Source organism: Podarcis vaucheri (genome assembly GCF_965113315.1).
Source record: "Podarcis vaucheri genome assembly, chromosome: 8".
NCBI lineage: Eukaryota > Metazoa > Chordata > Lepidosauria > Squamata > Lacertidae > Podarcis > Podarcis vaucheri.
The window spans coordinates 67,566,491-67,710,669 of NC_138766.1; the positions used below are offsets into that span (position 1 = coordinate 67,566,491).

Sequence of the window (144,179 nt, forward strand, 5' to 3'; positions counted from 1 at the left end):
ATTGGAAGCGGGAGTGTCCTGAACCCCTGAGGTTGGAAGAAGTACGCCCAGGCCCAGGCCCAGGCCCAGGCTCCGGCCCAAGAAACCAGGGACGGGGACGGGGAATGATCCGAGATGGAAGATATCAGAGACCTGGACAAGGACAGAGTAGAGACAATTTCATTGGACTGGCAGAGGAGGATTTTACCCAAGACTAGGAACGACCGGACTCCATAAAGTTAGGCTTCCAGGAGCCCACGGTCACGATTCAATTAGGAAGCCATTTAATAGACTTTATGATTGATACTGGGGCTGAATACTCAGTACTCCCAGAACTATTGCAGAAAAAGGCATCCAAAAGTGTAGTCATTAAAAGTGCCACTGGTCAGTCAGCTAAGAGGTCTTTCCTCCAACCTTTGGAATGCCAGATTGGGGGGCATCGTTTAACCCATCAGTTTTTGTATATACCTGAGTGTCCAATACCTCTCTTAGGTAGAGATATGCTGTCCAAATTGCAGGCCCAAATCACCTTCACTCCTCGAGGTCCAGAAATGAAACTGCCATCAAAGGCAGCAGGAATAATTTCCCTCTCAGTACCTAAGGAACAATCATGGCGCCTAATGTCAGCCCTGCAAGTCCAACCCACATTGGAAACAGAGTTAAACAAGCTCCTCCGAACCCTACAGGTGCCACCAGGAGTATGGGCCGAAAATAGCCCACCAGGAATGGCCAAGAATATAGCTCCAATTGTAGTAACCTTAAAACCTATGGCTACCCCTGTATCTGTAAAGCAATATCCTTTACCCCGGCGAGCAGCAGAGGGCATCCAAAAACATTTGGACCGCCTATTAAAATATGGTCTGCTTAAACCCTGCCAATCAGAATGGAACACACCCCTTTTGCCTGTTCGAAAACCTGGGACAGATGAATACAGGCCAGTGCAGGACTTGAGGCTCGTAAACCAGGCTATCGAGACCTTGCACCCAAATGTACCAAACCCATACACCCTGCTGAGTTTGATCCCACCAGAAGCAACATTTTTTACTGTATTGGACTTGAAAGATGCATTCTTCTGTTGCCGGCTGGCACCACAGAGCCAACCTATATTTGCCTTCCAGTGGGAAGACCCTTTGACAGGAACAAAAGGCCAGCTAACCTGGACGAGATTGCCCCAGGGATTCAAAAATTCCCCAACTTTATTTGGCACTGCCTTGGCGAAGGATCTAACAAGTTACCCCTCAATACCTGGAGAAAAGGTGGTTCTGCAATATGTAGATGACCTTATACTAGCAGCAAAGGATTTTGATACCTGTAAAGAAGGTACAGAGGAACTGCTCCACTTGCTCTGGCAAGCTGGCTATCGAGTTTCCCAGAAAAAGGCACAGTTATGTTTAGAAAAGGTCAAATATTTGGGCTTTGACATCTCACACCAACAACGAGCACTGAGACCAGAGAGGAAAGAAGCTATTTGCCTTATCAAGGAACCTACCACAAGGAAACAACTCAGAGGATTCTTGGGAACAGCAGGGTTTTGTAGACTATGGATACCTGATTTCAGCAGTCTGGCCAAGCCCTTACATGAAAGCACTCGAGGTGCAGAAAAGGACCCATTCGTATGGGGACCTGAGCAGCAACAAGCTTTTTTAGTTATCAAACAACGACTTATGGAGGCCCCAGCCCTTGGACTGCCTAATTCAGAAAAACCCTTTCAGCTGTATGTACATGAACAGAATGGGATTGCAGCGGCAGTCCTGACCCAGAGATTAGGAAGTTGGAACCGTCCAGTAGCTTATTTGTCAAAACAATTGGACTCAGTAGCAAAAGGATGGCCTCCATGCCTAAGGGCAGTAGCGGCCACTGCCAGCCTTGTCAAAGAAGCTGATAAATTTACCTTCGGCCAGACGATGTATGTGAATGTACCTCATGCTGTTCTGACACTCATGGAATATAAGGGTAGTTATTGGCTAACGAACCCAAGGATGGCTAGGTACCAAGGCCTATTGTGTGAAAATCCCAGGATTCATCTACGAGTAGTGAATATGCTCAATCCAGCGACTTTGCTGCCCCTACCAGAGGTAGATGATGAAGAATCACATGATTGTCTCCAAATAATGGATGAAGTTTATTCCAGTAGACCTGATCTGAAAGATGAACCATTGAAAAATCCAGATGTTGTATATTATACTGATGGTAGCAGTTACCTGCATGAAGGTGCCAGACGAGCAGGATATGCTGTGGTCACCAATGAGGAAGTTGTGGAAGCTGAAGCTTTGCCTGCTGGCACCTCGGCACAAAAAGCTGAACTTATAGGTTTAACTAGAGCTCTGCAATTGGCAGCCGGATGTAAGGCAAACATCTATACTGATTCTAAATATGCCTTCTTAACCCTGCATGCACATGGTGCTCTATGGAAAGAAAGAGGTCTAATAGGAGCCCACGGGAAGGCCTTGAAATATGGACCTGAAGTAGAAATCCTGTTAGAAGCAGTATGGGCTCCAGAACAGATTGCTGTAATGCACTGCAAAGGTCATGGACGAGGAAGGGATCCAATAACCAGAGGAAATCATGCTGCTGACAAAGCAGCCCGAGAGGCAGCCCAAAAGCCTGTGGGAGGATTTATAGCAGCCCTCATACCAGAGGTAGTTCCAGAAGAAGTTAAACCTCACTATACCCCAGAAGAGAGGAAGTGGGCTGAACAGGAAGGAGCGGTTGTGAAGGACGGTTGGATGATCCTGCCGGACAATAGGATTTATGTACCTCATCACCTAGCAGGCACAATTGTAAGAAATTATCATGAATCTACTCACCTTGGCGGTACTGCAACCAGAGAGAGTCTCAGTCGGAAGTTGTATATTATTAATCTATCACAATTAGCAACTTGCATTTCACAGAAATGTGTTCTTTGTGCTAAAAACAATCCCAGGCAGGGACCGGTACAACCTCCTGGAATCCAACATGTGGGATATGTCCCCATGGAAAGCCTAATTGTGGACTTCACAGAGCTGGTCCCTTCTAAGGGATTCAAGTATCTCCTTGTGTTTGTGGATACTCTTACCGGATGGGTTGAAGCTTTTCCCACCCGAACTGAAAAGGCACGAGAGGTAACTAAGAGACTCCTCACTGAATTGATCCCGAGATTTGGGTTACCTAGATGCATTGGAAGTGACAATGGGCCAGCGTTCATTGATCAAGTAGTACAAGAAGTATGTCGAGTCCTACAAGTGAAATGGAGACTGCATGCAGCCTATAGACCTCAGAGTTCAGGGAAAACTGAAAGAATGAATCGGACTTTGAAAACCCAATTGGCAAAATTAACCCAGGAAACGGGATTGGGATGGGTAGATGTGTTACCCATAACACTGTTTCGTGTTCGGTGTGCACCCACAAAAAGACTTAAGTTGTCACCTTTTGAGCTCCTGTATGGGAGACCGCCCTCCTTTGTTCAGGATATTTCAGTTGACCTTAAACAAATAGGAGACCATGTGACACAGGGACAAGTGCAATCTCTCTCCCGTGTTTTTGTTTCTCTTAACAGGTGGGCCCTCGAGCGCACGCCGTGCAGCATTGCCGAGCCGATTCATCAGTTCCAGGCTGGCGATAGCGTATGGGTGAAAGAGTGGAAACGTGATCCACTTGCACCTAAGTGGCGTGGACCTTACACCGTCTTGCTCTCTACTCCAACAGCGGTGAAGGTAGCTGAGGTGACCCCCTGGATTCATCACTCCCGTTTGAAGAAGTCCGAAGGCAGTTGGACGTGCAAAGGTGACCCCTCTAATCCTCTTAAACTGACTCTCTCCAAAAACCCCTGTATCTAGCCCTACCGGGAACGGGCTAGGTCACGGGCAACATTAGACGACCGGCCTGCTGCAGCCACAACCTGGAAGCTGGCTGACCTGCGCACGCCTGAAGCTTGAGGAGCATCTGAACCAGCGATTGTGAAAGGAAAGATTCTCTTATACAATTGATTGACTGCCCCCCCCTTGTGGAACAATTATCAGAGATATTACTCATTGGGGATCCTCGGGATATATGTTTTGGTCTTGGTGGTTCCCCATTCCTGTCACTGGGGGAATTATATTGGGACTAATATTTATTTGCTATCACTATAAGGTAATCTTTTGTGGAAGGAATGCATATGCTAGACATCAACATGATTCTATTATTAATCCTGATCCCTTGGGAAGGGGAAGGGTCCTTGAATCTGGCCAAATTGACTAAATATGGATTCCACCATGACCACAATATGTGGGTAGGTTTAGCTGAAATGGTAGCCAATGTTGCAAATAGGACCAATTGCCTTGTTTGCTCTCTCGGGCCAGATGATTCAGAGGGAGGTATGCCCTTATTACCGATACCATTAGATGCCATTGGTATGGTAAGCGAAATACCACACCAAACAGAAGTACAGAATTTCCCCGGATGGAACTCAACTAAACCATTACGAGTTATACCTGTACAAGGGGAATTCTGTGTACATAAATCATCAGATGCAGCTGATTCTACCATGATAGGCTCTTCTCATTGTCACTATACTTGGGATAATATTAAGAATACCTGGGCACACGATACTACCTATCGAACTCGGGATGCCTTGCCCTGTGCACCTCCTTTTATTCATGCATGGAAAGTGGTATGGAACATAACTGTGACAGAAAAAGGCAATCTAACATACTGCACTGTGAACTCTCTACCTCTTTTGCTATTTCGCCTTCTGTACTCCACGTACCAAAGACCTCAGACACGATGGTTGTGGTGGATATGTGGAGAATGGGCATACAAGAAACTCCCCTCCAAATGGAGTGGGACTTGTTTCCTGGGATGGGTATTGCCACCAATGTGGATTATGCCCACTAATTTGGCCAAGCGAACACGAAGAAACGCTGATATTTCTCATATAGCAGGAGGAAGTACCCAAAGTTGGAGCGGTACTGATGATTGGCCACCAGAGCGCATTATAGCCTATTATGATCCTGCCTCCTGGAATCCTGGTGAGCTCATACAAGGGGCACGGGATCCTATTTATAATCTAAACAGAATAATTCGATTGCAAGCAGTAGTGGAACTTGTAACCAATGCAACGGCCCGGAGTTTGAGACTTATTGCACAACAGTTGGATGAAAGTAGAGCCGCCATTTTGCAGCTGAAAATGGGAATGGATTATGTACTTGCCAAGCAGGGAGGCCTATGTGGAGTCTTGAACTTGACAGGGAATGCCTGTTGCTTTAACATTTCAGATAATGGTGAGGCAATCCGTGTGTTGGCCACAAAGATGGAGAATATAGCACATGTCCCAGTACAAACATGGGAAGGATGGGATATGGGATGGCTCACCAATTGGTTACCTAATGTCACAGGACTCAAAGGGATACTATTGTCTTGCTTGTTTTTCTTGACAGTAGTGGCAATGGTTTTATGTATGATGCCATGTATCATTTCATGTTTTAGAAGTACAATTAGCAAGATGGTTTCAAATGAAACTCTACCTCATATCATGGCCCTATACAGAGCTTTACCTCAGGAATATGATGAAGGTCAAGCTATCAAGGACACTTGGGACGAAGGTCCTTGAGCTTGAAAGGGGGGAATGAGGCATCAGGCATAAGCCTGCATTTTATTAATGTTTGATCAGGACTTGTATATTAAAGAGAGCTTAAAGATTTTCAAAAGTTTCAAGCCAGAAGACCAGCAGTTTACAACCTTGGTAATGTTTATTCTTCTAGACAAGGGCCCCTTTGATTGATAGCAGAAAACAATTCTCAAAGTCGTAAAAGCTGAAATTACAGGAAACTGACCCTACATGTTACAGAAGATAAAAAAGGCAGAGATAAACATAATTAATAGTTGGTAAATAGTAAAATAATATCAATGTGCCTCCCAGTAAATGACCCAGATCTTCTTTCTAAGGTTAAAAGGCCAAGACCAAATGGGGAAGCATCTAGCTAGCAAGTCTTTTTGTCTAATGGGAAAAGCAGCTGGCTGAAGGAGGGGTTGTAAACTGGAGAGGCTTCTTTTGAAGCTGTTTTTTTACTGAGTTCCTTTTTACTTTACAAAGGCCTTATTCCTTTTAAAAGGCTACCTATGTTATGTATTAAATATATTGTCTTAAATGTAATTATGCAAAGGATTTAAGAAATGCTAGATTTCATATAGTTCTAAGAGTTGTATTTTGAAATTAAGTCAGCCACCAGTCTTGCCCCCCCTTGCTAGACAAGAGACGCCGTCCTGAGCAGTCCTGATTTATTAGTTGTCAAACATTTGTTTAGAAACCTTCAAATGAAGGAGATCTTTCAATGTTGATGTGAAACTCAAGATCCTTGACATATGTTTAAGATAAAAATTTAAGATTAACCATTTGTTTTAGAAGGCAAAAGGGCAAGGAGGGCAAGAGGTGAGCTGGTAATTAAGATTCCTTGTTGAGACACATGTAAGATATATTACTACTTATTTGTCATTTATAGATGTAACAATATATAGCTGTTTGTGTTCCATATAAGGACAGGAGGATGTGGGTGTATCTTTTAGGATTGGGTATAGCAATCAGCCAATAGGAAATCCAACTAGGCTGATTGGACAGAGGCAGCCACAGGAGGAGCAAAGGGGGCTGGATTAAGGGAATATAAGGGCTGGCCATAATGGCAGGAGCCAGGCCAGAGCTTGGTAACCATATACCACTGTGCCTCTCATTTATTTGTCTGACAAATAAATAATTATTTTAATTTCTCTATTGCTGCGTTGAATATTTCATTCCAGCTAAGCGTTAACCACAAGCAGGGTGCTACAGAATGATTTTAGAATGTTGTTTATGTTGTACCTTTGTACTGTTTTATTGTTGTTAGCCGCCCTGAGCCCGGCTTCGGCTGGGGAGGGCGGGATATAAATAAAATTTATTATTATTATTATTATTATTATTATTACATACAGAGATCATTCGTGTTCTGATCTAAACAAAGAAAGATGTATTTAAATTTGAAATAGTAAGTAGAACCATGTACTTCCCTAAATTGCAGATATTTTGTATACGACTGCCCCCCCTTTTTAAAGAGAAAGCATTCTATGTAACGCAGTGACTTGGAAATCAAGCGAAACTCGAGTTCCTAGAATGAAACTAGTGACCACATTCAAGACAGCATTCAGCATTTCAAGTGTAAACCCCATCTTAGCACACCGCTCATTTTCAAGAAAGCTGTAAAAATGTGTTTTCTGTCTTGAAGATTGAGACATCAGAATGAAAGCTGATGTCAGCATCTAGAATACCGTTCAGTTTTTCAAGTACAGGCCCCAGCTTGCACCCCCCCTCCCTTGACAAAGGTCAAGGGTGTGCAAAATAGATTAGAATCAGCAGGGCTTTTTCAGATGGAACTTGCCAGTTCCGGCACCTCTCAGGTGGGCAAATTTGCCATTATAAGAGATGTTCTCTTTTTCTAGAAAAATAGCACTGAAACAGATGTCTGAAGTGGAGACTCTCAAACACAGTTCTTCACTAGTGCATAATGATTTCAAAATGTAATTGCATTTGTCAAGTGATAGTTACATACAAACAGCACTTCTTAGGCAGTATGTTTTAGCTTACAATATGGGGAAGAATAAAGACCCTGTTTAAAATATTTATTGGTACACGGTATTATCTGAAAACGCATCTGATACTTGCTTTTTCTGAACACAGTTGTAGTGAGCAAAAGGATTCAAAAAGGTCTATTGATTCAACTGTCAAATAAATAGTACTCTTTAGTAAAAGCAATGTGACCAAAAAGGCATTTGACGTTTTATTCAAGTGGAAAAACTCTTCAGATTTATCCTAAGGATGAATGAATGGCTGAAATCAGTGGTGCTTTAGTTGCAATACATTTATCTCATTGATTGCCACATCACTTGAGTACAGGTATCAGATTCAGAGTTAGTTAGCTTGAAAAGGTATGTGAAGGAACCCCAGCTCTAGAAGCAAGTGTCTACATTTTGCAACTTGCCATAATATTTTGTTCCACAAAGAAGATGCCTGTGCCAAATACTTTTCCGGCGTATCCTTGCTGAGATACCATGAAAGCTCATGACATCCTTTTCAGTTACAATAGGGAGCAGTGCTTGTGTTTTTTTAATCCACCCTTTTGCAACAGACCAGAAACAACTTGAGAAGAACTTTCACGTTTGTTTACATTTACTTGAGTTTTTCAGTGGCTCTCTTACGTACGGTAATCGTTCTTATCGGAAACTAAATTAGCGTAGCATAAAATGCAACAAATATATTATCCAAGCATTTACAAAGAAAATGAAATACTGTTATGAGATATCACTAGAAAATGACTCTTTTCTTGTCCAGGCTTAATTCTTAATTATTTTTATGAAAAATTAAATATTTGGCAGCTTGACTCTGTGTATTCAAAGTTACAGAACATACTGGATTGCTTTCATTCCTAATGCAATGAGAGAAACAACAACTGCAGTGGCAGCGAGAGTGCTGTTTTCAAAGTACTGAACATGTGTTGTTGAAGTAAAGGTGCCTTCCCCCTAAAGGACTGGAAGACTTGGAAGAAATAATTCACAAGCAGCTGTCATTGGTATGGCCTAGTATAATTATCTGAGATACAACACAACAATTTTGTATTTGCTTAAGGTATGGTGGAATTCTCTATGCAAAAGTTGTGTTTGGTCATAATATAAGGTTTATAAGATACACACAAACTGCTTTCAGTGGTTTGCCATAAAGAACTTCCTCAGATAACTGTGTTAATAGGAAAGATTTGTAGACATTATTTGGACTACCTAAGGTATTTTGCAGCACAATCCTAAATGTCCCTACTCAGAACTAAGTTTCTGTGAATTCAGTGGCACTTACAGATAAGTAAGTGGCTTCTCTCAGACCTTTTACTTGTTGAGCATGAAGGATGAAGACAGTTTCTGAGCATATCTGAATCCATTTAGAAGCTTCTGTACAAGCAGACTTGTGACAAGCAAACTTCCTGATTACACAGAGGCTTCTAAGTGCGTTCAGTCGAATGCATAAGAATCTGAGGGTCCTGCACATGCCTGCATTAAACAAAATAAGCACATGTTTAGGGCATAAAGAGAAGGGGGACACACAGGAATTTTCAGTTGTTGGATTCACCATGGGCCATATGGTGCAGCTGAACAAAAATAACCATTATTTATACAAAAATAAACATTATTTTCCATCTTACTGAAGGTTTTGTTTCATTTCAAAAATAAAGTTTCATTTTACACTTTATTACTGTTTATATTCCAAATTAGATATATATGGGGGCACCAAAATCTTTTAAGTGCTTAGGGCCACTGAAGGTCTTAATCCAGCCCTGATGCCCCCTACACATTTTTAACTTTTTCATGTTCAGGCAAATGTCTGAGGGGGATTATTGTAGTAAAATATCAACATAAAAGAGATCCCCAAAGGCTATGGTTGTAAGTGCCACATTGACCATTCCACATTGCGGCTGCTGCATAAAGAGATTAAGGTGTTTTCTATAGACATTTGCAATACTAATTGTAGAACTATTCTCTGATTAGCCACCAGTTCACCATTCAAGAGATTTTTCTGTCTCAAGTGACACACTAACCATGATTACTGGTCGGTATTGCTGAGGGCTCATCCACTTCCATTTGCCCCATCATTTTCTCCTGGGGAAACCTGTGGTTTAGTGCTGAATTGGAACAAACAACAATCGGATTTTCAGCGGATTACCGTTGGTTCCGATTTAGTGCTAAATAGTGGGTTTTCCAGGGTGAAGTGGAAGGGCAAAGGCAAAATCTCTCGGACAAGCACAAGACAAAGGAGAAAACACTCAGCCCCGTTCGAATCCACACAACGGGGTGAGCTCCTGTTGCTCTGTCCCAGCTCCTGCCTACCTAGCAGTTCGAAAGCACGCCAGTGCAAGTAGATAAATAGGTACCACTGTGGTGGGAAGGTAAATGGCGTTTCCGTGCACTCTGGTTTCCATCACGATGTTCCGTTGCGCCAGAAGTGGTTTAGTCATGCTGGCCACATGACCTGGAAAGCTGTCTGTGGACAAACACCGCCTCCCTCGGCCTGAAAGCGAGATGACAGCGTGCCCCATAGTCACTTTTTACTATACTTAACCGTCCAGGGGTCCTTTACCCCCCCCTTCTTTTTTACCTAGACTAGTCTTGACATGCTTTTCATGACTCAGACAATGGCTATGACTGATTCGGCTAATGAAAAAGTAAATACGCATTTGACTGTATTTATGTGTGTTGTGGCCAGGATCCAAAGAGCCACTTAAGACACACTCATGAGCTTAGGTGTACTTAGAGGGAATTCCTCCCTCCCCCTTGCTGTTTTCCTTTGAAAACACATTCAAATGTGGCTTGTCGTGGACATAGCAGGATGGTGTCCGAGAAGAAGATGACTCTTCCACCAGGTATTGAACAGGTTTTGCATATCAGCTTTATATTTGGAGCTACAGTAATCAAAACGTGCTTTGTAATCCTGTTACCTTTAGTTCTTGTCTTTATTGACTTGTTATTCCCGCATACAGCTGTGCTTTTGCAACTTTCTAACTCCAGAGATCATTTTCCACATTGTTGTGCTTGCCAAAGCAATGTGCCCTGAGCATATGGCATAGTAATCTGATGTGCTGCAGAGAATTCTGGGATATGGCTTCAGGTGCAATCTCAGTTCCCACAGATTGTTGGCCAAGTCTTATGAACTGAACATGCAAGCTTGGTTAGACCACACTTGTGCTATCTACTTCATTTTTTACTGCAACCCCACCCACCACCCAAGCTAGGTGTGAAATAATGGCTTGGGAGCAGAGCCAAATTCAAAATGGTGACAGACTATCTTCATCTGCATGTACAAATGTGTATCTACATCAGGGGTCAGCAAACTTTTTCAGCAGGGGGCTGGTCCACTATCCCTCAGACCTTGTAGGGGGCCGGACTATATTTTGGAAAGCAAAGGAAAAAAGAACGAATTCCTATGCCCCACAAATAATCCAAAGATGCATTTTAAATAAAAGGACACATTCTACTCATGTAAAAACATGCTGATTCCTGGACCGTCTGTGGGCTGGATTTAGAAGGTGATTGGGCCAGATCCAGCCCCTGGGCCTTAAGTTTTCCTACCCATAATCTACATTGTAATGGATCAGTAATTCTGGTAGCTTTTTTGCGGCGGGGGGGGGGGCATTTTGTTGTTGCTGTTGTTAAACGGAGTCAGAAAGCTTTGCCAGTACGTACATGGTAAACCACCAAAGGATCCTCTACCTGTAGGTATGCATGTATTTTTATCTGCAGTTAGATTAAATTGTGTTTATTGCTGTATAGGGGGCTGGACATTTAACTGGATTTATTTATTTAATGATAATTGATTCATGTATGGTGGCTGGATAGAGTGCTGATTTTTTTATTTTGGTCAATTGTGTTATTTAAAATTGTAGAATATATACTTCTTAGTTGATAAGCATTTATAATATATTACTTCCTGTTGTTTGGCTGTTTTCTGTTAATTTTCCTTTGTATTTTTGTAGCCAGTTTTAAGTGTACTGTAATGTTTGGTTGGATGATGAAGAGGATCTTCCAATTGTTAATTTTGTTTATAGAAGGTAGAAATTCTCTGGCATTTTTTGTAGTTGTTTATTTCAGAAGGTTTTAACTTACTTTGTTAGAGTTTTATTTAAATATACGTGGCATATAAATTGTCCAAATAAAGAAACTAAATAGATCTCCATGTATGTTCTGCCCAACCCTGGCCTAGAATACCACACAGGTATTCTGTCACACTACTAATAAACTGGACTGTCTTCTATAGAGGATTGTTGCCTATGGAGGGACCACTGATCAATTGCAAGCACACATTTTGCAAGCACATGATGCCCCGACATCTAATAGTTAAAAGGGCAGAGAGCAGATCTTCCTCCAGTCAAAGTTGGCAATATTTTGCTAGGCAAACAGTGTGCTTCTCATGTACAACAATATACAAAATAGGTTGTTACTAAGGTGCTATATAACAACCTATTTTGTATATTGTTGTATGTGAGAAGCTGTATATGTGTATATAGTGCTATACAGGGGATGCGGGTGGCGCTGTGGGTTAAACCACAGAGCCTAGGACGTGCCGATCAGAAGGTCAGTGGTTCGAATCCCCACGACGGGGTGAGCTCCCATTGCTTGGTCCTTGCTCCTGCCAACCTAGCAGTTCGAAAGCACGTCAAAGTGCAAGTAGATAAATAGGTACCCCTCCAGCGGGAAGGTAAGCGGCGTTAGTGTGCGCTGGTTCGCCAGAAGCGGCTTAGTCATGCTGGTCACATGACCCGGAAGCTGTATGCCAGCTACCTCGGCCAATAAAGCGAGATGAGCGCCGCAACCCCAGAGTTGTCCGCGACTGGACCTAATGGTCAGGGGTCCCTTTACCTTAAAGTGCTATATCTCTTATCTCCCTACTGATTGATATGACTAATCTTCTAGAACTTCTTAGAAAGATATTCTAACCAGAATTTTAAGGAAATGGTGTCCCTTGTATTTTTATTTTGATAAGATAATTGGCCATCACAACTGTCTCATAAGAGAGAGCAACACATTTTAGGCACGGTAGTAAATCAGGCATAGGCAAACTCAGCCCTCCAGATGTTTTTGCACTACAATTTCCATCATCCCTGACCACTGGTCCTGTTAGTAGCCGCCCTGAGCCCGGCTTCGGCTGTGAAGGGCGGGATATAAATAAAATTTATTATTATTATTATTATTGTAGTCCCAAAACATCTGGAGGGCCGAGTTTGCCTATGCCTGCAGTAAATGGTGTCAAAGCTAGATTTGCTGCTCAGAGATGGGCTGTGACTTGTTGGAAGAAGATGCTGCACTCACACCCATTTCTAGGTATTGATAAATGAACTGTCAGCAAATTATTCCTGTTAATCTATTCTGTAGGATGGCTGTTTGGTGCCTCTCTTGCAGGATGTGTGGAATGCAGAGGTGGAAGCAGAGGCAAGGGACTAAGTAGCTCAGGAGGCTTTACACAGGGAGACTCAGACCAAAGCATGAATGATTAAATGTTTGGCTGTTTGCAAAAAGTAGTGTTAGTAAATAAATTATTTCGTTGTATTAAAGCAAGTAACAATGTTTTGCTATGTTTACTAAGTAGTGGCTTAAGAGACTAATAAACTTTCTTAGTTCATGGCTGCTTTATGATAGCATGCCAGCAGAGTTGATGTAAGGGGTAAAACTAATTTATCAGTAGTATATTATATATTGCTGGATTTTAGAATAGTTAAACACACATATACACACACACCATAAAAGCACTGATACAGCAAGTTAGTACCTAACATTATTGCCATAAAATGTATGAACTAGAATTTATTTAAGTAAACCCAAATTTAATTATTCAAAGCAGATTTTGATCATGTCTGAAATTCAAAAAGTTGACTCTGGATCCTGGAAATGTGTGGAATTTTGGATTTATATGACCTTTTAAGTTCTGTCCCCCAGTTCTTATGTGCTTCTTCTGATCAGCAAAAGTGGAGGCAAATGAAGTACGGAGGCCCTTTTATAAAAGGAAGAAAAATAAAGTGAAATCAACAGGTAGAGGTAGAAGACAGACAAGCTGATCTGTGGGCACAGTACCTTCCTATTAGCATTGCAAACCAGAGTTTTCTGAGAGGTACAGGTTGATGGATGCAGGGACATTTGTTAAAAACAATCAGGACTGTGAGAACCGAGTGGCAATGAAGAAGAAAATGCGTAAGATGCAGTGGTAATGGGGCCATAAATTTCCTCGTTTCCTAAAGGTGTAAAACTCTCAATCTTAAGAGTTATCTGCACATGTATTTATTTATTTAGGCAATTTATATACTGCTTTATAGACTAAGGGAATCTCTTAAGTGGTTTACAAAATTTGTAAAAATGACCACAAATAAATGACAAATACAATATGAAACCCACATTTTAAAGAAGCACAGAAGAGTTAGATAAGATCCTTTTAAGCATCAGTATAAACTAAAACAGTTAACATGGGGACTATCATGATCCTGACAGCCCAAAATACAGAAATGCAGCAAAGACAACGAAATTTTGCCACTTGATTTGCAGATCTGAAAAGGTTGATCTAGCCACATTTTTTTTTTGTTCTGCCTTTCTTTCAAATAGTTCACGGTGATGTAAGTAGTACTTTCCTCTTCAGAGCAATGCTGGAAGGTTGGTTAGGCTGAGAGAAAGTGACTGGCTGAAATATATCCAAGTGAATCAGGCCTCTGGCCTACAGAAAGCACAGGAGAACTTGATGTGATAACGCTAGGAATAAGGAACAGTGTCTAAAACGAATGTGTCATTTATGTCTAATTAATAAATGCATACAGGCCCTGCTGCCATTCATTTCCGCCGGTAAGCGCAAATCAGGACAGCCAAAAACATAAGGCACTTATAAAGAAGGAAACAACCCCAGAGTATGGCCTGGAGGCAAATGAGGCCAGCAGCTTGCGGAAGCTAATAATGTCTGGGTCTGCCTGGATGTGCGATTGCCTGGAAGCCACATGTATGCTATCTTGGGTCCCATGACCAAAGAACGGAGGGATAGGAGTGCAAAAAAAAGAAGAAGATAAAATAAGTTTTCTTAGGGAAACAATTGTCAGTCTTTAGCCAAGCTCAGGGAAAGGTCACAGTTCTGATGCAGGGAGATTGAGGCCCAAAGAGCAAGAAACAGGCTGCAAAGTTTTAAACGGGCCCATGTTTAGGATAAAGGGTAAGTAGACAAGCATCTGGGAAGGCTGGAGTGAGCTGGCTGCTGAGGTGAGCATCATTCCCTGATGTCCTATTACTCCTACCGAGGCACCGACTTAGATTTTATAGGGCCTGGTGGGTTCTGATTGGCTTCTGTGGGTCAGCTGACAGTATCCCGGCCACTTGGTCCACGGAGTTTAGTTGTCTGGCCTGCTGAGAATTCAGGATGCTGTTTGTGGAGGAAGGTAAGATGGGGGGGGGGGGAGACCGTCTGCTAGAGGCCTGGGTTTGAGAGAGAGAGAGACACGCATGCTTTGCGTCAACCAAGCATCCTAATTTAAAAAATGAACAAGGCCTTTGTTTTCAGTTTTTCAAAACAAGGGAATGAGAGGGAGGGCAGGCCTTTGCTACCAATTTATACTGGGCCACTCTGGTTCTTCCACAGTCACCTCCTTGAGGTGCTACTTTTCTCTTTGTAGGGTGTTTGCACTCAAGGAGGACCGTTCAAAAATGCAGGCCCCTACTTGCGGTCTGAATTAGCAGTACCATGTTGTGGCCCCCCCTCCCAGTGTGATTATTTTGAATATAGAGATTGGGACTTACTGGGTGAGGGGGGGAGAGAAAGAGCTACCAAGGACTCAGCTGCAGATAAAATGTTCCGAATGTGTTGTAAAAAGTGCAATTTACACTTGTGACACTAGACGGCAACTGTGAGCTATAGCAAATTCAATGCATTTTTCAAAAGGGTTTTAAATTTTTTTGTTTAAAAAAGCATTTTCGCAACGTTTTTAACACGTCTGTAGGTGTTGCACCCAAGTAAGCTGATATTTCAAATGCCATCCACAGGTAGTCCCAGAATCCACAATACAGTGGTATCTCAGGTTACATACGCTTCAGGTTACATATGCTTTAGGTTACAGACTCCGCTAACCCAGAAATAGTACCTCGGGTTAAGAACTTTGCTTCAGGATAAGAACAGAAATTGTGCTCTAGCGGCTCGGCAGCAGCAGGAGGCCCCATTAGCTAAAGTGGTGCTTCAGGTTAAGAACAGTTTCAGGTTAAGAACGGACCTCTGGAACGAATTAAGTACTTAACCCGAGGTGCCACTGTAAAGAACTCTGGGAGCTTTGTATATTCCCCCAGCTGTACAGATTGAACTGACTTGTTTTCTCACTTTATTCTATGTGTGTCAGAAAAGCATAGGTCAGGGAAACAGGACCTTGGCAGGGACACACACACATACTCGTGTTAATGGCCTATCACCGATGTGATCACCTCACCTGGAAAGTAGCTTGGCTATATTTTAATACTTGCTGGATCCAGGGATTAGAGAAGTCTCAGCATATGGCCTACTGCCCCGCAACTCACAAGAAGATACTCACTTGCACATCTGCACTTACCTACATGCATACAAGCTGTTGTGAGGGGCGGGGATGAACCTCTCGCACCTACACCACCCTTGGCTTGGCCAAACATTCTGATGTGCAGCCTGATTCACATACTTGTGCAAGCAGCTGCACTTGTGTGCACACAACTCGCATTCAATCAAGATAACTTATCTAGGTCAATATTTTTCATTTATAGCTTATTTATCTAATACAGTAAGCCTGCAACTTATGCACATTTATGCACATTTAACATTTAAGTGCATGGCAAAAAAATGAATAAAATAAAAAGGTGGTGAAAAGGGGGCAGGATTCTGGGGAAAATGACTTTGGCAACCCCCCCCCCCATTGTTGAACACAATGAGTTTTGACTATACGTGATTTTGGCTTTAGGTTCGACCCCCAGAATGTAACCCCCACATAGGTTGTGGGCTTATTGTAATACTAAAGGGTGTCAGAACTTCAAATTTCTTGCTTACGCCCTCCAAGGACCTCTTGCATAATCTCCCATTTTCTTGGAGTCACTTAAAGTTTCTCTTGACTGGCTGTGTAACAAAAGCATGAGTAATCAACCTCTCTGATTTATCCATGAAACTCCAGTATCAATCTGTGATGGTACATTGTGTAGTTGGAGGATGATGTCAAGGTCGGAGAATCTTACTGATTGAGAAAGCAGGATGCTACTCGTTGTGATCCAAGGACAAATGACTAGCAGTTTACCTATAGAAGCCACTGGATGTCACTGTTGCTTTGTATGCCTCTTGTGAAATGAAGTTAGCTTAGTACCGGAATGAAGAAAACATTTCTTTTAGCTAGAAGTTCAAGTCAAAGGTGAACCACACACTCATATCTTTGCATATTATGTGGGAGTATGCTCCATTTAGTTTCCACTGTTTTCAGCTTGGGTTACAAGCCATGCAGTTTTGTGTTAGATTAAGAATTCTGGAGAGAGTTTTATTAGAGCTATTACGCTTCCTCAGAGCTATATACAAAATATTGCTTTGTTATCAGAAACAAGTTTCCCTGATTAGTTGAACAAATAATTTTGAGAGATTGCTATGCACAGATTGTGTGTCCTTGTGATAAAATGTAATGCATTCATCGAACACGCTAGGTACGGTTTCATGCCATATGCAGATAGCCAGTGCTTGCACTGTGACTTGGTTGTCTGTGAAAAGAGCACATGACAATGGTGTGTGCATTTAGTGGAAGTGTTTGGTAAGTTTTTGTGATTAAAGGTGGGATGTGGAAGTTTGCATAGTTTGTTTTCAGTCTTGAAGCCTTTTGTTGGTATTTTGGTAAGGTCATTTGGAAGATATAACACAAAGTAATGGCACAGAAGTGCAAGTGGCTTGGCCTGTGTTACAGAGAACTGTCTTTGCAAAGATGCAGAGAGGCATCCTGTTTTATTAAATTCCATTGTGTCACCTCTGTTGTTTGGAACCCATAGAAATGAAACGTTTTCCTGTTCGTATGGCACAGAGTACTTTCTTCTTTCTATGAATAATTATGTGCCAGTGAGGGAAGTGCCATATGGGATAGGTTATGCAGTGTTAATAACTACAGAAGAGTGGCCCTTATTCCTGGTAAATGGCATGCCCTGAATATACAGTATGCAATAAAGGCCATAAACAGAGTCCTGAGTGACAATAGTATGCAATTTGTAGACCGACAGAACAAACTCACCAAGAACTTGGCCATCTTCAACTTTAGATGAACCAGGATCTGTAACTTGTACAAAAGGTTCTTTTGTGGGTGAGTGGAGGAGGAAGGGAGGTAGAGAATTAGAGCACAGTGTCGCTACGGATTGTTAAACCAAAATGGTCCACAACGTGAGCTGCCATTAATCAGTTAACTCCACTCATCTCTTGTTTCAATAAGAAAAAAATTGCTAGAACTTTTAATATATTTTAAAACATATTTGCATTTCCTCCACAATAACTCGTGTGAAACAGACATTGGGACAAGCCTACGGTAGGAGCAATAGTTTTGTCATGATTTGCAGTAATACAGTAGGCTTATCCTAGCAGCTAGGTTCTAGGAAGTGACTGTGGCGTAGCAAATTAGCACATCATGCTAATTTGGAAGCACTGCCCAGTTCTAAGAAATGCAGTTAGGAGTGATGTCTTCATTTCATACTGTGCCGAGTGAGCGTCTTAAAACAGGCCACAGAATGTTGATGAAACCAAGGTGGGGCTTGAGTTCTACGAACGCTGAATTGTCTACCAGTTTTGGCTGAGAGGAAGGGTGAAGCTGGATTTATGCTAAACTGTTGAAGAGGCCAAGCCGAGGAAGGAAACGAATTTATCTTTTGAGTCCCTCAGTGACTGTTGTAGGGACCTGTGCTTTTTTACTTGTTCATATGATGTAGAGTTATGGGTGAGCAGTAGGTAACCAGGTTTGCTGGTGACACTCAGTTGTTCAATGTGGTTAAAGAGATTGTGATGACCTACAAAGTGATTTTTCTCAACTGGGTGAATTGGCAGTAAAATGGAAAATGCAATTCAAATTAAGCAAGTGTGAAATGAGAAGCATTAGGGCAACAGAAAAATATATATCGTAATTTCACAAATACACTAATGAGATCTGAACTGGCAGTGACTGACCAGGAATGGGATCATAGTGGATACCCAGATGGCCCGAGAGGCAGCAGTGAAAAAGTCAAATTAAATGTTAGGGATCATATGGGAAAGGGATTGAAAACCCCTCTGCAAATATCATAATGCCAGTATACAAATGGCGAGATCAGATCTGGAATATTATGTAAAGTTCTGGTAGCCTCATCTTTAAAAAAAGGGAGGGCATTTGCAGAGCTGGAAAAGGTTCAGAAAAGGACAACCAAAATTGGAGGGGATTCTCTGAGGAAAGGAATGGTCACAACATTTGGGGCTTTTTAGTTTAGGAAAAGAGCACAGAAGGGGGAACATGTTAGAGGTTTATAAAGTAATGCATGCTGTGGAGAAAGTGGAATGCTTTTCTTCCTCTCTCTAATACTGCAATTTGGGGCCATCTGAAGAACCTGAATGTTTGAAGATTCAGGACGGGGAATGTGGGGAGTACTTCTTCAGACAGCGAATAGCTCAACAATGGGATTTGTTCCTCAAGATGTAGTAATGGCTGCTAACTTGGATGGTTTTAAAAGAGGATTAGACAAATTCATGGAGGATAGAGGTATCATTCTGTGCTGGCTATGTTGGCTGTGATTTCCTTCACTGTCAGAAACAGTGTGCCATTGTATATTAGTTTCTGGGAATTGCAAATGAGGAGAGCGCTGTTGAGCTCAGGCCCTTCAACCACATACAGTGAAATTTTGAATTCTTACAAGCCAAAGGTAATTCTATGGATCATTTGGTTGATTCCTATCAAAATTGCTAATGGTTGAAAAAAGATAGGAAACCATGACAAACAATAAGGTGTCGAAGGCACGCTGTAGCCTTAGTGGCTTTGACAGGTGATTGTTAACAAAATCGTTTTTCATTGGGTCCTTATAAAAGAGGGCAATCTCTTCTTTAAATCTTGCTCAAAAGGGCCAGTCAATCATATCAAAGCTTTTCCCACATCCAACCCTTAATGATTTTTCTGACTGTTATAGCAATGGTAATGGTAATGTACTGTGCTACATGCTTTATAATTTTTAATTGTATTTTATAGCTGCTTTTATTTATTACGTTATGCATTAGCATTCCATGTGAACTGAACCTGCATGTTACTAGGAGAAGAATCAAGCCAATTCTCCCCATCTTCCCTTTCCTTCCCCCACCAACTGACACTTAATATTCCTTGGCTCCTGGAGGCCACATTGGGCTCTGTTTGTGCAGCATTATTAATTATTATTATTATTATTATTATTATTATTATTATTATTATTATTATTTTCTAATGCATACATTTCTGCGGACCTGGGGTGTTTTCCAGAAAGGGAGCTGCATCCATGTGGCCAACGAGAGCCTTTGTGACATTAGAGAAGATCCTGCATCAAAAGAAAGATCAATAGACTTTGCAAAGGTGACGACTTTCATGACCCATTACACAACTGCCTTTCTAGTTATAATAGATTTTAGAGAAACCTCGAGTCCTGAAAAGATGCTCATGAAGCCCCTTTAACTCCAGTGACAAGCACATAAGCTCCTGTGCATTTGGGATTTTGATTGGTAATCATTCCAACGTTCTTTTGAAAAGCCAGCAGAATTCATGTATTAGTAGTCATGAAAAATTGCCACCTTCCTGTTTGCTTTTGGGCTGGGAGATGTATTTTTGTTCTTGACTCCATTGGGCCTTTTCTTTCAGCATCTCCTTCTGCTCTTGTAGCACTTAAGTCATCAGTAGTGGATGCTGCAGAATCTTTAATGCTTTGGTGCCCCCTGTTGCTAGCTCTTCTGTAGAGATACTCAATAAAATTATCCATAAAATGATTGCAGGGACTTTTAAAGATCCATCAACTAAAACATAGCCACAAAACATTTCCTGCTGCAGCGCATTGTAAAGCTTGCTTCATATGGGAATTAATTTCCATTGATGTTAACCATCTTTTTGTGATCAGTCTGGATTGCAAAAGTTAACTAGCATGGGTTGCAGTGCTTAATTTCTTCAGAGAGCTTTCCCCCCTTAAGCTTAGAAGCATCCCCATCTAACTTGCTAACACTGCCTCCCTCATCTTAAGAAGAGTGAGGATGCACTAGGTGGCTTAGGAGGGAAATAAACTCACCTTGCACCAGCTCAGAGACACTCTTTATTATAAAGTTCTGGGACTGACATTCAGAACATTTTCTAAGCGTTGGTTCAGCTACAGAACCTAAGTCCTTGTTTTCTCACAAACATTCATATATGCTTTTAGTTATGCTGGGGATTCAAACCATTTCACACATGATTTCTGATCCTTTGATTGCTCAGTGCTTGAGCCTTTTACAAATGTTCAGTCTGAATAGAACCAAGGTCCATATAGTTAAAGTTATGGTTTTCCCAGCAGTGATTTGTTGTTGGCCATCGCTGCCTCCTGTGGAAGAGAGTTCCATACTTTATGTGCTGTGTAGAAATACTTCTTTAAAAAAATCTATACTGAATCTTCCAGTATTCAGCTTCATTGGATGTCCATCAGTCCTAGTGTTACGAGAGAGGAGAAAAACCTTTATCTACTTTCTCCCTGCCATTCATAATCTATCAAGTTAGATTATGCCTTTTTTCTAGACTCAAAATCCCCATATGCTGCAACCTCACCCAGTTTTACAATATCCCTTTTAAGGTGACGTGACCAGAACGGTACACAGCATTCAAATGTGGTCACACCATAATTTGTATAACAGCATTATGATATCTGAGACCTATAAAGACCTATTTGAGGACTCAAACAACCACCAGAAAAAAGGCTTCAATTTTTTTTTAAAAGTACTATAAAGAATACACACCACCATTCAGCCACCTCTTAATTATCCTAAACTAAGAAAGTGATACCCTGTATTAAGATATAATGGAGGAAATTACCTCCACAACAAAAAGCCCCCGGACCTATTTATCTGCAATTTGGCAGCCTCAATCCACTCTGGAGTGTTTCCTGTGCCTGTAAATTTCATCCACTTTGGCCAAAAGGGAAAAAAAAAAACCATAGCCATTTTTAGATTTTGCATTATACTTAGTGGGGAAACACAGTGCTTTGCTTTATACAGAGTGGCTCAGAACTCGAAACACAGTTCAAAGTGGAGAGAAAGCACAAAGTGATGCAGACACAAATTGTTGTTGTTGTTTTTTAATGCATAGGGTCTGTGTATACCACTGGTATATATCCTTAATTGTGAATAGCCAATAAAAATTGTATATGGCGGATGAAGCGGTGGGATCCATCTCTCTAGTGGGCATCTCTCTCCCTTCATTGAAGCCTTTTTCTTGTTGCAGTGCATAAGTTGATGTTCGGGTTTCAAAATTAGAAACCCCATGTTACAAAGAGATGAATGGCTCTGTTATGCAGTGGAGATTAGCCTGAATGTTACTCATTACCCTCTGGGGCTGAGGCGGGGGGGGGGAATTCATAATGCTTTATATGCACTGTGGATTACTTGACTAGCACCTTGTTGCCTAATGGTTTCCATGACTCATAAATGCAGAATATATACTTATAACAGAAAAAATGCATTATTTCCCCGTTTCTTTGATGCCATTATAAAATGTGTGATATTTAAATACCTAGGCATTTATAACAGAGTCATATATTCAGTAGGGTAGCATCTGAGCACCTGGAAAAAGAAATATGAGTACAGGAACAATAAGAAATCACTAGGCATTACAAATATTTAGAGACTAGTCTCCATAGAGAGCATATTAGCTGTATAAACTGCCAACAGCAGCAATAGGAGAGAGCAGATTAAACAGCTGTAAAATGTGGATGGTGAGCACAAACTGCATATTAGGAATTGAATAGATATCTAGCTGTACTTATCAGAACTAGATAAACCACCATACCATCTACTGCAGTGCTGCAATTAGCTACATTATGGTGGCATGTAGATCCCAATTTTTCCATTGTGATGAGAACAGTCTCATTGGGTTTTTTTCAATCTCCCTGTAACTCATACCAGGCTTATGAACTTACTGGGGAAATGGGGCATGCACTGCCCATGTTTCCAGTTGGAGGGCAAGCACACCTGGTCAGCACCTTGGTTCTTTGAGGATGCTCTGCAACTTTTGTTTTACACAGCACACTGGGAGCTTACATTACACAGCAGCATACAGGGTTTGCTGCCTGTGGTACATTGAAGAGGGAGAAGAAGGCAGTCAGCATGGTGCTCTGAAGACTGTGTTTGTGTGATGCTTGTGTGTTCACATTACCACTTTGCCACATCCACACATTATGTTTCTATGCGTCTATCGTAAAAATCCTATGTGTCACACCTCAGAAATGTAATGTGTGTAGAAGCCCTTAGAAGGCATGCATAGCTGAGTGGCAGAGCACGTGCTTTGACTGCAGAAGGTCCCAGGTTCAGTCCTTGGCATCTGCATTAAAGAGGTTCATAGCAGGTATTTTGTCTGAGACCTGGAGAGCCACTGCCAGCCATAGGCAGTACTGGGGCCAAATAGACGGCACTGGCCAATGTTCCCATGATGGCCAGTTTCTGAAGCAGCCTCCCTAGCTATTCCTTTAACAGCAATTTAATCTGCAGCAATTGCAGGTGAGGATCACATTTAGCTCCTAGTCACAAAATGTAAACCATACTGGCTATAAAAAGCTTCACCTGATCATTTCTGCATATCAAAACCCTTCTTAAAGGGGAAGGAACAGGCTAAATCAGGGAGGTTGCGCATAGCCAATTGGTAAGCTTGCCAGCTTACCTGAAAAGGTCTCCCTGTTTGTTTTCGGCTGGTATCAACTGTGCCAAGACGTGTGGGCAGTCTAATCCACAAGCTGCTGTTCCAAAGAGAATGTTTTAATTAAAGTGTCATGTTGCAAGAGGTCTAGCTAAATTCACTGAGCATGTTTGCCAGCACCAGAGATTCGGAGCAACTTTTTAATGCACTGATGAGTTTTTCCTCTGGCTAGAAAGGAAGGGAGGGAGAGAAGTTCTGTGTAGTGTTTCCCTCGCAAAAAAAGACAAATTGCTGCTTCTCTCTCTTTTTTTAAATGGTTGGCAAGGAGACTCCTCTCTGCCTGGGCACTTCCTGCTTTCATTAGCATAGCCCAACCCACATCGAACAAACGCCCAGCACTACCTCATTTTAATGCTGGACCCAGGCCAAACGTACAAGCACTACACTGAATATAAGGAGGAGAACGACTGCAAAGAGAACCATAAACTGTCATAAGGCTAGACCGCATCTCTGGCTAGGGCAGAAAAAATATTGTGCTGAACATGAACTACCTTTTAGATAGTTTGCATGGTTGAAAGCAAAACATACTCAGCAAGGTTCTGACACTGGAAGAAAGGAGGGGAGGGAGATAAAAGAACGGGTGTTTCTTTCACAGATCTGAAAGTATAACCTGACAGAAGAATAAGCGAATTTCATACCAACTGGGTGCAGTTCAACAGAGGCAGTGTTTTCTCCCCCCCTTTTCTATTATTATTATTTTCTTCTGCTACAGAAGAAGGAACATTGTGAAGGAAAGGGGTAGTGGGAACACAACATGGCAGGGGCCAAGCGAAAAAGGAAAAATGCCATCTGGAGAAAGATCCATGCACTTCGCTACGAAGACTTCAAACTGTGGTGTGTAAGGAGGCTCCCTGTTCTGGAGTGGGCGCCAAACTACAACTGGAAAGCAGACCTGCTTCCTGACACAATTTCTGGGATGATGCTGGCTGTTCAGCAGGTGACTCAAGGTACTGTGCTGGAAACGGGCTCCGATAGCTGTTTAGCGTACAGGTTGAACTGCTCAAGCCTGTGCTTGTCTCCTACCAGAACTCATTTTCCCCATCCCCTTTCCTTATCCTTGACCCATTCGGTGTAACTTAACAGCAGAAGCCTGCGTGTGTTTACGTGGAAGTAAATTCCGCTGTGTTCAAGGGGGCTTGCTCGCAGATTAAATGTGCCTTAACCTTGCTGAAATAAATGGGCATTTCTCGCCTTTAACATGCAAGCACACAACAATAGTAATATATGTTTGGCAGCATTTGTGTGTGCATGTACATACGGCATATCAATTGGGTGCCATCCGACGGCATATATAAGAGCGATTCTTGCTTGTCTCCTTTAAAAAATAATTATACCTGTGCAGAGAGGTTTACTGCTACTCACAGCAGAACCCTTTAATTATGAAGTGAAATTCACAGTACAGATCTATGCATGCTGATGCAGATGTACATCCCACTCTGTTCAGTGGGATGTGTAGTAGGATTGTAGCATTAACCCTTTACTAATCGTATCTGCTTTTACCTTCCTTTGTTGGTTGTTGCTGTGCTTTATTGCACAATGTTTGCAATGAGAACAACACACTTATACTGACCTACCTTACAGGGTTCTTGTGAGGATTACTGCTTACCAAGATAATGGTTGTGAAGTATTTTGAATGCCATAAACTGATACGTAAATGCTAAGTATTATTATAATTATTCTATGAAAATCTAGCAATTCACCTTGAAAGTAGCATCTTTCTCTTCCCCTGCTCATATGAGAGAAACAGTGAAGAGACAGACAAACATTAGCATTACCCCCTAGTGTTACCTGTTACTTCCTTGACACCAACAGCCAACAAGCCACAAGAGTTTAGCACATAAAATAGTTTGTTACAAGTTTATCACAGTAGCCAAAATTGTGGCCTTTTGCAGGCATGTTTGTCTTCTGAGATGTACTGTAAATTGCCATTGAAAGCTGTAATAAAAATCAGGGGGGAGCTCCAATTTAGTTTGGTTGCCATAGGTGCAAAGAAATCTCCCCCTGGCTGATCCCTGGGGCGGGGGGGGGGGAAACAGATGTGAAAAGTACAAAATTACTTAAATAGTTTTTGGAGAAATTAAGGTTTCTGTCATGTTATATATGACATTTCAGAGAAATTCCCCATTCAGTGTATTGTGAAAACAGCTGAAAGATCATTCAGAGGCAAACATTTTGTGATAGCTGTTCTTTTACAGATTCCCTAACAGCTAGCCTTAGTCCTCATTCATGCATTGAAAATTATAAGTGCTCCTTTAATTGAATTATTCTGCAGCTGGAACCAACCGGTTTGTGTAAGTATTTATGCTTTTGGAGTAATTAGGAACATCTGTGCTGGCATGATTTAACTTTAAAGACCTTAATACTGTAGTACTGTAAAGGATCTTGTTTCACTGGTACACTCATAGACAACAATTGCAATTAAAACACAGCTAACAATGGTATGTTTGAAGCCAACCAAAATACTGAATTAAGAGGCAGGCAAGAGTAGGTAGTACTTTTCTCCAGCCTTCTTTTTTGGATTTCCACAAAAGAGTTCTCGGACTTTATTGGCTACAGCTTAGAATACACAGGTGATGCTAAAGAAAACTACCATTTCCATTACATAAGAAGCTGCCTTTACATCAGGTGAGACCATTGATCCAATGAGCCCAATATTTTCCCGTCAGCAGTGGCTCCCTAAGGACTCAGGCAGAGGACTTTCCCCCATCACCTGCCATCCTGTCCATCGTATCTAATATAGTGGAGATGCCAGAGATCTTCTGCGTGTAAAATAGGTGCTCTGCCATGAAGCTATGGCCTTGATTATATTAATAAAACAAATATAAGAACATAAGAAAAACCTACTAGATTATACCGAAGGTCTGTCCTGTGCATTATTCTCTTTCCACCAGAGGCCATCAGATGCTCATGAAGAGTTTACAAGCAGGGGATGAAGGTAACGGCATTCTCTAGTCTTTGAATCTCAGCACCTGTGAATGCAAAGGTATTCTATTTTGGAGCATAGTGATTCTTCCTGGCTGTTATTGCTAATGTAAGGTTACCAGATTTTTTTCAATGAACCCAGGGACACTTTTCAACTTCAATTGATTTTGTATGTGGACTGATTTGTAAGTCTGGGGACTATCCCCGGGAAACGGGGAGGTCTGGTAACCTTATGCTAATGGTACTGATAGATCTCATTGAATTTGGCTAACTTCTTTTAAAGCTGCCTAAGCTAATGGTTGTCAGCATGGTATTTCATTTAGTCTTCTATAAACTTAGTACAGCAGCATTCTCTAGCTCAGGACGTTGTTGGACTCCAACTGTCATCAGCCTCAGCCAGCATGGCCAGTGGTCAAGGAGGATGGGAGTGTGTGTGTGTGTGTGCGCGCGTATCTATATATTTATATATATTCATTCTCACCCAGTCTATTCTTGGCGCCACTTCTGCTTGTGGCATGGGGGCAATTGCAGTGTGGCTGGTTCCTGTGCCAATCGGAATGTCAGAAGCCCTAGGTCATGTAGCAAAATCCCATGTTGTTGTAGTTTACAGGATAACATAGCATTGGGGTACCCAATTCTAGCTTTTCCTATGTGGCTAGGAGCTTCCAATGATATCATCATGATGTAGAAAGGAACCTCAGGAAATCATGAGGATCATACAAGAGGGCGAGGCTTTAATATAAAGCAGATTCCAATTAAGCTTCCATTTAAAGGAGATTCTACAATTCCCTAGGCAACTTATTCCATTGGTAACTGTTCTCTGAGAAGGAAACACTCTTTGGTATCTGCAGCCTACATCTGCTTTGATATTTGCTTGAATCCACAGCATAAATGGCTGTCTGAGCCATGGAATTATTCTGTTAACCAAACAGGTTTTGCCCAAGCGTTTCCTTCTACCTTTTGACTTCGGATCATTACCTTTAAGGAATGTTCAGATGCCATTCTGTCAAGCTGTACTGTTCATTCTGCCCTGGCCCAGGATGATTTTGTTCTTTAAAAACTTGTGCAATATCTAAATGCTAATGAGAGATTTGATACAAAAAATTGAGAAGGGGGACAGAAACAGATAGCATGGATGTTAATCCCATAGCAGACACACACAAAGAAGGGGAGTCAAACTGGAGTCTAAACTCTTCATTCAGAAGATGTCCAAGGGCTACACTCAGTTTTCAGTATTTGATTTGGGGTGTGGGAGGCAATAAAAGGATCAGTAGTTGATTACTAAGTACACTCGTTACCATTCAATCCCAATGTGCAAAAAAACTTTCATCAACACTGCTGCTGCTCAAAATCACCAGTTTCCACCCAGACCTTAAGACCTCCTTGCAATTCTAAGTCCCCTATCATTTAGAGTGCTTCCATCCTGCAGTTTATTATGGACTCTGCACTGTTTTGCATGCAAGTTTTGCTCAGCATCCATAGAATGTTGTCTTCATCAAAACACTGCCCTGTGTTATTTTCCTATTTAACCATGATTTACGCGGAAAATCTGATAAGAAAGCAAAACCTATGAAAATGGTCTGGATTCAATGAGGAGATGTTGTAGGATATCATTTTGATGAGGATGGCATTGTGTGAAAATGGCAAAAAAATATAATGTTTGAGCAGCACCAAAACTGCCATGTGGAAGTGCCATTAAGTCCACGTACCACTGCTTGTCCTCCAAAATCCTCTTATACTCCAAAGCAGCTATCTTCACCAATCATGGCACCTAAACATCTCCTCCACTGGCTACAGACAACCGCTTCCTATCTCTTCTGGCTTTGTGTCAGCATATAGCCAATAGTGCACTCTCTATCCTTTTTGATGCTTGTGCTGCTAATATAAAAGGATGGCAGAGAGTTCAATGTTTAAGATTGTAGTAATGGGCGCTATTGGTAGGCTAATCCTTTTGCTTCCTAACTATTCAGATGGGTCAGAGCTAAGAGTACCATAGTCTGCCATATAAACTTTGAAGGCAGGAGGTTTACAATCCAGCTCGGAGGTGTGAAACCTCAGGCCAGGGGTCAAATGCAGTCCTCCAGGCTCTCACTCTGGCCTTTGGAAATTTCTCCAGCTCACACCCTTCACAGGTTCTGTTTCACACCCCAGATATTTTTGCGTGGCTAGAATATGTTCTTGAGCCCTGCTAATGCCTCTTGCTTGTCTGAATGGAGAATAGAGAGGAGTGTGAGGATGTAGAAATGTCAGAAGTGAGCAAGCAGTACATTGCACTGTTCAAGTTGGAATTAACTCTTTATTAGCAAAAACCTGATCCACACAGGAGTGTCAAGCCTAATGAACAGAGCAACTCATCACTGGTTGGCCTTGTCCCCAGTGAAATGTGTGGGGTATAAGTAGTTAATGTTAACAACAACAACAACAACAACAACAATAATAATAATGGTATCCGCCTCCTCACAGCTGCCTAAGTCCCCTCCTCTCTGGGGCTTCCCCCCAAGCAATCAGAGACTGCGTCTGCATGTCACCAATCCCTCCCCCACCCCTTTCAAGCCCTTCCTGCTCCTGGAAGAACAGAGAGGAGGGGAGCTTGTCACAGCAGGAGGGGGAGACACCTTTGACTCTTCACCAACCTGACTCATCTCTGCCTCTTGGCCTCTCTCCTCCTCTGCTTCAGCTTCAGCTTCAGCTTCAGCCTCTGTTTCCAGACTTCTCTCTGCCCCAGACTCTCACAGCTCATTGATCCCTGTTACCCCTTCAGCTTCTGACACCTCCTCTTCCCTGTTCTGCCTCTCACCACTCATTGTCATCCCACCACCACTCCCTGGGCTCTGAGCCTTCTTCTCTTGGGGGTTCCCCAGCCGGTTCCTTCCAACTTTCCTCTGCATCCAACCAGTCCATGTCAAGAAACTAGTCTACTGTACAAAGGCAGAATTTACATTTGTTGCTCTGGCCCCTTGCTCTGGCCCATGACTGGCCCATGGCCCTTGGAAGATGGACCAGAAACAAATGTGGTCCTTGGACTGAAAAGGTTCCCCACCCCTACTCTTTCTGATGCTCATATGGCTCATGCCTCTCAATCTACTCGTACGCCTTGCCTGTACAAAAGGGTTCATTGAATTTAGAACCAATTCAGAGAGCCACATGGTTAAAGTGATCACATGGTAGTGCATTTATGGGTCCAGCTGTGGCAGAACCACTTGAGGGATTGGTCAGAATGTGGGGGGATTCAATCACTGATGTGGATGAATAAGTGACACCTTACCTGTATTGAATTTAAATTTATTAGCCATTACCCACCCTCATTCCTGCTTCATTGGGGTCGTACGTGAACATCTGAAATGGTGCAATTCTCAAAGGATTGTCATATTTATTTAGTGCATGCTTAGATTGGATCTGGAGAGACTTTTTCCTAACACAATTTCTCATCCATTTCAATCCCCCTACTCCAGTGCCCTAAACTTTATTTTAAGAAACATAGAAATCCATCCCTCAATTGGTTTCATAAGCACTGTAAGAGGAATAATAATTGCAAGACTAATCTGTTGTTTGTATTTGAACTGATGGATGATGCAACACTGATGCGTGTTTTCTTTTTGTATTCCCTGAAGAGAACAGAGCTCTGTTACCTGACATATATTAGCTTAGATAGCTTTTTTTTAAAAAACGGATTAGACAGATTCATGGAAGATAAATCCACCATAGGCTATTTACTCATGATAGCTATGTGGACCTTCCATTTGGATGAAATGGATCATGTAGACCCATATTAATCTGTTTTCAGGCCTGGTTATATTATGGAAACAGCTTTTATAGCTCAGTGGGGCAGACAGGGGAAATTTAATCCCATTGCTTTCCCTGGACCTCTTAGCAGCATTTGAGACCTTCTATGCTTTTGCATGGCCTGGTCTTTGTAGCACCAGTTTGTTTCTGGATGAGGGTTTATTGGAATAGAGTGGGGGGCTTTACCACTGCTGTGGTTGAATAATTGGATAAATTTGCTCAGGGGATGGGGGAATAAGATAAAAGGAAGATGGAAGGTCAAATGAAAGTAGAGAGGGAAAGTAGTGAGCAAAGATTCCTAGCAGTGGAAGGAAACATGTGAGGAATCTAGTGAGTCCATTGCTGGATTAGAGCGCTTGGAAATATGATAAGTCTCTATTAGGTTCTAATGGCTGGTCCTTAGAGTCAGAGAAGGAAAACCAAGGAGCTCAGACAGTATGGCTAGCTCTTAATAGCCTGGATGGCGTTGAGAAGGTCTCACCACTGGCCATGGAACTACGAGAGAATGGATGAAGAAGAACTGCTAGGCAGCTCAGTGTCCTGAAATAGCTTTGAATATACATTGGAAGGACTCATTTCATGATTTTAATCCTATTTGGCAAAGGGAGACATCTCTTTTGCTTATATGGTTGCACATCCTTCAAAAGATTCATATCCTTTGCCTCGGCATCACCGATCAATCTGCGATTACAGGCTTATTAATTAATTACAAATTAATAGCTCAAATTTCTCCAAGGATCTAGCCAGATGTTCTGGCTTGAGGACAGAGATTTTATAGTGTCCCACGCTTCCCAAGTTTTATTCTACTTATATCACTACCACCGTCTCCAAGACTTTGGCCACAAGTGCCAGGTAGAGAAGTTGCTTTTAATCCTTGGTTTCCCATGAGGCTGACGATTTATGTAGTTTTTACTAACTCATTTGCCTCACATAAAAATGGCCCTTTAACTTGAACTGTGCAGTTATAATTAAACAGAAGAACAAGAGGGATCATTGCTCTTAAAACAAAGCTAGCTTGCAAAGGATTAGAGCCATGGGTTGTGGGACAAAGCCCATGCATTACCTAAGGTAGTTCTAAATTTTGTACTTGGCTTGTGGGTTTCTCAGAAAGCCAAGAAACTTAAGACTTCATGAGCTGGCAAAAAACCTAAAAATTGGCAGTCTTTCTTAGGCTGCTGGTGTACATGATTGAAACTTGTACTTAAAAACCAGAAAGACGGATCATGTGTCTCAATGAGTCTTCCATCCAGCAACTTCTGAAACTCCAGAAGGCTAAGGGCATCAGTTAAACTCAAAAGATGCAGAGGAACATTCTTGGTAGATGCAAGCACTCCTGTTAAATATGCTGGCTTCTTTGTCCCATGGTACGTCACCCAGAATGCTTACATTTCTCTGAAATTGGTTATATTTATATGCTTAACAGCATAATCCTATGCATGCCTACCAAGAATGAATTACCCCCAGGTGAGTTCAGTTGGACTTTCTCATAGGTAAATATGTGTATAGGATTGCAGCCTAAGTGTGTTCTTCAACCCAGTTTGAATCACTGAAAAGGATTGTTCTCATGTTGCCACCCTTTGAACCTCCATGGAGGGGGCTCAATAAGAAGGTCAAGATGATGATTGCTGGCTCCACATCGGTTTATGTGAGAAGAAGTGGTCCCTGAAGTATTCTCTATAGATCAAAGCCAGTACTTTGAACTGAGCCTGGAAACTAATTTGTAGCTAGTACCTTCATGCCAGAATTGGTTTTGTACGTTCGGACCATCCTGCACTGGTCAGCAATCTGGCTGCTGAATTCTGCACCAGTTACAAAATGGATGTTTGGGTCAGTGATTTTGTGGCCAGATACCAAAACTGCTAAAGTTATCTTCCCTTTTCTTTGTGCATGCCAATTTATTATAAGCACTCCCATTTCATTCATTCATTTCATTTATAACCTGTCTTTCCTTCAAGGATTTCTAAGTGCTATGTATGATCCCTCTCCTCTACATTTGACCCTCATAACAACAGCCCTGTGAGGTAGATTAGGCTGAGACATAGTGACTAATCTGCCTCAATGGTCATTCATTGAGTTCTTTGTGGCTGAGAGGGGATTCAAACTTGGGTCTCTCAGCTCTCATTGAGCACTTGAACTGCCATGCCACATTGTTCATCTTTAAGAACAACAATGTTCTTATTGTTAAATAAAAGAAGTTGTTTATTTAAAAAGGTAAAAAAAAAAAATCAGCTTGACTTTGAGTAGGATTTCCTGCTTTAAGTACAAATTCTCACACACAGAGTAAAAACACGCGCAGGTAAGAAGGCTAACTATGTAGTCCTTCATGCTTAGCAATGATCGTGCCTGGTGTTATGGGATCGTTGGACGGAGCCAAGAATAAAAATTCTTCCTGTGACTGGACACAATGCTCTCTGACTACATTCTTGCCTAGACTTTGCAGGTGCTTTACATAAGGCTTCATTCACCTGAAACATCCTGAGGCTGCCAACTATGATGCTATTATATAACTCTGATAGGTCCACATTTAGAATATTATATGCCATTTGGTGACCCATTTCTGGTTCCACTGAAAAGGGGTGGGAGGTGTGTAATAAATATAAATCAAGTCTCAACAAGGGCTCTTAAACAAAACTACTCGAGAGAATGGCTTGATGGACAGTGATAACAACAACAACAACAATACTGGTAGAATTACAATAAAAACATAATAGGGAAAAAACCCCAATTTAAAATATAGGTTAAAATGCAGTTTAAAATGCAGCCTCATTTTAAAAGTAGCCCATAGATCAAAACCATAAGGGGGTGGGGTGGAAACATAAGGGTCACTCTGAGTCCAAAACCAAAGGCCAGGCAGAACAGCTCTGTCTTGCAGGCCCTGTGGAAAGATGTCAAGTCCTACAGGGCCCTAGTCTCTTGTGACAGAGCGTTCCACCAAGTCGGGGCCAGCACTGAAAAGGACCTGGCCCTAGTTGAGACCAATCTAACCACCTTGCGACCTGGGACCTCCAAAATGTTGTCATTTGTGGACCTTAAGGTCTTCCGTGGGGCATACCAGGAGAGGCGGTCCCGTAGGTACGTGGGTCCTAGGCCACATAGGTGCTAATGAGACAAAGAGGCAAGAACCGAGGATTAATCTTTTCATACTTCATTCAGTGCTCAAATGCCTTGACTTTTGTAGTGAGTTTGGAGGGCTATAATTCATACATTTAAAAAATACATTTAAAAGTAATCACTTTGATCATGCATCTTTATCTCACTAGACTATGGCAGGTTTTTGTGGCTAGACACCAAAGAACACTGAAACTTAGCTTTAGGTACAGAAAGTTTACAAAGACTGCCCAATCTAATCTGTTTTCCATCACCACCTTTTCTCCCCCCCCCCCCATCGCATACGTTTGCCATATTATGTAATTTGTCCACTCATGCATTCTAACTCTGGCAAAATGATTAACTTGACTTTGGTCTTCACACTAAAGAATAGTTAGCACCTTAATAGAGCTCTGCTCTTCCACTCAGAGCTCATGTTACAGCTCAGGGTTCATTATTACTCTGTAAAGCACTATGGACATTAATGGTAGAATGCATGATCCAGCCAAAGTAATGCATTTTCAAGTCCCATTTATTTCAAGATGAGCGCATTTTTGCATCTCACCAATGGAAACCAATGGGATTTCAAAGTTTTTAGCTTTGGCTGGATTGTGACCTTAATGTGTAGGCTGTTACTTCTTGTTAATGATTTACTTGTTTTCCCTCATGTCATATTGACTTTAGGAAAGATTGTGGCAAGAAAATTATCTTATGTTCCTCTTGATCCTATTTAAAAGTCAGGTGTGAATAAGCCCTGTGTTTTTGAGATTTGTAGGTCTGTCCAGTAGGAACAATCTGAAAATTCTCTATGGGAGAAACAGCAGCTAAGTGATAGCACACATGCACTGCATGCAGAAGGTCCCAGGCTTTTGCTTTGCCATCTCTAGATTTGTTTGTTTGTTTAAAAAAGAACCAGGTAGCTGGTGATGTGAAATATCGGAGACTTCCAGATTCTGCAGCTGGAATAGACTGAGTAGTTAACTAAATTTTAAATTCAGTACACCCATTTAGAAGGACTGTATCTTCCTATTTGAACCCGCCTAGGTTTTGAGATCTTCAGGGAAGGACCTTCTCTCAGTCTCACCACTCTTAAGGAAATGTTTGGCAAGGAGGACCTGTGAGATTACCTCCTTGGTGGCTACCCCCAAGTTCTGGAACTTACTCCCATGGGAGACTAGGCGGGCCGCCCCTCTGCTTTCCTTTCACCAGCAGGCAAAAGCTTTTATTGTTTGGACAGCTCTTTGGTCACTAACTGGCAGTTGTGATGATGAAGGATTCAAACCAGAGACTTCCTCCTAGTACAGTGGCTAAGATAGAATTCCCATAGGGAAGGGACTGTGGCTCAGCGGTAGAGAGTCTGCTTTGTGTGCAGATGGTTGCTGGTTCAATCTCTGGCATCTCCATCTATAAAATGATCAGGTTGAAGAAGATGGGAAAGTCCTCCATTGCAGAGCTGATTCTTGTTAGATTAGAAAGCACACACACAGCTTTACTGCGGTCCATAGACCAAAAGTACACGGTACAATATTATATATTGCTAGCCAACAGAGGAGCTTTAGCTTGTACCTACTGAATTTTGGCAATGTAATGGTATCAATCTTATCCTCAGGGAGACCCTTGATATGAGAAGAGTCAGCCATTCCAGGGAGCTCTGCTAATGTTGAATTGATTAGGTGCTGTCTAACCTGTTTATACAAACTACAGTGTAACAAAATGTGCTTCATAGATTCATCATCCTGGGAACATGGGCATAGCCTATCTTGGTATGATTAGAAATCAGTGGGCCAGGAGGGCAAGTAGCTTGACTCAGCATAGGGCAGCTTCCTGTGTTCTTATGTATCTTGCTACCCCACCTCTAAAAATGGTCAAAGAATGAGATTCTGATTACAGATTGATATTAAGAACATAAGAAGAGCCTGATGGATCACAGGCTAATGGCCCACTTACTCCAGCATTCTGTTGCCGCAGTGGCCAACCGGATACCTGTAAGAAGGCCACAAGCCGGTCCTGAGCACAACAGTATTTTTCCTGCTCATGATTTCCAGAAACTGGTATTCAGAGGCATAGGTAGAATGTTGTTATCATGGCTAATAGCCACTGATAGCTCCATTAACCTTTCTAATCCCTTTTTACAAATCCTTCAGAACATAACCTGATTTATTTCCTAATTCCCATCTACCCTCTCTACAGGGCTTGCCTTTGCTGTTCTCTCTTCAGTGCATCCTGTGTTTGGCTTATACGGATCTCTCTTCCCTGTTATTATTTATGCCATATTTGGAATGGGACGCCACGTTGCCACAGGTAAGTGCTTCTGGATCCTCGAGGACCAGTTCCGAGAACTTAACAGGTCTGTTGGCTGACTCTCTTAATGTTGCCTTCGAGGTTAGTGTTTTGTATAGCTCGCAGTGTGCGATGAATAAAAATTAAACAAGCTGTTCTTCCATGGAAGGGCAGAATGCAGAATTAGCTTCCATTTGGCTTCTCTGAAAATCAAAGAGTCCCCGAGGATCAATGCCCAAAGCTTTGCAACTTTTCGGACTCCATTCATTTGTAGGAACCCCATGTAAGTTCCGTGGAAGTAAATGGAATTTGGGTAACAGCAACGCTTGATGGGTTGTGCTCTCTGTGACACTCAAATTCGGCAATAGTTTTGTGGACTTCAGTAGTTGGACTATTCTGAACTCTCGCAGCTTGGAGGAGATAGAAATCACCCTCCAGAAATGAATTTTGTATTTTTTTGGTGCATTTCTTTTACAACTACATTTTTTTCCTGTGTAATAAAACTATTTGGGGGTGGGGGAAGCATGATGAAGATCAATCTGGAACTGTATCTGCATCATTAATATTGCACCAACACTATCTCCATAAGGACTCTCCACTTCGAGATCTGGCTGGTGCCTGCTAAAGGTCTGTGTCTTTCAGAAGGCCATTGGATGCTAAGGTTTGGCCTTTGGCCTTTGAATGGATGGTGTAGTTTTAGTTAACTGTGTTGTATTGTTTTGTTTGTATTCTCTTGTTTGTTTTATTGCTTCATTGCTATAATCTGCCCTGGGGTCTTTTGATGAAGTGCTGGCTCTTAAGTTTCAAAAATAAACAAAATAAATACATTATACCATTATATATAATGCTCTATAAAATTTGCTCTAAGATGAAACTTTCACCTGGGAGAGCTCAGCCAAAGACAGTTTATTTGCTTATTTCCAGAAACAAAAAACAAGAGCTGCACAGTGTTCGCTTGCTTTGAAACCAGAAGAGATTGTTGTTATCGTTTGGCTGACTCATATCAAGATAATCTCTCCCCCCCCCCCCCGGTGTGTGTCCCCTGCCCGGCTCTCTCTCTCACACACATACACATAATGGTCTTTTATGTATGGATGTACCGTAATTTTCGCTCCATAACACGCAGTTTTTTGCTCCTAGAAAGTAAGGGAAAATGCCTGTGCGTGTTACGGAGCGAATGCACTCGACCGGAGCCATGGCTGCCGTCAGTCAAGCAAAGCGGAGCCGCTTGCAGGGCTTTGCACGGCTCTAGCTTTGCTTGCTTTACAGCCAAGAGGAGGGGGAGGAGCTGAGGAGGAGGGAGGGAAGAAGAGCCATGCCAGCAAAGCGGGCAGCAGCCGCTTACACGCGAGGAGGGACAGACGGGAGCCATAGCAAGCCGGGAGAAGCCAGGCAGTTCAAAGCCAGCAGGCGCTTTTAAAGTAGCTGGTAACAGCTGCTGCAGCCTCAGCTAGCAAAGGTCCCAGCGCTCTCTAAATGGAGCAATGAGGCTGCAGAGGGACAGGAGGGCTTGGATCAGGAAGGATAAAGTTTAAGCAACCAGCAGCAAAAAAAAACCAAAACCAACCTGGAGCTCTGAGCCACAAGCGCAGTGAAAACCAGGAAGTAAAAGAAAAGGCTATCCCCCCGCTTCTCAGCTGTTTTCAGGCAGGATAGATTTGAGCATTGTCTGGGTCCTAGTGCCCCTACTGCTTTTTTGTGCTCCATTCTATTGCTGCTGGTGGCTGCTTATCACTCAAACTGAACCTGATACCAGTAGCCACCTGTACAAACAAAGTAGAAGGCTGCAAGGAGGAGAGCTTTTACACAGCTAATGGCAAATCCCCTGCAATCCAAGTCCTCCTCACTTGCTCAAATCTATTCTGCCTCAAAACAAGGAGCGAAGAAAAAGGCTGCAAACTGTTAAATGGAAAAAACCCCAGGCACAGGGCAAATACCTTAAGTATACCTTTAAAGCAACAGTGCTCTTTCCCTCCCTGCTCAGCTCGCAGAAAAGCTGCTTCTCCACCCACCCCACGCGTGCTCCTTATCCCTTGAGTGCTTTTCCTTCCCTCCCCACTTAAAACGTGGTTACAAAGCACGGATCCACATGGATCCTCAGGATTTTTGCACTGGGTCACCCCAAACTCACCATCAGATCACATGTCTGTGGCCACAGCATGAACCACAAAAATCATACATCCACTGTTTTGTTTAGAATATTTTTTTTCTTGTTTTCCTCCTCTAAAAATTACGTGCGTGTTATGGTCAGGTGCGTGTTATAGAGCGAAAAATACGGTAAACATATAAATCCATATTATGTACAACAGAAGAATAGTTAAGCAAGAAAGGGCAATCCTGCACCAGACATTTTGCCATTCTTCTAGGCAGCTGCACTATATCATCCAAATCATTCATCCCTTACAAAGGACGCTGGAGCCCAACTCTCATACTAAGCAATTCCTGGCCGGGTTTTAGTCAGGATGGCGTCAGTGCGCATTCTACTGCCTCACCTCAAGCACTTGATTCACTCCATCTACCTTGACACCAAATGTTCTTTTCAATTGTGACAGTGCTTTAAAAATAACAAGAGCTTACTGACAACAGCATCAATGTCTGTTAGCCAGGATAGCTAGATTTCCTCCAGTATCTAAGGCTAAATGCTTTGAATGTGCAGGAAAACATTGATTCAAAGAGAGGAAAGTAGACTACTGTGCTTACTGATGAATTTTTTTTTGCTCTATTGTTATTATTTAATTAGATGGTGAACAAAATTAAAAATCTTCACTCTGTAAGCACCAGAGTCTACTCTCCTCTTTGTTTGACAGCACGTGTAGGTACAAGTTTTGGGGGACCATGATCATGCCCCAGGGGGCTGAGCCCTTTTGGGGGCGCCTACATTTTGGGGGTAAGGCTGGGCCCCCACCCCACAAATCACGGAGGCAAAGTGCAGAGCCGACCGTGGCACAACTCCAGTAGCTGGCTCCTTCCCCTCCTCCTCCTCCTCCTGCTCCAGAGGTGATTGGATCTAGAAAGTCCAGCTCCCATCATCCCTGACTATTGGCCATTCTGGCTAGGGCTGATGGGAATCTGGGAACCCACCAGTTGCCCAGCCCAGTCTTAGGTAATTTTCAAGCTCATATGGGCATCCCAGTGAAGCTTACTCAGAACCAAAGAAGGGGTCCGTCTAAGATATTAATTTGAGAACTGATCTCTCAGAATGAGAAGCAGGGTTTTTACAGAGAACATCTGGTCCCGGTTGCAGAAAACAATGGAGCTGGGTACGGGGGTCATGGCTTCCCTTTAGTTAATACGGGTTGGAAAGGATGGAGGAAGGGAAAGAGCTATGGGAGCCTTTCAGATATTGGGGAGGGGAAATTCTGAATTGCGTGGAACCACACACAAAGCTATCCCCTCGGGGTTTGAAAAGCCCAAGTATATGCACATTCCCTTTGGTTGTTATTATGCTTTCTAAGGAGCAATCATTGTCTTTTGAGTAATTGTGTGGTTTTTTGGAAATGGTCTGTGTGCCAAAATGTGCATTCAGTGCTACATTTAACAGCTCTGTAGCAGCCATGTGGTCTGCTGGGAAAGCAGCATTCTGTCCAAAGTACATAGAATTTGCATCAGGACGTATGCAAAGCCTATTGTCAAAGGCCCCTTGCAACTCACTGGCAAGTTGGATTTGCATCTTGTGGCAAGTTCCTTGGAAGCGATCATAACTCTTGAGTCAGCAAAGTAGACATTACGTAGTTACTTCATTTAAAGTGTAGTAATTGCCCAACAGGGACAAGCTGGACTATTGGTTTCTTCAAGCAAAGCATTTAGGACATCTGGTAATTTGAATAAATGTTGGATGCAGTTTGATATATTTAAAGGGTTTGGGATATCTGAGCAGCGTAATTGATGCACGTTCTGTGCTATTCATGTTGCTTTTAGATGAGACAAGATTTCCAGAATAAAGGCGTAGAGTGTTTGGTTAGAAAATTTTGATCAGTGGAGAAATTTGGCGTTCATTTTTTAAAAAAAATGCTTTGTAGTTATTGTAAAGTATCTTCTTTCTAGGATCAGTATTTGTAATCTTTTATAGATCTGGGTGAACTTATAGTTTTGAAACAATTCTATAATGCCTCCAATAATGCTATTAACGCCCCCACCCCTGAATATTTCTTATAACATTTACCTTAAAGAGAAGTTAAAGTACACCTTAGGATCCAAGACATACAATTTATATTTCCCCTAACTGTACAAGTTACTCCTTTGCTGCAGATCTCTCCATTGAGTTGGTGGCTATCACAACATCCATTAACAACATTTCATATATATTTCACTCAAGCATTTATGTAAGGATCCCATGTACATGTAGCAGGATGACTCACATATATACACACAAAACAAGAGTTGAATAAACCACCTTTGTTTATCATTTCAATAACACACAAATGTAACTTTGATTGCTGCATGATGTTTGTGGTTGCTGTGGAAGGGCCGAAGGAATGGACACAGAAGCCTGGTATTGGGTCAAATTAGGCCACAGCTTTATTGATTACAGGAAAGAGTATGTTTGGCTAAGGCATTGGGCATGTATCCAGCATCAGGCAGCTCACATGCTGCCTGATAAGAACTCAGTGGGGTCGGCCCTGTGCTGGGGAGTCATCCCCCAACATGGATCGAGTGCCACAACCCTGCACAGCCTGCCATTGGGAGAGGTGTATTGGACCATCAGTCCCTATGTGGACTCCTGGACAGTCTCATCCCTCCTGGACCCCTTTAACAGGGTATCCACACCACTCAGCATCCAGCCCAATGCCTTATCCACCAAAGCTGTGACAGTTGCTATGAGGTAGGTGAAAACTGGCAAGCCAGCTTGCAGGAGAAAATTCCTTCCTGGCCCTGAATATAGCAAGGTCCATACTCTAACTTGCCCGCTCCCCCACTAGGCGGACCTCCCAACAGACTGCATGGGTGGAAAATCCCACGGCGGTCAGCAAAGAGGGTGGCCTGCGCTTGGCAGCCCTCTTAAATACACCAGGAGCAGGCAGGGCACAGCCCCCATGCCTCTGCCTCAATTGGCCTTGCGGGTAAGGCTCACCCTAACTGGAAGGTCCAGCATGACCAGAGGTGGGTGGCACCAGGTAGCCATCCCCCGCCCCGAATACACAGGAAGATGGTGGCCTCCCAGGACTAGCCGCTCTGCCCCAGATGAGCGAATAATAGAGAAATACATTTTCCTGGTAAGAGGTAATGCCTAAAATTGGTGTGTGCAGAAAACAACACATGGAGAACAGACATGTAGTTGGACTATCTGAATACAGAGCTGGCAAGGCAACTTTCAGCACATTTTAAGCACAATCATTTGGACACAACACTCATAGGTTTGGATCCCAACTACGTTGTTCACAATTTAATCCCATTGAAAATCAATAATACTTAAGTTCGTCACGTGGGCATAGCCACAATTTTTGTTAGGGGGGCAGGCATTGGGGGTGGGGCAGAACCGCCGTGATTGTTCAGTTAGTTAAGTATTTCTATTGTTTTACTTGATCTAGGGTGGGCAACTGCCCCCTGCCCTCCCTTGGCTACGTCCATAGTTCGTCATGACTAACTGGACTCATTGGTTTCTGCTTGAAATGTGACTTAGTCTGCACCCAGTCAACAGATTTCAATAGCACTTCCTTCGTTTTAAGCACAATGCAAAACAAACGAACTGTACCGATCAGAAACGAAACTCTCTCTCTTTTGCAGGAACCTTTGCGTTGACCTCCTTGATATCAGCTAATGCTGTCGAGCGTCTTGTTCCTCCCATGAGCAGCAACTTCACAGCAAGCAATAACTCCACGGTTTTAGGTTTATCTGAGTTTGAGATGCAGAGGATTGGAGTTGCTGCAGCAGTTTCATTATTAGGAGGACTCATTCAAGTAGGTATCCCTTAATAGCCAATACATACAGAAAATCAGATTAGCAGTAAACCATAATGCATCCAGAGCTCCTAGAAGAAGCAAAACTGGATTGTGATGGAGCCATAGCATGGAGTCCACCCATGTGCTCTGGAGTTTGATGTGGCCTAAGTAGCATGGAAGACACCTCACTGCTGTAGTGTTGATGCCACAAAAGCAAGATCAGAGGGAGCTGCCAGTTGTACACAATCTTTAAAAATGAAATATACATTTCATTACAGGCTGAGGTTTATGCAAAACTTGATCAGTATTTCAGCTAAGCTGCTGCTTACTGAATATAAGGGGAAATGTTCACTTTTATCCACCACGGTTCCTGTCTGCTCCAAGAAATTAAAACTGGGAGTTAATTCTGCCAAATCAAGATGGGAGTCTGCTGAAAAATGAGTGGCTTACCATGTGTTTAGGTCTACTTTCATGGGCCTGTGGATGGGTCAAATCATGTGTTATAGTCAGTTCCATCAGGGGTGGCTAACGTGGCCCTCCAGATGTTCCTGGACTATAGTTCCCACTATCTCAGATCATTGGCCATGCTGGCTGGGGCTGATGGGAGTTGGAGTCCAGCAACTTCTGGAGGACCACAGGCTCCCCATCCTACATGATGAATCCTTGCAAAGAAGCCATTTGGGGGACAAAGGCGCATATGGCATAATAACATTGGAACTAGTCTTCAAGTGACCATTTCCCAGCATCCCTTCTCTTGCATCTCCCAGCATCTAGTCATATGGCAAGAAGTTCCACTGTGACTGTTTTCAGCTTGCAAATGAAGTTGATCTGGGCCAGAGAGGAAGCTGGAGTTTCATGTAGCACAGGCAAATGTTTCCTTATCCTTAAGAAAGCTGCTGGCAGGTTTGGTGCAAAGTTACATGACATCGCTTGCTCTGGCTTCAACATACCCGTCTAAGTTTACCTGCCGCTTTTCAGGTTAAACCAAGAAAGCTGGTTCCACCACTCTTTTAAATCTGATTATTAATGCACTTTAAGCGGAGTCCCAGGTATGTTCATGTTGGCACTCTCAGTTTACATAGCACAGCTGATATGCCCAACAGGCTGCATGCAAACTGAGAGCATGCCCTGGAACACCAATGGCAACTAATTTTTAAAAGGGCCAAACTGAAGGTCCAGTGGCAATGGATAGGTGGAACCACCCTGTTCTGATTTGCAGAATTTTGGCAGAAAGCAGACTTTATTTTATTAATTTATCTATTGGAAACCTTTATCTCCTGCTTTTTCAGCTTGTAAGATATTCAAAAGGACTTACAGTCTATAATAGCCATGGGGACTTGTGGCACTTTAAAGTGTAACACATTTATTAAGGTGTAAGCTTTTGTGGACTTCATAAGATGCAAGACATTACTCTCACTGGGCAGCTATACATCTATTTATAATAAGGGATAATAAAGAAAGGCCAAATGATTGGAGGCTGGTAGTGCAATACAGAAGAAAAGAACTTGAGGTAGCTGGGATTGGAGCAAACTTCATGCTACTGTAATACAAGTGAAAAATAATAATAAGGAAAGATAAAATGTGATATCTTAATTTTTTTCCTATTATGCATGTACTCTTTATAAAGTATTTGTTTATGAGACGTACCTTTAACTGTTCAAAATTTATAAGGAGCCCATAGATGGAATGATTGTATATGGTATTTTGTGCATAGGAATTACGTAAAACAAAATTCTTTACTGCAATCACATTTCAGTTAATGACTGCTTCTGTATTAGTGGGTAGATATCTAAGTGCTGCATGAAATTCCATATAATAATCATCATCATAATAATTTGCTTTTTTTGTCTGTGGAAACATCCAAATTGAGGTGTTTGGTTTTTTTTAATCAGTATTTCTTTTGTTGTTTCAATGCCCAGTGGATACACTTATTTTGATTTATATTTTTAAATGACACCGGGCAAAACTCCCAAAGACAGATTTCCTTCTTGCCGTTTGGAATATGGCTGCTACTCGTAAAATAACCTCTCTAGCTTTTGCTTTGGCCAAAGTTTATGCGTGCTTTGTCAAGTGCTATCTTTTGGAGCATGTGCCAGACCAGTGTTCATTTTCATTGTAGACTGTTGTTGTTATGGCAAATGGCTGAATCCACAAAACTGAAATTGAACTGAAATATGGCCTCTACTGAGAACCAGCAATTAACTAGAGTATTCACAATTCCTTACCATCAGTCAGTTATTGCACTCAGGTACATTGCTGTAAATGTACCCTTATTATATGATGCTTATGTTACTGCATGCTTTGGGGCGTTTCTGTGGTGAGGTGCATGCCCTAGTTTTCTTGTCATTGTGGAAAGTGGATATTGGTGTACCCCAGACATTTAAGACCATAGCGTAGCCTCCTTCAACTTGGTTGTTGTTGTTTAGTCGTTTAGTTGTGTCCGACTCTTCGTGACCCCATGGACCAGAGCACGCCAGGCACTTCTGTCCTCCACTGCCTCCCGCAGTTTGGTCAAACTCATGCTGGTAGCTTCAACTTGGTGCCCCCCCCCCCAAATGTTGGCCTACCACTAAAAACTATTTAAAACATATTAAAACAAATTATGGCCACTAGAAATATATATTTCAGGTGTCCAAGACCAGGGTGAAGATACGCATATGACAAAAGCTGTATAAAGAAGATGCCAGGGACAGCTGTGTAAGGAGGGAGTTTCACAACTTAAGGGCTGCCACAGAGAGTGCCCTTTCCTGGGCCACTACCCTCTGAATTTCTGAGGAGAGTGGAACTACCAACATGGCTCCAGCTGCTGCCCTTAACACTCAAAGAGCATCTGTAGGGAAGAATGTGGGCTTTCAGTTATTTGAGACCTACGTCCCAATTGCACATGTGTCTGTTTTATTACATGTACACAGGAGAGAATTCATGATTCCTGGCATTTGCATGCGTGACACATGGGCATTCATCCCATGCTTGATGAACTGCATGTTGGATTCTTGCAATTGATGTCCAAACGTTGTATTATGTGGTTGTGAGGACCCATGGCATACTGTATTCATTTGCCCCTGAGTTATGTTACAATCATGTAACTTTTTTTTTAAAAAAAATACTTTTCTATGCTGACTTTTGTAAACAGTCATATGCTTGACAGATCTTGTTATTAGTTGCCAATGGACACTATCAGAAAGAAAACATCCTTTGTTCTCATTTAGCATGGCAACAAAAGCTAATCAGGCTATTCTATTGTAATCACTATTTATCTAATGGAGAGGTAAGGAATGCTTTTGAACCAACACACAATAGCTACTGAACTGTGGAAAATCTTGTGTCTTTCCTTTTCAAAGCTTTGTTTTATTCGGTTTTTCAGCAGAGGCAGGATTTCATTTTTTAATATTATTTTGTCATATTTTCTCCCCCTTCCCCCCAACCTCTTTTTTCTCCACCAGCTCTAGGCAATTCACATTAAATCACCGCAAATCAAATGAAGGTGACAACCTGACCCTAACCTTCCCTACCCAGCAGAATGTTCTATTATGAATTGGCTATATCAGATGTTTTGGGACAGTGGTCAGGGATGATGGGAGTTGTAGTCCCAAAACATCTGGAGGGTCGAGTTTGCCTATGCCTGGGCTATATCTTTAGCATGTTTAGTTTTGTGTGATTTGTACCTTAAGTTGCTAGCGCACTCCATGCTTCAGTTCCTTGTGTTGTCTTCATTAGTTAGTGCTCCACTTTAGGCTTCTTTCCACAAAAGATAGTAAATAGGTAAATACAGTAGTACCTTGGGTTACATACGCTTCAGGTTACAGACTCCACTAACCCAGAAATAGTACCTCGGGTTAAGAACTTTGCTTCAGGATAAGAACAAAAATCGTGCTCCGGCAGCGTGGCAGCAGCAGGAGGCCCCATTAGCTAAAGTGGTGCTTCAGGTTAAGAACAGTTTCAGGTTAAGAACGGACCTCTGGAACGAATTAAGTACTTAACCCGAGGTACCACTGTAACCTTTTCTATGTTTAATTGCTAGCCTCCAACTCTGGACATTGTTCTGCCTTTCCACTACTTTGCTTTTTCCTTTAAGACCTCCACCCCCAACAAAATAATGAATTTGCCTACCAATTCTTGTTTGTTTGTTTTTAATCTGACATTGGAAAACTTCCTCTCCAAGGGCCAAACTATTTGGAATGCAGGAGATCAATGAAACCCTTGCAAAGTTCTTGTCTGACTTGCTTGGCAAAACATACAGGTATCATAAATGTCCCTAGTTTGGGCAAATGGCACAAGAAAACACCCACACACTAGTACTACATTCCTACTCTATTTCCAGAGGGATGGCCATGCTTGCCTGATGCAGCAAAATCAGACAAGTGTCTTGTGACTCCTTAAAGACTATGAAACATTATTATGGTATAAACATTAACTAGTAAAATTGATTCCTTCCGACTGATCCAATTGCATTCCTTTAAATATATTTAAAGGAACTTGCTGCTGGAAAGAGAGTTCTCATAATACAGACTGATGCAATTCTGTGCATCATTTAACACAGCCCAAATTGTCTCCAGCCAGATAACAGTAGTGTCCAAGATGTGACTTCTATCTTATCTCCTGACCCTCATTAAGTAGTGTCAATTTAAGAGCATATCTCAGGCCATTCAAAGACCAATGTTATTGAACAGGCTTGTCAAAGTGAGTGACGCCCTAGTAGAATATAGTGTATTTTCGAATAATTAGCCCTGCCCTTTCCTTTTCAAGATGGCTCTTGGCCAGATATTCATCTTAAAAAATCATTTCTATTTCTCACTGCTGATGTTGGAAGGACATTGTGCGTTTCCCATGTCCATTTGTCCTTGGACTTGTTCCTTTTTATTTCACAATCTCTCCCTTTTTGTGGCTGTAGCCGTGCTAAAGTGGTTTCGCCTTTGGCTACATATTGCTGTGAGATGCCTGCAGTTCAACAGAGTTAACCATGCTTAATTTCAAGGGGCTTTGGCAACTATTATGTTGGATTGTGGCCAGTGGCTCGACTCTAGAGGGCTGATGAATATAATTACACTTTTGCGCGCACCCATTTATCATGTTATGGGATGTATCCCTCATTGCACTCTCCTTCGATAAGTGTGTCTCTATACAATCCTGTCTTGCTGATTGCCCCACATATTCAGGGAAGCCATCATGTGGAAGGTTGCTGCCTACCATTGCTACAATGGTATGTTAAAATCAACTGCAATAAAGACCAACTGTATCTAGTTATATGCATCTCCTTGATAAATATGGCATGCTTGTAAAGACAGAGGACTGTCACCTTCGGATCTCAAAATGCAGAATGAAATGTGCATGTCTTTATGTCCCTCTGTCTTCTTGGTCAAAGAGGGTCTATTTGTATACACATTTCATCCTGCATTTTGAGATCTACTTGCACTGTTTTCCCATTTGGAATATTCCTTCCGCTATTAGCTGGATTAGAGGATGGTTTCCAGTGTAGAAACTGTTTCTTGTGTAAACCGCTTCCATAGCTCCCCCATAGAGAATTACATGAGCCCACATGTCAGTCTCTGGAAGAAATATATGGGTTGCCTTTTTACATGTTACACACAGAAAATGAAAGCACAAGTGTATTAATCTATGTATTTGAAGCATTCAAATCAGCCCTAGTTTTAACATTTAAACTTTGATTATTTTTACAGTGATGAAAGTTATAGGCTGGGACTTGTAGTCAGTACAGAACACTGAAAATAGACACAAGTTTTGTTCCAGTCACTAGAATAGTGAAACTGTAACTGAAATAAGTAAAAGTAGGTCAGGAGCAACACTTTGTTGACGGTGCTGAATGACTTGGGATACAAAATGTTATCTAGATTGCAACGCAACAAGTAATTAACTGCAGAGCAAATTTAAGAACACAGATAGAAATGTTTTTTTAAAGTCTTTGTCATAGTTAAAGAACGGCAAAATAATGCACGTTCAGCACAGTCAATGTAAGGCAAAAAGACTGGGCTAGTAAAAGCAAGTTTGTCTTTATTCAGCATACATTCTCTGAAGCTATTTGCAGCAGGATATGTTGTTCAGGCTAATAGTTCAATAAAATTGAAAATCCAATTAGCCGTTATACTCTAAATAATAGACGTTGGAAGTGTTTATTCTTCAGGATATCCTGGCTGTGATCAGAAAACAGCATCAATGTCCCTACCATAAATTGCATAAATTGCACAAATTGTATCATCCTGGTGATGGTTTCAGTTAGGAATGCCTTTGAGAGTTGGTTTCTTGCCTTGGCCATTGAAGTAAACCAGTGACTGTGGCAAATATATTTGTATGATTCAATGTCACAGTGTTCTTGAACTTCATTGTATTTTTTGGGAGTGCCAGCGGATTCATGTTTGCTCTCTGGTGCTGTCAGTACTAAGGAAATAGAAAACTGGAGATGCCCAGTGGGTCAAGTTGAATCATACAAACCAGATGGTGGCTAGAAAACCGGTTCATGGTTTCCACAACAACACTCCACATCTCCTAGGAGGGCTTCTCTAGTTGGAGTTGCCATTCCCTCAGGAAAAGAGATGGCTGTTTCTTGTTTCTTTGTAGACATGGTCAAAAAACAAATGAAGGAAAGGGTGGTTTTCATCTGTTTAGCTATTTTTCTTTTCTCAGGTAACACACTTTTATATGAATAGATGTCTTTCGCTTTTTTTAAAAAAAATAATTTTTATTAACAGGCCAATCACATCACATTATCACATTGATTCCAAATTATACAGCCAAATTTCAAATTTTGTTGGGGGTACCCATACATCAAGCTCAGCTCGAGTCCAAAACAGCATCACTTATCTTACTGCATTAATTAGACAGTTCTCTCCAGTTTGATCCGGAAAGTCCTTTGTTACTTCTTTTCTCTTCTTGTTGTTATCATAAATTCCTTTCTTTGCGATCTCTGATGATTTTCACAAGCAGGTTAACAGCTGGCATTCTATGTGGATTTTGTACTTTTCCAAAAATCATATCGACCCGGGACAGCCTCTGTACAACGCTTCCATAAACAAAATTAATCTCCGATCTGTCCTTTATTTTTCTCAGGCTTACCGAATAACAAATGAGTCTGGGGGTTCTGTCAGGTCAAACTTACATTCCAGCATTCCTTCTCTTTCAAACAATCCTGATTCTCCTCCCCCAGTCCTTCTTCCTCGGCAAACCTGTCATGGCGAGACGCCATTTTTTAACTGCGTCATAAAAATTTTATTCTTTTCTCACCGTTCTGCAGTCTTCTTTCCTTATACTCTGTCCCACATAGTTCTTAAAATCCTGCCTGTGATTCATAGAAATGTGACGATCTTGTTTCTATCTGGGGTGAAGGGTTATTAATGTCACATCATGCAAAGAAAAAAAGAGTTTTTTCCTCCACCCCCCCCTTCGTTCCAAACATACAGTCTCCTTATAGTGATTCATCAGAAGATTTACTTATCCATCCGTCACTCCTGGTCGCAGAGATCCATTAATCAGCAGTCTTATCTTCGAGCTTTACTTGATGTATGTGCTTTCAGCTTCGTTTCCAATTGTTTGTTTCCAATTATAATTCCAAGCTGCAGCAACCAGCACGCGCTAATTGGAATCGGCGTCAGGAAGATCTGACTTCACTGAGGGCCTGTGCCAAGTGTTTGGCACCCCCATCACTCGTTTCAGGGGGTGCATTGTGAACACCGCTGGCAGGACAGCTCTCCTCCACATCCTGGAGGAGTTCAGGAAGGCTGCATATTTCCCATAGCAGCCCCTTAGTACCTCGTATGGGTCAGAGAGATGTTATTGTCGGCCATCTTCCAACGCGCCACCTGGTGGCCCCCCGATGTCTTTCGCTCAAAGTTCCACTCAAAAAACTTGAGCCACTGACTGCATACTGCTGAGCCCTTCTGAAAAACCTGAGTTTTGCCCTCTGGTTCCATTATGAACCTGGTCTGAGCTCAACCTCCTGTCAAGGTAGCAACTTAACTTTATTTCACAAGGCCATTTTGGGAACATGGGTGTCAGTATCCTGCTTAGTTTCACACCATACGAGGTTGTTCCTTAGCAATGCCTACAGCCTAGTTATGACAAAACAGTAGATGAGACAGTAACCATGTTTCATTGCACCTGACTGCTTGTGAGGGTTTTCATTATGGAATACTCCCTGTGGGAACTGCCATGGTTACATACAGAGAACAGGCATATCAGGAATGAGGCTTGGCTAGAACCCATATCCCTGATTTAGTTTCCTTTGTGCAGGGAGTTATATATCTGAAGGAGTATCCAGGATTCTGGAAGTTATTTGAAAGTGTCAACAAACAGATAGATATAGGTGATCTAGTTGACATTGTATGCATTGATTTTCTGAAAGGTTTTACAAAGTTTCTCAGCAAAGACACCTGAGAAACATTAGCAGCTATGGAATAAGAGGAGAGTCACAGATTAAGAAGTGAGCAGGAGACAGTTGTCAATGCACACTTCTTAAACCAACACAAACCAAGACACAGCTAGTCTTTGAATTTTGTGATACAGTTCTCAAACCAAATAATGGGTACAAAACTGCATGTAATAGGGGAAACAGAAGACTGTCCTCCGATAGCCATCAAAGATTTTGGTGTCAGTACAAAGCTGAGGACATAACAACTTCATTTTGCTTGTTTAGTTCTGTCTGCTTAGGCCAGGCAGTGTACATCTCAAAGGAATAGAAACGTGGTTGAGAGGCATAGCTCCTTCCACTTAAACCTATGGGGCCTAAAATCCTGGCCATTTGTGACTTTAAATCTGTCAGACACTGTACAGAGAACGGTCTGAATAGAATGCTTTTTAAAAAGTAGCTTCAGCCAGACTTTCGTGGCTTACCCCCCCCCCCAAGCCCTGCAGAGCTTATTGTGCCTATATATTGGAGTAACTGAAAAACAACAACATTTGAGCCAATGCTTCAGAAAAGTCACCGTACTAAATACACATTGGCAGAGCCAGCTGTTATTATAGCTAATCTCAACCCAGAGCCTGGTAAACCAGTGATAGGAGAGAGATAACATATAATGAATATATAAAAGTGGACATGTGTTGAAAGTTTATTCATGGTATGCAATGCATAATTAAAAAAAAAACTTCACTGTTTGATTAGCTCGTGGTGCTATCTTGTCCCTTTTATGTTAAAAGGGTGGGCCTTGGTACCCATATTCACATGTAATCACTGTTAATATATCTTTGGTTTCTCAGGTAGCAATGTTTGTGCTGCACTTGGGCAGTGCCACCTTCTTGCTCACAGAGCCGGTGATAAGCGCAATGACAACGGGAGCAGCTACGCACGTCGTGACTTCACAAGTCAAGTACCTCTTGGGAATGAAAATGCCGTATATATCGGGACCCCTGGGATTCTTTTATGTAAGTTCATTCTTGAAAATTGGCTCTGCCGTGTTGCTCACAGTTTGCATTTTCGCTTGATATGCAGCCCCAGGCCTAGGCACTGCGGTGTCCTGGTGGGGTTTGGGTCTATGTATATCTAAATCCAACTTGTTCTGGATGCAGGTCATTCCCGTCAAAGGAACAGCAGGTACACAGTCTGGGGATCCTTATAAATCTGCTTTGCTATCATAGGCCCGAATGTCGCCTGTGGCACAAAGTGCCTTTCACCTGCTGAGACCCTTCCCGGATACAGTTAGCCTGTCCATGGTTATCCTTGTTCTGATAACCTCCAGGCTAGACTGCTGCAATGCATTATATGTGGGGCTGCCTTTGGAGACTGCGCGTAATGTACCTGCAGAGCTGCCAGAGACATCTTGCCAGTGCTTAAGGAGCTCCACTGGTCCCCAGTCCATTTCCAAGCACAATTCAAAGTGCTGGTGCTTAGCTTACCTTTGAAACCTCATTGTGACTTGGGAGTTGAGTACCTAAGGCTACATCTACCCTCCATCAATCCATTTATGGCCTACTGGCATCTGAGATGAAGCCAGCAGTGATGAGAAAGAGGGCTTTTTGTTGTTGTGGTGCCTTGTTTGTGGAATTCATCCTCCTCAGGGATGCATGCCTGGTCCATATACTCAGGTATTTTAGTGCTAAGCAAAGGTCTTTTTACTTTCCCAAGCTTTTAACATCTTCTGACATAGGCTGTGTACACAATCCCATTGCATCCAGTGCATTCCCACCACTGGCTTGGGAAGTGGTGTACACATGATGTTAGCCACAGTTCATATCTGTCCTGAATTTATCCCGTTCTTCCTTAGCAAATACCCCATTTTGATGTGTTTTGGTTCCAATCAGCTTCAATCTGAACTGAGAAAATGAAGGACTTGTCTGCATTTAATGATACCCAGTGCTAGAATTGTTTAATGCTGTTTTTTTTAAACTGCCTTTTAAAGTTAGTTTTTTATTGCTGTGTCTCAGTCTATAAATAAATGCATGCAATTTCCACATTTTAATTCTCAAAACAATATTGTGGGGTAAGTTAGACTGAAATGCAGTTACTTTCCTACAATCTGTCATAGTCCAACTGCAACTCTGGCTCTGGAAACTCCATTGTTCTTCACTTTTCAGAACCAATAGTATCTCCCTCTCTTTCTTGTCCTTTCCCATCTTTACTACCTGTGACTGACTGGGGTGGTGGGGCAAGTATATTGTGGTTATTCAGCAATTAATTCCCAACCTCCTTACACAACCAGTAATATGACTAATGTGAAGTGCTGTTGTGGTGCACTTGATGTACTTTGACTGGTCCAGGGACAGAGAATCTGGAGAACAAGGTGTTCCCATATTAAACTACCCTCTAGTTATGATTTTCATCTACGGCCCTTCTCTGGGTGCTTCAACTTTTGGAAGTTAGGTGGGTAGCCACTTGAAAGAGAGCCTTTCTTGTGGTGGCTATTATATTGTCGAATTTTTCGGGCATCAGCATCGATAGCTTGGCTTCTAAAAGATAAAAGCCTTGTTTATCTAATAGATAAGTTTGTCCAGTTTGCCTGGGCTTTTGACAGTAAGTTAAATTCTGTGGCCTATGGCAGGGTAAAAACATCTTAGCATAAAAATGTTGAATTCAATGGCACTTATACCTAAGTAAGAATATACCGTATAGAATTGCAGCTTTAAAATGGTCTTCATTAGTACTCCAAAACAGATACCGTATTTTTCGCCCTATAGGATGCACTTTTTCCCCTCCAAAAATGAAGGGGAAATCTGGGTGCGTCCTATGCGGCGAATGCAGGCTTTCGCTGAAGCCTGGAGAGCGAGAGGGGTCAGTGCGTACCGACCCCTCTCGCTCTCCAGGCTTCAGGAAGCTCTGCGCAACCCTCGGGAGACCGGCTCCGAGGGTTGCGCAGAGCTGCCTGCAGTCCCCGGCTCAGCACAGCTCTGCGCGGCCATCGGGAGCGGGGCGCTAAGTCCCGCCCCGCTCCGGATGGCGGCGCAGAGCTGCTTGCCGTGCCGGGACTGCAGGCAGATCTGCGCTGCCATCCCGAGCGGGGCGCTAAGTCCCACCCCGCTCTGGATGGTGGTGCAGAGCTGCCTGCAGTCGCGGGATCAGCGCACTTCTCCCCATCGCCAGCCCCACAAGCTCGGGGGACAGCGGGGAGGCAGAGCGTGCCTTCCCACTGTTCCCCGACCTGGTTTTTCCAGCCCCGCACCTGGGGGGGAAATAATTTTTTTCCCTTTATTTTCCCCCCCAAAAAACTAGGTGCGTCCTATGGGCCGGAGCGTCCTATGGGGCGCAAAATACGGCACATAGAAAGCATGATCTCAAGACCCAGTAATGTTTTACTAATATATTGCTCTCTCTTAATATTATTAATTGCATATTAACTTACTTCAGTGTACTGTAAAATATAACCTTTATCATCTGAAAACCGTTCCTTCCATATAAATTACAAGGAAATAGGCAATGCCATCTGGTGGTTGATACTGATATTTAAATGCAGCAGCCAAGGGACCCTAGATTGCATGATATGCTAAAAATGATAGGTATGTATTGCCCCGCTTTCATTCATTTCTCTAACCCAGACTTGCCTGTATTCTAACATTTCTAGTGAGTGCCATTCACTCTTAATATTTTCAGCCTCCTTGTTTTATGTTGTCTGCTAATTTTCTATATTATAGAAAACTGAGAATCTATAGCAATCAACCCAGACTCTCTATTTGACAGCAGCTCCTCTCTTCTTTTCCTTCTTCTTCAAACTTACGCTATTTGCTAGAATGGTTGCAGATAGATAGTGATTTTTCCACATTCATCTAATGGTTTTCATATACTTTACATTCGAGGAGTCATTTCCACATTAACGTATCCACCAGGCAACACGGGACCAAGAATGTGACCAATAGCACACCCAACATTGCAGGAGAAAATGAGTAGTGATGGACAAGCTATAATTTGGAGAAGCCTGGCACCATTACTGATGTTCTTGCTTTGTCAGAATGCAATTTGCAAACTGCTGCATCCTAGTTCAGTCAATGCACCTTGCATTTTCCCTCCAAACATAACATTTAAAAACCACACTGACATATTACGGAGCATTATATTTGACATCTTTGTTTAAAATGGTTGTTTAATTTTTATTAGAGAAGATCCCTCCCTCTTAAAGGGGCTGTTTAAAAATTAGACAAAAAATCCATGTGCATGCCTCCACACATGGGTTGCTTTGGAGAGGGGCCAGTGTCACCATGCAATAACTTTGATATTTTGTGTTGCCATGGTAGTAGTTTTATATGAAAAAAATAGAATTAAGTAATTGTGCGCTGCTCAGCAGGCACAACTGCACCGCAAAAGGCAAATTTGGCAGCTACTGCATTGGTCTGTTTTGTTTTTTTCTTTTAAAACGTTTACCTTTGTAAGTTTAGCCTGTTGCCTAATTCTTCCTGGTTTTATATTCTTTTTCACAACCTCAACTTACTCAATTCTCTCTCTTTTTGGCTTGGACACCCAGGGCAGGGGTGAGCGGCGCAATGCAGGAGTCCAGTCTGCTAATAAAGTGGGGTAGGAGAGTCATAAGGAAACAAGCCAATGAAACATTTTCTTTTATAGAATGAGATCATAATTCAGTATGAGCAAATGAGAGAACCAACCTACTTTGAGGATCCCATGAGATACATAATTATCACAAAAGCGTTACAGCTCACAATTTATATGAAGCCAGAGTTTTGTCCAATCAAGGTTTCCCTAAATATAAGACTTGTTATAAATGCTCAGTGTGGTTGCCACCTCTTCTGTGGTTGCTCCCACATGGGTAGAGAGCCACGCAAAAAGTTCTGCTCCTGCAGCTCCTCTAATCACACATTTCGCCTGCTGTACAAGTAATGCCTCTCCCAGGGCATCGTATGCCACATTCACTGTTGGGTGAAACTTGGAGAACATAAGAAGCTGCCACATGGCAGGTTAGTATTATCTGTGCTGCTTGACAGCAGCTCTCCAGGAATTTCAGACAGAAATATTTCCTAGTCTTCCCTGTAGTTGCCAGGAACTAAAACAAAGACCTTCCTCAAGCAACACATGTGCTCTTCCACTGAAGTATGACCCTCTCACTAGTTAAGGTACTTCATAAGTTAGCAGAAAGGAGCAGTATGTAGGCTGGGAGAACCCACACAACACCACCAGACCAAGGCAATTTTCTGTCTGAGGACAAGACCAGCTGCACTTCATGCACAAGGGCCAACTTGACTAGCAGTTGACACTTACTTCGATATTGAGAATACAACAGTTTCCTTCCAAGCATCTAAGGGCAATAAAGGGTTCTTCAACAGAGGGGAACAGGTGGGCGCCTTTGGAAGAGCAGCTGGGGGCTACCACTATTGCCCTGTCCCCACAAATCTGCCACCCTCACTCATCCTGATGGTATGGCTTGTTAGAATTCCTGCTCCATGATTGCAGTCATGGGATTGTTATCTGTCACATGATGATGTATGTTTTGACTCCACAGAGTGGGAAGTGACGGAGACAGGATGTTTGTGTTACTGTGTTTCGTGAAGTGGGACTATTGTCCTTTGTTTTCTCTCTCTTTGCTGTCTGATTCTAGAGAGAGAGGGAGCCATGTTGCAGTGCTCTGCATGTGTTTATATGTAAATTAAGTAGATTAGCCAAAATGCTGAGTTGCTGAGGTCTGTTACGCAAACTGTGAACACTCTGCGGATCCCTAAGTGTGCCGACGCCTCTTGGCATCGGTTGCTGTGATGTTCGGGCTGAAGGAAGCTTTTGAAGCTCCCGAACGAATGATCAGGAGGGAGAGAACATGCCAGTCGGGCATGTGTCTGTGTGTCTGCCAGGGTCCTACTTGAGAGTAGGACAAGCTCCTGACATGGCTATCTCCTCTCCACTAACTCTGCCTTCAGTATTGGGTTGTTGTTTTTTTAAAAAAAAATTGGCATTATTAACAGTGTCAATTATTATTTGGAATTTTGTAGTAGCTGTGTGATCTCAGATATGGAATTCCTGCTGGGCTACTGCTTAGCTCCCCATTATGAGATGGGCCTGAAGTGATAACTATATGAGGATGGAAGGAAAGGGCGGGGGGAGTTCTGTATCTTTCATGGTGGTGTAGAATTGGAATTTTGGCAGCTATAGCATTTTTCACCCTAGCACAATCAGTTGTGCCTGGTAAAATACTTGCTCTTTTGTACAACTATTACTTTTCAGGGACTCCCCCCCCCAACTCCCTTGTACAACTTGCAATAAGGAAACAAACAGTCTGAAGATCCCAAATTCATTAGTTCACTTGGTATATGACAGCCTCTTAGATTGCTTCCTCTACCATCCATGTACATAGAGAGGGATCTTGGTGCTGCAGAGTTACAAGATGGCTAGTTTCTTCTCCCATCCCCATTTCTCCCTGCCCCCGTGCATGCCCCCCATATCATTTAGCTCACTTCCTCCACTCCATTAAAGTTTGGAGCTTGTATTCCTTGATGAAGTGCAGCATATTCCCACAATGGCCTTGTGTACTGAGTGCCCTTGTATATATAGGGCTCTGTTATTCCTTCTGGCGATCCCTTCATGTGTTGGTGTTTCACCCACACATGGAAGGATCATGCCACATGTATTTTTCAAACTGGCTACCTCAAACTGTACTCAGCTCCCTGCATACCCTTGAAGAATGCAGCAAATAGAGTATTAAAAATAAACCCTCTGGCTTCCAAACCTACTTTTCAGAACAAGGGGTGGCAAGATGCCACCTGAGGGTTGGAATGCCATGTGGTAAGTTTTCTGAAAGAGAGAGAAAATAAGAAAGCAAAACTAAATGTTCTTGTTTAGAATCTGGGTCTCTTAATTTTTATGAACAAGTTTCCTAACCAAATGGTCCAGGTATTAGATTTGAATTGTTTTTGTAAAGCAACTTTATTCCCAGTTTGTGTTGCATTTGGCAGCCAATTGCTGGAGAGAAGCACTTTTCAGCAGTTTAATAGAGACTTCTTGCCTGTAAAATTGGATTGATCCTAGAGCATACTCTAGTATTTTGACTAATTTGTGTATTTTAATAGCTGTGCCTGTTTGGAACTCTAGCCTTAATGGTTTACCTTTACAGTTATACTTGCTGACATATTAACTTACTGATGTATCAGCACGCCTGTCCTTTGCACCATTGCATTATATGGCTGCAATCTGGCAATCCAATGTACTTTCTCAAGTTTATATGTCAGTAGTGGATGGGAGTCCCGTTTTCTGCCCGAGAGTGTTCTTTCTGTGCCACCCCTGTTTTATCACCAAAGAGGATGCAGCTTGCGAAGAGTTCCATGGCATCAGAGAACCTCATGGGTCCCATGGAGTCGCTGGATGAAGGTGCATGTCTTTTGGGAAAACTTTAATCAGAAAATTGTATTCACGTTTTCCAAGAAATCTTGGTAAATTGAGGTTCTTTAAATGTATGTTCTATCTCAAAAGTGCATCAGAGGTTTTTGGGCAGCCTTTCACTTAGATGTGCATATAATGACCAGGCAATGAACTTGTGTCACCCAATATTTTTTTATACTCCTGTAAATGAAAGTTGATTAAGGGTTCATGAGAATTGGCCATTTGGCTACTGTGATACTCTTGAAACCTTAAAATAAAATGATTCAAACGCACTCTTATGTGAGAACTGTTTGGAAACTGAAATTGGTTTAAGAATGTGAGACTTGGCCTCTCCCAACCCTACTTTGCCCTTATAATCTCTTCATCCAACCCCAGTAAACCCTACTGGAGAGGTCCCATGGGGAGAAGGTGATGGGGCTCACTCCAAGGGCAGATTCCACCCCACATGCACTCCTCACCTCAATGCCCAAATTTTCCCCTGTAGCCTCTTTACACCCCCCCCAGAGGGACTGAGTGCAGCAGCTCTGATCCACGAGATCCCAGAGGAGGGTAGTGTGCTTGAAGAGAGGCTGGGGATGGAGAAGAGTGCTTGGGAGGGGAGCAGTCTACTCCAGCTTGGATCAAAATCTGAATTAGGGAAGAGTTTTTGAGGTTGGTTTTATTGAGCCCCTGAAATTTCTTTCAGAGCCTGCACCTTTAATGCATGGTATGCTAGATTAGGTGATTGAGTTGGTAATTCCTAGTGTTCATTGTCTGATAAACATCTACTAAAATGCAAGACTATTACTATTATAGCAGTGCATATTATATCCATTCTTTCCTATCTATCTAATCCCATTGGTTCTTCTAGAGATATGGAATGTAACATTTATCAGTTCCATAGAGTTCTGAGTACAGTTCGGGAGAACTTCTTGGACTGTGCCTTGGTAGCAGATTTGCCACAGCCAGTTAAGCCAGTAATAAACTGGCAGTGAAGTTAAAAGTATATCTCAGAAAAAGTACTACGTAGCATGAATATTTGGTGGTACAAGTACTGTTCCACCATGCTGACCCAACATCTAGAGGACACAAGGTTCTACTAGGCCCAGAGATGTACCTGAGCTCCCTTGCGCCCTTGGCAAAGAGATGTGGCTAGCCAGAGCAACAGGAGAGCATCCCAGGGAGCCTGCCGATGGGCAGGTGAGCTTCAAGCCACCTGGAACCATAGTGGAGAGGTACAATTTTTGTGTCTCCCTTGGCCTTTGCCCTTGGCAGGGGCCAACCTGGCCAATCCCTGGGTACGCCCCTGACTAGGCCCTTCAGACAAGTAATTTGGTCTCCATGTGTGTTGCTGTGGGAAAGCAAGTAGCACACCACAGCAAAATGGGTCATGGTAATCCATGGCTAACAAAAGCAATGGCAAACTGGGTAGTGATGATCCACAAAAATGACTGTCTGCGAGTTCCCGAATCAATTCCTGTTATTTCAGAATGCCTTCATAAAGCCTTAACAGCATAGTGTATCAGAATGGGTTGGCAAAGGCAGCCTATATTCAACAAAAGACAGATGTTTGAAATAAAACTTGCAAGTCTTTGTGTATGTCATATTTAAATAGTTGATGGTGGGATTTAGTCCAGCTCTTCATTTTGCTTGCTGGCTGCTCTTTGGATCTGGCTTTGGGTAGCTTCTGAGCCTGTGCTGATGACTGTGCTGACATTCGGACATGGCATTCCAAGTTTCTGTCTTTTGTCCTAGTCAGTCTCGGCTCCTGGTGGGGCACTGAGCCAAAGCCACATGCTGTCTTCAACACACATTTCTGGATAGGCATGGCTTTCTAGTTGCCAAATCCCAAGCCCTCTAGTATAACATCTTCATTGTTTGATTATATAAGGACAGCATGTGGGTCAAGGTTGTGGTTTCATTGCCCATCCTTCCAAATGTCTGACTCATGTACAAAATGTCTCTCCCCCCCCCCCCCCGATCTTAGACCAAGCATGGAAAAGCTGCATCCCTGTTTTGGTGACAAATGTCCGCCAGTGAAATAATCTAGACTAGGTCATGATGACCTTAGTTGTGGCATTGTGGCTTTCCAGGACAGTGGGATCATAGCTTGCTCTGTAACTTTTTGCATGTACATAGTCAACATTTTTTGTTACCATTCTGTGTAAGAAAACAGCAGATATAAATGTCCTGATGGTGACTTTTGAGTTCAGAAAAGAACTAGTTTATATTCTCCTGGAATATAAATGAAATATATATAATGGAAGCAGCTCTTGCGTTTGCTGAAAGGCATGTCTAGATACAATCCACTGTATTCAGTAATAAGTTCCAAAACTGTAGACCTGCTTCTTTGAGCACTTACTCCCTTGATATTCAACTGACCTTCTGATTTTCTTTCCACTATAGATTTATGCCTACATCTTTGAAAACATCAAGTCCATTCAGTTGGAAGCTTTGCTGCTCTCTGTGCTGAGTATTGTGATTCTCGTTCTTGTTAAAGAACTGAACGAAAAGTTTAAAGGGAAAATCAAGGTGGTTCTTCCTATTGATTTGGTTTTGGTAAGTATAAACACAAGCACTGTTTTGCATTTCTCAGTCTGCTGCAGCCGGTGGTGCTCATTGTTAATGCAATGCAGGGAAAATATTTATGGTTTTGCCATTTAGATAATGGTGTGACCAGTTTAGATAAATTCAGGTATACTGTTTCTCGGAAAAGTTTGATAGAAGTATAATATTAAATAAATACCGCACAAAGGAAAATGGCAACTGACTGGCTTCAGTTGTGAGGTTTAAAAACATTGTTTGGGCTCGTTAATTGTAGTCATGCAACCTTCTGTTGTCTCAGCTATGATGTTTAGTTTTTGTAATGACCAGCTGTTTTTCAAAATGGTGTAGTAATGAGGTATATTGGCCTACTGTCTTTATAGTAAAGAATTCTGGGATTGTGCTTTGTAACTGTGGCTCTGATGCAAAGAAGCCTTACAGGTAGATACATAAATGCCTTGTGTGTATAGGAGTACACATTTAGGACTCTGAATCTAGATGTGTACATGTGCCAGATGAAAACATATAGGGCAGGGGTGAGGAACCCCCAGCCTGGGGGCCAAGTTGGGCACTCCAGGCCTCTCTATCTGCCCTTGGAGCTCTCCCCAGGCCACACCTTACTGGCCCTGCTTTGCACCCCAAATGCCGTTGCCCAACTGATATGTGTCCTTAGATGCTGATAATCTTCTTACTTATCTCGATGGAGGATAGAGAGGTATGTTTGAAGGCTGCTCCTCACCTTCATTTCAATATACCTGAGATGTGTGGGAACACACGCTCTCTTAATGTAGGGAAATTGCATCCCCTTCCTTTTCAATACACTCCATGCTTCTCAACTGTTAATTCAATGTAATAACCGTAGATAAATTGAGGGTGTGTAGAAGAGCCAATATTCACATAGCTTCTGTATAGCTATATGCTATCATGTAAACCCAACTATACGTGAACATAGGCAATCCCCATCTGAGAAGAAGCTGACCCAATGGTCTCATCTCTGTAACTTAACAATATTGCTTCTATTCCATTGGTTCCACTCATATTGTTCTCTGAAGAAGTGAGCCCAGTGCCAAAAGAAACATAAAGATTTCTTTGAAAAGTGTGAAATGTTTATTGCCTTCCTCCTCTAAGTCTTTGTTGTTGCTTGACCAATAGATAGTTGCTACCTCTGCTGCCTGCTACTATGCTGATATGAAGCACAGCTATGGCATGGAAGTTGTGGGACATATTCCAGAAGGGTAACGTGTTCTTTATATGCTTGTATGTATTGATACATAAATATGTATATTCAGTATGTTTTGCATTTTTGCATTTTAAAATCATTATTTGCATACCCTCATCCCGTGCAATAAAATGGTCAGCAGCTGAAAAATGAAAATGAAACCATGAATTCTGCCTTAATAAGGATGATAAGAACAGAGTTGATTTTCAGAAGGCTGATTTACTGAATAGGGAACCTATATAGAACCAGACATCAGATACTGGGGATCTGTGGGTCGTATCCAACGAAGCACCAAGTTAAAATCGTTTAGCACTATATTCTTGTTCTGCTGGTGAAATGTTTTGCACCAGCGGAATGTAGCTGCATAAGATAACGCACAAGCAGGTTGCTGGTAACTTTTTTGCACAACAGGTTATGGAATCTGTTGCGCAACAAGCTTCTGCTAGCGCAACTGTTATATTGGAGTCCTGTGTTGCACAACATTAAATTCATCCACTTGCTAGCAGACTGAGAACACTGTGTAGGTAATGTAGGTCCAGTTCTTCTGATGAATATGAATGCTGCTTTATTTTGTAGAATAAGAACCACAAGTCCTTTGTTGTCTGATTTTGTCCCCTATTTCTTTCTAAAGCTGCTACTGAAGACTAAACTGACACATCTATTTTTATGCTGACTAGTTTTTACAAACCGAATGTCCAGCCTCTTTTTATGCCTGGGCTTGTGGAACTACATGTAGTCATTTTTGAGATGATCGAAATCTGGAAATACTAAACTTGTGGATTTAAAGAGGGGAAGGGTGTCTGTGGTCTTAGCATCAACCTCCGTAAGCAGCCACTCCTTTGAAATCAGAGGGTTAAGTATTCAAGTTGTATGAACTTAAGCTCACACCATGTGATTTGGGAATCCTACCAAGGAGGCAACCTATACACATACAATTTGCATATGCATATCTGTTCACAAACAAATTGGCCATGTGTGGAGATCCAGAATAGTGGCCATGATGCCTCCTCCTGCTCACATGTTTGAGATTTTTGCTAACCCTCTGAATAAGGGCTACAGCTGGTTGGCATCAGTGCTTGTTTTCCAAGGGTACTCAAGGGCATGCAGCACTGGCACCATTTTTTCTAGAATAAAAGCACTGGTTAAAAGTGTGACACTTACTGAAACAACTTCATGGTGAGTCCAGGCACCATTTTTCCCCTGGAAGAAATGCACTGGTTGTATTTATGTGAAATGTAGAGATATTGAGAAGAAGCTTTGATAAGCTACCTGAGGCAAAGACCTCCAATATGTATCATTTCAGTATATCAGTGCAGCTTTATTAATTAACAGCAGGCCAGACAGCACATTTCGGTATTTGGTAGGCTTTGTAGCACTGAAGAATGCAAATGCTTCCTAAAAATGACCCTTCTCAAACTAAACTTAAAATTGAAAAGCTGGAATAGACTGTGATTTTGTGGCTATAAAATGAGGAAATTCCATCAGAACTGAGATTTCTGTGCCTACCCTGATTTAATGGGAGTTTTTCAGTTCATAGTTTTGATTTGATACTGGCACATTTGCCTTCTGATGCATAACACCCTCCACCACATAGGATTGTCCTTACTTTTACAGCATACCACTGCCAAGGTCTCCACCCATGAATATCCTCCCTGAAGTCATCACAGAGGCATTTGGAGTGGCATTGGTTGGTTATGTAGCTTCACTAGCTCTCGCCCAGGCCTCTGCTAAGAAGTTCAACTACTCTGTGGATGATAACCAGGTAAACGTTTGTACACTGTTTTCGGCTGATGAAACTTTGGTGAACATGCTCCAAGCAGAAACCTACCAGGATCATGACATGCTTACTGTGGTCTTACAATTAGTCTTAAGGGTGCAATTTTACTGCCATGATGCTACTAGAGTTGGTTGAAATTATCCAAAAGCAAGTGAGAGTCCTTTGATTAATTTGCAAAAAGAATTCAGTATAATTGAGAAAGTTGGTTCAAACTATGACATTTTCCCCCCAAACTAGGTTCTTGGGTTATGCTAGGCATGCCAGGAAGCCTATAAACCCTGCTGCAGTGATGGCCTCATTTCCACACAGCTAGTGACTTTACACCTTACCATGTCCCTTCCATCTCTACCCGCTCTGGATAAACTGTTGTGCTTCCTGTAGGCCACGGAGATAGGCCAATGTCCATTCTCAAGATCTTTAGCTCCAAAGTCATGCAAATTTACAATATTATATTAAAGGGCTGTTGATCACTCTTGCATTTATTTGGTACCCCAAGGTAACCTCTAAACTACCAGCGAAGAAACCATAAGCGTATGCAGGCAATGGGAGGGAGGGGAAGGATTTGTAAAATTATTGCATGGCATTGCTTATTGATTTAGAATGTTTTCCAGCTTTTGGCAAAATGTTCTCAAAGCCATTTGCATAGCGAAAAGTAGCTTGCAAACAGGTTTAAGCAAATTCGCTTACAATCTGAGCACGTGTGGGCTTTTCCATGTAGATCTTCCACCGCTGAACAAGAGAACAGACTTCCTCACTTTACACTGGATAGTTACACAGGTTCTGGTTTTGGAAAGCAATCCCCACCTCGAATTTGTCAGATGCTCCTATGACCCTAAGATTAAGAGTCTCATGCTCTACCCACTGAGCCCACAAGACCAAATTCGGATGTGGGTCAGATAATATCCAGGCCCGGGGGATAGGGCTGCTTCTGCAGTTCTTTTGTCTTAGTAGTAGTGGATAGAAGACAGTGGATAGCGAGCATTTCTTTTTTCTCCTTCTTCTGCAACGCTTGAGCTTGGGTAGGTCACCCAGTGAGACTGATGGGCAGTGAGCTTAGAACAGGCAAAACAACTTATTCACACAATGCATGATTAACTTGCATAAATCACAGTAGCAGCTGGCAGGGTGTCAGGGCTCATCTGACCTCCCATCACCACTGTTGCTGTGGCTTGCCAGGAGAGAGACAGAGGCTGTGAGGCTGTGAGGCTGGTGCAGTGCAAGTCAACCGGTGAGGCCAATCTGGATTTCCCACTGCTATGTTTGCACTACACCAACCTAGCAGCTGCTGTCCCTTCCTGGTAGCCCACAGTAATTGTAGGAATGAGATGCCAGTTAAGCATGGCCCCAGTGAAGGCCACTGGTTTACACAGCTTTAAAAGGGGATTATACAAAGAAATTCATGAAGGGCAGGCCTGTCATTGGCTATTAGCCAACACAGCTATATGGAACCTCCAATATAGCTGGTGGAATACCACTTGCCAAGGGCTGTTGCCTTTAATCCCTGCTGGTGGGCTTCACAGAAGCATATGGTGGGCCACTGTTGGGATACAGGATGCTTGTTGAGATTATCCAATCTAGCAGGACTCTACTTTGGTTCTTATGCTCTTTTCCCCCACAACTTTCCAGGAGTTCTTGGCTCACGGCCTCAGCAACGTGATCCCATCCTTTTTCTTCTGCATACCCAGCGCAGCAGCCATGGGCCGTACTGCTCTCCTATTCAGCACTGGAGCAAAAACACAGGTAACTATTTGGCAGAATTGAAATATTGGCTGTTGTACTTGCATCTCCTGCACTGCAGTGTAATTAAAGCTGAAAATGAGGTGTGAGATCCTTCGTAACCATTCAAGGCAATGTTGTAGGCACAGGTGCCTGCTACATTGGCAGAAGAAAAGAGAAAGGAAGCTAGCTTAACTCTCCTAAGATGCTTTAGAAAAGTAATACCGACCAATCAAATACAGGGGCAATGATCCCGGAATGAAAATATATTAAGAGCTGCCTACACTGAACTGATGCAATGGACTGTCTAGGTCAATAGGGCTATCTAGCCTTCCTTTACCTGATGGCCTCCAGATATATTGTACTGCAACTCCTATCTCTTATCATTGGCTGTGCTGGTGTGGGCTGATGGGAGTTTATGGGATACCAAGCTGGGGAAGGCTGCCCTATCCTAACCAGTAGCAGGTCTCCTGGCAAAAAGTCTCTCCCAGCTCTTCTGCCTTTGATCCTCTTAGTGAAGATGCCAGCAGATGAACCTGGGACCTTCACCTTACCTTTAGCACATGTTCTTTTCTATAGGTCTACATTTCCCAATGAAAAAAAGAGTAATGTTTAAACTATCTTACAATACCTAAATATAACCTTAAGGTTAACAGTCAGAATGTTGGTTTCACCTTAAGAAAATCAGACTAATAACTGCTGGGCAGTAAGAGCCTGCCTCCAATTGTATTGATTGTCTCTGCCTACAGTCCACAAGAAGTCTTGTGGTGCTTTGAAACCCTAACCATTTTTATTATGGAATAAGCTTTTGTGGGCTTGAGTCCGTTTCATCAGATGCATGGTGTAATCTTCAGTTGCAGGTGTATGATACATAGGGGATAATGGGATTTGTAAGGAGTGACATCAGACGAAAATGAAATGCAAAAAGCAGTTATTCAGTTAGAACATGTGTGGAATAAGTGCTGTGATCCCTTCAAACAACAGTAAAAGGTGATAAAGCAGCCTGCCCACACTACCAAACTGGAAGTTTCTGAAATGAGGTTGTCATGTTTTGTGGGAGAAGGGAAATAGTACTTGCCCTTTCCTGAGACACTGTCTGTGCTCATTTGGAAAGTATCTCTAGACCCTAGCAGCTGATGTCTTCCTTCTCTTGATGAAGGCCAAAGAAAACCAGACCAAAACTCTTACCCATTTGTACCAACCAGTGAATGCTTTGATATGTAAGGGCGTATGATCAACCGCTGGAGCTACCCATAGAAAATATCAACGGAGACAAAAGCAAATGACAATAGTGATTTTAGAGGCTAGACACAGACACTAAACACACACACAAAAGTCCCTGACAAACCAAACAGTCCTTTGTTTTGGGAAACAAAACTGATCTATTACATGCCTATCTCAAGCCAAGTCTAGTCATCAGACTGACATAAAATAAGCAAAGCAAAGCAACAAATACAGGCAAAAAAAGTTCCCACCCAATAAGAATCACAGGTCCAATCAGGAGAGTAATACATACAAAATAGAGAATATTTAAAAATCACGCAGGTCGTGGTATGGCTAAGAAACAGATCCAATCACTCCCTACAAATTGGTCTCCACTCAAACAAATCCTCCAGCAATTCACCATTAGACTGGAACGTCTTATGAGAGATGTGTGGCTATTGCTGAAAGTAGCTTCTCTGCACCTCTTCTCCTTCTCTTCCTCCCGTTGTGCAGTAAAACAGACTGAATGACACAATGGTACCGTGTTTCAAGTTTTTCTGCACTTGTGCTGCTTTATTAGTGCAGAAACTAGAGGTGTGGTGTCACACATTCCCATTTATATGCAAGAAAAGGAAGAGATTGAGGTGAAGAGTTGGGAGCACTGCTATTTTTAGTGTCAGTCCTGCATCTTTCGTAATGTGTAATTGCAGTATTAGATCCTTGAGGACAAAATAAAGGCTTCTTAGAGATCCCTCCATGTAGAATGGGGGAAAAAACTGCACGGGCAACTTTCTTAATGTAATGCAAAAGATTCAGAAAGAGACAGCAATCCATTCTTACTTGCTTATTCTCCACTGCTGGATGCTGGAGCCTTGTGTTCAAATTCCCAGTGACTGGGTGACCTTCTGCCAGTTGCTCTCAGCCAAACAGGTTTCATAGGATTGTTGTGAAGAGAAGCCAGCCATGTATGCCACTCTGAGATCCTTAAAGAAAAGTTAATAATAATAATAATAATAATAATAATAATAATAATAATAATAATAATAATAATAATTTATTTATATCCCGCCCTCCCCAGCCGAAGCCGGGCTCAGGGTGGCTAACAACAATAAAAGTACAACAGTACAACACAACACAACACTCTAAAATCATTCCTTATAAAATTAATTCAAATTAATAAATCCCCAAGTTGGGATAAATAAAGCAATCAGGTTTGAGAAGAACTTGGGAGGAGACAAGTGATGGAACAGAGTGCCTAAACATTTTCCCAGCTACCAATTCCTTGCCACAATTCCCTCCTAGGAGAAGCTGCCAACCAACAGTTATGCGGATGACACGTAGTCCCATCCTAAATCTCATTGAAATCAGTGTGACTTGGGTGTGGATGAACTTCTTCGGATTGCAACCATTGTGTAATGAAAACAGGCACAAAAGTATATTTTCCAGAAGCTCAGTGGTTTCTGCCTGCATATTTGAGATCAAACAGTAACCTTCCCCCCCTTTTGTATATTGTGTATATTGGTATTTGATACATGTATTTGTTCTTTAGGTGGGCTAAGGGTAACCACAACAGGTCAAATCTTAAATTATACTCAGATGCTTCCAATCTGCAGACCATGTGAGAGCCAAAATCCCCTTTCCTGGCTCCTAGAATTTTTATGTGTCTGCAGTGTTTTGTTATGCTCAGCAACTTCGGCAAACCAAGCACTTTCATTTCATTTTAGACAGGCTTTAGAATTTGAATAATGTGATTATTTATGCTTCTCCTTTCCAATTGTTTTTAGGTGGCTTGCCTAATATCTTGCATATTGGTGCTTGTGGTCATCTATGCAGTAGGACCAATGCTATACTGGCTGCCCATGGTACAGTTCTTTTTTTAATTACTATTATTTGCGATCATATGATTTTCATAGACTAAACTATTCTTTCTGAAAATGACTGCACCGCCTTTCATTATGATTCCATGATTATTAATGCTCTCATAGAAGGGAGAGAACACACCAGTTTCATGTGCCAAGAACAAATAGGGAGTGGGGAGTCTTTCTTTCTGTTTTGCTTGGATATGAACTGGGTTGCCTGTTTTCGATGGAACTTATTGCAGAAGTTTTGAATCTTTGCACCTAGTGTATAATTTTGCACTAGGTCATAGGACTGGAGCCAGGGCTTCTAGCACCAGCGCTAGGGGATAATTTACCCTCTTCTTCCCATGAGTAAGGGGGAAAACCCTTATCCTCCATGCAAGGAAAGAGGCCTTTCTACTGTCTGAAGAAATGAAAGTGTCATATTCACTCACAGCCTGTTCTTGTCCCTGGTTATTATTTTTTGGATTTTAAAAATGCCTGGTATTTCAAAGGCTCTTTGAATTTATCCTTCTAGTTGCCATCCAAATGTATTGTGCATTGCAATTTCAGAATCCGCAAAAGGCACGTGTAAGATATTTTGTCTTTGGCATTATTTATATTTGGAGGTGTTGATAACTGTAGTGAAGAGGTGTCTCCGCAGGCAGCTGGATCGAGGCGGGTTGGGGCTGCTGATTCTTCTAGACCTGTCAGCAGCCTTCGACATGGTCGATCACGAACTCCTGGACCGCCGCCTTGCCGATGTGGGGATCCAGGGCACAGTCCTTCAGTGGCTGTGCTCGTTTCTCTCTGGTCGGGGACAGAGGGTGGCGCTTGGGGGGGGAATTGTCATCGTGCCACTCCTTGGTGTGTGGAGTGCCCCAGGGTGCGATACTCTCCCCGATGCTTTTTAACATCTTTATGCGCCCCCTCGCCCCGCTTGTCCGGAGTTTTGGGCTGGGCTTCCATCAGTATGCTGATGACACCCAACTCTATCTGTTGATGGATGGCCATCCTGACTCGGCCCCAGACACACTGATCAGATGCTTGGAAGCTGTGGCTGGATGGTTACGTGGGAGCCGGTTGAAGTTAAATCCTTCGAAGACAGAGGTCCTCTGGCTGGGACAGGACGATATGGGATTGAGGGGGCAACTCCCATCTCTTGCGGGGGTGCAATTAGTGCCAGCACCATCCATTAAGAGTTTGGGTGTAATCTTCGATACCTCCCTCTCCATGGAGGCACAGATTGCAGCTATAACAAAGGCGGCATTTTTTCATCTCTGCCAAGCTAAGCAGTTGGCTCCTTACCTCTCTCGCCCTGACCTAGCCACTGTGATCCACACGACGATCACCTCCAGACTGGATTATTGTAATTCGCTCTACGTGGGGCTGCCCTTGAGACTGACCCAGAAACTCCAGCGGGTGCAGAATGCCGCGGCGAGACTCCTTACGGGGTCTTCACTGCGAGATCACATTCATCCGGTGCTATACCAGCTGCACTGGCTCCCGGTGGAGTACAGGACCAGGTTTAAGGTGCTGGTTTTAACCTTCAAAGCCCTATACGGCCTAGGACCCTTGTACCTACGGGACCGCCTCTCCTGGTATGCCCCACAGAAGAACTTACGGTCTTCAAATAAAAATATCTTGAAGGTCCCAGGCCACAGAGAGGTTAGGCTGGCCTCAACTCGAGCCAGGGCTTTTTCGGTTGCGGCTCCAACCTGGTGGAATGCTCTGTCACAAGAGACAAGGGCCCTGCAGGACTTGACATCTTTCCGCAGGGCCTGCAAGACAGAGCTGTTCCACCAGACCTTTGGTCAGGGCGCAGCCTGACTCCCTCCTTTGGCAATCTTTACAGAACTTTAGTTTATGGTTGCCATCAATTTTGATTTAAATTAATTTTTATAATGTTTTTATAATGTTGCACAATTTTAGTGTTGTTAGCCGCCCTGAGCCCGGCTTCGGCTGGGGAGGGCGGGATATAAATAAAATTTATTATTATTATTATTATTATTATTATTATTATTATTATTATTATTCAGCCTTCCTGGGAATTTGCCAATTAACTTGCCAAAATCTATTTCCCTGCATGCTGAATTCACTTTCTGACAAAGGATTCTTTCATTGCAGTGCGTTCTAGCAAGTATCATTGTGGTGGGGCTGAAGGGGATGCTGGTGCAGTTCCGTGACTTAAAAAAGTATTGGAATGTGGATAAAATAGACTGGGTAAGTGAAATTGAATCTAAGGATTCCCCTCCTCCAGGCCTTTTAATGCATGGGATAATGTCCTAAATGCCCCCACTACCAAGTCTTCCCTTTTGTTGCTGTCCGTCAGCCAACTGTGTAGGAATTTACTGAGATGAAGGTCCATTCTTTTACATATGAATTAAAGTTTTGCCACCGTTTCTTTCCCTTACCCTTTCCCCCCTGCTAACAAAGCACCTTTCTCCTCTGTCATGTGCTCTCAGGAATCCACCTTCTCATTTGATATTCTAGCACAAGGAAAGGTCCTAGAACAAATAATTAAGTGGGGTGATGGTTTAACGTGTTATTTGACAAGCTGATGATGTGTTGATTTCTATTAGTTGCCTTACTTGTCTTTATAAAAATACTTTGCCAAAGTACTCTTTGTATATTCTGTAATGTCTTTACTGAACTTTGTTCCTGTCTATGATTTTCCTTTAAAAGCTGGAAGATAAAAAGAAAACCTGCTTCACTCTGTGTCAGGGTGGCATATTGACGTCCTTATTAACAAGAGTTCTGACAGAGAGCCATAACAAACCTCTGAAAGGGTAACTGACAGGTGGGGATGTGGTTGTCTTGGCCAGCCTTTCCCAGGCATTAGTGCCTTGTATTATGATTGAAGTGAAGATGTCCCATTGCCAAAGGAGGAGCCTTCTTGAAATAAATATTGGTTTTATACTTACAATTGCATTCTAGGTTGGATGTTTAAAACTCCATAGGACTCTCAGTGGAACATCAATAGAACAAGAATGAATTCAGGAAATAGAAACAGTTACATATGATTCTTTGTCACATGCCAAAACTTATTATGTAGAAGCAAATACCGTATTTTTTGCACCATAACACTCACTTTTTTCCTCCTAAAAAGTAAGGGGAAATGTCTGTGCGTGTTATGGAGGGAATGCCTACGGGTGGCATGCCTATGGATTTTCCTCCTTTAAAAACTATGTGCGTGTTATGGTCGGGTGCGTGTTATAGAGCGAAAAATACGGTACGTCAGTTCTAAGGAGCTTGTGGTTTAGCCCTTGTGTGTTGAGAAACCTTTACTTGCCTGTAATAGTTGCTATGGTGTCTGGAGAGCCTTATTACAACCACTGCTATTGCCACCTCTACTTGCTTGCTTTTCTTCTACAGCAACAGAGAGACACTGCTGTGAGGGATAGCAGGTCTTGTTTTGCCCATTGGGACTGCCTCCCCCTGGGAAAACCCATTCTTTACTGCTGAATTGGAGCAAACTTCAGTTGGATTTCCCATGGATTGACGTTCGCTCCGATTCTGGGGTAAAGAGTGGGTTTTCCAAGGGAAAGTGGCAGGGCAAATGGAAAACCACTCAGACCCATGCCTAGAGAGCACAGTACAAGCAGAAAACTGCTCAGATCCTTGCTTTCTCAGCATGGGATAAGAGGAAGTGTGGACCCTAAGAAGGCAGGCAGGTGGGAAGCTCTTTGGCTGGCTGTAGCAGCTATCAAGCCCATAGTTGCTGCATCCAGATGGGCACTTCGACACAAGTGAGATCATTGGCCTCTTAGGATTAGGGGTTTAGTTTGAGAACAGTGCTCTCCCAGAAATCTTTTGGAATTCAACACTCATTGTTGAGAGAAGATCTTCTTTGTCTGGGTGGTAAAATTCTCCTTGGATCCAAAGTATTCCTCTCACCTCCTACCTTTGTTTCCTGCTCTTCAAGATTTGTATAAAGCATTATCCTGCCCTTTTCTTTCTTTCCCCCTTGCCTTCTCCTTGGAATTCAGAGTCATCGTTTTCAAAAGCAAGTGCTGAGCTAGCAGTTTTCCCAGGCTGTGTGCTTCAATGCTATTACAAAGAAACCATTTCATTCCAGACGAGATTGTAATTTCAGTTTGGCTAATTTGTTCTAAGGGATGTGAATTGTGGTATGATTTATGTAGCAACACAACCACTATGGAAGGAACTTGAAATAATCAAATTGCTTCAGCCAGGTACCAATTAGTCATCAGGGGATAATTTTCCATCATTTTGGCTTTCTTTACAACCAACATGACAGAGATGAAAAAGACCTTTTCATCAGTCTTCTTACAAAGCAACTCCCCAGTCCTGAATCCCCCCCCCCACTTCTGTTTTCTTCCCTGTACATACATATGCATTTTGCTGGTTTGGGTTTAATGTTTTACTCGTTGTTCTCTTCTCAATTTGCACTATAAATCTTACTTTTTTTGGAGGAGCAAAACTTCAGCATTGGACCATGCTTAGAAATAATAAGCAAGAGAACGGCACTCAGTCAAATTAAGAAGCAACCAGATCTTTTTACACAAATGCAAAGATGAACAGATTTTAATTTCGAATTTTGTAAAGGGAACCTTTTGCAATCATTCTCCCCCTTGCCCCCTCCACACTTCACTATTCTGGTTCAAACCAGTAGAAGTCAATGAGATATCAGAATGTTATGAGATTTCAGTGCTAGCACTGAAGCCGAATATAAAATTACTATTTTTTGGATTAGGTTTTTAAGTTTGTATATGTGTATAGACTTGAGCGTGATTGCTCTGCTACCGATTGTAGAAATTTGCAGAAATCCTTTGTGAGGTGGTAGGTACAGCATGGGATAGAGTTTCAACCATGAAACTTTCTGGGTGATCTCAGATCAGTCACTATCTCTTAGCATAACCTACATCAAAGGCTTTTTTTTTGTAAGAATAAACCTCTGTGATCCTTGTAGGCATGTTAAGAAAGAAACGTGATCAATAAAATATAACACTTCTCTTTAAAAGTGTGTGTGATGCAGATGTCCAAGCTTGAAGTCTTACCATCTAGTGTCACCATCTTGATAAGTGTTTTATATCTTTTAAAAGTCACTCCCACTGATGATGATCTCCATACACTGCACCAGTGCACTTAAATACACAGATCTCTCACAATGCTATAACAGCCTCTGTAAACAGCAACAGCTCACTAGGCTCGTTGTCAGGGCTTGAGATCTTTTAGGCTATATTGCTTATCAAATCCAACCCAACCATTTATTAGTCATGGCTTCTTGGGCTATCAAAGTGTACTCACAGGTGTGCATTGCTTGACTTATGTTGTATCATACAAGAAGCATGACTTTTGTTATACAGGAAGCACAATACCACAGCATGTGGTAGGATAAATCTGTAACTGTCCATGGTACTGATTTTATTTCTTTTTCTCTTTCCCGCCTTGTCCTGCCACTGCTGTGGTCATATTGGTTCTGAATGTTTCTCTAGTCCTTTGACCAGGGCCTAGGAAAAGCCTATGCTGGCTCCCAGTAGTGTGACCTGTGCTGCTACAATAAATGTGTACTTATTTATCCCAAAGAAGAAAAATATTATAGGGTGATCCCTATGGAGAAGGGATGTTTTGGACAAAAATCAGCTTACATGGAAAGGGTTAATAACCTTTCTTCCAACACACATTTTTGCTAAGTTTGTATAACTAATTCCTTTTTGTCTTCTTTTCCTTACAGAGTATATGGGTTAGCACTTACATATTTACAATTTGTTTTGCTGCTAATGTGGGATTGCTGTACGGCGTAGTCTGCACAATACTTATAGTGGTTTTCCGTTTCCCAAGGTGAGACATTCCTACAGTGTTCTCAGAGGCAAACAATTTTGTATCCACAACAGTGAAATATATCATTCTATTGCATTTAGGGTGAAAATACATTACAAACCTACATAGGTTATATGCCAGTTCAGCTGTCATTCCTACCTCCAAGGAATCATGGGAATTGTAGTTTGTTGAAGGTTCAAATTCCTAGCCCATGTCACAGAATGCTCAGAGTATAGGCCATGACTGTGCAACCAATTTCAGGATTAAAATAAGCATGATGTAGGGGGGAAAGGGGATTCACAGCCCTATGCTTCCATTGTAAAATGAATATGGGATCTGAGGCTGTTGTTAGCAGGAGCCAGTTGGTAGTTGGGGATGGGATAATTCCTGTCTTCTGCTCATTTTTGCTGCCTTGCAAATGCATCTGGAAAAACTGTCCAATGTCTTTTTTCATTAAAAAATTCCTTCCAGTAGTACCTTAAAGACCAACTAAGTTAGTTCTTGGTATGAGCTTTCGTGTGCATGCACACTTCTTCTTCTATCTGAAGAAGTGTGCATGCACACGAAAGCTCATACCAAGAACTAACTTAGTTGGTCTTTAAGGTGCTACTGGAAGGAATGTTTTTATTTTGACTATGGCAGACCAACACGGCTACCTATCTGTAACTGGAACAATGTCTTTTTTGTTTGTGTACATATAGGTGAACGAATCCTGTTAATTTAACTATTGAGCCCAGTGGCATAGCGAGGGTTGCCAGCACCCGGGGTGTGACAGGTGTTGCACCCCCCACCCCCAGTGAACTGGGCAGCTGGGGTGGGGGCTCACACTGGGGGAGGGCGTGTGTGGAGTCCATGTGGAGGGTGAATGGAACCTGCCTCCAACAGGCTGCTCGCCTGCTGCCTCCATCCACCTGACCACTAGACCAACCTGCTTGCTGCCACGCCTCAGCTGCCAGGGCTCAAAAATGTGTACCTGGGGCCATGCCCCCCCCCGGGCCCCCTCACACTATGCCTCTGATTGAGCCTGACTTTTTTGAAAAGTAGGAGAGCAAGTAGCTATAGAACCCTTTCTATGTTAGCACCCATCAAAAAATATAGGTTGTCCAATGTATGAAGTAAGTAATTTGCAGAATCTGGAACATGTGAATAGCCAGATACCACCTGGAAATTGTTCACTTTTCAAAAGCTTGTTTTGGCATCTACAGTCACAGTGTGCAGTCTTATATATGCTGCTTTCACATATCTGTTATAGAGCAACGACTCTGAGCCTGAAACATATGAAAGAAGTGGAATGCAGATTCAAAACAGAAGCAGATTCTGTAAGCCTAGTCTTCTTATTCTCTCTTTATTCAAAGGGAGTTATATTTCAGCATGGGGGAATCCCTGTCCTCTTCCTCCTCCTCTGTGCTTTGTCCTTGCTGGACATGTGTCCATTTCAACTTCCTTCCTCAGAGTGTATGTGGAGACTGCTTGTACCTATAGCAGCAGAGGAGGGGTGTAGCAGGAGAGACCTGATCTTATTCCTATTGCACACAACCTAACGAGAACCTGGCATCATCTTGGCATTCAGGAGTCTAGGGTGCAGAATGCTTTAAGCGGCATTAAAAAAATGTTGGGAGACATTTCAGACTTCTCAGTTTCCATACATTTATTTCCTGTCCGCTGTGGGGCCTACTAGAAGGCTCAGTCTGAGGGATGACAGCTGGTGCCACCAGATTTTGCAGAGGAGCCTGGAAACCAAGTCTTTTGAGGAGTGGTTGAAAGAGCTGAGTATGTTTCACCTGAAGGAAAGGTTAAGGGGAGGCATGGCTGTCTTCAGATATCTGAGGGACTGCCATGAAGAAGATATTGCTCCAGTGGGCAGAACGAGAACCAAAAGGCAGAAAATTGCAGGAAAGCAGAGTTCACTTAAACCTGAGGAGAAACTTCTGCACACTGCTTGTGGTAGGCTTTCTCTTGGTCGAGGTATTTTACTAGTGGCTGTCTGGCTGCATTGTAGATCTTGCCTTGCATTGAGCAGGAAGTTCTTAGAGCTCAAATGGCATTTGCAACTCTCAAGTCCAGTAGTCTATTGTAAAGAATGCTATGTCTGCTGGTTAACAAGCATTACTATATTTGCTAAACTGTTTTTAATTTGAATTCAAAGGAGTCCTTACAACCAGTAAAAATTGTCTCGGTGAATAACCCACTCGTCTTTCTGAATGCTAAGAAGTTTCACATGGACATAATAAAAATAATCCAGAAGGAAAGCACATGTGCACAGCAGCTACCTGAAGATATGAACAAGGTAAGGCATGCTTCACCATGGAGAGAGGGTTGCTTGTGTTTCTTTCGGTACTTTCGGTTCACGTTTTCATTCCACCCGCTCGCATTACAGAGAGGAAATTCAAACTGTACTGCAGATTCAAAGCATGGTGATTGCACTTTGTGTTTTTTCCAAGAGGAAATGACTCGGGGGTAGAGAAGACAGTTTAGAACAGAGATAGCTGCTTTATCCCCAGTAAGACTGTTGGCACATTTAACTCAGCAGTCTACACTGACTGTCAGTGGCTCTTCATAGGCTTCATACAAGGATTGGGTCCTGGGTCATTCTCCAGGCATTCTCTATTGCTGAGCTGTCAGGTTTGGTCTCTGGCAAATCTAGTCAAAAGAATTAAAATAAGCAGAATAAAACCTTTTGTTGCTTGAGACATAAATTTCTTAACTGGAAAACAGGACCTGGATCTTGCTTGGTGCTTTTTTTCTAAAAAAAATTGGTTCCAGAACTCACCACAAAGTTGTTACAGTAAGTCACTGGGCAACTAAGGGCAACCCTGAACAGATGCCACTTTTGACAACAGCTGCATTCACCACCCACGGAGGTCTAAAAACTACGGCAAGCTGTCTCCCTAACTGGTGTGGGAGTCTCCCCTGTTTCTGGTACAGGTCAAATAAATGTGCCTCCGTCTCCCTAGTTCTCTTAGTTTCAGGTAGATGGCTAGGGCAGGTCAGAAGGGCCCTCACACAAACATGTATGTGTGCAACAGTGAAGGCCTGGCTGGAAAGCTTAAAGCCTGCTGTAGCTACATAGGAGACGGGTTGAGGAAAAGGAAGGAGGACTTGCCCCACCGTGTAGCAGCTAGTAGCCAGGTGGAGTCATAGATCTAAATAAAAGTGTAGACTTTCACACACTGGCCAGCTTCCGTTTTGACTTGAAATGTTCGTTTTGTGAGGGGAGCACCGGCCCCCAATGACACCCACCTGAGAGGGGCCAGAACTACACTTTGGTGTGCTCTGACTGGGGAAAAAAGCACTTACCTTGCTACTGACCATCAAAGTTGACAATACAGTATTGGCTGGATGGAGGAACCTTACAGCAAATATGCAGCAGCAAATTTCAGGATTATTAATAGATTATTAATAGCGACTACTTTGACTTGACCTTCAGAGCATCCCTTTAGTGGCATGGCTGCTTACCATGAATGCTGACCGTGCATAGATGATCAAAGCAACACAATAACAAACAAGCCTATGGTCATGTAAAGCATACTCAATAAACACATGAGACATAACCGGCAGTGTTTTTAGGGATTAAATTATTTTTTACATATTCAGTTAACGCTGCTGCTTGCATTTCTAAAAGTGCTTTTTGTTTTGACAAACTAAGTAATGACATATCTTCCTTAAACAATTGATCATCTTCACTTTGAAAGAAAGTCATTGGCATATTCTTAAGGATATCCCTGGGTGTGATAATACCCCCCCCCCTTTGCCAAGTCACTAAAAGATATATTGGTGCATACAGATTTAAAATCAACACCCATACAATGTACATTGTCTGGTCCTCCATGTGGTTTCTTTAAATGTGGGCATTGTACCTTCTGCAAATATGCTCTGCAGGTAAAAGAGTTCAACAACAAAGAAGGTTTTAAGTTCGTTTTACAGGCATTTGCCACATGTGCTACTCCACATGTAATTTATGTGTTTATTGTGGATGATCAAGGCAGCAGGTCAAATCAGCTATTTTGATAATTAGCTGACACCCACCTGCAGAGTGAGAAGAAGCAGTGAAACTGGCTTAACTTGTCTGAATGTGGGGTCTGGGCAGCGACAGGGGGAGGAAGGCAGTTTTGAATTTGCCAGAGAAATCAGATATTGATACTAAATTGCAGGGGGTGGGAAGACAATGATAATTTGGATATCTCATTGCCTTTTGTTCTCTTAACTTGCTCAGTCAATATATTTGCTTATAAGAAGATATTGTCTGTATAGGCCAGCGTTGTGGTTCGCTTGCAAGTACCATTGGTGGTGGCTGCAGAAAGGAAAATTATCGCATTACCTGAGACATTTGAGAGGCAGCAATGAAGGCAGGAGGTGTCTCAATCACCTAGATGCAAGTGCATGGTTGCTGGCTGACTGGCAGCCCCCACCAGTGTCAGCATTCTGCACCTGGGGTTCCTAGCCAATACTGTATGCCACTACGGTGCTGAATGAGACAGTCTCTGCCTCTCTCGCAAGCTCGTGAATGTTTCTGGCAATGACTGATTTCCCTCCTGATTGCTCTGGTGAGTCTTGCAAGCCAATACTGGATATTACAGAACCACCAGACATCTCCAGGACTCCCACTTCTCTCAAGCAAACTGACTGTGCAAAGCTACACTGGGACCTCTCATAGTTGAAGGAATTGAAAGCACAACATTATTTATTCCCCCTTCCCGCTTAGTAAGGTTGTGTGATATGGCAACACAGAAGCCAATTTCCAGCGCTACAGTGGTAGAGTCCTTCTGTTGATTTTGGTTATATATGATTGAGAAAGCAAAAGCTTAATTTTTCAGAACGGTGGTCCATCCATCACTCCTAACAAAGACTTTGTTTATATGAATACTCTGTGCCTGGCCACTTCCCCTGCCCCTCCACCAAATCAGCATTCGAAGCTATGGAGTTGATCCAGATTAGAAACCTAGGAGCATGACTCAAAGCACGCCTAAGAAAGCAGTGACCTAGTCAGAGCCAGCAATCCAAAAGCCAGTGCTTGGATCCAGGGTAGACCGTGTGCCAACTAGTTAAGCCAGGTAGCTCTGCTGCTCGACACGCACACACAGACACACTGCTTGCTACTGAAGCCAAACACAAATAGAAAATGAGTTGTGTGCAGTAAATGAAGGATTCTACAAGTGTGATGTGGGCTTTTGTGTGTGTGTGTGTGTGTGTGTGTGTGTGTGGTGTGTCAGTTCAGTGAGCATAGAAGAGGATTAGCCAAATTCATGGAAGAGAGATCTATTGATGGCTATTAGCAATCATGGATAAATAGAGCTTCCATGTTCAGAAGCAGTATTCAGAGAAAAAGATACTGCCTTTATGCCTGGGTTCTGGGCTTTCTGACAGCATCTAACTGGCCATTATGGGAAATAGGATTCTGGACCAGGATCTTAAGTCTATCCCAGCAGCATTCTTAATGTTCTTAAGTTACAGAGGCAAATATATGCATAAATGGAGCTGACCAAAGTTATTTTAACGTGACTTTAGTATTTTCCGGTATGCTGCTGCTGCTGCCGCCACCGCTGCACTTTCCCCCATCTTGCTATTCTGTTGAGTCATTGCTAGCCAAACCATGCTATGGCAGTACAATAAACGTGTCCTCAGCTCAAACACCTTCTGGGCTCATGTACTCTCTTCTCTCCCTGTGCCTTCCCCTCGTGTGCCTGAGCCTCTCCCTCTGTAGTTTGAGGCAAATTTAGGTTTATTGTAATACTGTGTATGGTTTTTTTAATTAAAAATATGGTTTAGCTAATTTCTATTGTGGGTGTTACTGTTAGCCACCTTGGGCATTTTTAATGGAGAGTTTGAGTATAAATGTGCCGTAATAAACAATATTTATTTATTGTTTAATCTTTACATCACACCCCTTTTAAAGTGAGGATGTTATTGCTACTGAGGCTGGGTTGTAGTTGCCTCACAAAGAAGCACTGAGTCTCTAGGCCCAGTAAAGAAAGACAGAGCTTAATACAACATAACTTCAGTTACTTTTGCGTACGGTGGATTTGCAAAACTTTTAAGGCAGCGAAACAAGGGACAGTTCTTTCTCTCATCGCTTCCTTTTTCTGTTTCTTACAGTATGAACAGAACACATTGCTCAGCCCATTATCCAATGGAAATTGCCATGGTGAGTTTATCATGTAAGACATAAACACTTGACGGGCCTTTAAATTACCCCCATCATATTCCAGGACCCGTGTCAGTTAAAGTTTGATCAGGAATCAAAATTATCTCACTGCCCCACATACCTTCCCTTTGACATGGCAGGAGGTGAAGGGTCTGAAGATTGTGAATGTATTGGAATGAGTGTGTTGATTTAACTAGGTGTTCGAAATGTGTTGTAAAATAAACATGTGGGGCAGTTACCAAACATAGGTGATCTAGATTTCCAGGTTTGCACCACTTTGGAGATCAGTGGAATACCATAAAATTATATGATTGGGTCATATTTCTCCCCCCCTGGTTCTTTATTGCTTTAGAATCTAAAGTTCAAATGAATATACTTGCCTGTCGGCATTGCACCTTTGCACTACAAAAGCTCCAAATTGTGGTGTTGTGCCTTCATTGAGAGCTTTGTTCTCAATCTTCCGCACGCCACTCGCAGAGAGCTGTTTGTGTGTGCTGTGACTGCAAGACCCAGGACCCAAAACCAAAGCAAGAGCTTCCCGTTACATGCAGGGCTTCTCTTGAGTGTATTACCTAAGAGATGGCAATGGAGAAGGCAGCATGAATGTGCCTGATGCTTACATGTCCAGGCAAGGAGCATGATGTGATGTCACTTAGAATCACCCAGAAGGCTAGAGGCAGGCAGGCATGAGTTCTGTAGGATGTACACAAATGGCTGCCAGCGAGGAGGTGAAAGGGAAGAGCTTTTCTGATGCCTGACTGGCCAAAGGGTGGTTAACAGGGTCGAAGATGGCTTTCCTGAAGCTCAAGTATGGTGAGAGCCAGTATGGCGTAGTGGTTAAGAGCGGTAGACTCGTAATCTGGTGAACCGGGTTCGTGTCTCCGCTCCTCCACATGCAGCTACTGGGTGACCTTGGGCTAGTCACATTTCTTTGAAGTCTCTCAGCCCCACTCACTTCACAGAGTGTTTGTTGTGGGGGAGGAAGGGAAAGGAGAATGTTAGCCGCTTTGAGACTCCTTCGGGTAGTGATAAGGCATGATATCAAATCCAAACTACTACTACTACTACTACTACTCCTCCTCTTCTTCTTCTTCTTCTTCTTCTTCTTCTTCTTCTTCTTCTTCTTCTTCTTCAACCAGCTCATTTAGCTCCCATCTATGCCATACATTCCAAAGTATCTAGCTACTTTTAACAATCATGCCCCCCCCCCGAATCCTGGGAAGCAAAGTTTGTTAAAGGTACAGTGGTACCTTGGGTTACAAACGCTTCAGGTTATATACGCTTCAGGTTACAGACTCCGCTAACCCAGAAATAGTACCTCGGGTTAAGAACTTGGCTTCAGGATGAGAACAGAAATCGTGCTCTGGTGGTGTGGCAGCAGCAGGAGGTCCCATTAGCTAAAGTGGTGCTTCAGGTTAAGAACAATTTCAGGTTAAGAACAGACCTCCGGAATGAATTAAGTACTTAACCCGAGGTACCACTGTACTGAGAGTTCTTAGGAGACCCCCCCCCCCATTCTCCTTACAGAGCTCCAGTTCCCAAAGTTCATTGGGAGGAGGGACTGATTGTTAAACCACTGTGGCAGCTCTGTGAGGGGAATCACAGAACTGTAGAGTTGGAAGGGACCCAAGGGTAATCTAGTCCAACCCTCTGCAATGCAGGAAGTCCTGGGCTTCCAACTGCCACCCCCCTTCACCTCTGGACAAGAGACTCAGAACAGCATGCCCCCCGAGGGGTGTGTGTGTCTTCTAACAACCCTCAGGACCCTTTGCAAACTATAGTTCCCAGGATTCTTTGGGAGAAGCCAGGACTCTTTAAATTGGTATACTGCTTTAAATGTATAGTGCAAATGGAACCTTAGCTTGGCAGAGCAGGCTGTCTCTTACTGGGCCTGGAAGAATCTGTCTGTTTCAGTTTCTCATTTTTATAGCCTTACGTTCTCGTCTCCACTATCAGTTTTCTGCTTCTTTCTTCTTTTTGAAAAAAAAGGCTTCACTTAAATTAATCGGTATTTTGTTTATTTTATAAAATGTGTATTCCACTTGATTGTAAAAACAAAGCAAAACTTAAAGCGGTTTACAAAAAAACCTCTAATTTTACTGCTCATTCCTCCCAATTTATATTTTATATGCATTTTTACACGATAAACACATTTTTTCAACCACTTTCTCCTACAATACTGCATTTTGAATGTTATCTTTTCTCATATATGCATGTTATATACACATTTCTGCACACATTATTTGGTTGGAGAACTGAATTTTAAAAGTTGAAGAAGTATCCGCATTTGAGCTTGCGTATTATTTGGGGAAAGTGCAAATTAAGTAGTTTTCATTAAAATGCAAACTCAACGAATTCTTCCCCATCTCTTGTTCCATGTCTTGACTTTCTCATTTAATTGCGATGCTAAGGTGGGGGCCAGGAGGCTTTTTAAATACAAAAGAATCCTTTAACTCACTCCCCATTGAATTCCATGTCCAAAGATTGTGTTTCACGACAAAGTAAGATACAAACATTGTGAACTTTATATGATATAAAAAACCTATTAATAAACCTATAAGTCGCCCCCATATATAAGACGCTCCCTATTTTTTGGGACTCCGATTTAAGAAAATGGGGGGAGATACCATCCATGTATAAGACCAGCCCAGATTTTGAACATTATTTTAGAGTAAAAAAATACAGCCTTATACATGGAAAAGTACAGTATATTACGGGGCAATGTGACCACCTGGAGACGTTGAAATGCCAGCAATGTTTTTCCCCCCTATTCAGGTAAATCAGTAACTACAAGGTAAAACAAATACTGGAGAATTTTCCAAGCTTTTGATGTATTCTCCCATAATTCCTGATCTTTCATTATCTCTCTGGGGCAAAGATTTTCTTTTACTCTTTGACATTTTTGTATGGGCTGTGGAGAGGATTGCATTAAAGGCTTAGCAGCTCTCTTGAGTCTATTTTTAGTTACTGTCTGGCTGGAGTTTACTTTCTTTGATATTAATTTCTCTTTTGCTCTATTTGGAAAACATTATGCATATACAATTAAATAATCCAATAAACCTCAAGAACTGCAAACGAAAAAAGCACCAAATCTTTGGCTACTCATCGAGAGGATTTAGTGCCAATGTAAATCCATACATTGTTAGCACCTAAGTCCCTTGAAGAATTTCTGAGCCCTTTATATTCTTTGTCAAAACTATTTAGTTTAAACTGTTTCATTTTGTATCTCCAGCCTTTTGCTTAGTGCTTTGTAGTTTATAACTTAGAAGGTTAGTTCTCTTCCAATATTTAAGAGAAGAAAGCAAATGATATTTGTGTCCCGTAGGAAAGCAAATTCTGTGGTTTGTAACTCGGGCAGTGCAAAGTTACTATCCTATCAGTGTAAGGATTTCGACTTCTGCAGCAGGACCCCCCACCATACACCCCCTAAATCTTTTCTGGGGTTTTCCCCAACCATCTGGAGCAGATTGGAGGAGGGGGCAGACTTTGTGCCGCAGGAAGGAAGAGGGGAGAAGTTCTGCCTTGCAAGTGGAAATCCTTGTGCTCATGGGATGGTTATTTAGCACTGCCTGTGAATCTGCTTCTTTGGGGTTGCTATGGGACATTTTTGGAAGCAGTAACTTCAGCATATGTAGTTTAGAAAGCTCACATTATTATGAGAAGCATCAAGTGTTTAAAGATACGTAGTGGTTAACCACCTGCTAACTGAATTGAGCAACTACCTAGTGAAGTGGATGCTTTATGGATGCTTTAGCCGAGCTTCCTGCATTGCAGGGGGTTGGACTAGATGACCCTTGGATCCCTTCCAGCTCTAAGATTCTATGATTCTAAGTTTGCCTATTGGAAAGCATCTATGAAGCTGTTTCCTTTACGTTCCATGAAGAGTCAGTTGCGCTCAAACTTGCCATCAGTTCCCCTAAGAGAAAATTTGGGTGGCAAGTACCGACAGAAATTGAATCAAAATCTGGGAGGTCCTCCTGAGCAAAACATGTGAGGAATTTTGAAGGAAGCTAAAGAACTTCTACGGAAGCGGGTGGCTCTGTGGGTTAAACCACGGAGCCTAGGACTTGCTGATCAGAAGGTCGGTGGTTCGAATCCCCGCAACAGGGTGAGCTCCCGTTGCTCGGTCCCTGCTCCTGCCAACCTAGCAGTTCGAAAGTGCAAGTAGATAAATAGGTACTGCTCCGGCGGGAAGGTAAATGGCATTTCCGTGCGTTGCTCTGGTTCGCCAGAAGCGGCTTAGTCATGCTGGCCACATGACCCAGAAGCTGTACGCTGGCTCCCTCAGTCAGTAAAGTGAGATGAGCGCCGCAACCCCAGAGTCGGTCATGACTGGACCTAATGGTCAGGGGCCCTTTACCTTTACTAAAGAACTTCACTAAAAGTGGAATTATTATTTATTTTAAGGAACTAGCAAGGCTTTTCCGTAAAGCTCTCTGGGAACCTGATAAATAACGGAAACCATAAAATATACTGTCAAACCACCATAGGGAGGGCACAGGGCTTCATTTCTGGTCTTCTCAGCTTCTCTCCAGTCATGTCTAGGAACACAGGAAGGTGTCTCATCCCAGATCAGACCAATAGTGCATCTAGCTCATTCATGTCAACATGGAGTGGCAGTAGTTCTCCAGAACTTCAGGCAGGAGCCTCTTCATCTTACCTGGAGATGCTAGGGATTGAATCTGGGGCCTTCAGCATACAGAGCACGTGAGGGAGTTGGGTATGGTGAGCCTGGAGAAGAGACGACTGAAAATTGATATGATAATCATCTTCAATTGTGTAAAGGGTTGTCATGTGGAAGATGGAGCAAGCTTGTTTTCTGGTACTACTCCAGAGGCTGGTACCCGAACCAATGGGTTCCAGTGACAAGAAAGGAGGTTCTGACTAACATTAGGAAGAACTTTCTAACAGCAAGAGCTCTTCAACAGTGGAATGGACTATCTTGGAAGTTGGTGGAGATTTTTCAGGAGAGCTTGGATAGCAATCTGTCAGGGATTCTTTAGTTGTGATTCCTGCATTGCAGGGAGTTGGACAAGATGACCTCTGGGCTTCCCAACTGTACAATTCTACGATTCCACATAGAAATCCCCACTTATTTCAGATTGATATTGCATCTGTCTGTAGCCCACAAATAAAATAAATAAATAAATAACAGACCTTTTAACTAACCATATAGGTGAATCATCGCTACAGCAATGGCCCAGCGAAAGGCATTCCCTAATACTTGACTGCAGCGGCCTGACTTTCTTTGACTACACTGGCATCTCTGTGCTTACTCAGGTATTTATGATTCATCACGTTCATTTTATTGTATCCACACTATTCTATAGTGTCACTGTATTCTGCCTTGGTCAGACCCCCACCAAGAGTACTGTGCCCAATTCTAGGTAGAACTTTTAAGAAGGATATTGACAAGCTGGACTGTGTGCAGAGGAGGGAGACCAAGAAGCTTTAGGAGGAAGGATTGAGGAAGTTGAGTGTGTTTAGCCTGGAGAGGATAAAACAAAGGTGATGTGATAGCCATCTTAAAGGGCTGTCACATGGAAGATGGAGCAAGGAAGTTTTCCGCTGCTCCAGAGGGTAGGACCCAAACCAATGAATTCAAATTATAAGAAAGGGATTCCGACAAAACATTAGGAAGAGCTGTGTGACTCAGGAGTAGACTATCTGCTTGGCAGGGGGTTGGACTCGATGGCCCTTGTGGTCTCTTCCAACTCTATGATTCTATGATCTTGGAAGGTGGTGAACTCTCCTTCATCAGAATTTTTTGAACAGAGGTTTGAACAGAGGGGTCTTTAGCTGTGATTCCTGCATTGTAGAAGGTTGGACTGGATTGCCCTTGGGGATCCCTCCAACTATAGTTATATGATTCTATACACCTACCTGTTTGTGTACTCTGTGGATGAATCTCCCACTCATTCTACTCCCAGTTACGCGTTCCAACAAGTATACTGCTGGCATAATCTAGGATAGCAGATGGCCTCCTAAACATTCATTCCTCCTTCAAGAACATCACAACCGTCCAATGCAGAATGCATTGATGGTTGCAGAATGGGCACGAATCTTTGTGCTGTTCCTTTAAAAAAAAAATTTTTTTTTAAAGACCAAATTCATACATCCACACTTGTCGCTTGATGGCTGCAGCATCAAGTGATGACTTGCATGTGGGTTATAAGCCCTCAGAGGTCAATTGCCATCTAATTCCACTCCTTTGTCGCTTCAAACACAATACTTCCCAATGGAGTAATCGCCAAACTGTAAGTCATCTTGTGAAATTAACTGACCTACATGTACGTGGGAATCAGATCCCAGCTTGGAAACTATTTGCCTCCCGTATCTTTTCCTATAGGGTCCTATGTTCACTTTCTAGTTGTCCCTTTTTTTCTAGGAAGTTTCCTCTCAGACAAGCCCCCCCCCTTTGACCAAATGCAGATTGCTTCTTTTTTCACCTTTTCCCAGAAACTGACCCTCCTTCCTCTATCCAAAGCCTTTGGCTGTCCTTCTCTGTTAACAATTGGATACTTTACGGAGTAGCAAAACAAGTGTTCAGAAGTCATGAGTCAAACATGCAGGTATTATCACAAGAGAGAAAAGGATCAGAGGACCAGACCAGTCACAGCATATGTGACTGGACATTGCTTTTATGAACATTGCACTCATCAAACTTAATAGAAATCATTGACTAGGTAGGACTGGCAGGATTTGCCCTTAAGCTGGGGTGGGGAACCTTTTTGGCCCATTGGGACAGATCTTTATCTCCCCCCACCCCAGCGGGCCAACTTGGACAAATAGGTGGCACCACCCATATGCCAATCTCCTTTGAAATATTATCCCACTGGAACTATTTCATTTTTCTTTCACAACAGCCAGGGAGTGGGGGGAGGCGAGCTGGATTGGGAGGGGAGAGGGACTTTAGACGTTTGCTCCTGTGTTCCCAATCCAGATATCCCCCTGTGCCTGCTATGCGCATGGAAAAAAGCCCCCTGTGCAAATAGACACCGGGTTAGATCTATCCAGATAGGAATCAAACGGGGCAAAAGATTTAAACATCCCCCGACACCTCCTGTCCTGCTTAGTTGTGTGTGTGTGTGTGTGTGTGTGTGTGTGTGTGTGTGTGTTGGCTATTTGTGAAAGAAAAATATTGCACTCAAACCACATGAATAACATCACATGCCTTTAGTCCTAGATCAAATAGATCATTTCACATTGCTTTTTAAGATTAGTTAGAAGAAAGCAGATGCCATATGCTTCTTTTGTATTAGGGCTTCACGGAGGGGCAAAGACCAAAAGCTGCTTCTTTGAGATCCAGTGGCACTAAAGGGTTTTAGAAACCTTAATCTCTAGCTGCTACATGCCAGTTGGAAAATAGGCACTTGCTTTAGGAATGAATGCAAACTTGGACCACTGTACATTCACCGCTTAAAAACCGTACTGATGTTGTGACCGACACAGGTTTAATATTTGCATTACGTTTTAAGGAAAGTTACGATGAAGCCACAGCGTTACTGTTAGGACCCTTTATCCACGTGACATAGCAAAGTGCATGTGAGCTTGCCATGTGCTGCATGTGTCATGGACTAAGGGAAGAGAGCAGGAGATGTATCAAATATACACTTTGGTCTGTGCTCTCTTTGCATTGCATCATTGGTCAAAATAAGCTCAGACCAGTTGCAGGGACAGCAGCAGGGACAGGCTCTTGCCTTCTTGCCATGCTTGTGGCCTTCCTGGAGGCAACTGGCCAGTCTTTGAGGGGGACATAATATTGGACTAAATGGAACCTATGCAGAATCCTCCTGGATCACAGCAGTGTTTGTCCTTACAATGTGGCATTGAGGCGTACCATTCCATACCACAAAACCTTAATGGATTTTAGCTTTTAGGGGGATGTTTAGATTATGGAACAGTTCCCTCTGCTGGACACTTGCAATTCAGCATGTATTTTTTTTTGCTAAATATTACTTAGGCTGGACACACACAATTCATTTAAAGCAAACCCCCCCCCCCAAGAATCCTGGGAACTGCAGCTTGTTATAGGTACTGAGAACCATAGCTCTGTGAGGGATAAATCACAATTCCTAACTTATTTGGAGGGGAATGTGCTTTAAACACGTTTTAAAAATATGGGGTGTATGCACCCTACCTGTTTCTTACTGAATGACATCTTTCCTGAGCCGAAAGTGGACCTTGCTAATTTGTGTTAAATTCATTTATATGAAATAATGAAAGCAACAACAATGAGGTGACAAAATCTAAAACAGAGAGGAAGGAGGGGGAGCATCGTTTCATCTGAATGTGATATTTCAGCATCTTTAGTAAGGTAGTTTAAATATTTGGATTCTTTTAGATCTACACGGAATCTAAAAAAAGAAACATCGATGTTTTACTGGCAAATTGCAAAGGCAAGTATGAGTTTTCAGTGAGCATAAATTTTAAAAATTAACTTTCCCGGGTGTCGTTCCTCTCTTTTAAAGTGCTCACATTCCTGTCTTACTACAGCTTCCTTGATAAAGGCATTGAAGCTCAGCGGAAAGCTGGAATCCGAGAATGCCGTCTTCTTTGAATCGGTGTCATCAGCTGTTGGTGCCATTCAGTTGAACAAGGTGAGTCTCACTGCACGAGAACAGAAGGCGATAAGAGAGCTATCATGATTTTCTACCTCACTCAAGTTCCCTCTGCAAAGTGGCCAATCAAATGTCTGTGGGAAATTCACAAACAGGGTGAGATGGTTATCTCTGTACCTTGTTCTTCATCTTCAGCATCCAGCAGTCAGGAGGGGTACTTTTTCTGCATTTCTGGCACTTGCTGTTCACTACCCCAGTGGATATTATTCCTCTTCGCATCTTTTTTTTAAAAAAAGCCAGTCACAGTAACCAGCAGCAATGACGTTCATAGGTGAATTATGGGCTATGTCATAAAGTATTTCCTTTTGTTTTTCTTACCTGCTAATTTCACTGGCTGACCTGAGATCTTATGCCTTGAAAGAGGTGAGTCACGCTTTTCCTATTTACTCTGTCCATGGCACTCTTAGTTTGATATAGGGTTATAAAGTGGTGCCCTCTATATGGCTCTGGACTACAATTCCCATGATCTCTGACAATACTGATTGTGGCTGATGGGAGATATAGTTCACAAGCACCTGGAGGGTGCCACGTTGACTACTCCTACCCTATAGCATGCCCCCTCAGCCATAAAGATATATGAGAAGGGACTTAGCTCAATGGTAGAGCATCTGCTTTGAATGCAGAAAGTCCCACTTTCAATTCCTGGCATCTCCAGATGGGTCTTGAAATGTCCCCTGCCCGAAATCCTGGAAAGCTGCTGTCACTCAGGGTGGACAATACTGAGCTACATAGGCCAGTGGTTTGATTTAGTATAAGGCAGCTTCCTATGTTCCTTTCTTCTTTTCTAAGCTAAACAGCTCCTTGACCTCCCCGTTTAACATATAGTAGCCATTTCATTTTAAAAATCAGCGCATGCACATGTGTGTGTGCAACAACAGGAACAGCAGGTAGTTGGAAGCAACAATATACAGCGGCAGTGTGGGTCGTCTACTGCGGTGTGATTGTCCATTCCTGCTTGCATTCATTCATGGCTGCCTACACCTGCCTAAGTCCAGCCTCACCCTTGCAGCCTCTGTTAAGGCGATATTATACGACACAGCTCAGGGGTATTTGGATTGGAAGCAACGTTATTATATAAACTCTGTTTCCACATTTCTGGTTTCAAAGGGCGCACACTCCCTTATAGCGTAAACTCATGCGAGACTCTCCACTGTAACTGTTATTAAACCAAATGTTCAGGCAGCGCATGGAGTTTTGGCTTTCCATTGTTTTATGCATGACTACAGCATTGGCCGGGGTCCAAGACAGAGTCCCCTCCAAGACAGATTAAAGTTAAAACTAGTCAATAAGCTGTTGTTTTCTGTTTCTTCGCCCTCCCCTCCCCTATTACCGTGAATAGGCACATTCTGCTAATTCAATTAGAAAAGTCTTCTTCCTCCTTTTCTTCCAACATCGCTTTAGGCTGATTGACTAAAAACTAAGGAAAACTGGCGGTGTTTGCCGAGCAAAATGCCGAACAGGGGAAATGCAGTATTTTAGCTATTTGAAACTTATGCTCTCTTTGATTTAGTTTTTACATATTTATGGGACAAGCAAGTTGTGTTGGGGGGGGATTCCCCCCCCCCACAGCTGTTGTAGTTAAAGTGTGCAAGTAGGTTCCACACACACAGAGTTCCTCCTTCACCTTGGCTTCAGTAAACAAACAACTCGCAGCTTTGCCCAAAGTGTGGTGGCCAGGTTTGAAGGTGCCTTGGGCAAGATGCTCCCCTCAGTACCACCCTGATGGGCTCCCCCCATTCACAAATTTGCCAGGTTGCACCAAAGAGCAGGAAATATTGGATGGTATCACACAGCCCTGGGCTGAGAACAAATGCTGGGGGAAATGGTTGTAGCTATCACCACTATCTTAATTTCTCTAGATGGCCTTTGGACTTCTTTTCAGAGTGCTGTAAAAAAAAAAAAAAGCATTTTAAGCAAAAACAAATTAAGTATAAGGAAGCCAATGCCAGCAGTGGTGGACTCTCCAAGCCCATTGGCTCCTCCAAGCAAGTGCAGACACTGGGCTTGGTTTCAAACCACCTGTTTGCAGTGGCTTCCTCTCACTTGGTGGCCCTAGAGATCATGACTCATTGGGTGAAAAACGAATTTTCTGAAGCTTCCCTTAGTATCAAAGGAAAGATCAAATAGTGGTGCAGCAGGTTCTTTCTATCCTAGTGCTGGAACTAGCCAACAAGCCCTCAGTCCTTGGGTTCAGCACTCCATCCAGATTAGCCCCTGCAATCCAAACTGCTGCATTATTGTCAGGGATTCCAGATCTCAAGCTAAGGTTTGAGACCTAGCCTAGTGAGCAGACACAGTGCCAGTACACAGAATCCTTGGGCAAATATAAACTCTGGCAAATGACAGCGTTAATGCTCGGGTGGCCAGCATAGTACCTACCAGAAGCTGTTGGACTACAATTCCCATAATTCCCCACAACTGGCTGCGCTGGCAGGGGGCTGGTGGGAGTCTGACACCATCTGGACTGTGCCAGTCTACGTTTAATGTGTGCTAGTGTGTTTAACGTGGATTTTGTGAGACAAACGACTCCTTCTCCACGAAGCTAAGAAGTCATTACCTCTCAACATAACACTCCCATGAAACGCTAGGTTTGCATTACTAGCAGTGGCGGTCTTGTGAATTTTGATAACCTTCTTAGAACAGCAGGATATGTGCTTCTCACATGTGCCAAAGTGGATGCTTTATCTATATAGCTGATTCTTACATGTGTTAAATGCCACATATGTATTAACTTAAAATGATTTTCTCTGATGTGGGTTGATGTTGATTTTAGAGGGTTAATTGTCCACAGATTGTTCCAATATGCTGCTTCAATTGCTATGGCTAGGTCCATTTCCCAATTTTGTTTAATAACCAAGTTAATAGTCCAATGGCTAGATCAGTGAGTATTTTATATAAAATTGATAGCATTTTTTTGGATGGAGTCATTCAAATGGAGTCATTGTTCTAATTTGCTTGAGATTTAACTGTTGAATTTGAGACACAATGCATCACTCCATTCTTTCCATGATCTGTCCTGCTGTGAGTAGTGTCATTTTCATAAAAGTGAATCAAGCAGTACAAGCCTTTTCCTTTCCTTTCATACCAATCAGTTTTCTATCAGGTTTGTAAAAGGATGGGAATCGTGATGCAATGTGAAGGGAATCGATAGTGATAAGGGGGTGTTAATTTCTACATCTAGGATTGCCAGATCTTTAATTCCGCTTTTGCAAATGGGTTTGTTATCATTTCTAAGATAGTTCAGTTATGAATCAAGAATGGGACTACTGCAATGCGCTCTACATGGGGCTACCTTTGAAGGTGACCCAGAAACTACAACTAATCCAGAACGCGGCAGCTAGACTGGGAGTGGCCACAGAGACCATATAACACTGGTCTTGAAAGACCTACATTGGCTCCCAGTACGTTTCTGAGCTCAATTCAAAGTGTTGGTGCTGACCTTTAAAGCCCTAAACGGCCTTGGTCCAGTATATCTGAAGGAGCATCTCCAACCCCATCGTTCTACCCGGACACTGAGGTCCAGCACCAAAGGCCTTCTGGCAGTTCCCTCACTGCGAGAAGCCAAGTTACAGGGAACCAGGCAGAGGGCCTTCTCGGTAGTGGCGCCTTCCCTGTGGAACACCCTCCCACCAGATGTCAAAGAGAACAACAGCTACCAGACTTTTAGAAGACATCTGAAGGCAGTCCTGTTTAGGGAAGCTTTTAATGTTTGATGTATTACAGTATTTTATTATTTTTTGGAAGCCGCCCAGAGTGGCTGGGGAAGCCCAGCCAGATGGGCGGGGTATAAATATTATTATTATTATTATTATTATTACTATTAGATGCCTGGTATTCTGTATTGCACAGGTCTCTCAAATTCCAGTTCTGTCCAGAGCTTCTCTTTTACATTACGTATCATACTAATGACATTTTGTATAGGGACCACATCATGATATCTTTGCAAATGTGGTAGACTCATGTACCGCTTCTGGAAATGTTGATACAGTACAGTTACTCACACCCTGGGTCTATTTTCCCCACCCTGGGTCTGTTTTCATTGTTAAATGCCTGGATTGTTAATGACTTACATGCTAATGCATTCTAGAAAACTTTAGCTGTAGGGTAAAATCTCCTTCTTCTTTCAATTTTAGAATTTCTGCAAGCTTAATGAACACACTGAGGTCTGAAGCTGACCTGATATAGATATATTGAACCGCTTACCTACAGAAAGAACTTTGCCAGTGTTTCGTCAGATCTTCAAACATGGGATTTTGATGGTGATATAATTGTATGCCAAGTCTATTTAACAAATCCAACATCAACAGTGTTTACTGTCAAAACGTTCCTGGAGGTATCTCTTTGAGTTACCAGCAATGACAGTTTTCTAAAAAAAAATAAAAAAAAAATGTTATTTGATTGCTACATATTTTTGTATGCATTTAGATAAATAATAATAATTAGAAAGCAATTTAGGACATTTCAGTAGTGTATATTGTTTTTAACTCTGTCCTATTGTAACTTAGTTGTATCATTTTGTGCACAAGAGAATACAACCTTACTGAATTTTGTACTGCAGTCGCTGGTATCTAATCCCAAGGACCTACAGCTTGTTACATGGAAACACAAACTGTGGTGTCCAGATTATTTCTTCTTAAATACGCAGGCCACCCATTAGAGCAATCCCACCATGCCCCTTTCATATTCTATCAAAACCACCAAGGTCACTGGCTATTTTGAGTGTTACTTATGCTCTACACTGCCATATGTATCTTCTCATGAATTTTAAAAACATATTTCCGGTTATGAACATAGCCCCTGCTTTCCCTTCCGTCGTGAAAAGGTTTAGCATTTGTTGTAAAATTCTCAGGTTTGACCTATGCTGACAGCTCCATTGAATTAAGTAGAATGGTGCTAATTTACAGTGGTCAGGGGGGTGGTCTTGTAACAGAGGCTTTTTCTGTGTCACATTTTACAGGGAATGACACGTGCTCACATAGGTCTGTATCTGCATACAGAGCGGGCCAGTTTGCGGCTCTAGATCTAAGTGCTCAGACAGATTCTGCAATCACAAAGGCAGTGTTAGGACATAACACTAAACCATAGTGTAGTGCTACATGCATGAGCCTGGAGCTCATCCTCTCCCTTCTGCACATTCTCCTTCAATGTAGCTATAGCATCCATGTGTATTTTAAGTTAACAGCAGTTTGTCACTTTGGGACAAGTGGTTTTTCATCCTGGCTTGGCTAAAGCTAAGCACAGTTCTGAGTTTAGACAAAGCAACAAACTCTTGTTAGCTTTAAACAGCCGGTCTCCTTCTCATGGCCATACTGAAGAGAAGGATGCAGGTTCGTGCATAGGATGCTAAATTATGTTTTCATATTACATCTAAACAATGATCGGGAGATTTTGCATAGATAAGTGGAAAGCAAAAGTGCCATTGTTTCAAATAGTTCTTGAGTAGCAGTATTCAGTTTATTGAAAGTGTTTCTAACCCAATGCACAAAAGTCAGACAAATGTCAAAGATATTTAAGTGGGGTTGCAATCTTTTTTGCTTGCTAATTACAAATAGTTCAAGCCACAACCAAGTTTGGGCAAAAACTGGAGGGCATTAAGAATTGTATTGCCCCCCTCCCCCCAAATAATATCATAAATATCTAATCATACAGTTTTAATTGCTTCAGTTAATAGATAAGGAGATAAATTTCTGCATCTGACACATTGGATTCTAGTGATAGGAGGACAATGGAGATATAAATTACATTGTATAGATAGGAGACACATTGAAAGTGCAGGGTGTGCAAAATCTGACACTTTTCTCTGGGTGAATATTGCAGACTTTCAACATGTTGGCATTGCGAGTCTGGGATCCTAATCCACAAAAGTGGGTGTGCAGTGTTTGCAAAGCTGATTTAAATCATTGCATTGTGTTGCATGCCTCTCATTATATGTAGTTGTACAACTGTATTCTCTGAGTAGTGCAGATTGGAATAATTCTTGCATGTCACATTTCATAATTTCCTTAATTGTGCATCATCTGCATTCAAAAGCCATATAAATTAAGGCAGATCTGAACCGTTATTACACATTGCATGCACAATTGGCTTTTCATAAAACAGATGTGCAATGGACACTTGTCTGAAACAGCGAGTACACAATTTTTGCTTCAGGGGTTGATATTCATGGCATCTCTATCAAAGTGGTGAATTCATCATTCATGCAAAATTTATTGTTATTCTCTCTCCCCACCCCCCACCTCCCCAAAAGAAATGAGCAAGCTTTCTACACATTATGGACTTGGCTCTAAAAATAATAAATAGAAGCAATCTATAACAATTATGAATGGTTGGCAATCCTTTATTAAAATCACACGGTTCACAAACTTTTGTAGAATAGGACATGTTAGGTTGATAATTTTGCAATGTGCAGTGTTACCATTTTCTGCTGCTAGCACTTATTGTGGTTATGATTTGCTTATTTGCAAAGAATGCAGGAGATCCGCGCTGTGCCCTGAGAGCTCCAAGCAATCACACTTAAATAATTGCCTCATGTTATGTTGGATTATGCTGGTTGTTTATGATGATGTCTGCAGAACATTGGGTTCACTTTCCAAATTGGCAGATCTTTGAAGCAATAAGTTTGAAGGGGTCATTTAAATTATACATTTGTGCATTTAAAAAAGAAATATGGAGGAAAACTGTTGGGTCTCAATCTGCTACAAGCTTTCGTTGACTCTGTGGGGAAGAGGGTTTTAACTGGAGTAAAAGTGCGGCTAGGATAACTTGCAAAGGGGGGGTAAGGCAGCAAGGGTGACTAACTTGTGGCTGTGCAGATGTATCTGAATTACAACTCCCACCATCCCTTGCAACTGGCCCTGCTGCAAGGGATGTGGGGATGGGGTGGGTGGACAAAGGTAGCCACTCCAGGACTAAGGCGAGAATCAAGCTATCTTCTCTGAGGCAATCTAGCAGCAGTCCTAAAAAATCTGAATTTAAGAGATGGGTGTGTTCACCCATGTTTGAGTGTGCTAAAAATTGGGTGTGCAGAATATCTTCATTGTATGCCATCAGGGTTTGGGAGAAAAAAGTCAGCTGTTCTGGAGCAAACTAATATGTGATGAATGTTTCATTAAAAAAATTGACATTGACACACACACACACACACACACAACTTGTAAGAATCCACTTGGCCAAAAACTGTTGTTTTAACGCAGAGGTTGCCAACCCTGGTGCCTTTTTAAAAAACTCAGTCCCTAGTCCATCTAGAAAGAAAGTTATAAGGCAAAATGTGCAGGTAACGTCTAAGTGACTTCTGTGAAATGAAAGTGAGTGTTGTGAGGAATGCTCCCTGTTGCTATTAGACAGCATCAGTGTGTGTGTAAAATCAATATTGAATTAGCTCCATAGTTGGGACTAGTAGGACATAGCTGAATTCCCATGACAGTTGTCAGGGGTGGCTGTCTTGTCTAATTTTGTGTTATGCCATGCTGCCCAGTCATTTTGTGGCTGGCACTACCAGCATACTCTCAAAATTCAAAATGTGACCACTGGTCCAAAAAAGGTTGGTAACTCTTGTTTTAATGCACCTTTGAAGCCACAAGAACAATGCAGCTGGCATTGATTCTCTTTACCTTAAGCAGAATTTTCCAGAGGGTCCCCCCTTTTTCTTTTAAACACAGTGTGCCAAAAGTTGGTGAACTCAGTGAAGCAATAGCTCAGGATTTTGGAGGTTTTTGGCGCTTAAAAAAGCATTTTGTGGCTGGCCCTGCATAACACCCAAGGTGGTTGTATCCCGCTAAGCTTAACTTAGGGCAGACCTACTGGAATGAATGGACCTATATTAGTCATGTTCATTCATTTCAACAGGTCTCCTCTGAGTAGGACTAGCACCACCCCAGAGTACTCAAAGCCAGCAAAGTTATTTTTGGCATAGGAACATAAGGAGTTGCCTTACTCAGAGTCAGACCACTTGATCCCTCCCAGATCAGTATGATCAACACCAACCTTTCATGGCACCCCAAATCAGCTTCCTAAGGATAGATCTGGCTCTCCAGGCTTCTGTGTCAATTGACTGGGATTATTGGGAACACCTCGTGCATTTGGATGTGCCAAAATAAGGACCTGGTGATGCCCTGAGTCCCAAAACCTCTTAAAATGTGACAAAAACAAGCTGGGAGCCCCACAAGTTCACCTAATCAGCTCTGGGAGAGAAAAGCACACTGACATACATTAATGGGGACCTCATTCATTATTGCCAGGGGTCCCATAAATTCTCTGCAGTCCTGCAAATTAAGCCACACAGACTGTACAAACCTGCACTGCTACAACCTCTGTTTTTATGAACTCTTGTACATGTGTGTGTGTGTGTGTGTGTGTGCGCACACACACAGAGAGAATGTCAATAAAGTATTTAAAAAGAAACTTAGTGAAAATGATAAATTAGACATAAATACATAATAAGGGAGACTTGTTAGGATCATTGCTATGCAAATTAAATGTCCCTAATGTTCATCCTGTGCTTTCCCTTTTAAAGGTTATTTCCCCCTAAATCCCTATATTAAGTGCCACAAAGTCTGGCTTTAGCTACCTTGTTATAATTTATTGAAGGCTGGGACAGAGCTGGATGGTATAAATCTACCGTGTAAGATACCTTCCTTGTTTAATGAAAACCTTAATGTGCCAAAAAGCATTTGTTAAGATTGTTTGACATTTACTGGCTAGCAAAATAATACTAACGAGTTGTTTAGAAAAGAATGCACTTCCTGGGAGGGGTACTTCCTTCTGTCTGCCAAAAGAATAATAATAATAAAATGTTTCTCATAAATACGTGCGTTTCCAGAGTGGATGTGAAATGGTGCTTTCATCCTTCTGATGGATTTTAGCAAGGATCAGACAATCTGCTCGTTTCTGTATGTTTAACAATGCATTTCTCTTTTGTTTGTTTTCCCCTGTTTGTTATTAGCATATGTAACAATAAATTTATATGGAAATAAACTGGCATGTAGATAATTTCTGTGTTGGAGGAGGAATGGGTTGTTCTCTCTTTCACTGCTAAAAAAAAGAATGTCCTGTGCTACACAGTCGTCACTTTTTCAACCAGAGTTTTTAACAATTTAGTGATGATGCAATATAAAAGCATCGGATTGCATCCAGAGGCTAGGATGTCATATCTTGTATAAACATTTCTTCTACTACTTTGTTACCCACTCCACAAAAAAGGAATGTTGGCTCTTAGCATGGTTTTAAGTATTAAGTTCACTTGGGTTGATGTAGGCCTGGTTTGCATATAATACTAGACCATGGTTTATAAACTATGACTTAGTAAACCATGGCTTGCCATTGTGTCCAGCAGCTTAGGTTTGGTTTGTTTACTGCCAACAAAGCTTGAGCTGAAGTCACAGCCAGTGCTGGATTTACATATAAGCTAAACAAGCTATAGCTAGGGCCCCACTCTCTTGGGGACCCCCCAAAAATTTAAAGGGGAAAAAACTGGATGTACATTTCCAAAAAATAAGATAAAAAACAAATAAAATAAACCCTACATACAGCAACAGTGTTCTGTGTTGCGTAGGCTCCTACGATGTAAGTAATGGGCCCCGTCTGCTAGCCTGCTCCCTAAAATATCACTGGTTTCCTCATTTCTATATAGGGTTCCTACATTCTGCATGGGCGGGTTGCATGGCAACATGTGCAAATGGCTTTAGATACCTATTAGGTCTATAAATTACCATATAGCAGATATTCAACACAAAAAACAGTGACAATCTGCTGTTGACAAAGGACAGTCGGACATATAAAGGGCCCCATTACCTTCAGTAGCTTAGGCCTCATCAAACCTAAATCCAGCCCTGCCTGGTTTGCATATAATCAGTGGCGTAGCGTGGGTTGTCAGCACCTGGGGCAAGGCAAGTAATTTGCGCCCCCTAACCCATGGATTTGCGCCCCCTAACCCGTGGATTTGCGCCCCCTAACCCTAACCCCCAGATGTTGCGCCCGGTGCGGCCGGCCCCCCCTGCACCCCCCACGCTACGCCACTGCATATAATACTAGACTATGGTTTACTAAACTATGACATAGTAAACCGTGGCTTGCCATTGTGTCCTGCAGCTTAGGTTTGGTTTGTTTACTGCCAAAAAAGCTCACAGCACACACCCCCTTCAACAAAGTCGCAGCACACATACCCTTCACTGTCCTGAGAAAACCCCTTTATCCCTATTCCATTCCATTCTTTGGTAGATTTAATAAAAGAAACACATGCACCAATAAATGAATTTTAGAAAGGGGCAAGATTAGACATGGACACACAAAGCAAGTTTTTCATTTTTTTGTTTTAAAAAACCAAGACTCCTTGTGCTCCACTCCCCTTTCTTTCTTTCTGCACAGGGGACAACCTTGCCCTCTGCCTGCCCTGCAGAGCCAGTGCATCATGTGAGGTTGACTTTCAGGGGTGACAGCCTCTTCCCCTCCTCGCCTCTCCAGCAGCCACTATGAGCTGTGCAGTGGAGAATGCCAGCAGCGGCAGCCATGCAAAGGCAACAGGATGCTCTCTCATAGCCACAGCCGCTCAGGACAAAGAGATCCTTCTCCCCGAGCTCGGTGGCGGCAGAGGAAATAGGTACATTCTGGGATCAAATCAGAAGCCCAGATGGCGTTCATAATTCCAGGACTGTCTCTGGAAAATAAGGACATTTGGCAAGGGGTATGCTGAACGCAGGATTGTGTATAACTGCGCCAATACCATTGTGTGCACCGATCAGGAATGCACAATAAAAAGGACACCCTAGTCATTACAATTGCGTGGACTGAAGCTTTAAACACTGCTTTAAGCTTTGTGGGTTAAAAATGACTTTAAGCTTGCTCGCTCATCTTACCGTTAGAGGTGAAGACGCATTCTGTAATACCCCCCAAAATCACCCCTATATATGAGGTGTTTGGCCTACCTTCAGAAAGGAAGAGCCCTGCAGAGACAGGTAAAGCCATCCATCCTGAACTGCCTGGCTTTTGTAGGTTTAAGAGACAGTCCCTTAGCATTACTTTAACATAGATTTTTATGTGCGAATTAGCAGCTAAATTCATTATGAAAACCCATTTACCAAAGGGCTGACACCAGACAAAGCCCGGGGCTGCTCTGGGACATAACATCTGTTCCATAAAATTTAACTCAGCCATTCCAACCATTTGTCTGTTCATTGCTGCTTTATAGTTTCTCAAAACAGCTACTTTTCTCCTCAGGACATACAAGTTCTGACACAGACTCACAAAAGGCCAAATGCCTCTCTCAGTTCTCCAAGGCAAAGCCAGCAAGAGCGAGACAGACAACAAACATGCCGATTCAACATTTAAAGAGAGAACCACAGGCACATTTTCTTATACATATATATATTTTTAAAACCCTTACTATTTTGCCTTTTCGTCATTCCCTGCCACATGCTGAATTGTGCTGATTTCTTTGTAGGTCTTCTGTCTACACAATGAGCCTTGATGTGTGCCAGTTAGCAGTTTAGCTGATGTGTTAAATGGCCTCGGTTACTAATTGAGGATGCTTCTCATGGCATTTCGGAAACTCGAGCCTGAAAGCAGCATATGCTGCTATCGCCCGTGATCGATCAGCCACATCGCAAAGATCCATAGGCTGAAATTGCCGTTAGTTGAAAGCTTCACATTATACCGTCTGCCTCAATTAAATTTAAACAAAAACCAGAAGAAGTAGCATCCATTCCACATTTCTTGAAGCCCTTCGTTCTCCATCGCTTCGAGGGGGTCTTCCAGTTGGCATTTGCAAGGCTAAGGATTCCTGATGGAAGTTTAATGGTTATCACTTCCCTGCAAAATGCAATATGGTGGAATACAACACTCCCATTGCTCCAAGTGGGTTGGCTTTTCATGTCAGAAATCCAGGCCCGCTCTCCTCTCAGTTGTAAAGTGGGCTTGGGCAGGTCATGATGTGCATAATAAAATTGTAGATAAGTAAATGAAGGTAAAGGGACCCCTGACCATTAGGTCCAGTCTTGACCGGCTCTGGGGTTGCGGCGCTCACCTCGCTTTATTGGCCAAGGGAGCCGGCGTACAGCTTCCGGGTCATGTGGCCAGCAGGACTAAGCCGCTTCTGGCGAACCAGAGCAGCGCACGGAAATGCCGTTTACCTTCCTGCCGGAGCGGTACCTATTTATCTACTTGCTCTTTGTAGATAAACCCCTGCCCAAATCCACAAAACTATTTAAAATTACATAAAATAATTGTCACTAAACCACAAATTAAAATCTATACACTTTTCAAAATGAACATAGGTGACTAAATTACGTATTTGGCTAGGCTAAGTGGAGGGAGGATAAATCACAGGCATATAAAATAATATAGCATGGGTATCAGCCTAATATCAATAGACAAGAGAACAGCTTATGCAGAGACTGTTCCTCTGCTTTACAGGGAGTAAGTTTCATGTTTAATTGCCTACATCTCCAGGGAGAGCTGGTAAACAGCCCTGTCTGAAACCCTGGAGAGCTGCTGCCTCTCGTAGAATCAGAATAAACCACAGGGGTCAGCAAACTTTTTCAGCAGGGGGCTGGTTCACTGTCCCTCAGACCTTGTGGAGGACCAGACTATATTTTGAAAAAAAAAAATATGAACAAATTCCTATGCCCCACAAATAACCCAGAGGTGCATTTTAAATAAAAGGATAGATTCTACTCTTGTAAAAACACACTGATTCCCAGACCATCCACAGGCCGGATTTAGAAGGCAATTGGGCCGGATCTGGCCCCCATGCCTTAGTTTGCCTACCCATGGAATAGAGTAATAGAATCCTAGGATTGGAAGGGACCCTGAGGAACATCTAGTCCAACCCCCTACAAGGCAAGAATATGCAGCTGCCCCATACGGGGATCAAACCTGCAACCTTGGCATTATCATCACCACACTCTAACCAACTGAGTCAATACTGAAAATACTGAGCTGCACAGAGGAATGACCTAGGACCCTACGATTAAGAGTCTTATGCTCTACCGACTGAGCTATCTCAGCTGACCTGACTCAGTATATTATATCATTATTTTTATTATTGATGATGATGATGATTACTGTATGTTTCGCACTATTGGACGCACCGGTCCATAGGACGCACCTAGATTTGGGGGGGGGGGAAAATAAAGGCAAAAAAAATTTATCCCCCCCCCGCCAGGCGCGGGGCTGGGGCGGGGGAAGCCCGAGCTTCCCCCTCCCACAGAACGGGACCCAGAGCCATGCCGAAGCTGCGCGCAGCTTTGGCATCGCTCTGGGAGCTTGCGGGGCTGGGGGAGGAGGAAGCCCTCCGCCAGCCTCCAAACCATGTCGGGAGACAGCGGGATGGCGCGCTGCGCCTCTCCCGCTGTCCCCCGAGTTTGCGGGGCTGGGCCAGCCATCTAACCAAGTCGGGGGACAGCGGGAAGGGCGCGCTGCGCCTCTCCCGCTGTCTCCCGAGTTTGCGGGGCTGGCGATGGGGAGGAGCAGGCTTCTCCCCCCGCCAGCCTTCTAACCAAGTCGGGGGACAGCGGGAAGGGCGCGCTGCGCCTCTCCCGCTGTCCCCCGAGTTTGCGGGGCTGGCGACGGGGAGGAGCAGGCTTCTCCCCCCGCCAGCCTTCTAACCAAGTCGGGGGACAGCGGGAAGGGCGCGCTGCGCCTCTCCCGCTGTCCCCCGAGCTTGTGGGGCTGGCGGTGGGGCTCTCCTGAAGCCTGGAGAGCGAGAGGGGTCGGTGCGCACCGACCCCTCTCGCTCTCCAGGCTTCAGCGAAAGCCTGCATTCGCACCATAGGACGCACACACATTTCCCCTTCATTTTTGGAGGGGGAAAAGTGCGTCCTATAGTGCGAAAAATACGGTAGATGTCAGGATGCTTCGCAGCATAAAAAGACAAGATAAAAACACAAAATACATAGCAAAAACAAGAAGAAAACCAAAACAAACCAATGGCCCCTGTATTTAGAGGCAGCCCTTCATGTTGCAGTAATCTAACCTGGCAGTTACCAGAGCATAGACAACAGTAGTAAGGCTTTGTCCAGATAGGGGCGCAGCTGGGCCACCAGCCAAAGCTGATGGAAGTCATTCCATGCCACTGAGGCAACCTGAGTGGACGACCAGATGCCTGTGAGTAACCTGTAAGCAGGCTTCACTCAATAGCACTCTTCCTTCCTGTGGTTTCCAGCAGCTGGTATTCAGAAGCATATCTGTGGCCTTTCACCATAGAGGTAGAACACACCCACCAGGGTTGGTAGCCCCTGAGAACCTTCTCCTCCCTTCCAACAAACTGTTCTCACATCAGTGCATCAGCTCAGGAAGCTTCTGCCAAGAATTCTGGGAACTATGGTGGGCCCCACACTCAGTCTAGGTTGGGTGCTATTGTGCAGGTCTGTCAAGCTGCACCACAGTTCTCATGAAACCTTAGGGCAACATTTCCCAACTTTTGACCCCTAGATGGTGTTGGACTGCAACTCCCATCAGCCCCAGCCAGCATGGCCAATGGTCAGGGATGATGGAAACTGTAGTCCAACAATGTTTGGGGACCCAAGAACACTTAGCACTACCCTGTAGCTGTGCCATTTTAATGTTTTGAGCAGTAAGAGTCTGAGGGCACAGTCTGAGGACACGTGATATAGACACGTTGCTGTGGCTAAGCAGATCTGAAGTGGGTAAGGAGGAGCTGGATAGGAAACAGTGAGAAGAAGAAGAAGAGGAGGAAGAGTTTGGATTTGATATCCCGCTTTATCACTACCCGAAGGAGTCTCAAAGCGGCTAACAATCTCCTTTCCCTTCCTCTCCCCCCACAACAAACACTCTGTGAGGTGAGTGAGGCTGAGAGACTTCAGAGAAGTGTGACTAGCTCAAGGTCACCCAGCAGCTGCATGTGGAGGAGCGGGGAAGCGAACCCAGTTCACCAGATTACGAGTCTACCACTCTTAACCACTACACCACACTGGCTCATATATGTTTCCTTCAGTTCTATGACAAAAGAAAGATAAGTGATAGAGGCACTCAATAAATATAATGGTAGAAAAGTTGCCTTTTAGGAAAGATTGTCTAGCATGACTAGTACTTTGTATAAGGAACCCCTAATAAACTTCTGAAGAACCTCACAGTTCCCTAGAATACAGCTTGAAAAACTAGTGATCTAGGAAATTTTTCTTCCTTTCCAGTGTTTGTCAATTTTCCATTTGTCAAACTTTGGAGTTTTTGTTTTTTTTAAAAAATCTGTGTCCAGCCTTTTTATCCAGCCCATGTTTTCAGTGACGCTGAAGCTAATGATTTCTATTTGTCCTGATTTGCCAACTTCCGTCTTCGGTTCACCTGCATCATCAGTGATGTCAATAAATCCCCAGGGACAGGGTTTGTTAGCTAATTTGTGTTTTCTCGGCTGGCTGATTGGCTCCGGAGAGTATAAAACATACGAGATCATAGATAAATAGTGGCCGTTGTTTTGTGTTCTTAGTTGGCAGTGCGATGGGCTTTTCAATTGTGATCTGTCCTCCTGCCAGATATTTAGATTGCAGGTTTTCATCACCCTACAAGTATGACTTCAGCATCCACGTTTGAGTTTGCTTAACAGCTCGTTTGTTTAACGTGAGTGAGTTTCAGCTGCATTTTGTTCCACAGAGAAAAGGTGAGCCTAAGGATAGGCCCTGCATTTTGTTCCAATGACCAGAAGGAAGTTCCAGGCTAAAATGGGAAAGTTCCACCTGCAGGCAGATGGTATATCAAACTGGGAGAATGTGCAGTCATCAGATGGACAGAGACACACAGTCTTAATCTTGTTAAGGGTATGCACTCAATAAACATATTTTGATTCTATGTTTTCTTCCATCCAAGTCCTAAACCCCATCTTATCCATACTGGGCTGCATACCAATTAGCAACCCCCATTATTTAAAATATACTTTCAGGTATTTGTCACACAAGGTTATGCCGCTGGAGGAGTGTAAGATGATGCATGCTGAGAAAAAATGGATAGAGGAACGTTCCCCTTCCCCATCTTGTATTGCTAGAACCCAGGGTCACTGAGGGTTATTTATTTTTGTGCATTTATAGCCCATCCTTCACCATGCAGTCTTAAGTCCTATTGCTAAACACAATTAAATCAAGTGTGATTTTTCATCACCAAACTCCCGTGCATAAAGGTGTATATCCCGAGATTGAAGAAAATTATGGCTCACTACCTCCTAGCTGGGGCTTCCATAATTTGTGACCTTTGGCATCAAACTCTGATCAATAGCCACATACAGGCAATGACCAATATATGCACATTCAATTGATGTGCAACCAGGTACAGTGCCATAACCCAGAAGTGGCTGGAAAAGGGGCTGGAGCAGCGCTCCGCTGACATGTGCAGGGGTCAGGAACGCAACCCCACCACAATGGTTGTTGCTTGTATTGCGATGGAGGTGAAATTAAATTCTTTTTGAATTGTAATGAGAAACTACCTAATTTGCTCTTCTTAAACTAATGTGCAAGCCAAATCACTGCTATCATTCAAAATACACACATTTCTAAATTTTGCAGTGCAGTTCTCCCACCAAAGAAAGATACAATTATTAGAGAGAAATGCACACATTTGTGAAAATGACATACACAAATGCATTATATTAGTGGAAATTGCTTACAAAAATGTGTATATTAGCCAAAACTGCATTAAAGATATGTTAGGAGAAATAGCAATGAATGTTTTGTTGGGATACTGCCAGGGAGACAAAGTCCATCATGGCCCCAAGCCGTCTGCCGGACGATCCATCGATCTCCCGTAGGCACGCAGTATCAGCAATTAGCGACATGAGTTTCTAGAAAATATCTTGCCACATTCTAGAGTTCATGCACACTCTATCAGCAGATAATGCACAGCAAAAGTCGCACTCAGGAGAGCATTATTTACAAGTTTTATTCAGCGTTGATCAGAACAAAGAAAGACATGACTGCCTGCGTCAGTGTCTCCAGACAGAGAGAAAACAAAAGCAAAGACTCAACAGGAACATCCTGTGAAAACAGGAAATACGCAGACTCTGTGACTCACAGCCTGCTCCCTTTTAAGGTGGAACGGAAATATCCTAACATGTTTATGAGGATTTTAATTCTTTTAGTCACAAATTGCTGCAAAAGGTATACAATTTAAGTTTGGAAAAATGAGAAACAAAGAGAATCAAAATTGACAGGTTTGCCCATCTCTAATTGTGACCTATTCAGTACCCCCACCTCATGCTATTTTTCTAGAAAAAGATGTGTCGGAACTCACAATGATTGCCTCCCTTATTCTCTTATAAAGGCAATAGTGCCCATCAGAGAGGAACCAGAATTCAGTTCCAGTGAGATCCGGACATTCCCTGTTTTGGTCATCCTATGTAGGCATCAAAAGCAAGCCTACTGGTGCACAGTGTGACTGCCCATATCAAGGAGGCTTGCTCAACTCAACATAGGTTTCCAGACTCTGGAAAACTGAGATCTGACCATGCAGCAAGTCCAGTTTTTGTCTTTACTTGTCCTTGTAAACACCACAGCTATGAATCCATGCGAAGGATTCCGTACTGGGGATCGTTAGGGAAAGAGTGTGATGAGGAAACTCTTGATCTGACTCTTCTTTGGTTCGTTTTGATGGCTCAAGGCATCTGTCTTGCTTACGTTGCATTGTGGTGTTAGCTCCTCCGTGACCCTCACTCTTGTTTGTGACATAAAATGTGAGAGCAGACTTCCTGACTCCAGAGATTGCAAGCCATCACTTATACTGGGAAAGGATTCCAAACTCATAATTAGCAGTCCCCTCAGGAAATAAGTCTTCCCCAACAGGCACTGTTAGCCCAGGCACAATTTATGAAACATTTTGCTTAGTAAAACAAAGCTTGTTTACCCTAAATCAGGGGTCGGGGATCTCCAGCCTGTGGCCGAAATATGGCCTGCCAGGCCTCCCCATTTAGTCCATGAAGATGTACCCTTCCCACACTTGGCAACATACACATATGAGGCAGTTAAGGGTGGGGTATCCACAGAACAAATGCGAGCTCAAAATGGACTCCTGATTTCTCCTTTGTGCTGGAACAAGGCTTTCTCCCAGCCACCCATCAGCTGATAGCATACCCTTCAAAATTCATTGGATAGGGAAATTTCTCACTCCTTTCCGACCGAGCCTCCTTGACACCCGCCATTTTTGTCCTTCACCCCACAAAGCATTTCACATCAGAAGAAGGACACCACCACTATACCAGTGGGGCACAGCACACCTATACTGTCCTGAGAAAACTCCTCAATCTTGATTTTATTTTATTTTATTCTTCGGTAGATTTACAAAAAGAGGAAAAAAAATGCACCAATAATAATTTTTTAGAAAGGGGCAAGATTAGACAAGAATGCACAAAGCATTAAAAAAACAAAGCAAAACAAAACAAGACTCCTTGCGCTCTGTTCCACTTCTCCTTTCTTCCTGCCCAGGACAGCTCTGCCCTCTGCCTGCCCCTCAGAACCAGCATGTCACGTGAGACTGAGCCTTAGTGTCTGTGGCAGCCTCTCCTCCTTCTTGTCCGCTCTCCAGCAGCTGCTATGAGCTGCCCGAGGGAGAAGGCCGGCAGCAGCGGCCATGGAGAGACAATAGGATGCACGCTCTCTCTCTCTCTCTTTACTTATTTATTCTATTTATTAAATTTATATAATAAATACTTCCCATTATATAATACTTTCCCCCTTATATTCTCCTTCATTTGTCTACCTGGAAGGAATCCTGCCTGGTCTTTATGTATATACTCATTCAGTATATTTTTTAATTTGTTAGCTAATATATTTGCAAACACTTTGTAATCATTGCTTAACAGAGAAATTTTTAATTTTTAATTTGCAGCAAATCTGCGTCTTGTTTTGGAATTACTGTAATGTAAGCCTCTTTCCATGTTTCTGGAATTTCACCTGTGTTCAGTATTTCATTCATGACATCTATCAGTGGGTTCACTAATTGTTCACTTAATTTTTTATAATATTTTGCCGTGAGTCCATCCGGGCCTGGTGACTTGCCATTTTTAGACCTTTTTATTGCCTCTAGTAATTCTTGAACTGCTATCTGGGTGTTAAGAATCTTCCTTTGTTCATCTCTTATATGCGGAACAGGATGCTTTCTCACAGCTGCCATCGCCATCGCTCGGAAAACAAGCGTCACTTCATCCTCCTCCCCGAGCCTTACCCTGGCAGCACTGGTGGGGAAAATAGGGACATTCTGGGATCAAATCGGAAGCCAGGATGGCTTTCACAATTCAAGATTGTCCCTGGAAAATCAAGACACAGAGGGTATGTGATGAATAGTAGGAGAACACTCAAGGAGGGGGAAATTTCTCCCTCTCTGCATGTTTACCAGTGGCAGAAATAATTATTTCTCCACGCCCTCCTCCCAGTGCTGCTGCTGGAGTAAACAATGGAAGAAAGCCTTCACTGGTGCTTTCAAACTGGATCAGTGCATGGCAGACTCCCTGCAAAACTTGAAAAGAAGGGTGTTTGAGGCTTGGAAAACCTGTCCGCACCGACTCTTTCAATCTTCAGTTTAGAGCAGGGATAGGCAAACTCGGCCCTCCAGATGTTTTGGGACTACAATCCCCATCATCCCTGACCACTGTTCCTGTTAGCTAGGGATCATGGGAATTGTAGTCCTAAGCATCTGGAGGGCCAGAGTTTGCCTATGCCTGGTTTAGAGGTTGAAAGGATTAGTGGCAGGTGGGCTTTGCAAGTGCAAGGGATTTTGACAGGTGGGCAGAGCAACCCACCTGCCAAACCTCAGTATCAGAGGCAGTACCAGTTTCTGGAGTTCACGAGAAGGAGAGTGTGATTGTGCTCATACTGGGCTTGTAGGCTTCCTGTGGGCATCTGGGTTGCCATTGTAAGAACAGAACCCAACAGAAAAGCCTTGGGTTTGATCTAGCAGAGCTCCTCTTATTTTCTTCTGTGACCTTTCATTGCAAGTAAATATAGAATCAGACACTGTTAGAGTTCAGTGGTGGGGTTTTGAGGTGGCCAGCTGTTTGTATCACAACATGGAGGTGATTCTGATAAGATTTCTTTCCATGATGAGATTTCCATATCCGTAACAGATATGTAGAATCACACTACAGTTGAAAGAGGGGGAAACGATCAATGAAGCCTTCAGGCCGCTGTGCCTACCTTCAGCCTCAGCATCATAGCGTCACAAATATTTATCAGGCTCTTTATCTATTCAAACCATACAATTCATTATTTGAAATAAAAGCCAGCACACAAGGTATTATTGAAGCCAAATAACAGAAAGGGATTTCGGGGTGGAGGGGGAGACTGGAGGAATTAAAAGGAAGAGAAGAATTTGAAGAAACATCCCAAGGCATAACATACAAAAATCATTTTGTCTAATCAAAGAAGCATTGTGAACTTGGCTCAACCGTTAATTCCATGAAAGGCCTTCATTGCTGTCCAGCTCCTAAACAAGAGTTCAAAAACTATGTGCTGTGTTCATCAGTTCCAAGCTATCTTCTCTTCAGCGCTGAAAGACAAGGACCATTTTTTTTTTTGCCAGTACAGAACTCAACGGGATACTACATACCAGCCTTTCCTCAACTTTCTGCCCTCTAGATGTTTTGGACTACAACTCCCATCAGTTCCAGCCAGCATGCTGGAATGAGGGTGGAGTTTTGGTATGTATGAACCAGTTATTTTCCATACCTGGGAAACTGGCCAGCTCAGCTAGCTGCCCTCTCTCTGTTTACATCTGTTAAAGTGTCAACTTATGTGATCAATCAAAGTGAAAAGAGAATTGTTTTTGTCCTGTGAATAGTAACTACAGTGGTACCTCGGGTTAAGTATTTAATTCATTCTGGAGGTCCGTTCTTAACCTGAAACTGTTCTTAACCTGAAGCACCACTTTAGCTAATGGGGCCTCCTGCTGCCGGAGCACGATTTCTGTTCTCATGCTGAAGCAAATTTCTTAACCTGAAACACTATTTCTGGGTTAGCGGAGTCTGTAACCTGAAACATCTGTAACCTGAAGCGTATGTAATCCGAGGTACCACTGTTCAAAATTTCTTTGTGCAAATGCACAGAACCAGCTCTGTCTCAGTGAACATCTTTTGTTTCTAATTGCCCAGAATGTTTTAAATGTGTAGGAACTTAAGATCTTCTGGCCCACCCCTTTGAATACAGGAACCTTGCAAACAAAGGATCCCTGGTGGATGTTCCCTCCCCAGCAAAGGGGAGCGCCTGAGGCAGTCTGGCTATTGAACCATTGTGAGGGATTTTCCTCTAATGTTTAGTGAAAATTTGCATCCTTACAATCGACACCCATTTATTTGCAACCATTGTCAAGATCCAGCCCTAGAGCAATGGTAGACTTTGTGCCCCCAAATCTGGTGTTGAAATGCCTCCCACCCTTTGAACAGCCACCCACCCTTGCCACGTAACGAACTACTTCTGAAACTCCTCCAAGTTTCAAAATGGGCAAGTGAGCATGTGCTGATCTTGCTGTTCCAGAAACGCAAATCCAGACTCTCTGGGACAGATGGAGCTAGTTGGATGGTGGCCATTGAAAGTAAAGATATTAACTGGTGCCCAGTCTATAAGGTCCCCTCCTTCCATTATCCTCACATGTGTTATCTTAGTTAACGCAATATTTTCATTCAAAGCGTAATGCTTTAGCAGAAGTGATTTCGTCTAACGTGGGCTGGGGAAAAGGAACAAAAGAACAACCCAAACCATTCATTCACTGATTCTGATTGCAATGGTGCCTGATCACATGCTCTCACATTCTCTTAAGTTTATTTTGTGGCTGAAGACTATTCCGAAAAAGAGATCTATGACCATCTGTTTTTAATCTGATATGCAGGTTGAGATTCTTTCAGTCAATGATTACCTGTTGGGGAGATGAAAAATCTTTTGGGGATATGTTTCTGAATACGAATAGCGGTTTACCAAAGAATGAGATGGTTTCTTTCCCTGCCCTACTCTTGGCACTTATCGGGAACTCTAAATTTTCATAAGATGAGCTGCTTCATAGCTACAAACCACTAACAACTGGTCCTGCCAAAATGCATTAGTGCCATCTAGTTAAACCACTGAATTAATATATTTGAGGTCTTACCTACATGCTCCTATTGCCCAAAGGTGATTCTGTGACAATCCATCTGATGAGTATAGTCAGAGTACAAATGGAATAGTCTCGATCCCATTCCACAAAGGTGCTTGAGCATTTTCATCAAGTGATTCTTCAGCAGAATTTATTTTTAAAAAGTTAAAATAAAACGAGGGCTTTTGTGACAGGTTTGTGGGGGGAAACGGAGCTGTGAGTCATTTGATTCAGTTAACGCACAACAGACATGCCAAAACCACAAGGAGAATCAACAGACAGTTGTATGGGCCAAACTCACAGCTGGCATTTGCGAGCTTGAAATTTACTGCCTGCGAGGGATGCTAAAAAGCAGCATGTAAACAGGAAGTAAACAGGACTTCTTGTTGCATTTGGTACCTATTGACTCAGCATCTGATACCAATCAAAGAAAATAAACATAACCACATATAGCGTATTGCCTAACCTTTGAAAGTAAAACAAATTCCCACCATCAGGACCCAATCATCATCCACATCCTTATGGGCCATGTTGCTTGCAGCTGAGGAAATGCCTAGTTATGTGTCCTACACATTATGAAAGATGATCAAGGAAGGTTCTGAAGAATATATTTTGAAACTCCCCCTCCTACACAGCGAACAACTCAGGAGCCTGTACAATCTCTCCACTGATTACTAGCAGCATATGGCCACCTGGTCCCAAGCCTGGAGTAAGGATAGACAATTTTGTCAATTTAAGCTTCTCTCCTTTCCCCCCAGTTTTCTAATCTTAGATTGCGCACATTCAACAGCATTTCAGTGTGTTGTTCTCCTAATATAAACATTTTGGTATGCAATTTTGCCAAAATGCACACATTTTTGCCAATCAAGTCCGCCTAGTAATAATTGCATATTATGTTCCCTAACATAGAATCACAGAATGGTTGGAATATATGCATTTTTATACACGTGTCACCCTAGTATATGCATTTTTGCAAACACATTGATTGGGTGGAGAACTACTTTGCAAAAATTCAGAAAAGTGCAAATTTCAATGAATGGCTGCGTTTCAGTTTACGTATGGTTTCAGAAAGTGCAAATTAGGTGGATTTGCCTTTAAATGTGAACCCAGTCAAATGTCTTCCCCATCACTAGCATGGAGACAAGTGGCTGGAGCTCACTGTGTCCTTGCCACCTAATTGGTGCAGGCTATTTGTTCCCTGTACTTGCATCCTTCAGGGCTTATTGGAGTGAAACCTATTTATCAACCTCCAGTGCTTTCTGTTCTCTATTTCCAATATATATTTAAGATATTTTTCCCTAGCTCAGAAATGCCAAACATTATGCAACCCACCATCTCTATCAAGCTAGCTCTTGACAAAAATATCCTGAAGCAATAGGCACTTTTGTACCTGACTCCTATAGTCATCGTATTCATTTTCTTTTTTTTTCTTTCTTTCTTTTTAAAAAACCCACTACATTGCATCGAGCATTGCATTTTAACCACACAGAATGCTAAATTCTGCCCTTCGATACATGAATGCAACTCCCACTGAAATCAATTAGAGTTGTTCTGATGTCAGGCAGCACTCCATGTCCGAGGGCAGGTTTTGGGTTTTTAATTCAAAGCTTCTTGGTCCCCAGAGACCCAACGCTTCACTACCATCCAGCTCCATGTTATGTTCATCTCTTGCTTGTTTCTTCCGGACGTGAAATGGGTTGTTACTCAGAAAAAGGGGGGTCATGGGACTAGTACTGTTGTTATTTTCTTTTTAAAACTTTTATCTCTTTTTCATCTCAATTACCTTGGTGCAATGTGATGCCTTTGAAAGTAGTTTTCAAAGACACTTGTACAAAGGAAAAAATATGGTGTAAGGCTGTTAATGGACTTCAGAACGCAGGGCTGCAGATTCATTCTCAGGCACTACAGCCTCATCCTGACACCAGCGCTGAGTCCAGCAACAACTACCAGTTGATGACTGAAGTGGTGAAGACTCTACAAGGTGATGATTTTTTTTTGAAGAAGCACTTTACTGAATTTGACTTGTGTCCTGTCACACTGTTGTACAACACTATCTGCTGACTGAATCCATATTTTCAGGACATGGGGAGTTTCAGTCATAATGTTTTATCTGATTTCATAGGAAGCTGCTTCATTCCTGGTCCATCTAGCTCAGTAATGTTCGCACTGGCTGGCAGTGCCTCCCCAAGGTTTCCCGCAAGGGTATTTCTCAGCCTTATCTGCAGATGCTGGGGACTGAACCGACAACTCCCGCACAACCTCTCTTTCACACAACACTTTGCTTCCCCTGTTGTATTAAGATGAGCAACCTGTCTCATCATGGTCAGAATAGGCAACAGATAGATGTGAAGCCCATGCTGACAACTTGCATAAAACCCCTTGTGTCCGATAGCCAGTACAAGACACGCTTCCAGGCAGCAGCCACGCTGGAGCCATCTACTGCACAGCGATAAATGAATGCATCCACCCACACACCCAGTTTCCACCCTGTAATTACCTAGTGGGCTGCCTTTTCCCACCTCTGACTTAATGCTTGCAGCAGCCCTCTGCCTTGGGATTACAGGTGTTACACATGCCCTTAACACTGTACAGTGTTTTTTAAACACACTTTCCTCGCAGTGGGATTTATCAGCACACTTCCTTCCAAGTGCTCCTGCTCCATATGTGGAGCAGAATGCAGGAGAATAGATGGGTCAAAGTCAGCTGGAGGCAGCATACGCTTCCCTGCATTAACGGCGGGACTGTCAACAAGCGCCGTGAGAGGCTGATTGACTTTCAGGGCTCGCAACTGGGCAAGCGGTGGCAACTCTTCTCCCAGCCTCTCCCCTCATTGGCCCGGTGCTTTTGCTTTCCATCTTCATAACAAAGCTCTGGTGAAAAATCCTAGCGATGCTTTCAAATCTGCTGCACGGCTGCTTGAGACCAGAAATCCCCCGAACACCATTCCATCCAGCCACATGCTTCCCCCCATGTAGACTTTCATTGCTTCCAGGATTGACTATTTTAATTTGTTCCTGGTGACATTCCAGATTGTTTGCTAAACTGGCTGCAGATGGTTTCGAATGCTGCCGCTGCCAGAATTGTTACCATGATTTGAGCTGCAAGATCATATTTCTCCAGTCTCATGTTCCCTTGATGCGGCTTTCCTGTTAAGCAACATATGGCTCGAAAATCCCTTTTACTGACCTATAAAATTTGCAAAGGGTCCTGGTTCTCTTTGCCTTCCTGACCTTATCACCTCTTTTTTAAAAAAAAAACAGTTGAGACTCCTCAGCCATCCGACGTGTTCGGAATAAGTCACCTAGGTTGGCACCAGAACTGAGCAATAAGATTAGTCTCATAAGCTTCGTATGCACGAGCTGATCACCATGGGCCAATGCTGATAGGAGACGCCTGTAATTCACTTGTGATCCATGTCATCATCTGGATAGAAACACATCTGGGGATTGGTGCTGGCAAAACATTACTGAGCTTTGAAAAAAAATGCTCCACTGTAATGAAGTGAAATCTTCCCATTTCATTTCTTCTGGCAGCAAAAACCCACAATCCAATGCCAGGAACCTTTTACTCCAACACAGGTGATGAGAAGGGCAGAAAATAAAGACAAGGGAAAAGTAGATCAGTCTGTTCCCAGTCTGTAGTCAATGTCATACACATTTATTCATTCATAGGTGTGTTTTGTTCTCTTTCGGCATCAATCTGCAATTTTAAAAAAACTGCACAAGATTTGCATTGCTTTGGTATGCATTTTATCCTAGAAGTGGCATGGCATGGAGAAAGTCGGCAGAGAAAAGTTTTTTCCTCCATCTCCCATAATGCTAGAATTCAGGGGCAGCCAATGAAGCTGAATGTTGGAAAATTCAGGAGAGAGAAAAGAAACCTCTTCTTCTTGCAGCGCAACTTTGCTCCCACAGGATGCAATGGTGGCCACCAACTTAGATGGCTTTAAAAGAGGATTAGACAAATTCATGGAAGAGGAGGCTCTCAATGGCTGCTAGCCATTTTTAAAAAAACATCTTTATTGAAAATTCAAAAAGTACATAATTATATATGCACTAAACATGGTGTGAGAGAAAAATATGAAGAGAAACAGAACCCATGCAGAAGGGAAAATAAAGGGGGGGGGGACAAACCAAAACTGTATATTTTACAAAGTTATTGTACTTCACCAGATCTTAACCACTTACAGTATTTGGAAGAATGGATTCCAAATATCATTGAATTGGTCCCTGGCAAGCCTGCGTTTATATGCAAGTTGTTCACATGTTGCGAGTTTGTGTAAGTCTTCATTCCAATCAAAGAAGGGAGCCGCGTTTTTATTTTTCCAGTTCATCAGTATCAGTCTTTTTGCTGTGGTATCAGTCTTTTTGCTGAGTCCACTCATATTGTCATTTTGTAAGGTTCCAGGTGCTGCGTATATAATTCAAGAAGATATTTTGCTCTGTAAAAGTAAGGCTGTTCTGTACAGTTCTGTTGATGGTTTCAAAAGTCTTTTAATATAGGACAATGAAAAAACATACGTTTTAGGGAAGCATTACCCCTATTACATCTCCAACAGTTAGATACCTTAGAAAGCCCTAAGGTATCTATGGCTGCTCGCCATGATGGCTGTACTCTTTCTCCACGGTTGAAGGCAGTGATGCTTCTGAATAACAGTTGTGGGGAAACTGCAGGGTCCCATAGACATCTGATTAGCCACTGTGAGAACAGGATTCTGGATCAGATAGACTGTTGTTCTGATCAAGCAGGCTTTTGTTACGTTCTTAAAATATTGGTTTTGTATGCATTTTCCCCCCAAATACACATTTTTGAGCTATACTTTTTGAGCTAAGAACTGTATCACAAAGTTGGGGGGGGGAGAGTACTGTAACCAAAGATCACTGTGTTCTGATCTGTGCATTGGTCCAGGGACAGATCAGGTTACTTTAAAAGGTGGGCCAGGTGAAATCTTTGAGCACCCTAAGAAACAGGCTAAACACCAGTCCAGCTGTGATGCAAGAGTGAGAGAGGCTTCCACACATCTCTGTTTTTTTTACTTCTCGGTGGCTTTGCTCTGCCCCACGTTCCGCTCCTCCTGAATTCTAATTTAATCAGGGAAAATTAATTCCAGAATTGGCACACATGTTGCTTGCTGAAGCTTTTAGTTCCTTTGGGGTTTCCTTGTTGTGTTTTGCATCTTTCCCGCTCTCTTGCATGTTACTGGTAAAGACATACCCATTTTAAAGAACACTAGAAAAAGATGCAAATCTCAACTTGATCGCATTCCAGTAGGATTCTTTTTGGTCAGTGTGTACCAATGCACCCATGAACTTTCATGCATTGGGAATATCCCATTCACAAAATGTGTGGTGTAACCAAAAGTATAAAATTGTATCTTCTGGATGGCAAGAGGGTACCAGGTTGAGGCAGAGTGAGGCGATTGCCTGAGGCAGCAGATGCTGTGGGATGGTGGTTGTTCTGAGCTTTGTGTGTGATCCATGGCCTGTCAGGCATCCTCTACAGCCACCCAGTGCCCTTAGGTGTGTTGGAGGACACTGTCCAGTCAGCTTCTATACATGGAATGGAGGGAGGTCTTATTCTTTGCTTCAGGCAGAAAAAAAATGTCATGAGCCAGCCTTGTTTGCACGATTTTCATCTCATCAGACTATCAGTGGCTACTGGCCACAATGGCTATGTTCTGCTGCAACAGTAGGGTGATGTTTCTGAGTACCAGTTCCTGGAAGCCACAGGATGGGAGTGTGGTGTTGTGCTCAGATCCTGTTTGCAGTTTCCCAGAGGTGTCTGGTTGGCCACTGTAAGAACTGGATGCTGGGCTAAGATGGGTCTCTGGCCTGATTGATTGTTGATTTGATTTATTACGGCCATTGGCCCATATCTAAAACAATACATCAAGATTTATCCATAAACAAACAATTTAAACAGTTCCAAGTTAAAACACCCATATAAAACCAATTTTACTTCAATTAAGTAAACACTATATACAATAAGCTCCCTCTATGTCAACCGTAATTCAAATCCCTCGGGGATATGCGTCTTAGTTCTGGCACTTATTGATGGTTCTTAAGTTTGGCTAAGCTGTCAGAGTCATACAGTGATCCATTTCTCCTCTTATGAAATAAGACATTAATCAGGTATCTAGCGACTGCAAGGGATCTACTTGAGTCTTCGTCGTTTAATAAGTATATTATTTGGGCTTCCTGAGGTCTGTCAGTAATTCTCGATAAATATGGGGCCAGAAACTTAGACCGTGAAGCCAAATGTAATGGACAACAGAAGATTATATGATATAACGATTCTATAGATCCACTTTTACAGTCACAGAGGAGTGAGATCTGTCCGTTGGAGAGTCTGTTACCCAACACATTTGATGGGAAAACATTGAATCTAGCCTTTATAAAGGCATACCTGTGCATCACCACAGATAAGGTAGTTAAATAAGATGGGAGTTTTGTTGGTGGTGTTAAGCCAAGGTTTATCGGCGAACAGGTGCCACCACCTGTCGCAATATTAAATTGTAAATCGATCTCCTCTAATCTGTGAGTTATAATTCTCTTGGCAGAAATTAAATCCAATTTTAGTAGTTCAGATGGGGATAGTCCTAAGGACACAAGTTTCCCATGTATTATTTTTGCCCAAGGGCTAGGGAAGTCATCTCTCCAGAGACACTGTATCAGGTGGAGATTTGGGAGTTTATGCCATAATGCCAACCAGTAACAGAGGATGCATTTCCATAGTGTGGTTTCTAGAGATGTTACATTTAGTTCAAGTCGTATAGCTGTATTGCCTACACACCTGGGTAGTTTTAGCAACCTTCTTAGCAGTTGGTTTTGGATTACCTCCAATTGGGTTAGATTAACAAAGGACCCCCATATTGGGATTGCATATGCTATTGTTGCAATCACCTTTGCCTTGAAAACTTTTAACATTGATGGAATGTGGAAAGCCCCATCTGAAAAGAAGAAACGCAGTAGCGCAAATGAAAGGGCTTTAGCTCTATTTAATACATATGCAAGATGGACCTTCCAGCCCATGTTGTGTTGGAGAAGGACTCCCAAGTATTGAAATTTAAAAACTTGGTCTATGGCTTTCCCGTCTATTCTCCAATTATAGGTTTTTCGACTCTTGGTGAAAATTAGGACTTTGGACTTTGCATGATTGATTGTAAGAAAACTTGATTTGCAGTAAGCATCAAATTTTTTTAAGGCCCTCCTAAGGCCAACTCTTGAAAAAGATAGGATCACTGCGTCGTCTGCGTAGAGTAGAAGGGGGCAACGATATTGGGCAAGACGGGGGGCGTGGATCGTCTCTTGAGAATCTATAAGAGGCGCCCTCATATCGCTTATAAATAGATTAAAAAGGGTCGGAGCAAGGATACATCCTTGACGAACACCTCTATTGATGGTTACTGGATTTGAGAGGTCGCCTGCCGGAGTGATTCTTACCCTAGCGGCCGATCCGTCATGCAGTTTAGTTATTAGCCACAGAAGTCTTTTGTCTATTCCCCATCGTGCTAATTTTCCCCAGAGTAGTCCTCTGGGGATGCTGTCAAAAGCGGCCTTTAAATCAATAAAGGCCGCACAAAGTTGGCCTCTATTTGGGGCGGAATATTTCCGGGCAAGGTGGTATAAAACTAAGACATGATCGACCGCTGACTGCTGGCCTGATCCAGCAGGGATCTCCTTATGTTCAGAAATTTATTGTGTTTTCTTATTGCAACGTCCCATTTAATATTCCCAGACTTTATCTAGACTGCAACAATCCCCCCCCCGCTTGTAATTATGTGAAAATATAGTTTCAAATAAAACCTTCCAAGTTGCCTAGGGGGTACACATCCAGATCTAAACCTGCCTTCTCTGAATTTCCCCAGCAAGTGCATAGTTTGTTACCCTAAAGAAAAACATGTTAATTAAGCTGAGTAAATTGTGAAGCCAAACATTATAACTGCAAACGTCTAAACTATTAACTACTCTGCTAACGGTTAGGTCATATGTAAGATAACCAAGTAAACCATCTGGAATTTTTTCTTCCCATCACCCAAAGCCCATAAATTCTGCATTATAAAAAACACTCTTAGGGAAGGGAAGGGCTGTGTGACAGAATCATCTGTCCATAATGAGTGTACAGATACCCTTCCTATGTTAGGGAGTGTAAGTTGAGGACTTGGAATGGCACCAAGCAAAACACAAAGAGAAAAAAGGAGGAAGAAGGAATAAGAGGGGGGGGAGAGGGGGGAGCGCTCTATGCTTATTTTTATTAATTCACTGAACCTTTAGGTGAACATTCCCATGACAAAATGCTTGAATTTCAAAAGAATTGTGGCAAAGTTGTTCTGCATTTTGCTAGAGTTAAAAGCTGAGAGTCTAAGATACCCTGAAATTTCCTGGCCTCCATGCTGGCTGTTGCTAGCTGCCCAAGATTGCCCTGGAAAACTCAACAGATGGTGGAATGTGGTTTAAGACACTTTAAAATTCTGCTCTGAATGACCAGCATCCAGACTTTTATGCATCGTTTTGACTGGAAATACGATTTCACTTACAGTTTCTCTAGCTATGTTTTGGCCTTTGTTTATTACTGTGGCACACAAGGCAAAGTACATGGTTCTTGTTATGTACTGAAGTTCTCACCCTGGGCCAGCAGGGGGATACTGTAGATAGTTATGCAAATGAAGGATCGAAAGTGACGTTCAGTGATTGGATAGTTTGTATGCAAATGAAGGATCAAAAGTGACGTTCAGTGATTGGATAGTTTTAGAAAGTTGTTACAGTAACAAGGTACTGGAGCTCTATATAAGCAGGCTGACTGAGCCCTTCAGTTCAGTTCAGTTCTGGCCTCGGAATAAACAAGAGCTGTTTGAAGAATTGCTGTGTCATCTGATATGTTCGCCCACAACTTAACAGTTCTCTCCCCCTCCCCCCATTTTACCTTCACAACAACTTTGTGGGGTAGGATCAGTCACCCAAGATAGCCGGTAAGAGTCATGGCTACACTGGCGCAGTTAAGACATTGAGTTAAAAAGTTTAACAAAAGCTTTATCAAAAACATGTACACTCAGCATCACACAGATGCCACACAGACATATATAGAAAAGTAAAAAAAAGGGTGTTTCTTCCATCCCAAGGTCATGGAGGTTAGAGGTAGTAATGGTGACCTGTCAGCCTAGATCCCAGTGGATTTATCTATGAGTCAAATGTTCTAGCAAGTCTCTAGGTATTTGTTTCCCCATGAGAGGCAGTTGTCACCAGTTGTAAGCAGCGACTTACACCCAGATCCAGAGAAGGTGGTTTCAGGGAGCTTACATGTCGTAAGTGAACAGTAGCTCCATCTCAGGGGAAGCAGACAACAGAGCCCTGGGCTGAAAAAGATTCCCCATTTGACTGGAGTTCTAAAAGCAGTAGTTCACGTCATCCAAGTTCCCTCAAGAAAACACCTTCTCTGACAACTATACCAAAACACATCCTCTTCAATGAATCTATTCACTCAAAAGACCCACTAGAGAAGCTAGAGGTGTACTCAGTTCTGGATGAAACCCTGTAGAGGCACCTAGACAGTCAAAATATTGGGGGGGGGCACCTCGCAAATGATCTCTTAATACGTTTTTGATTTACCAACCAATAATTTTAATAAACTAATTTTATTATGCAAAACATTGAACTGAGAAAGCTTGATTGTCATTTTATTTCAAGATTGAATCAATATTCTATCAATACTATTTTGATCCATTGTTGTGCCCCTCCTAAAATGTGTGGGGCCCATAGGGCCTGTGCCTACTGTGCCTATTTGGTAAGCAGGCCCAGGGTGTGCCAGGCTCCACAGCAGAGCACCAGCCCATTAAGCCTTGTTTATGTCGCACAGGAGGTGGGATCTGGAACAGTCACCAACACCTCACCCACAACATCAAGGCTCATTTGAGCTCTACAGTTTGCTGGCTCAACCTGTCTGCTCCCCATTGTATGGTGGGGCTGCTTTCAACTAAGATTTTTCTACCTGCACACTAACAGTCAGCTACCTGCCTTTACCACCTGTTCTCCTTCCACATCCTTCCAGCCATTTTTCTAAGGACTTAATTAAGCGCCCATGGAGCCCAGCAGGCCACAGCAAGGCAGCTGCTGATCCATAGCCCATTTTAATCAACAATCCTTTATCTTTAGGCTTCGTTCACACAAAGCAAATATTCTCCCACCTAGCTAAGGCTCTGTCCGAGACGGAATGCAAAGGCAAAGCTGTGGAAAACCTCAGACATTTACATTTGCAGCAAGCTCCATCCCAAGTGGCAATCTTCTGTTTTCCCCCACCAGGGAAAGAATTGACCCTGAGGCAGAAACATCTCTTTTACCTCACTACAGAGCGAGAGGGAAATGTGTAATTCATGTGATGCAGTAACAGAGGTTCTAGCACAAAGGTCCTACGCCAAGCTGAGAAGCAAATCGTTTGAAGGGAGAGGTGCGCAGCCAGCTGAGGCATCACGAGGTAGCGCCCAGCAGTGTAAAAATTCAGAATAAAGCTCAGCAGTTTGCATGACCCACTTTCATAAAGACACTGCGTGATGTTATAATTGCTGCCTCCCTGATGAGCTTTTGCAAAGGATTCCGAACATGAAGTATTGCTTCTGTCACATTTATGGAAAAGACGGTGTTGTGAATCCTTGGGCAAGTACTATATCTCCAGGTGAGTAAAGGCAGTTCATGCGAAAAGAAGGTACATGCAGTTTATCCAAGAACAATAAGCACACATTACATTCCAGGAACATCTCCAGTTCTGATTAGGTCTATTGGGGTATCCCCTAATGTTGGCACAATCTTCTCTCCAGAGCTGTGCAAAGTCTGTTTCCGTTTTTTAAAGGATTCTGAAGATTTCATAGCTTCCCCTTGAAATTTCTACATCTGTCTCACTTGGGTAGGAACTTTTAATTCACTTCAGATGTTGTTGGCAGCTCTAGGATTTGCTTCATAGGCTGTATGGGAGCATTTTGCTGGCATAACTTTGCTGGCCTACTGTGCTTTACTCACTAATATCCCAACGGTTCTTTTGTGGTTGTAAAGCATAATTTGTGGTAATACAAGGTGAGTTGATTAGAAACTTGGGTGTGGACCTTTACACAAGTTGCTAGCATCCCGTCTAACTTCTGGGATGTGTTCCTGGGCATAGCATGTGAGTTACGCCATGCTCTAACCTTCAAAAAGCACTTTTTCTGGGGCTAGAGCATGGCCTGAGAGCATGTGGGTTTAGGGCACCCAAAATGGCCCCCAAGAAAAAATGGGATGTCTCATTTTTCCAGGGCACTTGGCAGGCCTGTACTAGTGACTCAGTTTTTGCTGTATTTGGGTATATGGAGGGCTAACAAAACCACAGTGAGTTCCAATTATGAAACCACAAGCAATCCTTAGACCCAAATATGCTAGGGAACAATGCTTCAATTAATTTTAGTAGCTGATGAGCGAACAGAGAAGTTCCAGTTGCAACTCACTGATGGAAATACAATTCTTCTTTAATTGCATAAATCATCCAATGCATTTAAATTATCTTGAGACATCAGGGTCTGTTTTTCTTACCTAGGTATGCGGGAAATAGTGTAATTCTCTTAAACATGACCTGGGAAGAAAACGGAAACCTTTGTCAATGTCACGTTGCTTTAGTTCCTGATGTTTCCTTTCTGCAAACTGCTTCAGTGCAATGTCTAAGCACCATGAACTGACACACAAATTCACCCTGACATGTTGTACGTTTGTGCAGCGAGCAAGCACCCTCTTCCCCTGGGCAGGGGAATGCAAACACCTGATGCCTTCTGGGAATTCATCTGTGGGTGTCAGGCAGCTGCTGCTGCCCATCAGCGACTCCAGGTGTGGCTTAGTCAGCTGAGAGGTGGCTGCAGATGCGGGCGCAGCAGGGGACGCAGGCAAGCAGGAAGCAGAAGAGTTACGCTTGGCTTCTGCCGCTTTCTTTCTTTTATTAATGCTTGGCCTGGCTTTGGTTTGGTTCGTCCTGATTCGGAACACCTGGCCTGATGTGGGATGCAGATGTTTGCTCTGTTGCCCAGGAACCAGCACTTCATTCCCTTTTATAACATGCGCCGTGACCTTGGGGGATTTTTAAAGCCCTTGTTTAACAGAGTCTTGATTTTCCTCTCTTGGATTCTCAGCTCACAGTCTGACAGATTTAATGGCAGGGGTAAACAGAAATGAAAATCTTAATTTTCAGACTCCCTCAGAGTCAAAGCTAATTGACAACAACGTGTTCTGCGGTTTTGCATTGCAGCGTATCTCAGTTTCAGCTTTCTGTAGGGAATCCTTGGCTATAGGTTTAAAAACTCACAACCTCCATCCATTTCAGTTTTTCAATGCATTGCAGTGATAAGATAATGACTTCTAATGTGTGCAGTATTTTTGGTCCCGCCACAAGAATTATACAGGGGAGTGATATCCTTTTTCTCTTTAGTTTAGTAGACTAGATTATAATTAATTTAGGGCAGAGACATAAGGGTCTTTCTTTAAGGTGCTACTGGAAGGATTTATTTATTTATGTTAGAGACCAACTAAGTTTGTTATTGGTATGAGCTTTCGTGTGCATGCACACTTCTTACCAATAACAAGCTTAGTTGGTCTCTAAGGTGCTACTGGAAGGAATTTTTTTAAAATTTTGTTTCAACTATGGAAGACCAACATGGCTACCTACCTGTTTCTTTAAAATGTAATGAAAGCCCACTATCTATGTATATAAGTAGCAAGATCATGGAACTCTGCATGCGAGCCACATAAAGGCAGAAATGTCTCACAGCAAAATCCCACAAGCTAGGGCACAGACTCATTTTATTTTACTTTATAGATGTGCTGCTCCAAATGTATTTCTTTTAAAAGGGTGTATCAGATCCTGAGGAGCAAGCTAAGTATGACTTAAATGAATGAATGTGATTAGCGTGCATTGTTTTGTCATATAAATAGGAAAACTTGAGCAGCCAAGGGCTGGGGAGGGGAAGTTTAACCCCTCTCCTTCCTCTCAAAGTCTTGACAGGTGTTTTTTTAAAGACACTCCCTTAAGCTGCTCTTTCCATTTTAAGGGAAGCCTCCCTGTTGACAGTTGCCCTCCCTTACTATTTCTAGATGTCAATGGAATCCAATATAGCCATTGTGTGAGAAGCTTCTATGCTAGAGAGACTTTCGCACAATGCTACAAGCATGTATGATTTGACCACCAGCATATGTTTGATGAGATGCTAACTTTTATGAATTAAAACAGGAAGTGGAGTACCAGTCAGTGACAATTCACAGGATGTGATGTGGGATTGCAGGGGCACCATGTGTCATTTTCATTGACAGAGAGGATGTGGAATTGAGATGGTGAAGGCATGTCAAAGTGTTCTTCCGCGCATTTCAGTACATAAAAAAGCAGTAAACAATGTGCAAGACAGCAGTTACATGGTTAGGGTCTGGCTAAATAACTGAAAGGTGAGGATGACTCTACGGGGCCTGCCAATTAACAGAGAACAATGCATCAGGAATGAGTTCAGTGTAAGTTCTGCCAAAATTAATGGGAGCTGCAAAACGGCATGTTTTCCATCTTGCATTTTATATCCTTGCCAGAAGAAACAAATCACATAAGCAGAAATTCTGGTTTCTGCAACTGTAGCTACTGAAGAAACAATCTGAGAACGAATATGAATGTGATGCACATATTCTTCAAATCGGGAATTATGTGCTGCATAATAATATATGCTGCATACAAAAAAGGTTGGGAAGCACTAAATTTTATGGCATTGCAGCCCCTACACTATACTGGTCAAATAGTGGGGTATATTTCAAGCTGTTGTCTCCATTCTGTTCAAATAGATTTCTTTTCTGTCAAGAAAGATAACCAGCTTTTATTTATTCGTTCCTTTAAAGCACAGTATTTTTGTATTTCGTTCAGCCAGAATTCCATATTCACTTGTCCTATGTTCCAAAACCAAACCAAACATCTAATGCAGAAGTTGAAAACCAATCAAACAAACCCAACTTGAAATGTGGAGACACTGTGAAGCAGGGAGCCCCCTGTACTCATGGAGCCCCCCTAGACAATTTAGAACCATGTGCAAGGGCAGGAGGGACCCCGCTACACTCATTTTCCTCATCTTGAGTTCAGTTCCCCACTTTTCCACATCAGTTTGCATTTTTTTTAAAAAAAAGTCATGAAAATTCATCTGCATTTTAGTGAGGATTTCTCTTACTATTCATTTTTGCAAAGCAATTTTCCCTAATATAATGCATTTTTGTATGCTATTTACACTAATATGTGCATTTTTACACACACTTCCCCCTAGTATATGCATTTTTAAACACAGTACTTGGCTGCCGAACTGGACTGCGAAATTTGGAGAAGCGCAAATTCTTGAAGTGTGGCTATGTTTTGCTATGCATATCGTTTTGGAAACTGCATATTTGGTAGATTCACCTCTAAATGTGAACTGAATCCAGTTTTAGCCCATTCTCTGCTGCTGACTCACGGAGGGTTGACGGCAGCTGCTGTGGGAGATAATAATTATCTGAAAACAGGGTAAATATACAACACATAAATAAATGTACATAGATGCTTCTCTAGACTGCTGGTTCTGGTTGCAATCTCATGCCCCATTAAAGCCAACAGAGATTGCATTTCAGGAAATCAAAGCTGGATTTATTTATTTATTTTAAAAGGAAATATAGGGTTGGGTTTAGGCAATGGGTGCCCCCACAAGGACTTCCCCCTGCCCAATGTCCCCCCAATTGGCTTATGAGGAGGATGTCAGAACAACCCCCAAAGCGGCATGTGAGGTATGGGGAGATCATTCTATCAGGCAAGCAAAGATGTTTGCACAGATGCCACGATCTTCTTAGCACTTTGTTGAATTCCTCCCATAGATTCATACTAGATTCATGGTTGATCCAGAAATGAGTTTCATTAAAAATGACAACGAAACCCAAGTACAGTCAAATCACCCCATAAAGCCAGTGGAATACACTTAATATATAAAATTATTGTATTTCATATAGAGACAAATAATGCCTCTTCCACAAGATGTCACTGTTTCTCTTTCACAGAGAATGACCAAAATGCTGGAAGAATTTGTGCAGATGCTATTTAAAACGATCTAAAAGCACAGATATAAAGTAAATCATCTCCTTTTGCATGTGCAAGTCAACCCGTGGAATATACTATCTATGGCAAACAACTATTTGCCATTCAGAACAGTTCCGGGAGCATCAGGATTCAGAGGTTTTTGCTATGTTCTCTGGCTCACAGCACCAGAAAGCTATACGAAGCCTGGACCAAGGTTTGCTCAGATTGAAACAGTTGCCCAGAAATTCATGCACAATCCCTTCCACCTATTCTTCTAGCCATTAAAGGTAATGTTCAGTTGAAATGAGGCTCATTGCATGACTGCACGTATAAGTTGCATATTTCCTTTTCGGTGATTTCCCCCTAATATTCTTTTTATGAAAGAATGAGAAACTGTTTGTAACAGGAGCAGTTCCATCTCTCCAGGTAGCATCCTCAGGAAAATTCTGAATATCTACTACTGGGGCCCGGGGGGCAGGGGCGGGGTCCCTTTTCTGGCATTCCACTAAGTACTGAGCAGCTAACATTGTAAGTACCCAGAATGACCTGGGACTGTTAAAGAATGCAGTTAATGCGATAATTCTCCAGGAGTCAGCAGAGATGGCTCATTCCCCACAATGCACCTGCGGGCATCTTGTGACTCTCTTACCTGCGTGACTGGGCAGATTTGGCAAGTAACTCTGGTTACAGGATGCTGCATGGGTCGGGGTAGGAAATGGCAGGAATTGTTGGAGGCTGGCTGGTAGAACTGTGGATTTGACTTTTTGAAGAGATCATCTGAGGAAGGAGTTGGGAAATTGCCAGACTTCAGAACTTTAAGAACTCTGTCAGTTGCAGGACTTTGCAAGCAACTGAACTAAGACTTAGCTGTGGACTTTAACACAGCAAGGACTTTGAAGCAAATAACCCTCTCTGGGCAGAGAGAGAGAGAGAGAGAGAGAGAGAGAGAGAGAGAGAGAGAGAGAGCCCTTATAACATCTGTAAATCAAGTGTGTATGTTGGTGTTGGCCTAGTAAAGACAAATCTGGTAAATAACTGTTTTCTGTGGTGAGCTTAACCATTTGACAGAGCTTCCACAGCTCATCAACCCCAACAACACATATTTCTAGGGTCATTTTGACCAATTATTATGGTGGGTGCCTGCCATTCATTCAAGGAGCACCGCTACTACCACCTTTATCCTTTCTCTTCCTGTAAGCCTCCAAGTGCTTAGATAAAAAAACAGGAGGAGGGGGTTGCCTGCTGCCATGGGGCCCCCGCCACCACGAGGGCAACAAACAGAGGTCTCCATGCCAAGGACCTACTGGACAACAGGGATGCATTTTCCCACTTTCTCTCCCATTTAGTGTAATGGCTTGTGTTTGTCTTCAGTGATGTCATCCCTGCCCAAAATTTAATCAGTTTACACCCTCAATTTTCTGGGTTCATGGGGTTGCAAATGGTTTTTTTTTTTTTAAAAAAGCAATTAACGCAGAAATGAGCACTAGACTACTACTATATTCTGCTAGATTTCCAGAAGTGACTGTTACATTGTGTGAAGGCTGGAATATGATGTGGAATTTAACAGGGAAACATTGGGGAAGCAGAATATACTGCCATGTGAGTGCAGTCAGAGGGAAAGATGGAGAGACTGAGAACAAAGAGAAGGAAAACGTATATTCCTGAGAGTGGTTGGAATTACCTGGCAGTTTGTTGAGGATCAGCATGAGATGGAATTCATAGAGAAAAAATATTCCGCAAAGGGGAACTAGACTGTCTTATAAATATATGTCCTATCTCACTCTCTCTTTGCTGCCAAATCTATTGCATCTTCAAGCCAGGCCTTTATACTTGGAGAGGTTTAGGCTTTCAAAGCCTCCAGAACTAGCCTTCGGGCATTCAGTGGAAACCTTCTGAACTAGGCCACCAGATGTTTGGGCAATACCCAAGGAGAGGGAGATGGTTTGTAAAAATACAATGTATATATCATTCCCAGCCTAAAATTATACCTAACCATTTCCATACCAGAGGGATGTATAAGCTTGCAAGCACATAACATATGAATTTAATCAGCTAATGAAGACCTGCAGCTAGGTGAGTCTGAAACTGTGTTGCCAAATGTTGTAATTATTTGTTGAGAAATGTGAATTTCAGTGACTCTCAGTGCTTAGCTCAAATACAAGGCAAGAATTAAAAGCTCTATGAGCCAATCTATGGGGCAAGACGATTTCACAGGTAAACAGATCCCTAGTTGTGAAGGGCTTTATATATTAAAAGTAACACCTTGAAATTGGCTAGGTAGCAAATCAGCAGGCAGTACAGGTCTCTGAGTTCAGGTGTTATATGCTGACACGGCCTCACTCCTGTCAGTAATCATGCTGCAGTATTCTGCATTAGCTGCAACTTACAGATCAAGTTTCTGCATTTCTCTTTTTGCTGTGCCAGATCAGGTACTTCGCCTGGCAACGGACTGGATTAGGATCCAGCAATTCTTGGCTGGCCATGCTCAGTTTGGGCACCTTGTGCTGGCTACTGCCAGTATAAACCCCACCAGTAGCAGCAGCAGCAGCAGGCTTCAATAGGCACAGTGGAAGCTTCCACAACACCTGAGCTCCCCTACAGGCAGAGCCCAAATAACCTCCACCCAAACTTGACCACCTCCAGGAGTGCAGACTGGGGGGGGGGATTAGGACTGCTCACTCTTATTGGCATCTGTCTGTCTCAAGGGACAATGGAATGTGGTTACTACAGGGAGCACGCTAATAATTAATTTTAATTTTATATTTAAACCCTTGTTATATTCATATTGTTCTTTGTATTTCTGATATTTTTTATGATCTGCGATATTGTGTGTGTTGCGGCTGGTCTGTGACCGTATTAATAAATTCATTCATTCAATGGAATGTGCCTCCAAGGAGGAAGTCGCATTGTGAAGTGATCTCTCTGGGGTGCAAGACTCAGCAGTGTATATGGAGGTCCTGGGCTGCCCAGATGACAAGACCCCCTCCCCTCTCAGCCTTGCTGATGTGGTCCAAAGGAAATCAAAGCAATGCATTGGGCACCAGTTTGGCTGCAGGAGTTGTTGGAAAGAGGAATACAAGACACCATCCAGACTCTTCTCTGGGTTTGTTTAGGGTTTACCCCTTAGCCTTTCTTTTCCCAAAGACATCCCACAAGGCAGCTGGTATGGATTTTCCCTCAGGGTTTACTCCCAAAGGTTGACAAGCTCCATCTTCCCCTCATTTCGCTCCACAGCATGTGCAGAAACTGCTTTCTTGACTGCTGGATCCACTATTGGTCTCGTCCATTCAATCCACCCTAGCCTGTATTTGCACCCAACTCACTGAGGGTTTGAGACCCACTTGGTTTAGCTGGCCAGCCAAAGCCGTCTCCTCGAGTGTGGTTGCTGTCACATGCTGATAGTTTCTAGGAGCCACAGGTGAGAGCTGAGTGCAGGGTGGGGACCAAAGGTGGGCAAACTACCCCAGAAAGAGCATGATGTGTCCCATCCACACTCATGCAAAAGGTATCCCAATGGAGTCCACTAAGCGCCCTTCTGAATCATTGAAAAATGTTTCCCCAAGGCCACCAGTGTGATTCATTGGAATTATTCCTTGGAATTGTTTTTAGGGTGATTTCAACCATCTGAGCAGTTCAGGCAAGGGCACTGTGCTCTCCCTTGGGATTTCTCCTTTAGCAGGAGAGGTGATAGCTCACTGTTGGCGTCCACACTTGCGCCGGGCCCTGGGTTCAACCACCAGCATCACCAGTCAGGGTCAGGCAGCAGGAGCCAAACTGGGGACCTTGGAGAGTCACTGCCAGTCTGAGTAGGCAATATTGGGAAAGAAGCACACACTGCTTGACATGCCACACGGCAGCTTCCTATGTACATGTCCTCAGTTGGTTAAAATAATTTAAGATTGTATTAATAAAATATCAGAAACAATTTATCAAGCTATTTAAACATTCCTTTAAATTTGTTCTGCATTAGTAATCTCATGACATGCTTTTTCTGTCACATTATGTTGAACTAAAAGCGCCCCCCCTTTTTAAAAAATAAAACAACTTGTAATATAATTAAAATCACATTTGTAAAAATACAGGTATGAGTTGAATACAATGAGAAAAACCATCTGCTGGAACCATCAGTTGGCCTATGCTGACTCCGGGTAAAGAAAGACAGGCCCATATGAACAAAGCAGCTACACTGAAAATCAAAATGCCTCCCATGTCACTCATTGAGGATGCATGTGTCTTTTGTCTCTCTTCAAAAGCAAGGCATTTCATTATACATTGTAAGGGCTTTTATTTATTTGGAAATTGTTCTCTTCAAACCCATACACTTAAAAAAAATATTTTAAATGCTAGTTTTTGGATTCTCAAATCCCATCGATTCTGCTTCCTGAATTTTTTAGCCTCTAAAAAATAGGTGTAATCTTTTTTGTTTGGATGCTTCAATCTCCATGTGTCGTGTAAATTAAAGTTTTCAACCATTTGGAAGAAGGAGAGGGATAACTTTGTTCTCTCCATTTCTACTGAGGTCACCCCATTGAAGTCACCCATAAGTATTATACTCTCATTACTGTAATCCCACATCTTTTCCTCTAACTTTTTGTAAAACTCTGCTTTTTTATCATTAGGTGCATATACTCAAATAATAATTAATTTTCCCCTTTCATATGTTATTTCCACCCCCATGACTCTACTATCTTCATCATTAAACAGCATTTTAGGTTCTAAATTCGGTTTTGCATACAACACAATTCCCCCCTTTTTTAACAAACCTGAGGCGATAAATTCCATACTTAATTTTTTGTTGCTCAAAACTCTTTTGTGTTTCCTGGCTACATGGGTTTCCTGCAGTCAGATGATGTCCCATCCCGCCCCTTAATATTTGTTCTATTTTATTTATTTTAAGTTTATCATTTAAACAGTTCACGTTCCAGGAAAGACATCTTAGTTTCATAAATTTTTATTTCAGATAAACCAATTCAGCCCCCCAAAAAGAGTTTAGATAGCTCCTTCAATCTGATTATTCCTTACACTTTTCTATTCTTTTGCTCTCCCACAGTACTCTGTTCCTTCCTCTTTTAGTTCCGGAACGGTTTCGCCTCCCAAGTCTTTCCAATACTTTCTCCAAAAAATTCCTGCTTCTCCCACTGTTCTAAAACTCTTTCTCCTTTCTTTATAGGTAAAGGTGAAATTTTACTGAATGGCAAATCCATTGTATTGCAAATTTGTTCTGAAGTACGTCTAGGGTTGCCACCTGTCCCTAGGAAAATGGGGTCATATTCCCCCCCCCCCTGAGTAAAGTGTCCCCTGTCCTGTTTGGACTTTAAATGGGATTCCCTTTCCCCTCTTTTCAAGCTCCTCCTCCTCCAAACTGTGTGGGCAGAGGGTGGGTCCACTGGGAGGAGGAGGAGAGGGAGAGCCTGAGCAGGAGTTTGTGAGTGAGAGTTATCACTGGGCATGGGCAGAGTGGGATGGGGCCAGGAGTAGTAGTTTGGGAAGGAGCGTTTTTGCATGGGCAAAGGATGGGTTGTGGAGAGCTAGAGTAGGGACTTGCAGTGCACGAGCCTGCTATGGAGGAGTCTTGGGTGGGCAGGGTGGTGGTGGTGGGGCATAGAGTGAGAGAGGGGGTTTGCAGGGTCTGGTCCGTCCATCTGGTTGAGAGAGGGAGTGATTGGGAAAGTGTGTTTCCATGGGCAGAGGTAGGTGGGTCAATCCCTCTTCAAAGGGAACTCTAGGAATTGTAGCTCTGTGAGGGGAATAAGTGGTCTCCTAGCAACTCACAGCACTCTTAGTGAGCTTCTCTGGGAAGCTATGGCTGTTTAAAGTGGTATCATGACGCTTCAAATGTATGGTGTGGATGTGGACAAGGTCTTACTGCGAATTACAAAAATGTGATTTACAAGTACCAGAGGAACTACTGTGCCATACCAAATGATTTGAAAAGTGGAGAATGCATGGCTGATGTTTAACCCCTCTCTGTGCCCGAAAGTTCAGGATATACGCATTTTAATTTTTTTAAAACAACGGCACTAAAGTATTTGAAACACTGAGATTAATTTGCCATTAAAGTGAATACTTGTAGGATGCTCTTTTGATCCTATGCCTGTCACTGTCTCACTTGCTCCAGCCAGCTGCCCTCCCAGAGTCTCTATAAATCCATCTGGAAAACTGGTATAAATAAAACCCAGGATCCCAATGAAAGCCAGATGCTCCTTCTGACTTGAACTTCCCTAAGTAGATAAATTGCACATTTTGCTGTTCCTTAATTCTAGTATATTAATTCGAATTCCTCCTTGTGCGGAATTACTTCCTCCATATAAAATAATAGACAGCTCTGCCCATGTTGTTAGCTTTTCTGAAGAGCAGATTTGGGCTGGGATATTTTCAAATCTGATAGGGGGAAATGCTTGGACTCATCCTTGATTGACATATTAATCTGCTCTGTATTATTTTCCATTAAACCAAAGGTATTTAAATTTGAACAAGATGAGAATTAGTGAGGTCATTGTGCTGTTCACATTAAATGAACAGGGAAAGTGAGTCATCATAGCTGCATGTTTGAATACGATCCAAGTCTGCTTACAGAAGCTACTTTATCAGTCCTATCGCCTACGGCAGGGATAGACAACATGGAGACCTCCAGATGTTCGGACCACAATTCCCATCAGTTTCAGCTAGCATGGCCTATGGTCAGGGATGGCAACTGGTTTACCATGGGAGTGAGGAAGGGGGAAGTATCTAGAAAGAGGGGAAAGATGTTATTTTCTCAGGACAATTCCCTTATTTTTCCATGAGTTCACTTTCTAGACCTTCCAACCTCTGGTTGAGTTAGGCGAACTTCCAAAATTAATTCCAGAATTGGGAAACGTACAGTGTTTGGTTCCTTTCAAATCCAAACTCTCTCATCCCACTGAATATTGGGCTTGCATTGCACTGTTAGATGCAATGAGAATTTTGTGTGTGTGGATGGGACACCCAAAAGTAGTGTGATTCTTCGCTGCTCTTCTGTCGATCACCTTTCTGGTGGTAGGCAGTCCACTAGCCTGCCCTTTGTTTGCACTGTAGCCACCAGGGGAACACATTGATGCAGACCTAAGTAGCAATGAAGACACGGCACCTCCAACATCTAGCAAGAGAGAATCCAGCTACAGGATACAATTATATTGGTTTACCTTACTGGGTTGTTGTAAGGATTGTATGTGAGTAATGCAAGTGAAGTATTTCAAAATGCCGTACAAATGTGTGGTATTGTTGTTGTTCCTATTATTATCATGCTCCCGGTGCTACGGTTCTGTGATTTACACCATATATATATATATATATATATATATATATATATATATATATATGAGCAGTGTTGCCTTTGTAGCATAAATGATGCCAGCAAAACTCAGCCTTGCTTCATGGTTCTCGCACCTCAACCACTCATGAGACAACACTTTTATTTCACCAGATGTAACCCAGATGGTACATGTTAATTTATAGATGGAGGCTGCAAAATACATATATATTTTCCATTTGAAGTCTTTTAAGTATGATTTTTATGTTCATTTGAAAATTGTTCATTTGCTTTCCTTCAGCCATAAGGCAGCCACAATATGGCTCCCAGGTGAATGCACATTTATTCTGAATGGTGTCAAATGCCTAGAAGCCCCCTTTCTGCAAGGTGTTTGCTTCTTTCATGCTGGAGAGGATCCTGACTGGTGTAACAACAATGTGCTATTGACAAATGTCCATTATTATGCTGAGCAGAAATGCTGATGAGATAAATGCAGAACATAATTCCATCTCATTCTTGGGATTGGCAACTGTTTCCTAAGCTTGCGGCAGTATACAAGTGCATTATGCAGTATATGTGAGTTTCAAATGCTTTGAAACAAGAATGTCAAGGTTGCTGAATTTTTTAAAAAATCAAGTTTAGTCAATATCAAGGTTGTTTTCATAAAAGCAAAGTTAATATTTTTTTTAAATGTCCACTTTTGTACAATAATATCATTCTGACTCCTATTTGTTGTTTAGTCGTTTAGTCGTGTCCGACTCTTCGTGACCCCATGGACCAGAGCACGCCAGGCACTTCTGTCCTCCACTGCCTCCCGCAGTTTGATCAAACTCATGCTAGTAGCTTCAAGAACACCATCCAACCATCTCATTCTCTGTCGTCCCCTTCTCCTTGTGCCCTCCATCTTTCCCAACATCAGGGTCTTTTCCAGGGAGTCTTCTCTTCTCATGAGGTGGCCAAAGTATTGGAGCCTCAGCTTCACGATCTGTCCTTCCAGTGAGCGCTCAGGGCTGATTTCCTTCAGAACGGAGAGGTTTGATCTTTTTGCAGTCCATGGGACTCTCAAGAGTCTCCTCCAGCACCATAATTCAAAAGCATCAATTCTTCGGCGATCAGCCTTCTTTATGGTCCAGCTCTCACTTCCATACATCACTACTGGGAAGACCATGGCTTTTACTATACGGACCTTTGTTGGCAAGGTGATATCTCTGCTTTTTAAGATGTTGTCTAGGTTTGCCATCGCCTTTCTCCCAAGGAGCAGGCGTCTTTTAATTTCGTGACTGCTGTCACCATCTGCACTGATCATGGAGCCCAAGAAAGTAAAATCTCTCACTGCCTCCATTTCTTCCCCATCTATTTGCCAGGAGGTGATGGGCCCAGTGGCCATGATCTTCGTTTTTTTGATGTTGAGCTTCAGACCATATTTTGCGCTCTCCTCTTTCACCCTCATTAACAGGTTCTTTAATTCCTCTTCACTTTCTGCCATCAAGGTTGTGTCATCTGCATATCTGAGGTTGTTGATATTTCTTCCGGCAATCTTAATTCCGGCTTGGGATTCATCCAGCCCAGCCTTTCGCATGATGAATTCTGCATATAAGTTAAATAAGCAGGGAGACAATATACAGCCTTGCCGTACTCCTTTCCCAATTTGGAACCAATCAGTTGTTCCATATCCAGTTCTAACTGTAGCTTCTTGTCCCACATAGAGATTTCGCAGGAGACAGATGAGGTGATCAGGCACTCCCATTTCTTTAAGAACTTGCCATAGTTTGCTGTGGTCAGCACAGTCAAAGGCTTTTGCATAGTCAATGAAGCAGAAGTAGATGTCTTTCTGGAACTCTCTAGCTTTCTCCATAATCCAGCGCATGTTTGCAATTTGGTCTCTGGTTCCTCTGCCTCTTCTAAATCCAGCTTGCACTTCTGGGAGTTCTCGGTCCACATACTGCTTGAGCCTTCCTTGTAGAATTTTAAGCATAACCTTGCTAGCATGTGAAATGAGTGAAATTGTGCGGTAGTTGGAGCATTCTTTGGCACTGCCTTTCTTTGGGATTGGGATGTAGACTGATCTTCTCCAATCCTCTGGCCACTGCTGAGTTTTCCAAACTTGCTGGCATATTGAGTGTAGCACCTTAACAGCATCATCTTTTAAAATTTTAAACAGTTCAGCTGGAATACCATCACTTCCACTGGCCTTGTTATTTGCAGTGCTTTCTAAGGCCCATTTGACTTCACTCTCCAGGATGTCTGGCTCAAGGTCAGCAACCACACTACCTGGGGTGTATGAGACATCCATATCTTTCTGGTATAATTCCTCTGTGTATTCTTGCCACCTCTTCTTGATGTCTTCTGCTTCAGTTAGATCTTTACCACTTTTGTCCTTTATTATGGTAATCTTTGTACGAAATGTTCCTTTCATATTTCCGATTTTCTTGAACAGATCTCTGGTTCTTCCCATTCTGTTGCTTTCCTCTATTTCTTTGCATTGCTCGTTTAAGAAGGCCTTCTTGTCTCTCCTTGCTATTCTTTGGAAATCTGCATTCAATTTCCTGTATCTTTCACTATCTCCCTCGCATTTTGCTTGCCTTCTCTCCCCCGCTATTTGTAAGGCCTCGTTGGACAGCCACTTTGCTTTCTTGCATTTCTTTTTCATTGGGATGGTTTTAGTTGCTGCCTCCTGTATAATGTTGCGAGCCTCCACCCATAGTTCTTCAGGCACTCTGTCCAGCAAATCTAAATCCTTAAACCTGTTCCTCACTTCCACTGTGTATTCATAAGGGATTTGGTTTAGATTGTATCTTACCTGTCCAGTGGTTTTTCCTACTTTCTTCAGTTTAAGCTTGAATTTTGCTATAAGGAGCTGATGATCTGAGCCACAGTCAGCTCCAGGTCTTGTTTTTGCTGACTGTATAGAGCTTCTCCATCTTTGGCTGCAGAGAATATAATCAATCTGATTTCGATGTTGCCCATCTGGGGATGTCCATGTGTAGAGTCGTCTCTTGTGTTGTTGGAAAAGCGTGTTTGTGATGACCAGCTTGTTCTCTTGACAGAACTCTATTAGCCTTTGCCCTGCTTCGTTTTGATCTCCAAGGCCAAACTTGCCAGTTGTTCCTTTTATCTCTTGATTCCCTACTTTAGCATTCCAATCCCCTATAATGAGCAGAACATCCTTCTTTGGTGTCACTTCTATAAGGTCTTGTAAGTCTTCATAGAATTGGTCAATTTCAGTTTCTTCAGCACCAGTAGTTGGTGCATAAACTTGGATTACTGTGATGTTAAAAGGTCTGCCTTGGATTCGTATCGAGATCATTCTATCATTTTTGAGACTGCATCCCAGTACAGCTTTCGCCACTCTTTTGTTGACTATGAGGGCCACTCCATTTCTCTTACGGGTTTCTTGCCCACAGTAGTAGATATGATAGTCATCCGAACTGAATTCGCCCATTCCCGTCCATTTTAGCTCACTGATGCCCAGGATGTCAATATTTATTCTTGCCATCTCATTTTTGACCACATCCAACTTACCCAGGTTCATGGTTCTTACATTCCAGGTTCCTATGCAATATTTTTCTTTACAGCATTGGACTTTCCTTTCGCTTCCATGCATATCCACAACTGAGCGTCCTTTCGGCTTTGGCCCAGCCGCTTTATCAAAAAAAAGGTTTTTATACATTCAAAATATGCCCAGCATTATCGAGTGAAGGGACTGTTGCGGCCAGTGGAAATCCCAGATGTTAGAGTTTCTTACTGTAAAAGTGTCAATCTTATTCACTTGCTTTCTAACTGCACTTCTATGGCCCCTTTCTACCAGTACACTCAGGGTTTAAAATTATGGCTTACAATTTAATAGACACAAAAAAGAGGCAGTAGTAAATTTTGAAGAGTGAGAGCTCATCACAACAACCCTCATAACCACACAACTAGGGAGAGTCCAAAAATGCAGGGAACTGTTTTATCTATTTAACAAATAAGTATATTTATTTTATGTTTGTTTGTTTGTAGAGGAATTTATATACTGCTCTTCACCAAAAGATCACAAGGCAGTTTACAATATAAAAACTATACAACACAAGAACTTAAAAACAATTATTTAAATGCAACTGATAATTGAAGCATCAGTGTCAAGCGATTTATACATTCCTAAAGTCACAATTTCCCTCTTTCAAAACCCAGAAGAGCTGCATCTAGTGATGTAGTTTGGCACACCTCCCCCTGACAATGATGTGGTTAGCACAGCTCAGTGTGGAGAGTGTTCCACAGGTGCGGGACCAGCCCATGCTAGATTTCCTAGAAAAAGAGGTAGTGGAACTCACCATGAACACCTCCCTTGTTATATCAGAATGGCAATGGCGCCCACCTGAGAGGTGCTGGAATTGCGTTCCAGGGAGTTCTGGCTGGGGAAACAAGTCCTGGGGCCACCACTGACAAGGCCCTTTCACATGCCTTAGAATTATGAGCTTCATCCTTCACAAGGACCACTAGTCGGCATCACACACTGACCTTAAGGTATGAGCAGGTGGTCACAGGAGATTGTGTCCTTTTTAATATTTGGGCCCCAGGTCATCCAGGGCTTTAAATGTTAAGTGTAAGCATGTTGAATTGGGTCTGGAGAACGATTAGCAAGCAACAAAGTTATATGTGCCTGCCCACACACACAATCACTCTGGCCACGGCCATTCAAAACATCCATTGATAAAAGTAGCCTAAAAACCATTGCCATTGAATCACTCTCCTCCACATGGGTATAAACAAACACTGGAACAACTGCACTGATGTTTGTTTGCTCACTTGATAAATGCCTTGGCATTTATCTAGCAGCAGAGACTGTCCGCCTCTGCCAATGTTCTGTTCCATTGACAATGTCTCTTAATTATCTTGTTCCTTAACTAAACAAGAAAAGTCAATTAAGAGATAGTGTCAATGAAACAGAATGTTGGTGGGGTGGATGGCTGATTCTGCTGCCGTGTTGACCTCATGTCTGAGAGCAGCTGGCTTGGATTTAAATTGGGAGCATCCTGCATGAATGTCACAACTGGAGTTGTGAACAAAACCCTCTGTTGTTGATATGAGGAGCATGGTTTTTACTCATAGGTAATGCTGTCTAAGCACAGCTACACAACATTTCCCATCAGCCCTTTTGCTAATTGGAACAGTCAGATCAGTTGTGCTTAGTAATTCAAAATGTAAAGCAAGAACTCAGAGCTGGAAACTGAGGGAATCTCAGAGCCAAAGTAGAGATTTGCTTGTTTATTAAACATGTGTGTGCCCATCGAGCAATAAAGTGGAGTTGGAGATTCTATATTTTATACAACATAGAACACGCAAAGGTGGGAACAATACCTGCATATCTCTCTCTCTCTCTCTCTCTCTCTCTCTCTCTCTCTCTCTCTCTCACACACACACACACACACACACACAAAACATGGTATCACCTAGCCATGTTCTGCTGCTTTAAATTACAGTGGTACCTTGGTTCTCAAACTTAATCCGTTCTGGAAGGCCATTCCAAAACCAAGGTGTACTTTCCCATAGAAAGTAATGCAAAATGGATCAATCCGTTCCAGACTTTTAAAAACAACCCATGAAACAGCAATTCAACATGCATTTTACTATCTAACGAGACCATTGATCCATAAAATGAAAGCAATAATCAATGTACTGTACTACAAAATAAATAAGACAGTTTTGTGGATGATAAAAATTAAAATTAACCTTTTTTTCTGACCTGCACTGATGATAGTCATTGTTTGGAGTGGGGGGAGCTTTTATCCATTTCCGAAGTCACACAATCAATCAATCAGTAGCTGAACTGGGTTCCTTACAGTCACAAAAACAAATTAACTGAAAAAGTCTCAAAAACAAAAACGCAAAATAAATAGCAAAAACAAAAGCACCAGACTTAATCCATTCCAGAAGTCCGTTTGACTTTTGAAATGTTCAAAAACCAAGGCGCAGCTTCTGTTTGGCCCAGGTGCCCTGGAAACAATAGCCGACAACCACATCCAATGTTCGGCTTCCGAAAAAACGTTAGAAAACTGGAACACTTACTTCTGAGTTTTCGACGTTTGAGTACCCGGGTACCACTGTATTCTTTCCCCAGTCCAGCTCCAATACTGGAAGCTATGAAGAGAGAGAATCCCAGAATTGTTTTAGCTTGCAATCCTCCTCTACTATAACATTGGTCAACTGCAAGAAGGGATGGGGGAGGAATTTGACCCAGTTCACATTTAAAGGCGAATCTACCAGATTTTCACTTTCCAAAGCAAATGGACAAACATCTATCCTTTGAAATCTCTACTTCTCTGAATTTTGCAGTGTAGTTCTTCAGCCAAATAATGTGGATGGAAATTGTACACTAGGGTTTGCATTAAAATGCATATATTGGAAAATGTAACATACAAAGATGCGTCATATTTCAGGAAACTGCTTTGGAAAAATCCACAATTACACAAAATTATGTACAAATATTTGTATATTAGGATAAATTCATGTTAAAATGCTGAAGGATTTAAAAAACAAAACAAAAACAAAGCACAAATTGCAGCAGAAATGTGGAGAACTTATTTTGTGTTCACTGCACATTAAATGAATTAAAGGCTGAAAAAAGAGAAACCAAAGGAACCAATAGCGACAGATCCATCCATCCCTATCTGTAAGATGGCATACTTTAAAGGTGTTAGAGAAAAAATAACAACAATATCTCATTCCAGATGTTTGAATGCACTTTACACATGGATAAAGTCTATCACATATTGATTTGCTCAAAATACAACTCATGCCCAGGTTTCTTTGGTCGGATGACTCTCCACGCCATCTTGGAGAAGACACTTAAGGGCGACTCATTTCTGGGAAGCTTAATAAAATGGATACTTCCATAGTTTCATGGTGATGCACTTGATTCCTGCTTTGTAATTTTCTCAAATCCTTTTCACACTAAGAGAAATGAGGTTGTTTTGTTCTCGGGAACTTTTCACTCCTCCCTCCCCCAGGAAATCACCTTGCATAATGGAGGCACTGAGCTTTAAAAGGTAGTGTGGTACACATGATCAATTACCTCTGCTTGTATTAGACAGAAACAAAGAACAGACAAATAAAGTAGGAGTCAATTTGCATCTGATTTGCATTCTCCTTGTGAGCGCTGCTTCCATTGCTATTTAATTTCTTCTTAAGACTATTCAAATTGCAAACTGCAACCTTGCTGAACACTTACAGCTGTGCTTCTTTGTCTAATTATTATCTCAGGTGCTGCCATGATTTAATGGGTAGTGCTGCTGCTGTTGAGTGGCAGGAGTAGGAGACCCCCAGAAATTTAAAACAGGGAGAGATAAAGATCATCTTAGCACCAACGCTATGCAGCGCAGGAAATAATTTGCATTGGAAAATGGTTGCACATGAAAGAATTTTATATCTATATCTATCAATCTCAAAATCCCCCCCCCCCTTTCTATTATTTGCAGAGTAAAAGAAATAGTTTCATTCACTATTGATCTTTCAGAATGATAGCACCCTTTTAATGCCTTTCTGGCTACATCAGAGGTGCAGAGCTATATTCAGCCACTTTCCCTTCTAGACAACTTTACACAGGCCACATAAAAGTAAAGGTTCCCTGGATGGTTAAGTCCAGTCAAAGGTGACTATGGAGAGACCCAGCATTTGTCCACAGACAGCTTTTCCAGGTCATGTGGCCAGCATGACTAAGCCACTTCTGGCACAATGGAACACCATGACAGAAACCAGAGTACACGGAAATGCCGTTTACCTTCCCGCCACAGTGGTACCTATTTATCTACTAGCACCAGAGTGCTTTCGAACTGCTAGGTTGGCAGGAGTTGGGAAAGAGCAACAGGAGCTCAGCCCGTTGCGGGGATTCGAACCGCCGACCTTCTGATCAGCAAGCCTAAGAGGCTCAGTGGTTTAGACCACAGCACCGCCGGTGTCTCTAGGGGCCACATAAGATTGGTGGGGAAAGCAAAATGTTACTTCAACACAGGCAGTGGGACAACATCCTTCACTGTGCATGATGGCAGCATCCTAGCTTATTGCTTTATCATTTTATTTATTTGTTAAGGACTATGTCCAATGCACTTATTTTGTTAGTGCAAGGATTTATGCTTGCACAATGGAACTTTCTCCACCGCCCCGCTGTGTGCCCCGTGCCTCCCAAAATCTGCTCTGGAATGTTGGGAGGGACAGACGGACCCAGAACAGATTTAGGGGGAGGGTGAAAGCTCTATTGCACAAGCATTAATTCTTGTGCTAGTGAATTGAGTTACTTAAGCATATGTGGGATTCAACCCTAAATTTATGTCCTGCCCATCATCCCAAAGGAGCTCCGATAAGCTTAAGTGGGTGCAGAATAGACCAGGTGGCACATACAGATCTGTCTGCTCCCCACTCATCTTCTGCCACCTGAGGCAGCTGCGTCACTCTGCCTAATGGTAGGGCTGACCCTGTCCAAGAGACTCTCTTTTGTTTCTTCTTGAACAAATGATCAGAACTTTTGGCAGTCACCGCTTTGTGGAGCGGTCTCCTTTATACGACCACATGCTATTGGCTTAAGCTTCCTTGCAAATTTACTATGGGGGGCATTACAAGTCTTTGGATTCCTCTTTCCCCTTGGAAACCTTCATTCTTTTCATCCTTTCTTATGTGAAATCAATGGCTTCACAATGCAAAATGAAGACAAGAGGCATGGGAGTGAGTTGGAAAGCGACAGATGAGCAGGTAAGACTGATTCCCTCATGGGGCAGGCACATTCCCCTCCAGTATATTTCATCACCAGAGCATCACTAGACATTTCACAGCTGAGGGATGATGCATAGATCATCCTTAATGTGGGGATGCCACTAAAAACACCCTCCAGGTGAACTGTTTCCCCTGGATGTACCAGTGAACATTAAGAGTCCTTATTCCCCTATCATCAGCTCTCTGTCAGGGGTACCGAGATTCTTAATGGGGTTACAAATATATGTCTCGCAAACTCTTCCAAATGCTGTAGCTAATGCTAGAGTCACTTGCCTCGGGGAGGCCATTTTCAGCGGCATGATTCATAGCATGTGCGCCAACCCTGGCTATGTAAAATGCATCTATTGAAAATGTTATAGACTGGGGGTGAGGCAATATGAAGGCCCACTATATGAGGCGTTTCATCTGTAACTCTGTTTCTTACCTACGCTGCTTTTTCGTTTGAGTAAAGATTTCTGCCCCACGCTTCCTGTGCCTATCAGAGGGACTTCCAGCCATTTAAAACTGCAATTCCATAAAAAAATTCAATAAAAATACAAGAGAGGACGTCCACAGATTTAAAAAGCAACAGCTACTTAGCAAAGCGTAATAAAATCTAAAATGTATTTGTCAACCAATGAAAGATGGGGGCGGGGCGGCATGCACTGGATTACCAATGTGCCCTCTCTGTGGGACTTCACCTTGCACCTGATTTGGAAGCTGCAGCATGATTGCAGACAGGATTGGGACCTTATGGGCATATGACACATGTGCTCAAAAATCTGCACTAGCTGCTGATTTGCTGTGGGCCAGGTTTCAGGTGTTACGATTAATATACCTTAACAACTTGGGACCAGTTTACCTGTGAGATCACCTTACCCTATATATGACCACTGCTTTGATCTGTGGGATTTTTATTTTATTTATTAGATTTAGTTACCTCCATCAAAAGATCTTACCCCTCTCACTTTTGCTGGGTGGCAGCTTCACATATGAAATAGCTCTAGATATTTCACAGCATTAAGGTTCAAAGCAATGGTGCTGCTCCAACTGTTCCAGTGGTGTGTTTCTTTAACTGTGATTCCTGTATTTCAGGGGGTTGGACTAGATTACCCTTGGGATCCCTTCCAACTCTACGAGTCTATGATTCTATGAAACACAATGGCAATTAACAGGCCTGACTAATCACAAAGCAGTAACTATGAGAAGAAGCAAATGTGATCAATCGGAAATTAAGATTCTTCCCTAGCCAGAATCACAACACTAATTGTAAGACCTTCCATCCTCTCTCCTGGCCCCATCTTCATGACAAGGCCTGGCATCTAGGGACATGTGTTTCCCCAGGGTGGGGGTGGGGAATCAATTTACCTTAATGACATCAACAACACAGAGTCACATATTACATTTCTCCTTCCCTGATTAGAGCAAATCTAGAATCAGACTTGCAGAGTGGGCACTCAGGAACAAGCCTTGATATTTGTTTCATGAGGATTGTAAGCATTAACCAATTAACTTGCACGACTAATCAGCTAATGAATTAATCCCCACATATCTTGTGGATTTTCAATCTCTTTTTTTTTAATCCATGGTCATGTAAATAATCTATACATATTTCCTGTGCCAAGCAACACATTTTAAACGAGGTTCAGCTTGTTTATTAGTTCTTTTCAGCATCATCACAATACTATATGGACCAAAGTATTATAACAACTGAACCATTTTGGCTGTGGGTCCTCAAAGACCTGCTTCATGACATGCTGGCCTTTTCCCACCTGGCCTGGGAAGGCTGGGACTGGACGGACTCCAGCTACAAAAGCTGAGGCTGCTGAACAGACTCTTGGGCTGGGTATTGTTTAGTGGGTTTTTCTGGGGGTGGGTTGTTGTTGTTACTAATATTAATGTTTGCACATTTATGATAGTTCTTATGATTTATATGGAAATTGTTTAATTTGGTTGTGTGCTTTTGATGTTTTATTTATGTCTACTTTTTTTTAGACAGCATCTTAAAAAGAAAAGACGTCACCTTGCCGACAAAGGTCCGTATTGTTAAAGCTATGGTTTTCCCAGTAGTGAAGTATGGAAGTGAGAGCTGGACCATAAAGAAGGCTGATCGCCGAAGAATTGATGCTTTTGAATTATGGTGCTGGAGGAGACTCTTGAGAGTCCCATGGACTGCAAGAAGATCAAACCTATCCATTCTTAAGGAAATCAGCCCTGAGTGCTCACTGGAAGGACAGATCCTGAAGCTGAGGCTCCAATACTTTGGCCACCTCATGAGAAGAGAAGACTCCCTGGAAAAGACACTGATGTTGGGAAAGATGGAAGGAACAAGGAGAAGGGGACGAGAGAGGATGAGATGGTTGGACAGTGTCCTTGAAACTACCAACATGAGTTTGACCAAACTGTGGGAGGCAGTGGAAGACAGGAGTGCCTGGCATGTTCTGATCCATGGGGTCACAGAGTCAGACATGACTGAACAACTAAACAACAACAACCTTTGTTATGTTTGTAATTGCGTGATTTTTTTCTTCATGTTGTAAGCCAGAGGGAAATGAGGATAGAAGCAGCCTCCCACTGATGGTGGCTTCAGGAGGAGCAGCAGGAGGCAGAGCTGCTGGCCACTGAAGCCATGTTGCCATTGTGCTCAGCTCCGCCCCAGCTCCTCCAGACATCCTGACACCACACACACAATGTTGGTTCCCCAGTTGCCCTTGCAAGCTGGCGCCTCTGACACTAAACGTTTAAAGCACTCTTATACCACTTTAACATTTACGGCTTTCCCCAGAGAATCCTGGAAACTATAGTTCATTAAGTGAAACAGAGAGAGAACCTGTGTTCAGATCATACCTTGCATAAGATCCCAAGGTACCTTTTAGTGAAAGAAGAAAGGACCCCGGAAAGAACTTTGCTCACTTATGGGAGGAAAGAGAAACTCCAATTGTTCAAACACACTGACAAACCACTCATAGAAATTCATTTTTGAGAGGCTTTTTAAACACTGGATTTGAGAGTGTGAATCGCACAGTAGCAAGTAGAGCTTCTCATTTTGATCAGCAGCAAAACATTTGCTCTGGAATCTAGAGACTTCAGTCCCAGCTGGAACGGCAACCTTTCCTCTATAATTAATTTTTGTGTGCTGCAGTCCATTAGA

General features: G+C 42.6%; 1 protein-coding gene across 3 annotated transcripts; it reads left to right on the forward strand.

Annotated features, from left to right (window-relative positions):
- The first annotated feature begins 14,843 nt into the window (after positions 1-14,843).
- On the forward strand, positions 14,844-95,646 carry SLC26A7 (solute carrier family 26 member 7). Of its 3 annotated transcripts, none has more exons than XM_082233653.1 (19): positions 14,844-14,906; positions 24,112-24,346; positions 35,382-35,492; positions 41,196-41,368; positions 50,558-50,722; positions 59,487-59,639; positions 60,777-60,859; positions 62,458-62,605; positions 64,247-64,360; positions 67,324-67,401; positions 69,505-69,600; positions 73,076-73,182; positions 74,414-74,480; positions 75,308-75,448; positions 79,255-79,303; positions 84,480-84,583; positions 87,648-87,702; positions 87,800-87,903; positions 92,058-95,646. In XM_082233653.1, the coding sequence occupies exons 2-19, from the start codon at positions 24,154-24,156 to the stop codon at positions 92,091-92,093; spliced, it is 1,977 nt and encodes a 658-aa protein (XP_082089779.1). In that variant the 5' UTR covers positions 14,844-14,906; positions 24,112-24,153; the 3' UTR covers positions 92,094-95,646. The 3 variants fall into 3 exon arrangements, with proteins under 3 accessions (XP_082089779.1, XP_082089780.1, XP_082089781.1); XM_082233654.1 differs by lacking the exon at positions 14,844-14,906 and adding an exon at positions 19,943-20,051; XM_082233655.1 differs by lacking the exons at positions 14,844-14,906; positions 24,112-24,346 and adding an exon at positions 26,295-26,382.
- The last annotated feature ends 48,533 nt before the right edge of the window (positions 95,647-144,179 follow it).

Coding starts and splice junctions, on each gene's coding strand:
- SLC26A7 (XM_082233653.1), top strand. CDS start 24,154: ATGGCAGGGGCCAAGCGAAAAAGGAAAAATGCCATCTGGAGAAAGATC. Junction 41,369..50,557: donor TATTAGGAGGACTCATTCAA/GTAGGTATCCCT, acceptor TTGGTTTCTCAG/GTAGCAATGTTTGTGCTGCA. Junction 75,449..79,254: donor TACCTGAAGATATGAACAAG/GTAAGGCATGCT, acceptor TGTTTCTTACAG/TATGAACAGAACACATTGCT.